We start from the raw sequence: 144,179 nt of genomic DNA on the forward strand, positions 1-144,179 counted from the left end.
TCCTCTTTATAAAAAAACAAGTTCTAAAACCAGGGGAAGTCTTAGCTTACTTTGATCACTTGTTGTCCCCCCCCAAAAAAGAAAGCATTTTCTAAATAATAACATTTTATAGTTGTATGTACAATTTTACATATGCTACTTTAAGTAGAATGTGAGTTGGGTAGTTCTTGATTTCATTTCATGTGATCCCCAGTTTAATTTTAAAAGTACAGTAATACCTCGTCTTACGAACTTAATTGGTTCCCGGAGGAGGTTCGTAAGGTGAAAAGTTCGTAAGACGAAACATTGTTTCCCATAGGAAACAATGTAAAATAAATTAATGTGTGCAAGGAAAAAAAACGCAAAAAACCGCCGCTGCCCGGCTGTCACCTTTTGAAACAGCCGGGCGCTTCTCAGCGTTCTCCCAATGCCGAACCCAGAAGTTCGGCAAAAGTTCGGGTTCGGGTGGCCGCCAAGAAGCCCTGCCGCCCGGCTGTCACCTTTTGAAACAGCCGGGGGGCTTCTCGGCGTCGTCCTGAACCCGAACTTTTGCCGAACTTCCGGGTTCAGTGTTCGGGTTCGTAAGACGGAAAAGGTTCGGAAGAAGAGGCAAAAAATTTCCGAACCCCAGGTTCGTATCTTGGATTGTTCGTATGGCGAGGGGTTCGTATCACGAGGTACCACTGTATACAAGAAAAAACAAATCAGGCTTCTGGTAAAAGCTATTTATTATTATTATTTATTATTATATGCCGCCCCTCTCCGCAGACTCGCTGACAACAAGCTGTTTGGGGGGAAAAGAAGAAAAGAGAGAAGAGATAGAGAAGGTATTATGTGAACAAGAAATAATAGACAGATCTGTCTACTTTTAACTCTGGTTCATGTTGGAATGTAATTGGAATCAAGATAAAGTACAGTACTTCTAGCAGTACTTTTATTATTTATTTATTAGATTTGTATGCCACCCTTCTCCAAGGACTCGGGGCATCTCACAGCGTATACTATAACAATACAACACAAAGGCAAATCTAATTAAATTTAAAATTACAGTTTAAAAGTATAATATTTAAAACCAATCATACTAGTTCAGTCATACAACCTATATCTGGGTGAGATCATCCAAGGGCATGGGGTGAGGTATCATCAGTACGCTGATGATACCCAGTTGTACATCTCGACCGCATGTCCAGTCAGTGAAGCAGTGGAAGTGATGTGCCAGTGCCTGGAGGCTGTTAGGGTCTGGATGGGTGTCAACAGGCTCAAACTCAACCCTGACAAGATGGAGTGGCTGTGGGTTTTGCCTCCCAAGGACAACAAAATTAAGTAATCTGCCTTACTATAATGTCTTTCAGGAATTATTTATTTCAAGTCTATCTTATACCCTTATAGCCTCCCGTCTCAGCCCTAAAGAGGTCAGCCCCTGTTTAACATTTCAAGATCAGCTAAAATCTGGTGGGGATTCATATTGTGGTCTTCCTTAAATAGTAATCTTTTGATTTGTTCAGCTACCATTTCCCAACGTGACTAGCCTGGTGCACCAGTTGCGGCCCTATTTGGACAGGGAGTCACTGCTCACAGTCACTCATGCCCTCATCACCTCGAGGTTCAATTACTGCAACGCTCTCTACATGGGGCTACCTTTGAAAAGTGTTCGGAAACTTCAGATCGTGCAGAATGTGGCCGCGAGAGCCATCGTGGGGCTTCCTAGATTCGCCCATGTTTCTGCAACACTCCGCGGCCTGTACTGGCTGCCGATCGGTTTCCGGTCACAATTCAAAGTGTTGGTAATGACCTTTAAAGCCCTACATGGCATTGGGACAGAATACATCCGGAACCGCCTTCTACCGCATTAATCCCAGCGGCCGATAAGGTCCCACAGAGTTGGCCTTCTCCGGGTCCCGTTGACCAAACAATGTTGTTTGGCGGGCCCCAGGGGAAGAGCCTTCTCTGTGGCGGCCCCGGCCCTCTGGAACCAACTCCCCCCAGAGATTAGAACGGCCCCCACCCTCCTAGTCTTTCGCAAATTACTTAAGACCCACCTTTGTCGCCAGGCATAGGGGAGTTAAGTTATCCTTTTCCCCTAGGCTGTTACAAGTTATGTATGGTATGTTTGTGTGTATGTTTGGTTTTTTATAATAAGGGTTTTTTAGTTGTTTTTATTAATTGGATTGTTCATGTTGTTTTACCACTGTTGTTAGCCTCCCCGAGTCTGCGGAGAGGGGCGGCATACAAATCCAATTAATAATAATAATAATAATAATAATAATAATAATAATAATAATAATAATAATAGCTGGAAGGCTCCAGATTAGAAAAAACTGTGTTAACCACTAAAAGTCGGAACAGCAACAAAGCAAATTACCTGTTGGATTAGGTAAACTGTAGCTACACGATGTTTGAAAGGTGCCAGACCCAACATACTGTCTAGCCCAGAATATTTTCCTAATACTTCTTGGAAAAACAAAACACAGCATGTTTGATTTAATTTGCATTTTTCATTTCTACTTTTAAAAAGTGGCCAGTCAATAAAACAAGACCACAATTGGAAAATACATAGGTAGCGTAAAAATAATCAGTCTTCCGTTTTTCATTTCCCCAAGCAATTAGTATTCAATAGCATCTGGGTCTAGAGGAAATTGTTCAATTTAATTTTTCAGTGAGATATTAAATAATAAAATCTGTCTTAGATACAGTACTATAGATTTAAAGCTTCCTAGTCAAAAAGTTACCTGACATTATATTGTCAATTGTTGAAATGTTTGAACATTCTTTTTTCCAATTATATATTACTTTTCAAATACCTAATCTAGGGGTCTCCAAACTAGGTCAATTTAAGACTTGTGGACTTCAACTCCCAGAATTCTCCAGCCAAAAAGTCTTAAAGCTGCCATGTTTGGAGACCCCTGACTTAAACCTACATTAACACAAAACTGATTCTTAGAAAAAAAATAATAAGCAGTGGATCAATCTTCCCCATATATCCCTTTCACACCATACATAAGGTTGCATATTTAATACAGCCAATAAGAATGTAATTTATGTTTACTATCCAGTGTTCTATGTAATTAAAAATAACAAAAACCTAAGTAGGTTATTAAATTCTGCAGAGCAAAGCACAAGTGCATATATAATTCTATTATTGATTAGTGTTTATGTATGTTGTTATTTATTATTATTATTATTATTATTATTATTATTATTTATTAGATTTGTATGCCGCCCCTCTCTGAAGACTCGGGGCGGCTCACAACAGTAATAGAAACAATATAACAGGGAAACAAATCTAATATTAAAATAAAACATATCTAAAATCCCAGCAATTTAAAACCATACAACACATACATACCAAACATAAAATATAAAAGCCTGGGGGAGGATGTCTCAGTTCCCCCATACCTGGCGATAAAGGAGGGTCTTGAGTAATTTGCGAAAGACAAGGAGGGTGGGGGCCGTTCTAATCTCTGGGGGGAGTTGATTCCAGAGGGCCGGGGCCACCACAGAGAAGACTCTTCCCCTGGGGCCCGCCAAACGACATTGTTTGGTCGACGGGACCCGGAGAAGACCAACTCTGTGGGACCTTATCGGCCACTGGGATTCGTGCGGTAGAAGGCGGTTCCGGAGGTATTCTGGTCCAATGCCATGTAGGGCTTTAAAGGTCATTACCAACACTTTGAATTGTGACTGGAAACTGATCGGCAGTCAATGCAGGCCACGGAGTGTTGCAGAAACGTGGGCGAATCTAGGGAGCCCCGCGATGGCTCTCGCGGCCGCATTCTGCACAATTTAAATTTTATATTAGCACATTTAAAAAATCATTGTATTTTTCTCATGTTGTATTATCTTGGAATTTCAGCACAGTTCAGATACAGTATAGATCCTTATGGCCTTTGATTTATGTAATTCTCGCCTTTTCTTTTAAATGCTATCAAATAGAAAAAATTATTAATATCACAGACCAGCATAAGGAGGATGCAGTATGGTGATTAATCATGACAGATATCAAGAGTAAAAATAGAAATGTCCAAGCCCAATTATTTTATTAGAAATTTTAAAAGCTGGGGTCTCCAAGCAACTGGTTAGTGTTTGCCAATTTTTAAAAAACGATCAGCTGTGAACATCTCCAATTAGAATAGTTTCACACAGAAACAAACCTGCAAATTTGTCACTGTTGTGCAGGTTTTCTGTTTCCATTCTTTCTCAAAATAACAATAACAAGTGACAGAAGCCAAGTAAAATGACAGAAGGCTCCAAAAAGCAACTATAGTGGTACCTCATCTTACGAACGCCTCTTCTAACGAACTTTTCGAGATACGAACCTGGTGTTTAAGATTTTTTTGCCTCTTCTTCCGAACTATTTTCACCTTACGAACCCAAGCCGCCACTGCTGGGATGAAGGGGTTTCTTTTTTTTTCTTTTTTGAAGAAAAAAGGGGTGGCTTGGAGGGGAAAGAGTTTGCAAAAACAGCGTGCTTGCAGAGGCACTGAAAGGGTGTCTTTTCAAGAAAGAAAAGGGAGGGGCAGCTTGGAGGGGGAAAGACTTTGCATTAACAAAAGTAGGAGAACAGCGTGCTTGCAGAGGCACTGAAAAGGTGTCTTTTCAAGAAAGAAAAGGGAGGGGTGGCTTGGAGGGGGAAAGAGTTTGCAGAGAACAGCGTGCTTGCAGAGGCACTGAAAGGGTGTCTTTTGAAGAAAGAAAAGGGAGGGGCGGCTTGGAGGGGGAAAGACTTTGCAGAGAACAGCGTGCTTGCAGAGGCACTGAAAGGGTGTCTTTTGGAGAAAGAAAAGGGAGGGGCGGCTTGGAGGGGAAAAGACTTTGCAGAGAACAGCGTGCTTGCAGAGGCACTGAAAGGGTGTCTTTTGAAGAAAGAAAAGGGAGGGGCGCCCCCTTTGCCTTTCTTCCTTCCCACTCACCCTTTAGCCTAGCTTTGCTTCTTCCACCCACCCCCTTTAGCTGCTCCTCCCTGCCCTCTGTTCGCCTGTCTTCTAAAGTTTGGGATTTTCCTGAAGGATTTGCACGCATTATTTGCTTTTACATTGATTCATCTTACGAACTTTTCACCTTACGAACCTCCTCCTGGAACCAATTAAGTTCTTATCATGAGGTACCACTGTACTTACCAAAAAGAAAAGTAAAAATTTACAGATAACTACGAGATAAAATATCTTATACAATTGTTCTTATCTTACAGAAATTATTACAAATTCTATGGGGGGGAAACGAGAAGGGTCAATTTGCAAATAAATGCTGAATTCTTCATGAATTATAACTCAAGTCAGCTTTCTGCATCTTGCTGTTTATTGAATTAGGTTATAGCAATTTGAATTATCAGCAGGCTGAACCAATGGGAACTGACATTCAAGGCAATCAATCTGGAAAAGGTTGATTTACAATAAGTGCATTCTGGAAAATGAAGAAATTATATTCAACCAAAATGCTAGTTACCTTAACCCCCTGGTAAACCCACTTAGCATTTTCATCCATGGATGTGAATCATAATTCAGATTACATTCAAACTGATGTCAAGAAAGAAAAACAAAAAGTTCTTCTTGCAGTTGTTAACATATCTTTTAGCTTACTAAGTAGACAGTAAGAGCAGTTAGAAAACAGCCACTGACTTTTATCGACAGGAAATCTGAACTACATTAAATTTTATTCATACACAAACATTGCTTAAGAGTTTGCTCTCTTGGGAATGTTTTATGAAAATATACCCAACATTCATCTGTATACAACTAAAATTGTATTTGTCTGTTTGTACCATCAAGTTATCCCAAACTTTGCTGAATCAAAGTTGCCAAAATCCACTATAAGAGTCTACGGAAAGGGGTGACATACAAATCTAATCAATCAATCAATCAATCAATCAATAAATAAATAAAATGTAAAATGTAAAATGTAAAATGTAAAATGTAAAATGTAAAATGTAAAATGTAAAATGTAAAATGTAAAATGTATACCAATCTTAAACCTAATTGTTGGAAATTTGGAGAAAAACAAGGCTCATATTTCCACATGTGGTGGACTTGTAGACAAGTTAAAGAAATTTGGCATAAAATTCAAAAATGGATAAAAGAAATAATTAGAAATGAAGCCGGAAATATTTCTGCTTGGTATTATTGAAAATCAGATGAAAAAAGAACAGTATTATTTGATACAACATTTAATAACATCAACAAGAATAATCATAGCACAATTTTGGAAAAATGAAGCAATGCCGAATGAACGGAACTTAATAAAAAAAATGTGGGACTGTGCGGAAGCAGACAAGCTAACAATGGAGCTAAAGGAACAAGATAAATCAAATTACTATCAGATTTGGAATGACTTCTACACAGGTTTGAATAAAAGAACAGCTACTAGTAGTGCTGCGTGATAAAGAAATATTAAAAAAACAAAATCACTAAAGAAGTAAGATAACTTCTTATTCTGACTATGCGTTAGATATGTTCTATTATTAGCTTAAAGATAAGAACTTAAATGCAATAGTAAATAATATAAATTACAAATTATACGTTATCAACTAAATCATTGGTGTTAATACCGCTAAGAACAAAAGGAGGCTGACAACATAGCCAGCCGTAGGAGGGGAGGGGAGATATATTATATGCTCGTCTTTCAATTTTCATGTGTGTATTGTATATTGTTTAGATGGAAACATAGAAGACTGACGGCAGAAAAAGACCTCATGGTCCATCTAGTCTGCCCTTATACTATTTCCTGTATTTTATCTTAGGATGGATATATGTTTATCCCAGGCATGTTTAAATTCAGTTACTGTGGATTTATCTACCACGTCTGCTGGAAGTTTGTTCCAAGGATCTACTACTCTTTCAGTGAAATAATATTTCCTCACGTTGCTTTTGATCTTTCCCCCAACTAACTTCAGATTGTGTCCCCTTGTTCTTGTGTTCACTTTCCTATTAAAAACACTTCCCTCCTGGACCTTATTTAACCCTTTAACATATTTAAATGTTTGGATCATGTCCCCCCTTTTCCTTCTGTCCTCCAGACTATACAGATTGAGTTCATTAAGTCTTTCCTGATACGTTTTATGCTTAAGACCTTCCACCATTCTTGTAGCCCGTCTTTGGACCCGTTCAATTTTGTCAATATCTTTTTGTAGGTGAGGTCTCCAGAACTGAACACAGTATTCCAAATGTGGTCTCACCAGCGCTCTATATAAGGGGATCACAATCTCCCTCTTCCAGCTTGTTATACCGCTAGCTATGCAGCCAAGCATCCTACTTGCTTTTCCTACTGCCCGACCACACTGCTCACCCATTTTGAGACTGTCAGAAATCACTACCCCTAAATCCTTCTCTTCTGAAGTTTTTGCTAACACAGAACTGCCAATGCAATACTCCGATTGAGGATTCCTTTTCCCCAAGTGCATTGATGTAATGTTATGTCTGTTTTTTATTGTTTTTAATGTTTATATGTAAATAAAAATTATTTTTTTAAAAAAAAAAAAGACCTATAGACACCTGTGGGACTCACTACCTTGGTGGAATTGAAATTTTCAGTGTTCAGACTGGTGTTATTCTCAAAATTGTGGCTGTTCCAACAGCCCTATGATAACATGAGTATGATTTAAAACAAACCCTGTCCCTGTCATCTTTCCACAAGCAAAATCAATGCAGAAAGCAGCAGGAAGTCAGAAGTTGTTCTCACTCCCACTGCTTTTGTTTCCCTGTTATCCTTCCCTGTATATATTTAGTGAATGTTGGCTTATTATTGAAGTTTGTTTGCCACTACAATTATTTTTCTATTTATGATATATATCCATCTTAGATTATCACAGTTCTGTCCAGCATTTGTGCAAAAAGAAATATAGTCATCCTAAAATTTAATATCATTCTGGTCACCTCATATTACATTACATTTCTCTCATAGCATGACAGAATGGATTATAGGTCTGGCTAGGAATTACTCAATTTCACCGCATTTACAAATTCAAGCATTTCATAGGCATCAGGCTAGAAAGTAGGAGACTACAAGTTACAATTCTACTTGAACAAAGCCAAATTCTCTCAGGAGAAAAGACAAACCCTTACAAATATCTTGACAAGAAAACTTCAGGGACTAAAGTAGTCCATCAAGGAGTCAGGAATGATGTGAAAGCACAAAATAAATAAACACCAAACACATATACACTAATGTGATGTTTTATTTATGATTTTATTCTACATATCTCGCCCACCACTATTTTTGAGGTTTGATCTCTGTAATATTGTTATTATACGTGGTTTTTTCTTCATTAAAATTTAAGATAAAGACTATATTGTTTTGACTGCTAATAAATTTAAATTATCTTCACATGTTCTGTAGAGATCCAGGCGCCCTCTGGTGGTATATATTATATATAACGTAGATAGATAAAATAAGATAGCTATACAGTACTTTCTCCATGAGTACATGGACACAAACATCCGTTGGCAATGTTATAAAAATAATTGGCCATTGCCTTCACATGTTTTCTACTTTTTTAAACATACAACACTGGGAGTTTGCTTGTGGTTTTCCATCTAAGAACTCAGACTGGATATTGCTTGGTTCATAATAATAATAATAATAATAATAATAATAATAATAATAATAATAATAATAATAATAATAATAATAGTGAAAGTGGTTCAAGTGGTACTTGGCATGCTGGGCGCAGTGCCAAAGGATCTCAGCGGACATTTGAAAACCATTGGAATTGACAAAATCTATGTTTCTATGTTTCTAAATCTCCATCTGTCAATTGCAAAAGGCTACTTTACTGGGATCGGCAAACATAATTTGCCGCTACATCACGCAGTCCTAGGTGCTTGGGAAGCGCCCGACTGGTGATGAAATATGGAATCCAGCATAGTGATCTCGTTTGCTGTGTTGTACTGACATAATAATAATAATAATAATAATAATAATAATAATAATAATAATAATAATAATAATATATTATTATTATTATTATTATTATTATTATTATTATTATTATTATTTAGGTTTGTATGCTGCCCCTCTCCGTAGACTCGGATAATAATAAAAACAATGTACAGTGTAACAAATCTAATATATCTGGCATATCAGACATATTTCTAAGTGGTTAAAAACTGAAAAACATCTACCTTATGGAGTAATATTACATCCCTATGAAATGAAGAGAAACCAGAATTCAGTTACAGACAAATTTAGTTTCCATGTCTGTGCGAAAGTCTGATAATAATTAATCATTAATTTCTAGTTAAACTTATTTGTTCCTCTTATGTCTGGCCCCAATGGTTCTCTGAGACCATTTTAAATCAATTTGAATATCAAAAGCTCGCAGCAAACTCTTTAAGATTCTCTTTGGAATGCATTTGGCCATTAGGTTTTGAAAATGCCAGGAGTCATCTTAAGCAGAGTATCTGGAATATTGATTTCCAAACCAGTCTAAGCTTTGCATTCAACCCAACAGTTCTTCGGGGGTGGGGGTGCTGGTTTTTTTGTTTTTTTTTTTGAACAAGAATGTGCTATCATCCTTCTTCTTCTTCATTATAAACCTAACATTTCACCAGGGATTCATTTTAAGTAAGCTAACCAAGACACTGATGTTTCTTCCTAGGATGCCAATTTGGTGCCTCTATTGATGTTCTATTCATGTAGGAAAAAAGCAGGCAGATTTGGGGTGTCAGAGTTAAACAGTCATTACACTGCCACAACTGATCCAAGTCCAACCCCTCCTGAATTACATTGACCCTTATCTGGCACCAATTTAGTGTTGAATTTTAGTTGACTAGATTCTTATGGACAGACTTCAATAAATCTATTATGCTGCAATCTAACAGATGGTCCTAATTATTTTTGCCTGACCATTTATCTTATTTATAAACGAAGGTTAGTGATTGCCACTATTATTTGTACTAGTTATTATTTTGTTGTGTTATTTTATTCAGAGTGTCCAGGCGGGGAAGCATTTTCAAATCCCCTGATATTTCCCTGTAACTTGTGATGTAGTTAAGGCACGGTCATAGATGATGTCACATGAAACGGCTAAGCCATGGAGAAATATTGGTAGCTGAGGAGGCAAGTTGTTGCCATAGTTATGCTCATTTTTGCTTGACTCTGCCAGGCAGCATTATCTGGCACACTGTTTGAAAAACACTGCTGTAATGAATGTGAATTAATATAAATACAGTAGAACCCCGACTTACGAGACTAATTGGTTCCGGAAGGAGCTCGTAAGTCGGAACGCTCGTATGACGAAACATTGTTTCCCATAGGAAACAATGTAAAGTCAATTAATCCGTGCAACAACAAAAAAAACCCGCTGCCGCCGAACGCGGAAGTTAGCGTTCTGCTTCAGGAGACAGCTGCGAAGCGGCGCGCGTGTTTTAAAAGGTTGCAGCCGGCCTGGGGGGCTTGCCAGCACCCCCCCCCGAGCCCCCCAGGCCGGCTGCAACCTTTTAAAACACGCGGGATACGAGCGCCAAGGAGCTGTCTCCTGAAGCCGAACGCGGAAGTTAGCGTTCGGCTTCAGGAGACAGCTCCTTGGCGCTCGTATCCCGAATGTGAGCTCGGGAGGCGAACAAAAATGTCGCTCCCCTCCCAGCTCTTATCTCGAGTAGCTCGTAAGTAGAGCTGCTCGTATGTCGAGGTTCCACTGTATCCTTAAAATTTGTGCTGGGATTTTAAATCTAGTTATTGTTTTAGATTTTTTAAATACTTTTCATATCAAGGCTTTTATTCTGTTTTGTAAACCTCAAAAATCTATCAAGTGTGTAGATGGCATATTTAAATCTATTTATTTATTTATCACATTTCTATAGCCACCTCTCATGTGAAAGTGATTATGGTAGTGTACAATACTTTCTAAACAAAATAAATAAACTATGCTTACAAGTAATTTCGTTTAATTAGCTTGTCAGTTTGTGCTCTGCAGTTTTCTGAAATTATACTTTGACCCAAATAGTTTCATGAAGATATTGTCTTCATACATTCTAAAAAGCACTTAATTCATCTAGTTACTGTAGGGGGAAGGGGGTTGCACACATGTTTGTGCCTTCAAGTCTGCTAGGACTATTCCCTGAAGGTTTACAGGAGGAAAAAGATGAAAATATTTATGTTAGCTCAGCACCATATCTTTAATTTCCATTTTATTACTTGCTACAAATCTTTTGTAAAACCTGAGGCAAGGAACTCATCAGCGTAATCAAGAACCTTAAATTATCTACACAATATGGAGAGTCTTACAAATAAAAGACTGTCTTGTTTCAGTTGTTCATTATATATGCACAACGTGGAAGGCCAAGAACAGGAACAGAATATTTGTGTGTTTGTTTTAACGAATTTTATACTCACTCATCTCACTGTCTAAGTGACTTTTAATTTACAGACAAAATGTACTGTATATTCCATATAAAAGCACTATTAAAAACAATTGCAAACAAAGTTAAAGACAAACTTTTAAAAGGCAGGTTAAAAAGTGGAAGAAGTGTCCAATCCTCCCCAACACTACATGCTCCCCTTTAATCCTAAAGAAAGTTAGACAGAAATAGTATTTTACATTATTCTGAATGCCTGAAAGAATTGGGGCCAACATCTCCTGTATGGACGATATTATACATGTCAAAAAAAACCAGAATGTCAAGTAACCCTGGAATAAGCCTTTACAGTATGCTTAAATTAATCTAATATTAATTTATATTCTGGAGCTCTGTTATTGGCTACATAGTCTTTAGGAAAGCCTTCCCAGCTGCAGAAGAAGTGGGCCAAGATTTGAGAGGCCTGGTTGCAACTGTCCAAAGCCGAAGAAGTTTCTGAAGACAGTGAAAAAGAGGCTGAGGGTGAGCACATAAGTGAAGTTCCAGTTGGCCTGTTTTCACCGTGGAGAGAGCAAAAATGGCTGGAAAAATGGCTGAAAACCAATTGGCCAGCACACACATCACTGCTGGAGCTGACATAGGGCAATGACGCACGTGCCCTCACTTGTGGCAAGCATTCCATAAGTTCCCCATCTCTGGTATAATCTATCCAGAGTCTACTGGAGTGGGCAACCATAGCAAACATTTCTATTATTATTATTATTGTTGTTGTTGTTGTAGTATTATTATTAGCCGCTCAGACAGGAGCGGCATACAAATCTAATAAATTATTATTATTATTATTATTATTATTATTATTATTATTATTTATTAGATTTGTATGCTGCCCCTTTCCAAAGACTTGGAGCGGCTCACAACAGCAAAGCACAGTACAAATCCAATAATTAAAAACAGTTTAAAACCTTTAATATAAAAACACTCATACAGCCCAGACAAACCCTACATAAAACGGAGCGGCCCAGGGGAATCAATTTCCGCATGCCTGATGGCAGAGGTGGGTTTTAAGGAGGCAAGGAGGGTGGGGGTAGTCCTGATCTCTGGAGAGGATTGATTCCAAAGGGTTGGGGCCACCACAGAGAAGGCCCTTCCCCTGGGTCCCACCAGACGACATTGTTTCGTCGATGGGAGCCGGAGAAAGCCAACTCTGTGGGACCTAATCGGTCGCTGGGATCCGTGCGGCAGGAGGCGGTCCTGGAGATATAAATATATTTTCCCTGTGCAACCACTAGATCACAGGGGTCAAACTCGATTGTTTCACATGATGTCACATGACGTATGGTGACTTTTTTGCCTTTACGGAGTTGGAGTGGGTGTAGTCTGTTTATGATGTGATACCCCTGCACTACATCCTGCAACATGATGAAACTGCCACAGAGTTTCAGACATGCTACTTTTGTACATCTGCGTGCCTTGAAACACCTTTTAAAGCTGAATCCAAAACATTATGCAGCATCATTTTCTAACAAAAGGCACAGTATAGGTCCTGAGTCCTTCGGGATTGGACAGCATAGAAGTCGAATTAATAAATAAACAAGTTATAGTGAAAACTGCTGAAAGTTCATCTTTCCACAGAAAGGAATTGAGCTTCCATTGATCAAGATGAATCAAGAGTATTCCACAAGCCATGAATCCATTGCTAATGATGACATGCAATCTATTTTATTTATTTTATTTATTTTGTCCAATACACAATGAGAGTTTTAGTGTGTGTGTGTGTGTGTGTGTATACACACACACACACACACATATATATATATATATATACACACACACATATATATACACACACACACACACACAGTAAAATACATGATGAAGGTTATAGAGGAGATACTCCTAGTAAAATATATCTATGAAATAATAGAAAAGAAGGTATACAGTAAGACCTCACCTATCGCTGGTGTTACGTTCCAGACCCGGCCGCGATAGGTGAAATCCGCGATGGGGAATTTATCGACTGACAGTACTTATTTAAGTATTTATATTGTAATTGTTTGGTAAGTTTTCATTGTTTTAAGTGTTTATAAACCCTTCCCACGCAGTATTTATTTTAGATACAGTATTTAAATACAGTATTTACAATTTTAGATATATTTTTTTTGAAAAACCTGCCGATCGAGTTCCGCGGGCTGTTTAAATCTGCCGATCGACTTCCTCAGAAACCCGCGAACCAGCGAAGATCCGCGAATGATTTTTCTCATTAATATTTCTTGAAAACCCGCGATGAAGTGAAGCCGCAGTAGGTGAAGCGCGATATAGCGAGGGACTACTGTATAGTAATAGAACATATCAATGAAAGGATAGAAGAAGAGATACAGGAATAGGAGATATAGGAGAGCAATAGGACAGGGGACAGAAGGCATTCTAGTGCACTTGTACTCGCCCCTTTAGCCAATATAAGTTAAATACTATCCTCCATCAACAATTGTCTGACATCATCATATGTTCTATTCCTGGCATAAATGACTCTCTGGAATCTGGATCCAATTATTAACAAGGGACCTCACTCCAAATGAAACAATTCCAGCAACTTCATGAGACAGTGAAAAAAGGAGGTTCTGAGGAACATGGCATAGAGGCCCGCAACAAAGCAAAATATCTTTAGCACTGCCATTGGAATCAATTTGGGAAAAGACCAAGTCTGCTAGAATTGATGCTCCAGTCGAGATAAATATTCCAGATGAAATTTAGAATTCACAATACATACCGGTAATGCTGTGCTCAGAAGTGCTATGGACTGTTTTGACTCTATTGAGTCACAGGCTGAACCATCTGATCCAACAATTTGTCAACCTTGGAAGCCAGCAGGAAATCAATCACCAGAAGCAGTGAAAGTAGACAATGAGAAGCTAAGGGCAGATGCAGATAATGAGGGAACAGGTCCTGGCAGGGGGCCTAGCCCTATGATGCACCAGCAACTTCCAAGGACAGAGCAAAGACATCCTGCTCAGTTACTCAGAAAGCAAGGTAACAACACCTCTATGTGTTCTGTCGGGCTCTCTGATAGGAGCCTCCCGAAAATTCAAGGATACAAATTTCAGACACACACACATTTGAAAATTCAAAACAATGTTCTTTATCACAAAAGTCAAAATAAACTAAGCACTCTTTTTGTATGGCAAAGAGCACTCTTCCCAAAACAACCGGGTAATCTGTACAATGTCCCTTAAGCAGTCATTAAGTACTTAGCCAGCAGCTGTGGAGAAACTTCACACCCCTTCTTCTTCCAATGAAGGGAGACACACCCACACGCTGCTCTGCTTTGGTTTCAAAGGCGTGAAAAAGCAACAAAGTCCAGCACACAAAATTCCTGACGAAACTGCAACAGATATTCTTCCACAACGGCCAAACCCACATGCTGCTATTTATAGCAGCAGCCCTAATTACTGGAGCCCCAGCCAAACACAGGTGGCCTCCCTTATTTCCTGTAATGTGTTCTTACTTGGTCTCTTCTACGCATAATTCTGCGCTTGCGTGGATCCAAAATTTCACCATCTGAAGCTATAGAAGATAAGGGAGATTGACTGCCTTGGCTGTGTGCCAAGCCCTCCTCTGCCGAGTCACTCCCATCTTCTTCTTCGTCCGAGGAAACTAAACTCTGACCTGATTCTGTCGGCAATAACACAGGCCTGTGACATGTTGAATTTTCCAATGCATCCACCTCCCCATTCCCTGGGGCAGGAGCTGGGCCAGAGCCAACCACAACATCTAAGTAAGCCATGCCTTCAACTGTGGCTACTTAGGTGCACCTACCAATCTCAATTGGAAGCAACTCTCCAAATTTGTATCTGTATTCCTCTACCATTGTTCTCAGACTGGAGCTTTCAGATACTTGAAGCCTTGATCTGCAGACCAGTTTATGTATGTATGTATGTATGTATGTATGTATGTATGTATGTATGTATGTATGTATGTATGCATGCATGTATGTGCTGCCCTCCCCGAGGACTCGGACACTTTTGTTTCCCTGCCACTCTCTTCTTCCATTTTCTTAGACCTTTATACTGTTTACTGCCCATCTTCTAGTCTTGTCTTCTAGTTTTGTCTCTTATGGCTGCTAGTCTGAACCTCTGGTTCTAGACTCTTAAAGTTTTAACCCACATTAGCTAGGAACAAGGTCTCACCATTCCAGAATTTTTCCTAGAGTTTGAGTGAGAATGCTTAGTTGAGCACTCTACTACCTTCTTACGTGTCTGCATTACAGAGCCATCATGAAAACAGTTGGAACTTCTACTATTTGATTTGCTCAGTCTAGAACAGGGCTGTCAAACTCCCAGACTGTGGCCCAGATGTGTCAAGTGCTGGCCACGCCCATGCCCAGTTTAGCAAAGATTAAAAAGTCCCGATACATCATTTGACACCAGAGTATAACAGGAGGAATAACTCTCACCAATTCACGTTAAGATCATATTCAGTATGTGACCACTGTCCTGGGTTGGACATGAAATGATCTGAGATAGGACCGGCCATGATGCAATAGTTGCGACCCTATTTGGACCGGGAGTCACTGCTCACAGTCACTCGTGCCCTCATCACCTCGAGGCTCGACTACTGTAACGCTGTCTACATGGGGCTACCTTTGAAAAGTGTTCGGAAACTTCAGATCGGGCAGAATGCAGCTGCAAGAGCTATCATGGGCTTCCCCAGGTATGCCCATGTAACTCCAACACTCCGCAGTCTGCATTGGTTGCAGATCAGTTTCCTGTCACAATTCAAAATGTTGGTTATGACCTATAAAGCCCTTCATGGCACCGGATCAGATTATCTCAGGGACCGCCTTCTGCTGCACGAATCCCAGCGACCAGTTAGGTCCCACAGAGTGGGTCTTCTCTGGGTCCCGTCAACTAAACAATGCCACTTGGCGGGACCCAGGAGAAGAGCCTTCTCTGTGGCGGCCCCGGCCCTCTGGAACCAACTCCCCCCAGAGATTAGAATTGCCCCCACCCTCCTTGCCTTCCGTAAGCTACTTAAAACCCACCTCTGCCATCAGGCATGGGGGAACTGAGATACTCTTTCCCCCTAGGCCTTTACAACTTTACGCATGGTATGTCTGTATGTATGTTCGGTTTTTATATTAATGGGTTTTTAATCGTTTTTACTATTGGATTATTTTGTATACTGTTTTATTATTATTATTAGCCGCCCCGAGTCTCCGGAGAGGGGCAGCATACAAATCCAATAAATAATAAATAATAATAAAAATAATGAACTCCTCAGCTGTTGATGGCATGTTCCAGCCCCCAAACTCATTCCCAGCACCTGGACAGCATACACTCAGAGGCTCTGGGGTTTGGCTACTGCTGGTGAATGCTGGGTCAGCCAAAAACTAAAGTTCTCCTTATCCAAGATCTTATTGGCAAGGAACTAGTCAACCTGGCATGCATTAGTGAGACTTGGCTGACTCTAGAAAGGGGAATTCCCCTCTTATGTGTTCAGCCAGTTTTAGGGTTTGGGGCCAGCTAAGGCTCCAGGTTGGGGCGGTGAGGGGCAATAGCCATCTGAAAATGGCATTTTATTTTGGAACTAATGTACAGAAAGCTAGAAAAGACAATGAGTTTTGTTTATATATATGGCACCTGCAGTGAGATTATTATAGAAACATAGAAACATAGAAGACTGACGGCAGAAAAAGACCTCATGGTCCATCTAGTCTGCCCTTATACTATTTTTTGTATGGATCTATGTTTATCCCAGGCATGTTTAAATTCAATTACTGTGGATTTACCAACCACGTCTGCTGAAAGTTTGTTCCAAAGATCTACTACTCTTTCAGTAAAATAATATTTTCTCATATTGCCTTTGATCTTTCCCCCAACTAACTTCAGATTGTGTCCCCTTGTTCTTGTGTTCACTTTCCTATTAAAAACACTTCCCTCCTGGACCTTATTTAAGCCTTTGACATATTTAAATGTTTTGATCATGTCCCCCCTTTTCCTTCTGTCCTCCAGACTATACAGATGGAGTTCATGAAGTCTTTCCTGATAGGTTTTGTGCTTAAGACCTTGCACCATTCTTGTAGCCCGTCTTTGGACCCGTTCAATTTTGTCAATATCTTTTTGTAGGTGAGGTCTCCAGAACTGAACACAGTACTCCAAATGTGGTCTCATCATCGCTCTATATAGCGGGATCACAATCTCCCTCTTCCTTATATTCTCAACAATTTTCATAACAGGAATGTTCAATGAAGATTTGCAGAGATAGCTAAATTGACTTCTTTAGTCAAAGAAAAGACAACGTCTACATTTATGGATGACTAGAAATCCTTTGTAAATTTTTTGCATGAAACAGGGGGAAAAAATACCGTATTTTTCAGTGTATAAGACGCACCTACATTTTAGAGGAGGAAAACAAGAAAAAAAGTATTCTGAACCAAATGACGTAGTATTATATTGTTTAATAAAATACTAGTGTAGCAGAATACCTTTTACAACCATGTATACTTTTTAAACCCATGTACACTTTTTACAAACTTCAAACTTGACAGCTTCTAGACTTGTAGACTTCAACTCCCAGAATTCCTCCACCAGTCACGCTAGCTCAGAAATAGGAATTAAAGTCCACAAACCATAAACTTGCCAGGTTTGAAGACCCTTGCACCCCTAACTCAAACAAACAAACCAAACAAACGAGGACAATTCATTTTGTTAGTTGTCCCTTTAGTTACAGAAATGGCTAGTGATAGAATCATTTACAATTACAGTTCCCTGCTGAGGTTGCCTTAATATTTATTTGTTTATTTATTTATTTATTTGTTTATTCATTCATTCATTCATTCATTCATTCATTCATTCGATTTTTATGCCGCCCTTCTCCTTAGACTCAGGGCGGCTTACAACATGTTAGCAATAGCACTTTTTAACAGAGCCAGCATATTGCCCCCACAATCTGGGTCCTCATTTTATCCACCTCGGAAGGATGGAAGGCTGAGTCAACCTTGAGGCAGCGATAAGATTTGAACAGCTGACCTTCAGATCTACAGTCAGCTTTAGTGGCTTGCAGTACAGCACTCTACCTGCTGCGCCACCCCGGCTCATCATTACTACTATACCATGAGGTTTTCAAAGACCCCTCTCTTGACTTCTCCAATTCTCACAATTGAAGTGCATGGAAATATATGGTGATGATGATAAACCTGAAATACTCCTTAAAAGGAGTGTTTCTAGAGCAGGGATCTCCAACCTTGCAACTTTTAAGACTTGTGGACTACCACTCCCAGAGTTCCTGAGCCACCTTTGCTGGCTGAGGAACTCTGGGAGTTGAAGTCCACAAGTCTGGAGGCCTGGGCAGCATTCGGTGTATAAGATGCACCAGCTTTTTGATGCACTGTTTTTGAAGTAAAAGGGTGCGTCTTATACGCCGAAAAATACGGTATACTTGTGATTTGTGATTTTGATGATTAGACAAAAAAGATTATAAAAATGTGACCTTCTTGTAACCATAGAGTAACAGATATCTTTGTAATCATACATAAATTTCCTGCAACAAAACTTGGAAACTTCTTTTTTTCTGCACTTTTTTCCTTTTTCTCTGTTTATTCTATATTAGTTTTTGCTATTTTTTATCTTTTCTTTCAAACCTATAATAAAATTTACGTCAAAAAAATTGTAATTCTTCAACATTTACCTAACGGCTGCATCTTGGCAATCACTGCCTACTAGTCAAAGATATTAAAACTTTATCTCTTTGCTGCCATCTAGTGATTGGTAGGTTGATAAATTAATCATTTCTGAAAAAATTTGTGAATGGATGAAAGAAACTTTGACATCTAATCCACCTCTTTTAGGCAAGTGGAATCTCTTTTTGTTGAACTCTGGCTGCAAGGACATTTCAACAGGAGCTGCAACTGAGCAACATAAAGCCATACCACCACTACTTTGCAATAAAAAAGAGGCAAATTCTTTATTACCAACTACTGGTTGTTGATTGGTTAACAGCTAATGGGGGTGGGAATTGATTGGATGGACATCTTACAATACCACTCAGGCACACATTCTGTATGGAAATAGGTGGTGACTTTTCTTGCAGTTTCTTGCAGTTTCTTGCAGTTCAGTGTGGTCGGGCAGTAGGAAAAGCAAGTAGGATGCTTGGCTGCATAGCTAGAGGTATAACAAGCAGGAAGAGGGAGATTGTGACCCCACTGTATAGAGCGCTGGTGAGACCATATTTGGAATACTGTGTTCAGTTCTGGAGACCTCACCTACAAAAAGATATTGACAAAATTGAACGGGTCCAAAGACGGGCTACAAGAATGGTGGAAGGTCTTAAGCGTAAAACGTATCAGGAAAGACTTAATGAACTCAATCTGTATAGTCTGGAGGACAGAAGGAAAAGGGGGGACATGATCGAAACATTTAAATATATTAAAGGGTTAAATAAGGTTCAGGAGGGAAGGGTTTTTAATAGGAAAGTGAACACAAGAACAAGGGGACACAATCTGAAGTTAGTTGGGGGAAAGATCAAAAGCAACGTGAGAAAATATTATTTCACTGAAAGAGTAGTAGATCCTTGGAACAAACTTCCAGCAGACGTGGTTGGTAAATCCACAGTAACTGAATTTAAACATGCCTGGGATAAACATATATCCATTGTAAGATAAAATACAGGAAATAGTATAAGGGCAGACTAGATGGACCATGAGGTCTTTTTCTGCCGTCAGTCTTCTATGTTTCTATGTTTCTATATTCAAATTTCAGTTAGGAAAAGTCACCAATCACTGCTCTTATAATGTCACGGAGAGAAGTTGAATCAATAGCAGCACAGCATGCTATCCATTTTCCAGATGGTTATTCATGGAGAGTTTGGGGCCCAGAATGACTTACACCATTATGATTTCCTCCCATTACCAGGAATGGGTGTATGTCAAAATTGCTACAAAATTGCTTGATTGTGTGCATATCATGTTCTTCTAAATTCCCCAGAATTCATACTGAACAGACGTTCTCCAGTTATGGTAATTTCCTTTCTATTATCCTGTTGTGTATATTGTCAACAGACCAGCACAAATACGGATGCTTTCTCATCTAAAGCTAACACTAGTAACCAGACAGGAATTTACAAAGAAAAGATCACACAGCCAGATCAATCAGATGCTGTTTAGCAAATATACACAGAAAGCAAGCTTGCCGAGGAGATGGGGAACGAAACTAGGTTTTTTCCCCCATTGCGATTGCAGGTCTATAAAAAAGACCTAAACATAATTAAGAAAGATTAGAAGGAATGTTGTTTTACCTAAATGTTGTTTCTATGTGCACTGTGGGAGAGTCCAAGCATGGGTTATCAGTTCGTCTGATTGGCCAGAGACTGAGCTTCAATTTCTTTGGCCATGCCTCTTTCTCCGGCTGAGCTCGTTTTTCAACAAAGTTGGGCTAGAACTGCAACCAGAGCCGCCGATAGGCCGGTACTACTGGTACTGGCGTCAGGGGCCCGGCCAAATTGAAAAATGGGGGGGGGGGCGCCAAAAACTCTCCAACCCCGATTGCGATGGGGAAAAGCGCGCCGAGGCGAGCGAAAGGACCAGAGACACCTCGCCGAACTCCGCCTCTGCGGAGCTTCTCCGACCGCGGCCCGCACCTTCCTTCCCACCCACGCGAGGAAAGAAGGCTGGCTGGGGAATTCTGGGAGTTGAAGTCCAGATATCTTCAAGTTGCCAAGGTTGGGAAACACTGGCCTATGGGACTGCCTCGCTTGTCGTAAAGCGGGAAATGATCCCCGGGGGATGGAGTGGCTCGGCATCTTAAAGTAGTTTTAAAATAGCAGGGGGGCCAGACACTTAGGCTGTATTGGGCCCCAAAATTCCTGATGGCGGCCCTGACTGCAACAATACCCATAGCAAATAGTATTGAGAATAGCATTATTTAGCTTAAACATCCTTGATCTGCAAGCTCAGGAGAGTAGAGTCTAGCTGCTGTAGGCCTGAAGGTTGCTGAAGGATCTGATGGTCTGACTGTAGCTCCAGCCTGTGACATAGAAGCTGAATGGCCAAAGGTCAGTAAACTTTCCTGGTGAACAAGAGCCAGATAACTGGCTTGAGGATCCCGCAGTACATTAGGAGACTATGCCAGTTGGTCTTCCATCTGGGGCTGAGATGAAATTTCCATAGTCAAGGAAATGCAAGATGCAACAGCGCCTTCACAGCCCCTTGCAAGCTGAGTCTGCTTTTGTGCCTTTGTAAACTACAGTGATCTCTCGGTTAGCGCGGGGGTTACGTTCCAAGATCTCCCGCGCTAACCGATTTCCGCGTTATATTGGATGCGGAAGTAAAACCACCATCTGCGCATGTGCGCCATTTTTTTCATGGCCGCACATGCGCAGATGGTGGAGTTTGCGTGTGGGCGGTGCGGAAGACCAAGGGAAGATTCCTTCAGCCGCCCAACAGCTGATCTGCTCCGCAGCGCGGAAGCAGCGAGGAGCCGAAGATGGGGTAAAGGCAAAGGGGAAACCCCATCTTCGGCTCCTCGCTGCTGCCGCGCTGCGGAGCGGATCAGGTGTTGGGCGGCTGAAGGAACCTTCCCTTGGTCTTCCCGCTTGCCGCTTGCCAGTCCACACACGCCCCCCTGGATGAGCCGGCCACAGGGGCGAGGGGTGGGGATGAAGGGGCAGGACTTCCCGGGCGGAAGGCATGCTCGGCTCTGCCGCTCCAGCCCCTTTCGGCCGAGCAGCCAGGGAAGTCGAGCCAGGCGTGGCGGCGGCAGCGCTGCTTCTCCGGTCGCCCGGTCCTCTCCTGCCTCCTGCGCCGATGTTCCCCGCTGCGACGGAAGGCAGTCGCTTGGCTAGGGAGGCTCGGCCGAAAGCGGCTGGAGCGGCAGAGCCGAGCACGCCTTCCGCCCGGGAAGTCCTGCCCCTTCATCCCCACCCCTCGCCCCTGTGGTCGGCGGGGATGAAAGGGCAGGACTCCCTGGGTGGAAGGCGTGCTCGGCTCTGCCGCTCCAGCCGCTTTCGGCCGAGCCTCCCTAGCCAAGCGACTGCCTTCCGTCGCAGCGGGGAACATCGGCGGGCGACCGGAGAAGCAGCGCTGCCGCCGCCACGCCTGGCTCGACTTCCCTGGCTGCTTGGCCGGGGAGGCTCGGCCGAAAGCGGCTGGAGCGGCAGAGCCGAGCACGCCTTCCACCCAGCGATTGTTCCGCTGCCGCCAGCATGGCCTGGCTGGCAGCGGAAAATGTAACGGAGCCCACGGGGGATTCGCCTTCCTCCCACCCGCAGCCGAGACTGATTGTGGGCTCCTTCGCAACCTCGGAGAGCTTCCGGGGCATGAAAGCTCACGAAAACCAGGAAGCTCTCCGAGGTTGCGAAGGAGCCCACGATCAGTCGGCTGCCGGCGGGAGGAAAGCGAATGCCACGGGGCTGGGCTCGGCTCCCCCCTCGGCTCCCCCCCTTACCAGCCCCGCCGCGGAAGGCTCCATTCTGTTCCCTGCCGGCCCGATTGAGCGGCCGGCGGTCTCCATTCAGGGAACAGAATTTTAAAAAAAAAATTTTAAAAAAATTTTTTTTTAAAAAAATAATATTTTAATATTTTATTTTTTAAATAATATTTTTTGAAAAACCGCGTTGCAGCGTTTCGCGCTAATCGAGAACGCGCAAGTCGAGGGACCACTGTACTTCTCCAAGGCGCTTGGACTTTGGGCATCCCTATCAGAAGCAGAAGATTTTCATTCTTTATTGGCCAAAGTGTGATTGGACCCACAAGGATTTTGTCTTGGAATGAGAGGATTTGGACTTGGTAGGAAGACCCGCTACACCATTTGTAGCGCTTTTAGGCTGGGAACATTCATCCATCCTGTGAGAGGTGGAAGAATCAGCAGAGTTGCTCTGATAGAATGCCCTTCGTTCAGCCATAAAAGCTGCAGCAGCAATAATGATAAATCTTACTTGCAGCTCACAACCACAAATGGGATGCACCTCACAACAATTAGCGATGATGCCAGGTCAAGACCTGGAATTCCAGAACTGGGCAAGAGCAATCAGCAGCAACAGCAGCAGTTTTGGCACGAAACCAACAATACGGTCACTTAGGCCTGAAAACACTCATTGTCTCATATCTGCAAACTGGTAATATGGGTGATTGTGTAGAAACAAGGAGATCTACCAAAGCAGCCTCTGCCTGTGGAAGGACTATTGTAGCTCCAAAACTCCATAGGAAGATTGCCAGGCCCCTCCTGGGTTTTGAGCTGATTGGAACCGCTGATTGCCCACAAAATGGCCGCGTATCAGTGAGCTGATCAGCAAAGCCTCCAAATTCTGAGCAGTCAGACGATGTCTAGGCTTCAAAGGCAGATTGTTTCCCTGTGGTTTCTTTATGAACCAAACCTTGTAGCCACCACATGGCAATGGCAGCTACTAGGCGATCTGAGCACTGCGCTAGGCACAGAGACTACAAGCCTCCCACAAACGCACTAGTCACTTTCCCAGTCAAATTGGTAGTTTTTTCAATTTTTTTACCCAATTTCTCATGAATTCCTAATTAATTCCTAATTAAATGCAATAAATCAATAATAAATATCAGGAGCAACTCAAATCTAAATCCCTCTAGTCCGAATGAGTTGAAAAAACTGGAACTCAACCAGAGGAGGAGGCATGGCCAAAGAAATTGTAACTCAGTTCCTGGCCAAACAGACAAAATGATAACCCATGCTTGGACTCTCCAAACAGCACAAAGGAGAATCGTGTAATTTCCTAATAGGGGAATGACATTTTAAACACCTTTCAACACCAAACAAAGGGTAAAAAAGATCTGGCCTCTGATTTAACAGCAATTAACCTTATGTTTCAAATTTTGGCAGAAATAGACATACACTCTGTGACAGAGCTGATGAACAAAATGAAGAATTAGAAAATGAATTAACATGGTTTATTTAGCGCAAGCCAGGATTTGTATTCACTGTAATTTGTTGAGCAAGCCAGATAGACAAGTAAAATAATCAACTCTTGTTTTATCAGCTTTGTGTTTCTTTTCCTCCATATGGTTTTTCTTTCAGTAGCCAGATTTCAAAGGGAGTTTAAAAAAAGGGGGGGGGGGAGGACCAGAACTAAAACATGAATAAGTCACAATTCAGGATACAGACATAATACAAGGCCATAAATAAAATAAGTCAGGCTTAGTGAACCAAATCCCAATTGTATTGTTTTTGAAAATGCATGAATTTTGAAGGAAAATATGTGAACAAATCAGTGTTTAGTATTGTTGTGGTTAGCTCTGGCCCAGCTCCTGCCCCAAGGACTGTGGGTGTGGGGGAGACATCCACATGCTGCAGGCCTGTTTTGCCCCCGGTGGAATCTGCTGATGAAGGCTCCTCTGACCAAGAAGACATGAGTGACAGGGAGGAGGAGAGTGTGGCAGACAGCTCAGAAGGAGATCAATTATCTAGCTCCTCCTTGGATTCAGAACAAGAGTTAATGATACACCCACGCATGCGGAGAGCGATGCATAGGCAGCAACAACTGAGAGATTATTATCAAAGAAAATGAGGCCACCTGTGGTTGGGTGGGGCTGTGGTAATTAGTGAGGCTGCTATAAATAGCAGCCTGTGGGTTTGGCCATTGTGGAGGATTATCTGATCGTTGTGTTTCATGACTGCTTTACTGACTGACTTGTTGTGTGTGCTGCTTTTTCCCTGCTTTGAAACTAAACCAGAGCAAAGTGTGTTTCACTTTGTGAAAGAAGAAGGACTGTGAATTATCTCACAGCTGCAAGCTAAGTATCACAGGAGTGATAAAGGACTTGTAATAAATTACCAGTTTGTTTGGAGACGAGTGCTCTTTGCTATACCAAAAGAGGGCTTGGTTTAAGTGAATTTTCATTATAAAGAACATTGTTTTGAATTTTCAAATGTGTGTGTGTCTGAAATTTGTATCTGTGAATTTTTGGGAGGATTCTACCAGAGAACCAGACAGAACAGGGAGGACCAGAACTAAAACATGAATTCAGGATCCAGACATAATACAAAGCCATAAATAAAATAAGTCAGGCTTAGTGAACCAAATCCCAATTGTATTGTTTTTGAAAATGCATGAATTTTGAAGGAAAATAGCTAAACAAATCAGTGTTTAGTATGTGCTAACCAGAAAAGCAAATGAGTGGGGAAACAAAAAGCAAAGAAATCAAGACAGGCAGCCTACACTTTGTTCTGTCGGGCTCTCTGGTAGAATCCTCCCAAAAATTCACAGGTACAAATTTCAGACACACACACGTTTGAAAATTCAAAACAATGTTCTTTATAATGAAAATTCACTTAAACCAAGCCCTCTTTTGGTATAGCAAAGAGCACTCGTCTCCAAACAAACTGGTAATTTGTACAAGTCCTTTATCAGTTCTGTGATACTTAGCTTGCAGCTGTGAGGCAATTCACAGTCCTTCTTCTTTCACAAAGTGAAACACACTTTGCTCTGGTTTAGTTTCAAAGCGGGGGAAAATCAGCACACAAAAAGTCAAAGTCAGTAAAGCAGTCACAAAACAAAACGATCAGATAATCCTCCACAATGGACAAACCCACAGGCTGCTCTTTATAGCAGCCTCACTAATGACCACAGCCCCACCCAACCATAGGTGGCCTCATTTTCTTTGATAATAATCTCTCAGTTGTTGCTGCCTATGCATCGCTCTCCGCATGCGTGGCTGTATCATTAACTCTTGTTCTGAATCCAAGGAGGAGCTAGATAATTGATCTCCTTCTGAGCTGTCTGCCACACTCTCCTCCTCCCTGTCACTCATGTCTTCTTGGTCAGAGGAGCCTTCATCAGCAGATTCCACCAGGGGGCCAAACAGGCCTGCAGCATGTGGATGTCTCCCCCACATCCACAGTCCTTGTGGCAGGAGCTGAGCTAACCACAACACACTTCAAGCACTCGGTTATGCAACAGACTGGATTGCCAGCACAGAGGAAGAGAAACAAATGAAAAAGCAAAACCACTTACCGCTGCCTATCCGTTAGTACTCTGCTTACCATCAATGCAACATGAAATTTGTTCACATATACAGTAAAGAAGAGATGCTGCTATACATAGAGCCCTACTTACAGCAGCATAGCTGGAATCAAATGGTTAACACAGGGCACCCTCATCTCTAGTCTTTTTCAAGCATTTCTGATGAATGAATCTTTTGTTGCGTAAACAAAGATTCCTTTAGCATTGAAAAGTTTCAAGTCCTTGCCTCATTGTGCTCCTATATTCTGTGGAAGCAATTAAAGGATGCCGATAAGCCGGAGTACTTTACAACCATGCAGCCTTCTCTTTGTAAAACTAAATTAGTTATACAATATGCAGTGCAAGATACTTGACAAAGTTCTCAGGCTGCACAGTGTCAGGGTAGCCAGCTTTTTTCCTCTTAGGGTGGGAACCACAGCCGTATTGTTGGCCTCAACCAGAGCCATGATTTGATTACCAACAACAGAAAAATGTGGAACAGTCACATATAATTGATCCCAGCAGTTGGTAGGAAAAACAAAAACAGCTATTATTTTAATGTTATCGGACAAATTACACAGGAATCTATATTTGTATGCTAATTGCAAAGTTAAATCTTCCCAGTAGTTCATACCTAAAGAAATCAACTCGTGCCCACGTGCTGTCTATAATCTGTTATTGCATTAAAACTTAAACACTCACCAATTTTTTGATAGTTGTTACGAATTATGTATTATGTGCAGTAACGTTTTGTCATTAGGCTTTATAGCTGTGACTGCAAACTTGTGGAATCTTACGTAAGAATGATCTGCACTGAACATAGTGGGAATATATCAAGCACGGAAGAAATAGAATAGAATAGAATAGAATAGAATAGAATTTTTATTGGCCAAGTGTGATTGGACACACAAGGAATTTGTCTTGTTGCATATGCTCTCAACGCACATAAAATACAATATACATTTGTCAAGAATCATGTGGTACAACACTTAATGATTGTCATAGGGGTCAAATAAGCAATGAAGAAGCAATATTAATAAAAATCTTAGGATATACGCAACAAGTTACAGTCAGTCAACATGGGAGGAAATGGGTGATAGGAATGATGAGAAAAACTAGTAGAATAGAAGTGCAGATTTAGTAGAAAGTCTGACAGTGTTGAGGGAATTATTTGTTTAGTAGAGTGATGGTGTAAAACAGGTGTAAATAGTTTTTTAAACTTACTGTAAGAAATTGTAACTTCACAAATCATTCCAAAAGGATCCTATAATTTGAACTATTTAGATATATTTTTAATTGTGAAAACTAATTTGACAGTTTTATTCTGAGGCTAAACAAAATACAAATCCAAACAAAATACTCACAAATTGACATGATTTCTTTTTAGTTCTTCCAAATTTTTCTATCACAATTTCTACATTAACCAGGAGTTTCAGATACTTATCTATTGTAATTTTATCCTTTTAGTATAAAGCTATTTTTCTTTCTTTTTTAAAAACATGTTTTAAAAGTAAGCTATTTCTGAGGGTACTCAAAGCCTTTCCTTTGTAATTAAGAGCTTCTTTTGGTTCATTCAGAATTAATGAAAATATTGTTCCGATGTCAAATTAGTGCCAGTTGGGGAGATATTCCTACTTTAAAATATTTTAAAATAAAATATTTTATTTCACATTAGATAAAGCTAGAAAAATACAGCAGAATTTACTGGTATATCTCAAATGATAAATAAGCCAGAAAAGATTTCTGATTTTCAGTTTTTGTATAATAGGGTAATGATTGGTCCAATCCTACATTGTACTGATGAAATAAATAACAAAAATAAAACCCAAAGGAAATAACCCCAAGTGAAATTATATATAGAAAGCAAGAAAAAGTTAGAGCACATAGTTTGATCTTATTTATGAACTCAGATGTCATTAATTAATGTTAAGTTTTTGCATAAGATTCTGGTTACTGTACATTAAAATTTAATAAAAATAATTTTAAAAAAGATTTTCCAAACCTGAGGTCTGTCTGTCTTTGATATAAAAGAACTCATGAATTAGATTATCCACTTCTTTAAAACTAAAGCCTGTCTACCCAACTGAAAGCTTATTTTCCAACAGAATGTAAGATGTGTTATTAAAACACATGGAATTGGGGGTTGGGGGTGGTAATACAGGATCTCCCAATTGTGAAAAATAAATTCTGTTAGGCAAGAAAGCAACAATACAGACTTAAAAATTAAAGCAGAATAAAAGTGGTTTGTGTAAAGCTATTACTGCATTTTTCGGAGTATAAGACGCACTGGACTATAAGACGCACTTCTGTTTTGAGGGAGGAAAACAAGGAAAAAAAGGCTCTGCCTCCCACCAATTTGCCAAAATAGCAAACAATACATATGATATACACTGTTTGCAGTGTATTTCTGTGCATGTGTGCCTGGACCCATAAAAGTAGCAAAGAATTGGAGAAATGTACATTATGGTAATATATTAATCCCAGAAAGTCTTCGATGCTACGATTTCGCTGAGGCTTCCCTCGCTGGGAAACCCCACCTCCGGACTTCTGTTGCCAGCCGATGCTCCTGTTTTCGCGCTGGTGGGATTCCCTTGCTGGGATTCCCCTGCAGCATTGCAAAATCCGGAGATGGGGTTTCCCACGGAGGGGAGCCTCAGGGGAATCCCAGCAGCACAAAAACGGGTGCTTTGGCTGGCAAAAGGGGTGAATTTTGGGCTTGCACCCATTAATCGCTTTTCCATTGATTCCTATGGGAAACATCGTTTCGTCTTACGAACTTTTCACCTTACGAACCTCGTCCTGGAACCAATTAAGTTCGTAAGACAAGGTATCACTGTATTTTAAATAACTAACACAGAAAAGAGTGGTATTGTCTCACCATAATTGTGTTGTGATAGAGTGCAAATGAGGTCATGGCAAATCACCCACAACACTGTTAAAAAATAATACATCTTGACGCTCTTTAAAAAAAAATCTTCACAGTTTCATTTGCACCTTCAGAAAATAATAAAATACTCAGCTAAATTTATCATTCCAGAGATTTTTTTTTCATTTGGTAATAGAATGCCCAATCAATAGTACCGGAGACTTCTTACATGATAAGAGTTCCACAGAAGCTTCTTCTTAAGAAAACTGACAATTAAATTTTAAAAAGGTGGGAGGATGAAGGCTGATTCAAGGTACACATATGCAAAACAATTCAATACTATCTTCTATAACAGTGATGGCGAACCTATAGCACAGGTGCCACAGGGACTGATATCTACTGGCACGCAAGCTGTTACCCTTGCTCATCTCTAACGTACATGTGTGTGCTGGCCAGCAGATTTTCGGCTCACACAGAGGCTCTGGGAGGGCATTTTTGGCTTCCAGAGAGCATCCCTTCGGAGGCTCCAGGAAATCCTTTGGAGCCTGGGGAGGCAAAACACGAGTCTACTGGGCCCACTAGAAGTTGGGAAACAGGCCATTTCCAGTCTCCAGAGGGTTCTGGGGGGCGGGGAAGCTGTTTTCGCCCTCCTCAGGCATTGAATTATGGATGTGGGCACTCATGCATGTGCAATAGCATGTGTGCATGCTCCTTTGGCACCCGAGGGATAAAAGGTTCACCATCACTGTTCTATAATATAACCTCAAAGCTATAAAAAATTAATAAGAAATTGAAAAATCTGGTCAATCATAAATCTAATCCAGTGCATAATTAAGATGAGTGATTATTTCTAATTCTATACAGTAGTACCTCTAGATACGAGCTGCTCCACATGCGAGTATTCCAAGTTACGAGCTGCGACGCGAGCAAAATTTCTGTTCGACACCCGAGCTCAAATTCGGGATACAAGCCGAGCTTCCACTAGGTGGCGCAAGAATCTCCTTGCTTCCGGTTTTTTCGGCACAAAAAACAAAGTCTAAAGGCATTCGTTCGAGATGCGAGTTGATCGACTTACGAGCTCGGGTCTGGAACGAATTAAACTCGTATGTCGAGGTACCACTGTATTTGCTAGTCAGTACATCTCTTAAAGAGAGCCAATTTAGTGGTTAAGGCATCAGTCTTGAAACTGAGAATGTGAATTCTGGTCCCACTTTTGTTATAAAACCAACTGAGTTGGCCTGGTGCTTTCTCTGAGCCCTAAGAGTCAGACAAGAGCAAACAATTCCAAAAAATGCCATGAAAACTGCAGGGACTTGTCCACAGAGTCACCAGGAATCAAAACTAACATGAAGGCCCACCTACACAGACATTTCTTAAAGAGCATAACCAATTCAAACATTAGCATCTAGCTTGCTATCCAATTATTTTATGAATGATAGCTCTTATACTGCTAATAGATCAAGGAACATGCCTGGCAGCATTTCCTAAGTACATTCATACAAGACATTTATTTATTATTTTTATTTATTTATTTTGTCCAATACACAATACACAATATAGAAGAGAATAGATATGAAGTAATATATATAAAGAAAATATATAAAAATAGAGAAGATATATGAAAGGAAGAAAATATATATGAGATATATTTGGCACCAGACCAGATTATCTCAGAGACCGCCTTCTGCTGCACGAATCCCAGTGACCAGTTAGGTCCAACAGAGTGGATCTTCTCCAGGTCCCGTCAACTAAACAATGTCGCTTACTGTTAGCCGCTCCGAGTCTCCGGAGAGGGGCAGCATACAAATCCAATAGATAGATAGATATATAGATAGATAGATAGAAAGATAGATAGATAGATAGATAGATAGATAGATAGATAGATAAGATAGATAGATAGATAGATAGATAGGGAGAGAAAGAAAGAAAGAAAGAATGAAAGAAAGAAAGAAAGAAAGAAAGAAAGAAAGAAAGAAAGAAAGAAAGAAAGAAAGGAATATCAGTGTTCTTCATCAGCTTGCGGGAATGTGACGTGAAAGTAATTGTGTACCTAGCCCGACTGTGCTGCTACTTATTAATGTACATGTAAATCCACAGTAACTGAATTTAAACATGCCTGGGATAAACATATATCCATCCTAAGATAAAATACAGAAAATAGTATAAGGGCAGACTAGATGGACCATGGGGTCTTTTTCTGCCGTCAGACTTCTATGTTTCTATGTTTCTAGAGTTGTATGAATCTTTATAAAAGCAATTTTATTATCACCCCAATCAGCATTGTAGCACCTCAAGCAATATTACTCTGCTGTGATGTAAACTTCTCTACCTATGCAGAATTTTTATTCAAAGCAAGGGTTGCGATAATGCTGTCAGTGATGTTCTAATCAAGAAACAAGATAAATATATGTATTGCTTGTCACCAAACATTGGTGGGCATGATCCCGAGTCAATCCTGTAACACCCCCCCCCCCCCACGCTTCAACTTTATCACAAAGCTACAAGTGTGCCTTACAATAACCAAGCATTCCCTTTCCAAATACAGGGAATAAACCCTCTATGCAAAAGTCATCCTTGCACAGTTCTCACTCGCTAAGATTGGGTAACCGTAAACTAGCTAAGCAAAACTAAGACATACCGTATTTTTCTGCGTATAAGATGCACCTTAGTTTTGGAAGAGGAAAATAAGGTGCCTGACCCAGAGAAATAGCAAAGAATTGAAGAAATGTACATTATGGCAGTATATTAATCCCAGAAAATTTTCTTAAATGTAATCACACTAACTCCTCCCAATTATTTAAATAGATCTACTCCAAACATGACTAAGTGAGGGTTTAACTCAGCTGCCTTACTGAAACAAGACATTGTTAAATTTCAGATTATAATTTTACATCTTTAAAATTGATGTGGCTTTCTGGAGGTATTCTCTGCTATTTAAAAGAAGATACAATCACACTGGGCCTCTTCAGATCAAGCATTTATTTTAAAAAGCTCCTTCATTTGGTTAAGTTAATAATAACACAGTCTTTAAAAAAATAAGTCTAATAATTTGAACATTCTACAGGCATTTATACTGATTTACTCCTTGCAGCAAAAAATAAACAGCCAATTTCAGCACAGTCTGATTCCTCCAGCAATTTGCCTCCATGCAGCTTTAGTTTCACTTTCATTTTAGCATGTGGGCTTGCTGGCAACTTCGAGATGCAGATAGTCAGTGGCTTGTACTAAGCAGGCTCTGTTGCTGTTTGCTGCAAGGAGGTAAATTGCTGGCAGGCAGAGACCAAAGAGTGGGGGTAGATGGGGTGGTTACATTTGTATAAGATGCACCTATGTTTTCACTCTCTTTTGGGGGTAAAAGGTGCATCTTATAGTCCGAAAAATATGGTATCGCTCTGCTTTCACTTTTGAGCAATGGTCTACCTTGGTTTGTTCCTGGACAAAGCCCATGTGACTTTGCTGTCTTTATTACTGTCATTCAACCACCTGAATAATTCACCATTCAAAACAGGTTTGCATGGATAGTGTGTCTTCCAAAAAAGGTCACATAGCCATACATTTTAGTTATTTTATGAAATAAATATAGGTTTAAAAAAGCAAAGAAAATAGATTTTTAGAAAATAGAATACAGTCATACCTCGTCTTACGAACCTAATTGGTTCCAGGGGGAGGTTCGTAAGATGAAACGTTCGTAAGATGAAACATTGTTTCCCATAGGAAACAATGTAAAATCCATTAATCCATGCAATGGGAAAAAAAATGCAAAAAAACGCCGCCGCCCGGCTGTCACCTTTTAAAACAGCCGGGGGGCTTCCCAGCATCCTCCTGAACCCGAACGCCAAACCCGAACTTCCAGGTTCGGTGTTTGGGAGGCCGCCGAGAAGCCCCCCCGGCTGTTTTAAAAGGTGACAGCCGGGCGGCGGGGCTTCCCAGTGCTAAAAAGAAAAGTTGCCAGCCAGCGCTGCGACTGATGGAGTCCTGAGCCTCCCGTTCTCTCCCTCTTCTCGCCCCTTCACCTCCCTGTGTTCCTAGGAGAAGTGCTGGGGATTGAGGCAAGACAGCCCTTCTGCTCCTCACCAGCACTTCTCCTAGGAACACAGGGAGGCGAAGGGGCGAGGAGAGGGAGAGAAAGGGAGGCTCAGGACTCCGTCAGTCGCAGCGCTGGCTGTCAACTTTCTTTTTAGCACTGGGGAGGCAAGCCAGCTCTTCTGCTCCTCCCCAGTGCTAAAAAGAAAAGTTGACAGCCAGCGCTACGACTGACGGAGTCCTGAGCCTCCCGTTCTCTCTCCCCCCCCTCGCCCCTTCGCCTCCCTGTGTTCCTAGGAGAAGTGCTGGGGATTGAGGCAAGACAGCCCTTCTGCTCCTCACCAGCACTTCTCCTAGGAACACAGGGAGGCGAAGGGGCGAGGAGAGGGAGAGAACGGGAGGCTCAGGACTCCATCAGTCGCAGCGCTGGCTGTCAACTTTTCTTTTTAGCCACTGGGAAGCCCCGCCGCCCAGCTGTCACCTTTTAAAACAGCCGGGGGGCTTCTCGGAGGCCTCCCGAACGCCGAACCCAGAAGTTCGGGTTTGGCGTTCGGGTTCAGGAGGCTGCTGGGAAGCCCCCCGGCTGTTTTAAAAGGGGCTTCCCAGCAGCCTCCTGAACCCCGAACTTTTGCTGAACTTCCGGGTTCGGGGTTTGGGAGGCTGCTGGGAAGCCCCGCAGCCCAGCTGTCACCTTTTAAAACAGCCGGGGGGCTTCCCAGCAGCCTCCCGAATGCCGAACCCGGAAGTTCAGGTTTGGCGTTCGTAAGATGAAAAAAGTTCGTAAGAAGAGACAAAAATTTTCTGAACCCCGGGTTCGTATCTCGGGTTGTTCGTAAGACGAGGGGTTCGTATCTTGAGATACCACTGTAGAATAGAATTCTTTATTGGCCAAGTGTGATTGGGCACACAAGGAATTTGCCTTTGGTGCATATGCTCTCAGTGTACATAAAAGAAAATATAGATTTGTCAAGAAACATGTGGTACAACACTAATAATGTTGAAAGGCTTTAGAAATCTTTTAATTGATTGTTCCCAAAAATGCTTTAAAATAGTTTTAAAAGATGCTAGCTTCCAGTCAGAAGTCATTCAGCATCTTTACACAAAATATTTGAACCAGCAGCCATGGATAAATAAGTCATCCACTTCCAAGCAACTGAGGAATTTTCTGATTACCCAAATTATCCTGGGAGCAGCTTTTCTGGCAGCATTACAACCATCTTTGTGTTGGCTATCATTTCATGTTGTCATTTAATCAGTTCCAAAACTTTTTTTTTCACTGGAAATAATCCAGTTTGGGTCAGAATCTTTATCCGTACTATTTTTGCTCCAGGTTTGACACATATACCCACATCTTACATTCCTATAGAGAGTGGCAAGAAAAATGGAAATACAGTGGTACCTCTACTTGAGAACTTAATTTGTTCCGTGACCAGGTTCTTAGGTAGAAAAGTTTGTAAGTAGAAGCAATTTTCCCCATAGGAATCAATGTAAAAGCAAATAATGTGTGCAAACCCATTAGGAAAGAAATAAAAGCTCTGAATTTGGGAGGAGGAAGAAGAAGAAGAGGAGGAGGAGAGTCGCTGCCGAAGGAAGAAGGTGAGGTGAGGGGAATAAAATAAAATCCAAAACTTTAAGGCTTAAAAAAAAGGGGGGGAGTCTGAGGTGACGAGGAGGATCATGGGCCTCCCATACTCCGTTTGAGGCTGCCTCTCATACACTGCGCCAGGGAGAGAAACCCAGGAGGAATGGCAGGAAACCTATCTCAGATAGGCCGTCTAATTCAACCTCCCCCTCCCTCCCCCGCTGTCCTACTAAAGGGTCATGCACCTGCTCTCTTTCCTTCCTTCCTTTCTAGCCCCCCCTCCCGACCAGAGAGTTAAAAAAAAGAGAGAGCCAGCGGCTGAAAGAAGATGAGACCTATGTGCTCCGCTAAGGGCACAGAAAGAGGCGGGGCTTCCCGAGACCCGTTCACTGCTAGGTGCAGTAGTGCCATATACTTCTCAGCGGCCGTGTGCGCTTCTGGGTGTTTGTTTGCATGCGTGTGTGTGTATACACATGTACGCGGCTGTCGCTGGGGTGGGATTGTTGCCCTCGATAACCAGGGAACTGCCGTGGCTTTCCGGACGCTCCAGAGCTCTGGGTAATTCAAGCGGGAAGGTTGTGTGGTGTCGTTTTTTAAGAAGACTGTTTTGGAGAGGAGGCGAGGGACGAGCGCTGGCCGCCCCGGAACATGAAAAAAATTATTTATTTATTCAATTATTTATTTATTCAATTATTTATTTATTCATTCATTCATTCAATTTTTATGCCGCCCTTCTCCTTAGACTCAGGGCAGCTTACAACATGTTAGCAATAGCACTTTTTAACAGAGTCAGCATATTGCCCCCACAATCCGGGTCCCCAAAGGAATGCTGTAATGACCCAATTCAAGCTCCTCTCTCCCTCCTTTCGCGGGCATGACAGCACCAAGAAAGCAGGAGCCTCATTTGCAAGCAAGGCGGGCGGGCAGAGCCCGTGCCACCCGTAACTTCTTCACATGCATTATTTGCTTTTACATTGATTCCTATGGGAAAAATTTCTTTTTCTTATGAACTTTTCTACTTAAGAACCCGGTCAAGGAACGAACTAAGTTCTTAAGTAGAGGTACCACTGTAATATATTAGATTATTGGGTGTGAATTGTAAGGCAGTGGTCCCCAAACTACGGCCCGCGGGCCACATGCGGCCCACTGAGGCCATTTATCCGGCCCACCAGTGAGTGACAAGAGTACAGGGAAAAGAGAGAGAGAGAGAAAGAATAGGGAAAGAGAGGGAGGGAAGGAAGGAGAAGTGGAGAGGAATGAAGGAGGGAAGGAAGGAAGGAAAGAAGGAGAAATGGAAGGAACAAGGAAGAAAGGAAGGAAGGAAGAATGAAATGGAGGGACAGAGGAAGGAAGGACTGTTTTGGGTGTGTGTGTAATTTTTTTAAATTTTTCTCTCAACATACATTCAAACAACACAGGGTACCATCTAATTTTCCATGAATAAAATGTGGTATTTTGTTAGTAACTAATATCAATCATCAAAAAAGTTGCAAAAGTTTTTTTTCCCTAATTTTGTCATCCAGTTACATTCATTTTCTTTTCATTAAATTCCTTCCTTAATGTTCCTTCAAAAAGTGCAACACCAATTATATTTCTAACCTATTAACCATTATGCCAAAGTGCTTCCTTCTTTCTTTATACATTTTTCATAAGCCAAGGAAACCTTGTATAGCCAATCAGATGTTAACAAAAGAAAATTAAAAACAAAACATAAACATATATGAATTTCAGATCTTCTCTCCCCTCTAAATAGTACGTTCCCATTTTGTTTTTTACTTTAAAACAAGGTATGCGCAGTGTGCATAGGGATTTGTTCATAGTTTTTTTTATAGTCCGGCCCTCCAGCAGTCCGAGGGACAGTGAACTGGCCCCCTGTGTAAAAAGTTTGGGGACCCCTGTTGTAAGGTAAGGATTTCAATATATAATCCAGACTTCCATCTGAAATTTGCTGCATGCTGCATACTGTATTAGTGATGTGCAAAACTCATTGCAATGAAAAAAATGTATGCAGCATTCAAATGCATAGACCTCTACCAGCAATTTAGAATGATAAAGTTCAAAAATTACTGATTATACAAATTGTCTCTCTTTGTAAGCTTTATAAATGTTACATAGGCATCAACCATTAAAGATCTATAAACTCAGTCTTATATATTTTATTCACAAGTCCTGACACTGAAAAACTAACTCAGAATAAATTTTCATTCAGTTTTTTTCTGACTATAAATAAACTAGGAGTGACTAATTGGAAGTAGAGTCTTCCTGGTTTCTACTGAAACAAGAAGAGCAGACAGACAAATAAAAAATGACTATAGTTATAAGCTTGACCTTTCAGTATAGAATTAAATGTTAGTTATTCAAGTAACTATCTGAACATAATATGTCTGCATTTCAAATCTTTGAATTTACACTGGCAATCATTTATCATGTAGCAGACAGAATAACAATATAATGCTGCAAATATTTTTTTAAATGTTTTACATGAAAAACAAATACTTCAGTGAATCTAAAGTAAACATAATCCCTTTTAATGCATGAAGGGACACCACCCTAAGTATCTCTATTCATTTCCAGAATCTTCCATATTTTACCAATAATATAGATATAATAAGAACTGGCAGTATATTTTCTTAAATCTGAAGTTGGCAGTAGTTTTGGTACATCAAGTGAGATCAGGCAGATAAGCAATGCTAGCAAATCCTTAAATGAATGTATACATAGAAAAGTGGTGCAGTATTTTCTGAAACATATTAGTCTTCTACTTTCATGTAAGACAACCACAGAATGAAAATAATTAATTGGTAATTCCAAATATGCATCATTTTGCACAATTGTTTCTTAACCAAAAGCATACAATTTGATTAACAATTTTTCATGCGACAGATACATTTTGATAAGAAGTATTAAAATATGGTACAAGTATAGATATATTTTGTTCTACAGTTGTTTTCAGAATTTGATGGATAGCACATTTTATAGTACCCTTATGCAGAGAGAGAGAGAGAAGGGAGGGGGAGAGGGAAAGAAAGACCTACTAAAGCCATGTGGTTCCTATTAGAATCCTAATAGTATTTTGCAAGGCATTGCTCACTGCAGCAGACAAATTCATTTTAGATAATTTAATGGATGGTACTGGAAACCAAATTATCTCTCAAATCAAATAGCTAGACATTACTTTATCCATGACACAGCTTATCAGTCTAAGAAAAAAGCCAAAAAGAAAGTAAGACAACAGAGGGTAAGTTCATCTTATAATTTAGATATAAAACAGAATCTTATTAAGAGATAAAACGAATTGTACATATAAAGTATTTGCAATCATGAAAATTTAAAAAGCCGCCTAAAAAGTTCAATGCTGAATTTTTAAAATAAATAAATAAAAGACTCAATGACGCTGCATTAATAGATAACCTTTCACATTATTGTGCTAAACTTTTTAGCACCATCACTGAAACCTTTTTAGTCTCCTTTGCTGATGTTGCAGCTCAAGCTACTTGCTAAATGACATCCCTCATATTCTTCACATCATTTACTGACGACTGAATCCAGGCTGAGATGGAACTATTCTTATTCCCTTGTATTATAAAAGCATGATAAAATACATTTCAGGTGAAGAAAATAACATGTACTCATTTGCATTTTCGCAGTAATCAGCAGTGGGGAACTGGCTTGAGTACTTCTTTTCATATAAAATCAGTGCTAATTTTCATATAAAATCAGAATCCTGAAATACTCAACTGCAGCACTATTCTGTTCTACAGTGGAAACTGCATTCTGTATCACTCAGTAACACAACATGGAATGTGTATCTGCATTATCACACAGAGCTTCTTACAACTAATGCTGTATTTTCCTTCCTTCCTTCCCAGGGCTACTGCTTGAAACTGTTCTCTCTGGCAAAACTGTATCACCTTCAAAATATGGCTTTTACACCTCAATAACATTTAAATATTATGTAACATTTCACATTTGACAGACTTGCTATCAATATTTTGTTTGATGGGAGAAATGAACTAGAATATTACCTCTTTGCTTGCCAGGGGAAAGCAGTAGTAGTATGAATTATGCATGTTTACTGATGAGATAAATGGAACTTTTCATATGTTATCACCGAATGTGATATGGTCTAGGACTAGGTAGTAGGACAAAATATATACATGCCTCTTCTTCTGTATTTTGCATGTTTGCTAAGCTAGGCAGCAAATGTGCATGAATATTATAGACATAAATGATGTCATTTAGGAGGAAGATGCAGCAATTGCTGTGTGGTATTAAATTCTGTACCTGCATATAGCACATCAGTCTCTGCAGAAAAATAAGTAATACTAAAAAAAAAAAAAACCCCACCAGCCAACATGCTGCCTAGCAATCTTGCATATTGTGTCAATAGACGTGTCCTGTATTGTAATGCAGATAAGCTTGTACGATGGAGTGTGCCTGCGCACATTTGCAGGTTTTACTAGGCTAAAAACTTCTCTGTACTTACTACACATCTGTAGCAAAACAACATGGAGTTCGGTCTCTGCTTAGGATATGGCTAATGTGAAGGTTAAGAAAGAGCTCCTTTGAGATGACCGAAAGGCAGACGGTTAATTATTATGACGTGTGGCAGTCCGAGAGGAAAATAAAGGAATCTGACATAAGCAGGGAGCCAAAACAAGAAGGGGGCTTTCCAGCAGTGAGTCTGTGACAGAGCACAAATGCAACAGCACAAGGGGAATCCATAGTGTCAACAAGCTTGTCTGATGACAGACAACCTTGCGCCAGTGAAGCAAGTCAGTTCTTTTGCACTTTCGCGCACAAACCTGGCTTGGTCATTTCCATTCCCAGCGCAGCTGATGAAATAGATCCTTATTTATTTATTTGATTTTTTTTTAAATGCTGCCCTTCTCCAAAGACTCAGGGCGGCTTGCAACATGTTAGCAATAGCACTTTTTAACAGAACCCCCACAATCCGGGTCCTCGTTTTACCCACCTCGGAAGGATGGAAGGCTGAGTCAACCTTGAGCCGGTGATGAGATTTGAACCGCTGACTTGCAGATCTAGCAGTCAGCTTTAGTGGCCTTTAGTACTGCACTCTACCTGCTGCACCACCTCGGCTCATATTATTATTACCATTACCATTACCATTATTATTATTATTATTATTATTATTATTATTATTATTATTATTATTACAATTATTATTATTATTATTAATTATCATCATCATCAACAACACAACACAGCAAATGAGATCACTATGCTGGATTTCGTATTTCATCACCAGTCAGGCGCTTCCCAAGCACCTAGGCCTGCGTGATGTAGCGGCGAATCATGTGTGCAGATCCCAGTAAAGCGGCCTTCTGCAATTGACAGATGGAGATTTTGTCAATTCCAATGGTTTGGTTTGCAACTGTCCACTGAGATCCTTTGGCACTGCAGCCAGCCTGCCTGCCAAGGACCATTTTCACTGGATTATTATTGTTGTTGTTGTTATTTATTAGATTTGTATGCCGCCCCTCTCTGAGGACTCGGAGCGGCTCACACCAAGAAAACAGTACAAATCCAATATTTAAAAACAGTTTAAAACCCTTAACATAAAAACACTCATACATCCCAGACAAACCATACATAAAACAGATTGGCCCAGGGGAATCAATTTCCCCATGCCTGATGGCCGAGGTGGGTTTTGAGGAGTTTGTGAAAGGCAAGAAGGGTGGGTTCAATCCTAATCTCCGGGGGGGGGGCGTTGATTCCCGAGGGTCGGGGCCGCCACAGAGAAGGCTCTTCCCCCGGGCCCCACCAGACGACATTGTTTCGTCGACGGGATCCGGAGAAGGCCAACTCTGTGGGACCTAACCGGTCGCTGGGATTCCTGCGGCAGAAGGCAGTCCAGGAGATATTATTATTTATTAGATTTGTATGCCGCCCCTCTCCGTTGTTGATACTGTTATTATTATTATCAGCATTGGACTTGCCACCTGACATGGTCTCCTCCCAACCGCGCCTCCCCGCAGCCCAAATCCCCACCCAGGGCCAGGTGGGCTTCTTCCCAGATGTGAAACGCGAGCGGAATCCCGGAATGGGAAAGCGCGCGTTATTGACGCCGGTGTGTATATGCCAGTGAGTTTTTTTTTTAAAAGGGAGTGGGCGACGGAAATACCCACCACCCTCTCTTCTCCGCGGGCTCCCTAGAGCGGCACCCACCTGCCGAAGGCGTGTTTGGATGAATTCGGGCGAGGTCCCGCCTTCAGGAGGGCTAGGGGAGGAGGGGGAAGCCATCTTCCGTCCCCGGGCTGAGTCCTCTCCGCTCCGTCGCGCCGCGCCTCCTCTCCAGTCCTACTAAAAGTATATCACCCGGTGGCGAGCGCCGTCTTCTACTACTATTAGTGCCTTCAAAGCAGAGCTGAGACGCTTTGGCCGGGCTTCTCTCTCTCACCTTCCTCAGTGACCCGTCGCCCTTCTTCTTTCCCACCTCAGGCAAAATAAAAAAAAAGAGAGAGGGAGACTTTGGCACAGCCGGTTTAGAAAAGCACGCCCGAATTCTCCACACAGCTGCCCACCAGAAGTGGGTGGCGAGGGTGTACAAGCCGGGAAGGGCACGCGACCGGTCAGGGAATGACCTTCCCTGAGGAAAAGTCGGAGGCGCAACAGCAACCGCCGCCGATGCCTCTTCAGCAGCAGCAGCAGCTGCTGCTACGGCTCCCTTGCGCCGGACGCAGCGGCGCTCCTTTTTTCAGCGCCAGGGCTCAATCTGTTCCTGCGGGTCTCGGTGCAGCAGCAGCAGCAGCGGCGGCAACAGCTTCCCTCTGCGCGCGTGCGTGTGTGTGTGCGCGCGGTTGACTGAGGAGAAGGAAGACCGGCGCTGGGAGCTCCGTTAGCGCGCTCTTCTCCTCTCTGTGGCGACGCGCGCGCCCGCGGCCTCACACACACAACGCGGGGCGAGAGTAAGGGTCGAAGAAAAGGGGAGGCTGCGTCCCGCCAATGATGTCATGGACAGCGCCTTGAAATACGGCCGCGGGGGTGGGGGCTGCTGCCGTGCCTTGAGCGGCTGGCCAAAAAAAAAAAGAAACAACCGAGGAGGCGGGGGGCGTGGAAACGGAGATTAAGAACCCACCCATCCATCCCACCCACGCCTGGAATAACGCCAGAGGGCCCGTGTGGTCCCGTTATTCGGGGTTTCTCCTCCCGCGAGTGACAGGGTTGTGGCGCTCGCCACAAAGCCGGCATAGGTGTGGTCGCCCAGGTCCTCGGCAGGAGAAGCTCAGGAAAGCAAAAGTGGAAGGGGGGTGTTTTGGCATAGCAAGCCTACTCACGTAATAGTAATAATAATAATAATAATAATAATAATAATAATAATAATAATAATAATAATAATAATAATTTCTCTAGCTGCTTCTCAATTCTGCTATTATTTTTATTCCTTAATAATAATAATTATTATTATTACTGTATTATTATTATTATTATTATTATTATTATTATTATTATTATGGAATAAAAATAATAGCAGAATTGAGGAGAAGCAGCTAGAGAAATGAGTGAAATAGGAAGATCTAAAAATCGAGCTGCAATGACTCTGGCATAAGCCAGTTGAAAGTGGTCCCAGTGGTACTTGGCACGCTGGGCGCAGTACCAAAGGATCTCAGCGGACATTTGAAAACCATCAGAATTGACAAAATCTCCACCTGTCAATTGCAAAAGACCGCTTTACTGGGATCGGCAAACATAATTCGCCGCTACGTCACACAGTCCTAGGTGCTTGGGAAGCGCCCGACTGGTGATGAAATACGAAATCCAGCATAGTGATCTCGTTTGCTGTATTGTGTTGACATAATAATAATTAATAATAATAATAATAATAATAATAATAATAATAATAATAATAATAATTTATTAGATTTGCATGCCACCCCTCTCCGAGCGGCTCACAACAATACACAGTATACAAATCCAACGTTTAAAAAACAATTTAAAAACCCTTATTATAAAAAACAATCACACAACCCTAACAAACCATACATAAAACCATAGTCGCTAAGGGCTATATCAATTTCCCTATGCCTGGCGACATAGGTGGGTTTTCAGGAGCTTGTGAAAGGCAAGGAGGGTGGGGGCAGTCCTAATCTCCGGGGGGGGAGTTGATTCCAGGGGGTCAAGGCCGCCACAGAGAAGGCTCTTCCCATGGGTCTCCTTAGAATAGAATAGGATAGGATAGGATAGAATAGGGGAAGGGGAAATGGAATAGGATAGAATAGAAAAAGAATAGAACATAATTTTTTATTAGCCAAGTGTGATTGGACACACATGTAATTTGTCTTGGCGCATATGGCCTCTGTACATAAAAGAAAATATAGGTTTGTCAAGAATCATAAGGTGCAACACTTAGTGATATTTCTGGGTACAAATAAGCAATCCAATCATATTAGGAACCAGTCAATATACATTGTAAGGATACAAGCACCAAAGTTACAATCATACAGTCATTAGTGGGAAGAAATGGGTGATGGGAACTATGAGAAGATCAATAATTTTCCCCCAAAATAAGACCCTCTGTCTTATATTCTTTGAACCCTGAAATAAGTGCTTGGCCTTATTGCCGTTCACTCAAAAGGATGCTTAAATTCTGTTAGGTTATATATACAGTATATATTGACAGTCTTTTACAGTTAAGTTGATACAATGTTTTGTTGCTATGTTAGTTTATTTTATAATCTGCCTTGTTTTCTAGAACAGTGTTTTTCAACCAGTGTGCCGCGGCACACTAGTGTGCCGTGAGACATAGTCAGGTGTGCCGCGAAGCTCAGAGAGAGAAAGAAAACAAGAGAGAAAGAAAGAGAGAGAAAGAAAGAAAGAGGGAGAGAGAGAAAAAGAAAGCAAGAGAAAGAGAGAAAGAGAGAGAAAAAGAAAGCAAGAGAGAGAGAAAGCAAGAGAAAGAGAAAGAAAGCAAGAGAGAGAGCAAGAGAGAGAGAGCAAGGAAGAAAGAGAGAGAGAGGGAGGGATGGTGGGATGGTGGGAGAGAGAAAGACAGGGAGGGAGGGAGGAAGACAGGGAGGGAGGGAGGAAGAGAGCAAAAAAGAGAGGAAGGAAGGAAGAAAGAAAGAGGGATGGAGAGAGAGCAAAAAGGGAGAGGAAAAGGGAGGAAGAGAGAAATAGAGCGAAAGGGAGGAAGAGAGAGAAAAAAATTTTGTCCAAATTTTTTTTCCTCCCCCCCACTCAATGTGCCCCAGGGATTTGTAAATGTAAAAAATGTGCCATGGCTCAAAAAAAGGTTGAAAATCACTCTTCTAGAAGATCAAAATAAAAAGATGGATCACTCAAGCCTCGTTAGCACAGTGGTCATCAATGGAAGCATCAAATAAATGAAATATCTATTATTTTGAAGAAACAGGCAGGAATCGCTAATGTTAGAATAATATATGTGATGTTTAGATACTTTTCTATATTGCAAAAGTGCAAACTGCAAGTCTTCAACACTGGCTTCTAGAGAGCACCAGAATTACGTGATTTTAAAAAAATGGGAAGTAGCAGGGAAGATGGAAGATTAGCAAGATTCTACTGCAGAGGTCTTCAAACTTGGCAACTTGAGGACTTCACCTCCCAGAATTCATATAGCTGGCTGGAGAATTCAGGAAGTCCAAGTGCACAAGTCTTAAAGTTGTCAACTGGGAAGGCTACCATATTTTCGGGTCAGCCCTGATTTTCAGATCCTTAGAAAAGTTTCTTTTTCTCCATCCTGACCTCTGCGGCAAAGCTGATGAAACTGGCTAGCAATAAGCAAGGACATGTTATGTCCAGACAAGTAGAGAAATGAAAATAAATAAACAAACAAACAAATAAATAAATAGGATCAACCATTAGATTGGAGTCTTCGAGAGAGGGGCGACATACAAACCTAATAAACTATAAACTATAAGAAACATAGAAACATAGAAGACTGACAGCAGAAAAAGACCTCCTGGTCCATCTAGTCTGCCCTTATACTATTTCCTGTATTTTATCTTAGGATGGATATATGTTTATCCCAGGCATGTTTAAATTCAGTTACTGTGGATTTACCAACCACGTCTGCTGGAAGTTTGTTCCAAGGATCTACTACTCTTTCAGTTAAATAATATTTTCTCATGTTGCCTTTGATCTTTCCCCCAGCTAACTTCAGATTGTGTCCCCTTGTTCTTGTGTTCACTTTCCTATTAAAAACACTTCCCTCCTGAACCTTATTTAACCCTTTAACATATTTAAATGTTTTGATCATGTCCCCCCTTTCCCTTCTGTCCTCCAGACTATACAGATTGAGTTCATTAAGTCTTTCCTGATACGTTTTATGCTTAAGACCTTCCACCATTCTTGTAGCCCGTCTTTGGATGATGCAAGCTTGTTGACTTCTTTTTCCTCAAACGTTATTGATACATTGAAATGGAAATTGCAATGTATTTGCTTTAATATAGGAAAAAATTATTACAAATAAATAGACCAGAATTGTCTCAAATCTCTCTCGTTTTTCTGATTTAAATAAAAAGCACCCCCAGTTAAATCTGTTTAAACTTGAAACCTTAAAAGTGTAAAAGGGAAGGCAGGCAAGAGTGTTGGCTCTGCTTGGTTCAGCAAAAAAGGGTTCCCAGAATTACTTGGATCAAGATATTTTTAAAGATCACATCGTTTCTAAAAAAATCAATAGTCATTATCTTGCTTTTGGTTATATTGGGATGTAAATGGCTTCAGTACCACAGAACAGCTCACTTGATTTTTTCCCCTGTCTCTTATATTTCTCATTCAGAGCATTCCATATGTATATATTAATAAATAATATACATATCACCCATCTATTGATAGATTTGTACATCTGCCAGTTTTCTTTATATTTTGGCAAACAATTTGATCATTAAAATATACTTTTTGGAATAGTTTAAAATACAACTTGATTTGAACAACAGATCTTTTCAGGATCACATGATTCAAAGTCTAAATCTTTGTCATCTAGTTATTTGTGTTTCCATAGGAATTAAATGCTATTATCCATTTATAATTATCTAACAGCATTACTGCTAAGTACTCCATGTCATTTTTCCAGCTCCATCAATCCAGATAGAAGTTTACATGAAAATTTAACTTCCCTGGCTTTAGAAATAGTGAGATGCCAGTTCAGAATCAAGCTTAGCAGAAATGTTTTTCATTAATTGATATGTTTTTTATTGTAACCCAGGGATCTGGAATCTAGAGTTCTCTTGATTCTTCCAAGAAAAGCCACCTGATTTGGCATGCAGTCACCTTCAAGATTTTCACACTATAGGTAGGACTGGAATTTCCATCACTAAGCAATGCAATCATAAAGAGCACTGTCACATGACCATACCACTTAATGACAGTAGTTCTGGCAGTCTCCAATGACTGTCATTAAGAAAATCATCAAGGGTCATTAAGCAAAGGCCTCACGTGACTGAATTTTGACTTTCTTTCAGACTCCCCATTGACTTTGCTTGTGGGCAACTGGCAGGAGAAGTCACAATTGTGACTACAGGTTACCGCGACAGATGGAATTGCAGGCTGGCTGCCCAAACCATATTTGTGTGACCTTGTGGGTGCTGCAGCTACTGAAACATTTGGCGTCCAGTTTTAAGTGCACTTCAATTACAAGTTCAAATGGTAACTAAACTAACAGTCATTAAACGAGGAACTTCTGTATACAGTGTTCCCTCGATTTTCGCGGGTTCGAACTTCGCGAAAAGTCTATACCACGGTTTTTCAAAAATATTAATTAAAAAATACTTCACGTTTTTCCCCCCTATACCACGGTTTTTCCCGCCTGATGATGTCATATGTCACTGCCAAACATTAGTCCGCCTTCAATAAATTTAAAAAAAATAAACTTTAATAAATAAACACGGTGAGTAATAATCTAAATGGTTGCTAAGGGAATGGGAAATCGTAATTTAGGGGTTTAAAGTGTTAAGGGAAGGCTTGTGATACTGTTCATAGCCAAAAATAGTGTATTTACTTCCGCATCTCTACGCGGAAATTCGACTTTCGCGGGCGGCCTCGGAACGCATCCCCTGCGAAAAGTGAGTGAACACTGTATTCTAGTTTTAGAGACCATTTGGGGGAGGAAATGTTTAAGGTAAAACCCTTCAATATAGCTCTTCCTCTTCCAAGGAAAGACAGGCAAATCCTTGAAAATTGGTGACCACCAATAAACATATCTGACCCATTCTTGAAGCTGTTCTGGTTGCTTGCACTTGACAATTCTACACCTGAAGTACAGGTGTATTTGAAATACTTGAAGTACAGGTGCAGTCCAAGAAGCTGAACTGGCTATTAGTGAGGACTGTTGTTGGGCAGATGTAGAACATGTCCCATGCTGCCCAACATTAGAGAACATGTCTAACCCAACATTAGAGAAAATGAGGACTATAAAAATGTTCTAGGAGGGAGTGGTTGAAGACAAAAGTTGGAGAGTAAGATTGACATGCATGTCATGTATGAGCTTTTGTTGTTTCACAGATTGTAGAAGAAAAAAAGTCAACACATGGTTTCCCTGGAGGAAGGGATGCAAAGTCGCAGAGACTTATTCAAGACCCAAGCCAGGAAGAAGAGAAATGGCTTGCTGCAGAGAGCTGGAGTTGTTATTGAAGTCCTAATCTCTGGAAAATGATGGAGCAGAAAACTCCTGAGAAGGATTTGTCTCCCAACTGAAGAATAGCAGGCAATGATCAGCTTAGAGGAGCAATGAATAGAGGAGCAATACTGAGCACACGCATGCTTAAATACAGCATATTCCTTGCTTTTCTGCTGTTGATAATTGCAGAAAATTGGGAGCGAAAAATGAAAAAGGGGTAGGAAGTTAATCATTTAAACATGTCCAAATACTGTATCAAATGGAAGTTTCACTGCAAAGTTTCATGAGCACTCAATAAAATATTGCTGGATACATTGGCGCCACCAGTACTGGGTGAATTAACTCTGATAGGCATATGCAGTAATTTTGCCATTAACAGTCTCCAATGTGGAGTAACTATTTACTCCTTCAGTGCCAGAGCCATCAAAGCATTTTGAATTTGTCTGTTTTTCCCAGCAAATTACAATTTTTTGCTTTTAATCTTGTTTCCAGTAAAGGTTAATTATTGTGTTGTATTTTATTGTACTTTTATTGCACATTACTCCATATCCATCAAGAGAAAGAACAGGCTAGTAAATTGTAAACAAATGAATAAGACCCAAGTGTCCAGTGCTTTGTCAAATTTCTGATTATTAGAAATGTTTATTAATACTTTAGTGTAAATATTATTCCAGGTGCAGTATGTTTATTTTGGATTAGTTTAGTCCTTTTTTCCATAAGAGCAATAATTTCACACTCCAGTTCTTTCTGAAGAAATGGCCTTTAGGTTTTACGTCACATATTTAGTATGAAATGTTCCAACTATCAGTCCATAAAAACACTTGCATCATTACCATATACTGCCAAGTTATTTCACGCATAAAAGGTATTTACATAACACAGTTAATGTTTTACTGTTAACCATTTTTATTCCTTCATCTTGCCTTTTCATCTTTTCAAAGGCTTTTTCAATACCAGTACAATTGCTGCTTTTCCCTTTAACTATATGTGGCAAGAACTCTTTAGGTGACTCTATAGTTAACTATAGCTCTTATACTATTTACTTCACAAAGATGTGTTTATTGGAGGAATGGTGAGATATAAATATAATAAATGCAAATATCCCATATAACATTTATGATAAAATTCTATCTGCACAAGTTCCACTGAATGAAGGACTTCGTTCTGGATGTCTTATATAGAAGTATGCTGTTAAAATTGATTTCCCCCCCCAGCTATTAAGAGTTAACTAGCTACAGATCTGTGACATTGGTTTGAAAAATTAAAATGTTAGGAGAGAGATTTATGTTGAGTTTGAAAAGATTAATAGCATGATCTTGAGAAGTCTTGATTAGGATAAAGTGCAACTGAGTTAGTTTTTGTAGAAAGTGAGACAAGAAATTTTATTTATTATGGCTTTAATTTTAGTAATGGATACTTCCTGGGCTCCCATTCTTTAAAGCAGTATTTCTTAACCTTGGCAACTTTAATATGTGTGAATTTCAACTCCCAGATTCCCAAGCATAATTCTGGGGAATTCCAAGTGTTGAAGTCTACAATATGTGGACTGGCTGGGTGATTTGGGGCCACCTCTCAACCAATGCACCTCATGGTGAAAACAGGAGGAGGGAGAAATATTAGATAAGTTTGCCATCCTATTGTTATTTATAAAAATAATTTTTGTGTGCGTGACTTTATATGAGCTTATTCTGATTTAACTTTAGCTAGAAAGTAATGGTTAGCTTAATCCGTGTAATAAATGCCCACTTTATTGTAAAAATTATTCCTTCATACATCTATTTATTTATACATTAAGTTATAACTCACCTTGTTCAACAGATACGCTATGGATGTTGTTTTATTTTCAAAGGTTTATACGGTTATTTATGAATTGTATTAATCTGTAATACTATTTTTATTTAACTTTTAGAAATTCAAAAATATAGTATTGGAGCCAAATAGCACAAAGAACAGTTGGCAAAATAGCTGGCTCATTTCAAATTGGATCTGATCGAGAAGGCTCAGTAAAAGCACCTCACTGAGGACTACAAGCATAGGCTTTCCAAGCAGAGGCAAGACATGTGGGAGTGCAAAGCCAAGTACCAGCACCTGGAGGCTCAGCTGGCTGAGATGGTCAGCCAGTTCCAGGCCATGATGCAGTCCCACTGGAACAAGGCCCTCTATCTCTTCACCACCAGGGGCCCTTCCCTCCATCCTTCACCCAAAGCCCCACACTAGGAGGTTGAAGTAGACCCCAAGTCAGAACTTCTGCCCCCCTCCAACCCACACAAAAAGACTCAGAAAGGGGAGACTTTGCAGCAACACAACTGTCCATTGCACCTATTCGGCCCAGGCGCCGTAGTTTGAGGACCCTAATTTAGTGCAATATAAAAAATGCAAATAACTTTCCGGGGACCACCAATATTTTCTCGCCAATCATTAGTGGTCCATGGACCCCCAATTGGTGACCCCTGCTCTAGAGGACTGGTGGAATATTTGTGAGAACTGACTAACGGGCCGTAAAAATTACTGCATATTCTTTGCTTACTGTGAAATAAAGCTTCACAGTTCCTTCATTGTATACCAATACAATACAATTATTTTGGGTTACAAACAAAATATGGTGTTCAACTCATGTTTCTTAATCTATGGCAAGGAACTCTGATAAATAAAACTGATGATATACAACTTAATTTTGATTCCATTTACAGTTTAAGTCTTTAATGGAGCACTTTCTCATCCTCCTCCTCATCAGAAAAGAAGACAAATTTATATTTTAAGCAGACCTTTAGAATGAATTTTAGAATGTCTCATTCCCATTTATTTTAAGAAACAAATATTTCACTTTATTTCATTCTTACAACAGCTTATAAAAATATTTGTGCAAACATACACACAGGAGTTTCTTCAATGTATTCCTTCCAAACAGGCTCAAGTAGTATTCCGTTCTATCAAATTCAGCCCAATCTCATTTGTCTGTTTGGCTTGTGAAACAATGTGATACTTTATTAGTTTGTTTTCTCTGTTTATAAGCATTTCATGTAAGTTATTCATTGTCAAAGAAACGTATATGCTTGCTTATTTCTTGAGTCTTTGCCAGTCTCATTTTTTCAGCTTTTGCTATTAGCTATAAAAGAAAGCATATATTGTATTAATTTTTTAATTCAGAAAATAAGAACATTAGCCATTCAACTATTGTTTGAAACAAAAACACATAAAAATAAAATATATACTTTATTTGAGAAAGAACAGTCCAGTTACCCATAGAAAATTTTAATTTTGATTTTAATTAATCACAGCTTACTATTGGCAATTTTATGCCTTTGACTACAGTGTTCCCTCGATTTTCGCAGGTTCGAACTTCGCGAAACGTCTATACCACGGGTTTTCAAAAATATTAATTAAAAAATACTTAGCGGTTTCCCCCCCTATACCACAGTTTTTCCCGCCCGATGACGTCATATGTCATTGCCAAACTTTCATCTGCCTTTAAAAAACATTTTTTAAAATAAACTTTAATAAATAAACATGGTGAGTAATAATCTAAATGGTTGCTAAGGGAATGGGAAATTGTAATTTAGGGGTTTAAAGTGTTAAGGGAAGGCTTGGGATACTGTTCATAGCTAAAAATAGTGTATTTACTTCCGTATCTCTACTTCGCGGAAATTCGACTTTCGCGGGCGGTCTTGGAACGCATCCCCTGCAAAAATCGAGGGAACACTGTATACTCCTTTTCATATTTACCTTCAACTTAACAAAATCCTTCAAAAGGTTGGCTATTTTATCCTCAAATATTTGTTTAAATATTTGCAGAAACTTAGTATGCAACATGATGGAATGGGGATTCAAACTTGGTTTATTTGGTCCCTATTAGTCTACCATTGTTTAGAATACTTTATTTGGCGAAGTGCATTCAGACATGTAGGTGAAACTCGGAAAATTAGAATATTGTGCAAAAGTTAAATCTCAGTAATGCAACTTAAAAGGTGAAAGGTAATATATGAAAGAGTCTCATTATGTAAAAGGTAAGATAGTTCAAGACGCAATTTGTCATAATTGTGATGATTATGGGGTACAGCTTATGAAAAACCCAAAGTCTTGAGATATATTATAGACTAACAAGTATGTCTTGTATGTACTACATATGCGGCATACAAATCTAATTAATAATAATAATAATAATAATAATAATAATAATAATAATAATAATAATAATCGTTTTATAGCAGAATATGATGATGGAAAATCCTGGCAGTAACAAATTTGTTTGCCTTTGAGATGGCACATAATTTTACTACAGAGCCAGTGAATTATCTTAAAACATTAAAGCTGCTTTATATTGATCAATAGTTCTAGCAGCACTAGACGGATCAATTATGTTTAGCTCACAAGGGTTTATTCTGATTGGCATTAGGCCTCAAAAGTCTCAGTGCAACTGAATTTGTGCATCTCCCATTGAACGACTGAACCCCAGAATTATATTAACATCTGTGTATGAATTAGAAATTCCAGATAATTTGTCTTACTTTTTCTGTGCCCCGCTTCTTTTCTCTAGGTTGATTCAGTTTAGCTTGTCGGTCCACCAAGATCTTCTGCCAGTATCTTTGTTCATGGTCACCTTAATACAAATGCATTGAACCAATGTACACAATTTTACTTAACATGTCATGTCAATACATTATTACAGTGATCCCTCGATTTTCGCGGGGGTTGCGTTCCCAGACTGCCCGCGAAAGTCGAATTTCCGCGAAGTAGAGATGCGGAAGTAAAAACACCATTTTTGGCTATGGACAGCCAAAAACTACCCCCGCACACCCTTTTCCAAGACCGCGCAAGGAGCCGGGCTTGAAGTTGGGGGCGGGGAGCGACGAAAGTGCGGAGGCCAGCAAAGATTGTTTTGAATGTCGGCCGCCCCCGCCCCCCCAGCGCCCGATCCACCCCTCTCACTGGCTTTCTTGGGGCACAAGTCCTCCTGCAGCAGCACTGGCGGCTACGGCTTCTCGTCCTCATTCGGCCGCTAGCCGCTCTGAGCGCTTTGAGAATGCCCGCCCCGCCCCTCTCGCAGTCCCTTAGCTGACAGCGCTTTCGTCCCAGCTGTCAGCTAGGGGGCTGCAGGAGAGGCGGGGCAGGCGTTCTCACAGAGAGAGAGCAACAGACAGAGGGAGATAGAAAGGAGAGAGGGAGAGAGAGGGAGAAAGAGAGAGAGAGCAAGAGGGGGGGAGAGTGGAAGGTAGAGAGAGAGAAATGATAGAAAAAAGGGGAGAAAAAAGAGAAATGAGAAAATGATCGAAGCAGAGAATGACAGGAAAGAGAGAGAAAGAGAGAGAGAAGTGACTCTTGGTGATGGCGTATGACGTCATCGGGTGGGAAAAACCGTGGTATAGAAAAAAAAACCGTGGAGTATTTTTTAATTAATATTTTTTGAAAAACCGTGGTATAGCCGTTTCGCGAAGTTTGAACCCGCAAAAATTGAGGGATCACTGTATTCTTACATTAGAAAGATGTTCTTATCACACCCGTAACAATAAAGAAATGTGCACACATGAATAATAGAACTAAACCATGGTGGAAAGAAAACATTTTATGAGAGAAAAGATTGCAATTCTTTTCAAGTTATGTAACATGCATCTTCTTTCTTTCTGTTTGTTTTGTACTGCTGACTGCATGAATAAAAAATATATTTTCAGTAGGAGTCCTTAGTATAAATATTGCCTTAAATCCTATCAAATAGAGTGGAGGAAGAAGTAAAGAGCAAAGAAGAATTCAAAACCTGTTCCTGATTTTACATTCATTAAATATGACTAAGAGGAAGACAGATAAAATACAGCACATACTGTACATAAATTTGAAAAATCACAATTATTAAAAAAAATGAGATCTTCAATTATTTTAGTCCATTCCATCGAAGATCATTTTTTGAATGACCCCACTTTTACACACTTGTTACTAACACATACATGGCCCGTAGCATTTTGAAAACAAGAGCTAAAAATTAAAGGAAAGCAGGGAGAAATTAGGACTTCACTTTTGTTATATAATAATTTTAAGAGTCAGAGAACAAACAATAATGAGGGAATAAGAAACACGGCATTCTTTTTTGTAAAAAAAATCTTTATTGAATATACACATTAAAAAGAACAAGCAAAAAACAAGACATATAGTAATTATCATCACAAATATCATGTTTAAAGAAAAATAAGAGGAAAAGAAGATAGAAGAAAGTAAAGATAAAATATAGTGCAGGAAAGAAGAAAAAATGGTGGTGGTGGGGGAAGAGGGAAAGCCAGCTATTTAGCTAGAACTTCGATGATATTACGACCTCTAATTTGGGTATGTGGTTGGGGTAGATTTCCCTTCAATTTTATCTACTGATCTTGACTCCAATTGGAATGCAGAGTTGGCTGACAATGAGTCAGTCGAGGTGACAGGGGCCCGTCTTAGTCCATCTGTTTGGAATGAGTTTGACTGGTGACACCTGATGTAGTGGACAAGGCCATTGGAGCTGTGAGTTCTGCCACCTGTTTATTGGACCCGTGTCCCTCCTGGCTGGTTTCGGCCAGCAAGGAGGTGACACGGAGCTGGGTCCAGGAGATTACCAATGCTTCTCTGAGGGAGGGGTCCTTCCCGGCTCCCTACAAGGAGGCATTTGTACGCCCCCTCCTCAAGAAGCCCCACAGAGAAAGCTCTTCCCCCAGGACCCGCCAGCCAGCATTGTCCAGTTGATGAGACCCTGAGGAGACCAACTCTGTGGGACCTAACCGGATGCTGGGATTCATACGGCAGAAGGCGGTGTCAGAGATAATTTGGTCCTATGCCATGTAGGGCTTTATAGGTTATAACCAACACTTTGAATTGTGTCCGGAAACCAATTGGCATCCAAAGCAGTCCACGGAGTGATGGAGAGATGTGGGCATATTTTGGAAGGCCCAAAACTGCTCGCGCAGCTGCATCCTGCACGATTTGAAGTTTCCAAACACTCTTCAAAGGTAGCCCCATGTAGAGAGCATTGCAAGTAGTTGAACCTCGAGGTGATAAGAGTGACTGTGAGCAAAGACTCCCTGTCCAAATAGAGCCGGAACTGGTACACCAGGCGAACCTCGGCAAACGCCCCCTTCGCCACAGCCAAAAGATGGTTTTCTAAAGTTAGCTGTGAATCGAGAATGCCCAAGTTGTGGACCCTCTCTGAGGGGGTCAATAATTCCCCCCTCAGGGTAATGGACGGACGTATGGATGTGTCCTTGGGAGGCAGTACCCACAGCCACTCCGTCTGGTCTGGATTGAGCTTGAGCCTGTTGACACCCATCCAGACCCTGACAGCCTCCAGACACCAGCACATTACTTCCACTGCTTCACTGAGTCGACACGTGGAAATGTACAGCTGAGTATCATCAGCATACTGGTGGTAACTCACCCCATGCCCCTGGATGATCTCACCCAGCGGTTTCATGTAGATATTAAAGAGCAGGGGGGAGAGGATCGACCCCTGAGGAACCCCACAAGGTAGGGACCTAGGAGTCGACCTTTGACCCCCTGCTAACACCAACTGCGACCAACCAGAGAGGTAGGAGGAGAACCACTGTAGAACAGTGCCTCCCACTCCCAACTCCTCCAGTCGGCACAGAAGGATACCATGATCGATGGTATCGAAAGCCACTGAGAGGTCAAGAAGAACTAGGACAGAGGATAAACCCCTGTCCCGGGCCTGCCAGAGATCATCCATCGGCGTGACCAAAGCAGATTCCATGCTGTAGTCAGGTCTGAATTCTGACTTTCGAGGGCCTAGATAATCTGCTTCTTCCAAGGACCACTGGAGCTGGAGCGACACCACCTTCTCAACAACCTTCCCCGTAAAGGGAAGGTTGGAGACAGGACGATAGTTATTAAATACGTCTGGGTCCATGGAAGGGAGCCCCAGCCCTCTGGAATCAACTCCCCCCAGAGATTTGCACTGCCCCCACCCTCCTTGCCTTCCATAAGAATTTGAAAACACATTTATGTCGCCAGGCTTGGGGTCATCAGACCCTAGCTTCTGCCCAATGAATGTATCTGGCATGAGAGTATGTGTGTGACTTTTGGATTTTACGGTAAATGTTTAGTTTTAAGAAATTTTTTAAAGTTATTATCCTATTAATTGGCCCAGAATGTTTTATCTATTGTATTTTTTATTAAAATGTTGTAAGCCACCCCGAGACCTCGGAGAGGGGCGGCATATAAGTCAAATTAATAAATAAATAAAATAAATAAATTGGCATTCCAGGCAAATTGTAATCCGTATTAACAGTGATTCTCTTTTTAACAAAGGGAAATAATGTACATGGTTTAATTATCAGACGTAAGCATAAAAGTGATGTTAGATTTGGAAAATCTAACTGTTTTTATATGTTGTACACTGCAGATTCCAGAAGAAATTGGACGGTCTATAAATTAAATAAATGAAATGAAATTAAAAAAAAATTAAAATTCTGGGGGGAAAATACCAGAATATCCAAAGTCATAACCTTAACAAATGTAAAAACAGTCCCAAAATTGATGCAATCTGTGCACACCACATAAATATAAAATGTATAAAACTCACCTGTCAGGATCTCAAGTTTCCAGTTGTTCTTTGTCTGCAGATCTTTATGAGAGTTCATTAAAAGTTGTGCATCTCCAGGTGTTTTCACCCGTACATGACATTCTGTATCTCCTTCCAACAGATCAACGTAAGCAACATCAGCAAGGGTTGTTAGCATGTCCTATAATGAAATGGATGTACCACAACAGATATTATAATCTCTTCTTAACTTACCATATGTACTTGTTAAGAAAAGAGGGAAAAAAACAATATTTTTTACTCACACAGTAGAGACAAAAATATACCCCCAAAAAGCAAATGCTGCAAATTTAGAAAAATATAATTGACTGCAATATAACAACAACAACAACAATAATAATAATAATAATATTAAAACTACTGTGGGACTTCCGACTTCAGACTGACCAAATTCTGAAGCATAACACACCAGACATTGTGATCGTGGAGAAAAAGAAAGTATGGATCATCGACATCGCAATCCCAGGGGACAGCAGAATTGAGGAGAAGCAGCTAGAGAAATTAGTGAAATACGAAGATCTAAAAATCGAGCTGCAACGACTCTGGCATAAGCCAGTGAAAGTGGTCCCAGTGGTACTTGGCACGCTGGGTGCAGTACCAAAGGATCTCAGCGGACATTTGAAATCGATCGGAATTGACAAAATCTCCATCTGTCAATTGCAAAAGGCCGCTTTACTGGGATCGGCAAACATAATTCGCCGCTACATCACGCGGGCCTAGGTGCCTGGAAAGCGCCCGACTGGTGATGAAATACGAAATCCAGCATAGTGATCTTGTTTGCTGTGTTGTACTGACATAACAATAATAATAATTTATTAGATTTGTATGCCGCCCCTCTCCAAAGACTCGGGGCGGCTCACAACATAACAATAGTACAATACATTACAAATCTAATATTAAAATTTAAAAAGTCAATTAAAAAACATTAATATAAAATAATCAATATCATAAAATCACAACTATGCACTCGTACACTCTCAACCCAATTAAACAGACTACAGAGGTCAGAGAAACAACGAAGGGGGGAGGTAATCATCCCCCCGCCTGGCGACAGAAGTGATAATGCTCAAGAAATGAGAAAGAATTCCATTTATATCTTTATCTTTGTGAAATATATTTTTACCTCCTTTGCTCCATCTCTTTTTATTTTTCTCCACAAGTTGCACTCATATATCAATATATATACCTTAAAATATATAAAATACTTACATATATGCATACATTTTAAATTAGTCAGCCATTAAACAATACCTTATTTTGCACCAATTTTCAGCGCCTATTTATCAGTCTGTCTCTTGCACTCTCCTCCCTCCACCTTCATCTATTCCTACTTTCTTACTCTTTCATTCCCCCTCTTACTTCCTCCACTCATTCATCTCTCGGCTACCTCTCTTCCTTCATCTGCCCTTTGTTTCCATCTATACCTTCTCTCTCTTTTTCTCCTTTCTCCTTCCTTCCACTCCTTCTCCTCTCCCTTCTTCTAATTGTTCTGACATTTCTTTATATAATTCTATTGGGAGCCCAGCTGATCCTGGGGACTTATTATTTTGCTTTTTAATTGCCTTCCTCAATTCCACTAATTTCTTTGTTTAACATACTTCAGGTACTTTTATGACTTAAAAAGAATTCACTTGCAAGGCAAGCAACTCTTTAACAGCTAAGTAATTGAATTCTTTTTTTTAAATGAACTCTACTTCTTCAGTTAAATAATCCAGAAATAAAGATTATTTAAATCATGTGTGTCATTACAGTAGCCGACAATCAGATTTTATACAAAGTCATAATCACACTCCTCTCTCCGGAAGATAGTTCATAAATGTGGAAAAAAAAAGATATTCCAAGAAAAAGATAATTGAACATTACCTTGATGTGTTTCCTGCCTGGCAGTGGCTCAATAGCAAGGATTTTCACAATCACTCCCTTCTCAAATTGGGGTCCCATTGGATGAATCTTCTCAGTAGGAGCCAAATCTTTCTTGCTGATACCTATTAATTGGAAAAAGAACAACGTTAATGGAAATTCTTAATTTGGTCTCGCAATAAACATATGATTTCATGTATGGAATGGAATAGTATTGCTAGACCTAAGTACTTTTTTGTTATGGTTTGGTATAATCAGATTACTATTGATAGTGGCAATGCCTAACAATACTTAGAAAGATTTGTAAATGCTACTATTATACTAAATACATCCTCCCATCAATTTTTTTGAACTAGATAACATATATGTATTAATAATATTTTTAGAAAGACTTTTTACAGGTAATATTACCAAAAATATCTCAACAAGTAAGTTTACTAACATTATTAATTTAGTTAATTTTAACTTTTTAAAGTTAATTGATTCTGGAAGAAAATCTCTATGAGAGACCTTCAGCCTTTTCTGAATGATTAATGACTATGAATAAGTTTGATTCTTTTCAATTAAATGGCCAGGGAATCAAGTTACAAAATTATTTGTGTAATCAATATGTAAACAGTCACCTGTTTGAGTTACCTTAAATTGGACTGGAGAATGGAAAGTCAAAGAGATGGGAGGGGGGAGACAAAGGAAGAAGGAAGGAGGGAGGGAGGGAGAGAGAGAGAGAGAAAGAGAGAGAGAGAGAGAGAGAAACTACAGACTTATGAACACATGTTCAATCTTAGAATGTGTTTTCATTATCATAACGCAGCCCCAGGTTCTTTCATCTACAACCCATTCTAATGAAAGTAGACATTCAAACTAATTTAATAAATAGGGGAATATTTTAATTTAAATTATTACTAAGGTTTAACAAGCAAAAGACATATTGTAAATAATAAACTGTCCACGCTAGTTAAAGGAAAGCACATACAAAACTGAATCTGTTCTAGATGTCGTCAATAGTGCTTAAAAATAATCACTTACTTCTAATTATTTCTATTGAGGTACAGAAAACACTTAGCTAATTGATTACAAAACATGTATAAGCATTGCAGACAAATATTGCCAACTATAGTTTAACATTATTTGTTTGAACAGAAAGAAACTTGTGCAAAACGTCAGTATCTCCCTCTACTGTCTTCCTGAACATTTATAAGTGCAAGAATGTCATTTATTGTTACCGTTCTAGAATGTTTACCAGTAATTTTGCTTTTAAAAAGGCAAAATGTGATAATTAAATCAAGATTTAAAGGGGGTGGACAATACCAGGCCATAAAATAGTCAACACTGATGCCTGCAGGTTATTGTAGATTACAATGGCTTCCATTCCTCACCAGTAGAGCCATAGGAAACCCCCCTTTGCAGATACAGTGTTCCCTCGATTTTCGCGGGGGATGCGTTCTGAGACCGCCCGCGAAAGTCAAATTTCCGCGAAGTGGAGATGCGGAAGTAAATACACAATTTTTGGCTATGAACAGTATCACAAGCCTTCGCTTAACACTTTAAACCCCTAAATTTCCCATTCCCTTAGCAACCATTTAGATTATTACTCACCATGTTTATTTATTATAGTTTATTAAAAAAAATATTTATTAAAGGCAGATGAAAGTTTGGTGATGACATATGATGTCATCGGGCGGGGAAAAACGTGGTATAGGGAAAAAACCCGCAAAGTATTTTTTAATTAATATTTTTGAAAAACCCGTGGTATGGACTTTTCGCGAACTTTGAACCCGTGAAAATCGAGGGACCACTGTACATGAAATCTTTCCTGTTCAATCAGCAGGATTTTCTATTTTATTTATGTAATTCATGTAATTCATTGAATGCCTCTGGGTGGCTCATATCATTAACACCCAAATACAAAGACATTACAATATTAAAAACATTAACAAGAATTGAGTAAGCAAGGAACCAGTATATGAGCAGGATGGGATTCCTCTTCCGTGTCCTTCAGGGTGGAATTCCTCCATAGGGGCCTCAAGCCAACCAACAGGGCCAGGTTTTCAGTCCCTTTTGGAAGGCCAAAATGGTGAGAGCAGATCTCATCCCCAGACAAGGTGGAGATTGCACTGGTTGATGTGCTATGAAATGTGAACATCCTTTGCCAGAAGGTCCTAAAATGAACAAGTCCTCCATGCCCCAAATCTATCTTCACTCCATGGAAATCTGTGTTATTTTATTAAAATAAACCAACTTTGCAATACAATTTAAAAATTGAGTGCATATGTTTCTCAATTTTTCTTAAAACTATAAGCTCGCCCTTAAAAAAGAAACACAAGGAATTCACAATTATGTTTACATTTGCCATTTCTTGTTGCAGAGTCATCTGCAGTGCAGCCATCTGATTCCATTGTTTCAAGGGGCGCAATGCTTGCTTTGGTCATTGCCTTTTTCAGGGAGGACATGCTGGCTTTCTGTAGGGTCAAATACTCTTGTTTCAGATGCATCCATTCATTCCTACAGAATGGAGAGTGGAAAATGGTAACACAAAGGTTGGAAATGATGGGAAACAAAATGCTGAATGTAAAAAGAATGGAATGTCTTTTGTATACAGGGATTATTTCTCAATATGTTATAACTGGTTCTATGAATATGTTATAACTGGTTCTCCAAACTTGACTGTAAAAAATATGACTTCAGTAACCGAGTTGTTGAAGCGTGGAACTCATTACCGGACTCCATAGTGTCATCCCCAAACCCCCAACACTTTACCCTTAGATTATCTACGGTTGACCTATCCAGATTCCTAAGAGGTCAGTAAGGGGCGAGTACAAGTGCACTAGAGAGCCTTCCGTCCCCTGTCCTATTGCTCTCCTATATCTCCTATACCTTTCTTCTATTCCTATATCTCTTCTTCTATTCTTTCATTGATATGTTCTATTACTTTATCTTCTTTTCTATTATTTCCTAGATATATTTTACTATGAGTATCTCCTCTATAACCTTCATCATGTATTTTACTATGTGTACATAGATATATACCCACTAAAACCCTCATTGTGTATTGAACAAAATAAAGAAATAAATAAAAATAAATAAATGATTATTTAAAACAGAGGTATTCAAACTTGGCAACTTTAAGACTTGTGGACTTCAACTCCCAGAATTATGGATTGTGGACTTCAACTCCCACATAATTCTTGGAGTTGAAGTTCACAAGTCGTAAAGTTGCCAAGTTTGGGAATCCCTGATTTAAAAGAAAGAGAGGCTAAAACACTTATTCATACAGAAGCATATATTCATACAGAAGGCAAATGAACTTTTTGAAGTTCATTTATCTGGAAATACCTGAATGTACTTAAAGCTCATATACTTGAGAAAATTGGTATATTTATCAGAAAATTGATTACATAATTCTTTTCGATTTGTTTCTAAAATACTAAAAAAATATGTGATCCAATTTCTAGATATATTTTGGATTGATCTTAAAACCATAAGCAATTGTGTATTTTATATTGCTATACAGAGATTAGTTATTTGTATTTGTATTTATTAGATTTGTATGCCACCTCTCTCCGAAGACTCGGGGCGGCTAACAACAATATAAAAAGACAATATAAACAGTTTTCTTAAACACTTATGCATTAACTGTTTAAGAAAACTTAAATACTGTGTAAAAATTTGCTTGGATATTTACTTGTTTTAGAGATCACTAGATCAAAGTTTGAATACACATATTCGGTGACAATAAACATTGCTATAGTCCTGAACGAACAGTACTTATGACAGGTCCTTGAAGTTCTCGACACCCCAGCATCCACAGTCACCTGATCACGATCTGGGCACTTAGCAGTTGGTTCACACTTAAGATGGCTGCAGTGTCCCCCAGTCACATAATTGCAATCTGGAACCTTCTCTGCTGGCTTCCCATAACCAAAACAAATGGGGAAGCCAGCAGAGAAGATTGCCAATCAGTCTGGTAAATCAATTACACTTTCCCCCATCTAGCAAAGCTAGCCATCTTTCAGCTCCACTTGCACCATGCTTCATCTTGCTTATTCATTCCCACCTGGCAGAGGCCTATGCTGCCTATCAGCCTGTTTGTGATACACCAGATTACCAAATGCTGGCTGGGGAATTCTGGGAGTTGAAGTCCAGATATCTTCAAGTTGCCAAGGTTGGGAAACACTGGGCTAAACAACTCACAATCCTCCTTAATGATGGGGAGTCTGCGGAGACGGGTGGCATACAAATGTAATAAATAATTTAATAAATAATAATAATTGCTAGGATTGCCATCACTAAGCAATCCCATTTGCCATCCCTAAGCTGTAGTCTATTTTTTTTTATTTGCTTGTATAGATTAAAGAACAAGTAAGTGATTTCTGGATTGCAGGTATATTCCAGACTGAAAAAATATCATTCAAATAGGGGTTACTGAACTATATATTTTTTAATGTAGTTTATTTTATTTTCTTCTAACACAGTTAACTGTATTGCCCAACATACAGTTTGCAGTAGAAGAATGAGAAATTCATATTTACACTATCAAGTTCTCCTTAGCTACCAAAACACTTTCCTAATATACATTTAAAAATTAAATGAGCATTTTACACAAGAAAAAAAGTTTATAAGTTCTTTTCTTTAAAAAGAAAAAAGATCTATAAAAATGAAGTATATCAGAGTATATGGAAGTACAGTGTTCCCTCGATTTTCGTGGGTTCGAATTTCACAAAAGTCTATACCATGGTTTTTCAAAAATATTAATTAAAAAATACTTCGCGGGTTTTTTGCCTATACCATGTTTTTTCTCGACCAATGACGTCATATGTCATCGCCAAACTTTCATCTGCCTTTAATAAATATTTTTTTAAATAAACTTTAATAAATAAACATGATGAGTAATAATCTAAATGGTTGCTAAGGGAATGGGAAATTGCAATTCAGGCTTTAAAGTGTTACGGGAAGGTTTGTGATACTGTTCATAGCCAAAAATAGTGTATTTACTTCCGCATCTCTACTTCGCGGAAATTTAACTTTCACGGGCGGTCTCGGAACGCATCCCCTGTGAAATTCGAGGCAACACTGTATATGGAAAAATTTATGGGACAGGAACTACAGGAATAACTGGTACAGGTTAAATGCTTAAGATTGCTTTGCCATCTACAATACTAACATTTTACAAATCATTAATTCAATCAGAAAAAAATGACATTAATTAACAAGCCTTTAGCACTTGTTATCCCACCTTCCTGATCAACAATGCCAGGCAAACATACTATTATTTCATCAGAAACAATAAACATACTAGTTACCGTTCTCTAATATTTTAACATACTTTGAGAGAACTCTCAGCGGAATAACTTCTTCTCCCATCTTGTGTCTCTCTTTATGTTTCTTCTTGTGTTTTCTTTTAGTCTTTGAAAGAGAGGTTTCTTTCTTATCACCAATCTCTCTCTCTTCTTCAGTAGAAATTTCTAAATAAAAATTAGTTAAAACTTTACTATAAACAGCTTGCAAGGAGTTCAGGTCAGTGTATTTGGTTCTCTCATATGCAATTTCAGTTTCCGGTCACAATTCAAAATGTTTGTTATGACCTATGAAGCCCTTCATGGCACCGGACCAGATTATCTCCGGGACTGCCTTCTGCTGCATGAATCCCAGCGACCGATTAGGTCCCACAGAGTGGGCCTTCTTCGGGTCCCATCAACTAAACAATGTCGTTTGGCGGGACCCAGGGGAAGAGCCTTCTCTGTGGCAGCCCCAGCCCTCTAGAACCAACTCCCTCCAGAGATCAGAATTGCCCCCACCTTCCTCACCTTTCGTAAGCTCCTTAAAACCCACCTCTGCCGTCAGGCATGGGGGAACTGAGATGTTCTTTCCCCCTGGGCCTCTACAGTTTATGCATGTCTGGTTTTTATAATAAGAGTTTGTAGTTGTTTTATTATTGGATTGCTACATATTGTTTTTATCACTGGTGTTAGCCGCCCCAAGTCCACGGAGAGGGGTGGCATATAAATCCAATAAATTAAATTAAATTAAATTAGATAGATAGATAAATAAATAAATGTAATTCTATATTGTAGAATAACTGATTAAGGTTACCCCATGATTATTATGACTGAACTTTGCTTTCTCCAACCCAGAGTGATGCACTTAAACTGGCATTTTGATTAATTTTAAGACACATCTGGCATCACAAGCAGTAAAATCCTCTTTTTAAATCTCATGTTAAATTTCTAGCCTAATGCAAACATCTTGAAAACATCATGTATGCATTTGGAAATACAGAATTGCAAATATGTACCCATTAATAAATCTTTTTAAGCACCCTATGGATCACATAATGGGATTTTCTGTTCCTATTCACTGGATCAGGGCTGTCAAACTCCCGGCCCGCAGGCTGGATTCATCGTGCCACATCCAATTAAGCAAAGGGGGGGGGGAAAGCCCCCATACGTCATGTGATGTCGCTGTGACAGCATGTGTTTGATATCCCTGCACTAGATACATAAAACACATTGCTACATATGGATATGAAAACATTCAACATTTGGTCCGCTGTCAGAATGACATCAGGGGGATGGTGACAGTGGATCCAACCTATAAATTATACTGGAAAAAATTAACAAAATTATTTTCTTTTTCCTACTTTCATCATTATTTATTTATTATTTATTATTTATTAATCAGATTTGTATGCTGCCCCTCTCCGCAGACTCGGGGCGGCTCACAGCAATAATAGTACAATGTAAACAAATCTAATATTTAAGTTTAAGTTAATTTAAAACCCCAATTTAAAAACTAATCACATACTAGCATACCATGCATAAATTTTATAAGCCTAGGGGGAGGGAAAGTATCAATTCCCCCATGCCTGACGACAGAGGTGGGTTTTAAGGAGCTTACGAAAGGCAAGGAGAGTGGGGGCAACTCTGATATCTGGGGGGAGTTGGTTCCAAAGGGTCGGGGCCGAAACAGGGAAGGCTCTTCTCCAAGAGTCATACCAAAAATAGGATTTTCTTTCCCTTTTTCAAGCTGGAACAAGTTTTTATTCTCTTTTATAAAAGCATTAGCGTCACTATATATTATTTTTACTAATTAGGGTTAATTAGAAAATCAGTAGGAAATATTAGCAATATAAAACCACCTTTGGAATCCTCCAGCCCTGCCGATTGCTCCTTTGCAGAATAAACATTATCTTTCTGAGACATTTTCTTCATTTTCACAACTGACACCTCTCCATCCCCAGAGCGATTCCGTTTTCTCTTTCCTGATCTAGTTTCTCCTAGGCCCGAGCTTTGTGTTCTATCAAGTTTCTTCTTTTCTCTCTTTGAAGAGTGTCGTTGGGTTTCCGATAATTCTGTTTCAGAACTCTCTGATACTGTCCTATGACTTTTGGTGCATTCTGTAGAAGTAGCCATACATACATCTTTCGCTCCAGTATTTGGTTGGCTGTTTTCCTTCTTTGTTTTAGATTTTTTCTTTTTCTTCTTCTTTTTTTCTTCTTTTTCTTGCAAAAGAAAGAACATTTGTCTCAATAGTCTGAATAAATTACATTTTTGCCCACTTTGATTCCAAGGAGTATATGGAGGTGTTTATGGCTATTTATTTATTAAATTTATTTGCCACCCTTCAGCAGCTAAGCAGTATAATAAACATTAAAAATATTAAAATAATTGAATATAAAATAACGGAACAGACCAAATGAAATCATTAACACAAGATGGGAAAAGAGGCAGCCAGGTATATGGAAGAGGGGGGAAGAAGGATTAACTTTTAATTAGTCAACCACCTCCAGTGTGAAACTCCCCCATTCAGACCTCAAACCATCTGGCAGAACCAGATGTTAAGGTTCTTACAAAAAGACAAGGGGGTGGGAGCCAATCTTATTTCAAGAGGCTCCAAGGGATGGCATAGAAATCCAATCAATCAATCAATCAATCAATCAATCAAATATTCCAATCTCCTCCTATGAGTTTTCACAATTCCCCTACTCAGTGAAGATTAAGGACTGTAATAAAACTAAACATCATCAAATTAATACTTACCAACTACCGTAGTATCACTTGTAGGCAATGCGGGAACAACTTTGTTTTTTACTGTTTTGGGAAACATACCAGGTTTTCTGGGTGCATCTTCTGGTGGGTTATTCAAGTACTAAAAATGCAAAAGTCAGATAATATGTTATCTATTTAAACACATAACCTATGATGCAGCATACCTAGTCCTTACTTAACGGCCATTTGTAATTATGGCACTGAACAAAGAGAGCTATGTCTGAAGTTATAACAGGATGGACACAATAGAAAAGTCAGGCATTTGATAGCATGCCCCCGTCTTGCAATCCCATTCTGGAACTCCCCTCCCCTGCATCTAAGTCGCCCTGCACAGCAGCACCCAACCACAGCACCAGCGCCTGAAGTAGAAGATTTTCAACAGCCTCAGCCAACTGCCCCTATCCTAAGTCATGACATCAGCCCCAACACCACCACTACCACCCTAAAATACCAGCTGCATCTTTCCACAAGGCTTATCAGCATTGGAGAATGACATGATTCCCCAACCCCTTGCCTGTCAGCCATCACTTGCAAGGATGTGCCATATGTCACTTACCTTCAGATATTTTTCTCTTTGCTATTGAAAGTTCTGCACCACTTATCTTAGAAACATAGAAAACCGACGGCAGAAAAAGACCTCATGGTCCATCTAGTCTGCCCTTATACTATTTCCTGTATTTTATCTTAGGATGGATATATGTTTATCCCAGGTATGTTTAAATTCAGTTACTGTGGATTTATCTACCATGTCTGCTGGAAGTTTGTTCCAAGGATCTACTACTCTTTCAGTAAAATAATATTTTCTCATGTTGCTTTTGGTCTTTCCCCCAACTAACTTCAGATTGTGTCCCCTTGTTCTTGTGTTCACTTTCCCATTAAAAACACTTCCCTCCTGGACCTTATTTAACCCTTTAATATATTTAAATGTTTCAATCATGGCGCCCCTTTTCCTTCTGTCCTCCAGACTATACAGATTGAGTTCATTAAATCTTTCCTGATAAGTTTTATGCTCTTACTTAGTTCCTAGTTGTACCAGGATTTTTTTCTGAAGCCACCTTGAAACCAGTTCTGGTGGAGCTTCAGAAGCCTTCTGAAGCACCGGATAGGGCATACAGACCTCTTAACAGCAGGAGAAAAACACCAGAAGGATTGACCAAGAGGTTCTCTAGTGCCAGTGTCAGGAACTGGGAACTTTAACATTCATGAAGTATTTTTTTAGAATTGTAAATATTTAATTAAATATTTTTAAAATATTAAAAAATATTTAATTGACACTCAACACTGTCAAACTATTAGTCTTCTCATAGTTCCTATCACCTACCACTAAAATCACTGCGTGACTTTAACTTTGTTGTTTAACATTTCCTGATTGTTTATTTGTACCCTATGACTATCATTACGTGTTGTACCTTATGATTCTTGGCGAATGTATCTTGTCTTTTATGTACACTGACAGCACACGCACCAAAGACAAATTCCTTGTGTGTGCAATCACACTTGGCCAATAAAGAATTCTATTCTATTCTATTAAGACATTTTAAGTAGAGCACAGTATCTTCCTTCAGATAATGGATTCTGTACTTTCAAGTTCTATTGCAGTGTGAGTCTTTCAGTAGGTGAACAATTCACACTGAAAGACTAAAAAGATTCAACCTACAACTACAAAAGATTTTAACCACTAAAAAACTCATATCACACTACAAAACGTTTTATAAAAACAGTGCTTTTATAAAAGCTACAACTGTATATATTAAACAACTTAACTAAAGACAAAGCAATGTTTTCAATTGATTATAACTCACCTCAATAGCTTTTTCAGCCTGTTCTTTTGTTTCAAATTCCACAAATGCAAAACCTTTAGAGTCTTTGGAGGTCTTATAGCGAGGAATGCTGACGTAAACTACATTGCCACATTTTCCAAATACTCGTTCAATCCAACTGTGATTGACATTTTTAGGAAGCAATTCCTATAGCAACAGAGTTAGCAACAAACCTAAAGCTACATTTTTATGTAGGCATACACACAAAAACCACCAATTTTGCTTGTATATTTATTTATGTATGAATCATTATACTAATATCTTATCATTAAAAGCAGCAATTAAGTGATGTGCAAACCCAGAAGTGTCACAAATAAATATGGCATCATTTTTATAACTAATTTTGGCAAAGAAATACATTCACACACACACAGGAATGCTCAGTAGTGGGGTAGCAGCAATGGTTTGATTTTGTATTTAACATAAGTACATCTTACAAACGCCTCGTCATACAAACTTTTCGAGATACAAACCCGGAGTTTAAGATTTTTTTGCCTCTTCTTACAAACTATTTTCACCTTACAAACCCACCACCGCCATTGGGATGCCCTGCTTCTAGACTTCCGTTGCCAGCGAAGCACCTGTTTTTGCGCTGCTGGGATTCCCCTGAGGCTCCCCTCCAGACTTTTCTGATGCTGCAGGGAAATCCCAGCAGAGGAATCCCAGCAGCGCAAAAACGGGTGCTTCGCTGGCAACGGAAGTCCAGAGGTTGGGTTTCCCAGCGAGGGGAGCCTCAGTGAAATCACAGCATCGCAAAAACACAGAGGTCCAGAGGTGGGGTTTCGAGGACTTCCGTGTTTTTGTGATGCTGCGATTTCACTGATGCTCCCTTCGCTGGGAAACCCCACCTCTGGATTTCCGTTGCCAGCAAAGCATTTGTTTTTGCGATGCTGGGATTTCCCTGCTGTGATTTCCCCGCAGCATCGCAAAAACACAGAAGTCCGGAGGTGGGGCTTCCCATGGAGGGGAGCCTTAGGGAAATCCTAGCAGCGCAAAAACGAGCGCTTCGGCTGGCAAAAGGGGTGAATTTTGGGCTTGCACGCATTAATTGCTTTTCCATTGATTCCTATGAGAAACATTGTTTTGTCTTACAAACTTTTCACCTTAAGAACCTCGTTCCGGAACCAATTAAGTTTGTAAGACAAGGTATCACTGTAATCTTTTGTCCTATTCACACACAAAAAGCCAAGTAAACTGAAATGTTTACATAACCTAATTAAAGTGCAGTTATAATGGCCAAAAGTGTTTTTTTTAACCAATTTTGATTTCATTCAATGGATTGACTGCTCTCTACCCCATTCTCGCAGGATTAAGAGACGTATTTAAGAAAAGAGGAATCCATGAATCCTGTTTTCTCATAAACTCTTATCCAGTTGCCACTATCCACAGGGGAAAAAAAGTGTTTCCTTAATACTCAGAAATTGAGGAATTTGCTTGAAAGGAGAAAAAAGCTGGCAGACCAAGACTCTCCTGGTTTATGCTGGACAACGTTTATGGTTGTGTTAAAGAGAGCCAAAAATACTATGCCAACTGGCTGAAGTTCTAAACAAGGGCAGTTGGCTTGCAAAAGGTGTTTTAAAATTATGTTTATACCAAAACCATTGAAATACGTAATTGGCTGTTTCTAAGGAAATATTGAAAGTAAAAAAGTGGAAGAAAGTAAGCACTATCTTACCACATATACAGTACGACTATCCACATCTTTCGGCTCATCACCCAAAGGTTGCCGCCTTCTGATCCTGATTCCTTCTAAATCCAGCTGTAAGGTATAAAATTAAATTAAAAATCTGTTCCAAATATTCCCTCCTGTAAAAAGAGTTTTCATACTCACTTCTACAACAGATGAATTTTTAACTGCTCGTGCTATCAGTTTTCTGTCAGTGGTTAATTTTTTCATTTTGTTGAAAGAAATCAGGAGTGATATGTCAACATCTAAAATTAAAAGAATTAAAATTAGCACAGGAGATTGTAATTGGAATTGGTAGAAACTTGCTATACTGATCTTGGGAACTACCGTATATACTCGAGTATAAGCTGACCCGAGTATAAGCCGAGGCACCAGTTTTTGCCACAAAAACGGGGGAAACATATTGACCCGAGTATAAGCCGAGGTTAGAAAATGCAGTGGCTACTGGTAACTTATAAAAATGGGAACCAATAAGATTACATTAATTGAGACATCAGTAGATTAAATGTTTTAGAATATTTTTTTTTTTAAAAAAAACCAGTTAACTAGCTCTGTAAATTTAAAAGAGGGTAAACAAAAGCAATCTGGTAATAACAATAAATTAAAAAGTAAAAAAAGTAGCTCAATCAGCAACCAAGCTAAAACCTATTTCTAAACCTAACCCAGGAGTCTTTAAACTTGACAGTTTTAAGACTAGTGGACTTCAACTCCCAGAATTCCTGCACCAGCCATGCTACTTCAGGAGTAGAAGTTGAAGTCCACAAGCCTTAATTTTTCCAGGTTTGAAGACTCTTGCATTTTTAACCCTAACCCAGGGCTCTTTAAACTTGAGTTTTTAGAAGCCTGGAGAGAGTTCATGCCGTCCTCCCCCACCTTTAGCTTGCTGGCTGGCTCGATCTCCCACCCCTGATCTTCCCTCCTCCTCCTCGTCTCCCTTTATTGCCCCATGTGTTGTTAGGGGAAGCAGATTTGCTAAGGAGATCCACTTGAGACGGCAGCAGGGGAAGGAGGAGGAGGAGAGCCAGAATAACCCACAGCCGCGGGGGAGGAGGAGGAAAGGAAAGAGCTGTCCTCCTCCTCCTTCCCTTGCTGCCATACCAAGTGGATCTCTTTAACAAATCTGCTTCTCTCTTCGGCTGGGGGCTTCTAAAGCCTAGAGAGAGTTCATGCCGGTTCCCCCCCCCTTTAGCTTGCTGGCTCTCTCTTCCTCCGTCTCCCTTTATTGCCCCATGTGTTGTTAGGGGAAGCAGATTTGTTAAAGAGATCCACTTGGTACGGCAGCAGGGGAAGGAGGAGGAGGACAACTCTTTCCTTTCCTCCTCCTTCCCCCGAGGCTGTGGGTTATTCTGGCTCTCCTCCTCCTCCCCCTGCTGCCGTCCCAAGTGGTGATTCAGCGCCCTCTTGTGGTGACCCGAGTATAAGCCGAGGTTGGGTTTTTTCAGCCCATTTTGGGGGCTGAAAAACTTAGCTTATACTGGAGTATATACGGTAATTGATAGAAGAAATGTTCAATTTTTCTGATTGGACAAGAGTTGCAATAGTTGGTTTTAATGAAATTTGAACCATCGAAATAAGATGTTTAAGGGAAACTGATCAGTCATAAGCATAAAATCTCTATTGGATTTTAAATAGTTTACTTTACTAAAACAAAGAAGATATAGAGTAAAATAATACAAAAATGTATACAATATGCTTCTTTTTGGGAACACCCCCCCCGGCACATTTAAGTTTTACAATAAAGCTATGCTTAATTTAATTTATAAATTGTTCCATAATTGATTCTAAAATCTCATTACAATATTCATTACATTTCATATAGCAACTGTACATAAATGCAATGTAACTATCAGATGAGATTTCAGGAAGGAATCCCATTAAAATAATTCTACTACCATAAACACTTCCTATTTGTACAGCAAAACTGATATGGTCTAATATGTTGGTGTCCTATTATATGGATGATGATTATCTTAAAGTCCAAAAATTTAAATTAGTCAGAAAAGCAGCAGAGGGCCAGTTGTTTTTAAATAAACTAAGTATTTAGTTGATGTAGATATCTGTAATAATATGCATGTGCAACAGAAACTGTTTTTCATGAGCATTTGTAAGCCAACGGGGAGTTACTGTGTTTGAATTGGATGTTATATAAATGTAATAAATGAACTGTATTTCTGTAATACAGTGGTACCTCGAGATACGAGTTTAATTCGTTCCGGACCTGGGCTCTTAAGTCGAGCAGCTCTTATCTCGAACGACTTTTCCCCATAGGAATTAATGTAAATAATTTTAATTGGTTCCAGCCCTCAAAAAACTCACAAAGTTAGTCTAAATTATGCAGAAAGACATGTTTTTAATGAAGAAATGTACATGTACATATAAATGAATAATGAAGTTTCTTTCACTTAACTTGTAAACTTTCTTAAACTTTTAAATTTACATATGTTCAACTTCTCTGCCACCCAATCCTGTAGGACAGAGGTCCCCAACCCTTTTTGCACCAGGGACCGGCTTTAAGCGATCAAGAGAAGAATGGGTGAATGAATGGACGGAGGGTGGGAAGGAAGGAAGGAAAGAGGGAAGGGACAGGAACAGAGGAAGGAAGCAAGGAAACTTATGAAAGGGGAGAGTAAGAGAGGAATGAGTGAAGGGAGGGAGGGAAGAAGGTGGGAAGGAGAAAGAAAAGAAGAAATAGAGGAAGGGAAGGTAAAAGAGAGAAAGAAAAAGAGCAAGAAAGAAAGAAAGAAAGCAAGAAAGAAAGAAAGAAAGAAAGGGGGAAGGGACAGGAACAGAGGAAGGAAGCAAGGAAACTTATGAAAGGGGAGAGTAAGAGAGGAATGAGTGAAGGGAGGGAGGGAGGGAAGAAGGTGGGAAGGAGAAAGAAAAGAAGAAATAGAGGAAGGGAAGGTAAAAGAGAGAAAGAAAAAGAGCAAGAAAGAAAGCTGCAAGCACCCCCCCCGAGCCCCCCAGGCCGGCTGCAACCTTTTAAAACACGCGCGCCGCTTCGCAGCTGTCTCCTGAAGCCGAACGCGGAAGTTAGCGTTTGGCTTCAGGAGACAGCTCCTTGGCGCTTGTATCTCGAATTTGGGCTTGTAAGTAGAACAAAAATATCTCTCCCCTCCCAGCTCTTATCTCGAGTTGCTCTTAAGTAGAGCAGCTCTTATGTCGGGGTTCCACTGTAATGTGTTTTTATTGCTAAATAAAAATAAGCAAACTTACATCCATCTCTAGATTTTTCTATTTGTTCTCGGAGAAATTTGTCTTTGTGAAGATTAACATCACCAAACCAGAAGTCAACTTGTTTTGCTATATCTGCAAGCACTTGTTTAACTCTGGATCTTTTCTTTTTTTTATCTCGTTCCTTTCTCTGTTCAGTAGTTTCTTTCTCCATAATTTTGCTTCTTATGTTTTCTGTCTCCATTCCTATCACACTGTCATCTAAAAATAAAGCATAATTGTCATTTTCAACCTAAATGCATTTACTTTATTTATTTATTTATCAGATTTGTATGCCGCCCCTCTCCGCGGACTCAGGGCGGCTCACAGCAATAATAATACAATGTAAACAAATCTAATATTTAAGTTAATTTAAAACCCCAATTTAAGAAACCAATCATACATACAGACATACCATGCATAAATTTTATAAGCCTAGGGGGAGGGAAAGTCTCAATTCCCCCATGCCTGACGACAGAGGTGGGTTTTAAGGAGCTTACGAAAGGCAAGGAGGGTGGGGGCAACTCTGATATCTGGGGGAGTTGGTTCCAAAGGGTCGGGGCTGCCACAGAGAAGGCTCTTCCCCTGGGTCCCGCCAAATGACATTGTTTAGTTGACGGGACCCGGAAAAGGCCAACTCTGTGGGACCTAACTGGTCGCTGGGATTCGTGCGGCCGAAGGCGGATATTTACTTTATATTTACTGTATTTTTTAGACTATAAAACACTCTGAACTATAAGACTTTTGGGAAGGAAAGCAAGGGAAAAAATCTGCTTCTGCCTCCTAGCAATTTTTCTCCTTGTAGCAAACAGCCTGGTTAGTTTCAGCACAGCTGATTTAGCAATAACAGTTGATTGGCGGTTGGATCAGCATCCGAGAATACTGCCTCTCAGTTGTTCCGGCTATGGGGACCGCCACTGCCTATCGCTGCTGCCACCTATTGCCACCTCCACGTGTCCTTTTTTGGCCTCGATGCACCTCATTTTCTGCCCATTCCAGGCTGTGAGGATCGTTCCACCACCTAGCCCCGCCACCTGGAAGGGGTTGAAAATGGGGTGCACCTAGGCAGTGATAGGCAGAGCAATCCTCACAGCCTGGGACAGCTGATAAGTGATATTCTGGGAGGCCCATCCAACTGCTCATCAGCTGCTCGTGCTAAACCAGGCTGTGCTGAAGCTAACGGAGCTATTTGCAGCAAGGAGGCAAATTGCTGGGAAGCAGAGCCCAGTGGATGGGTGGGGCTTCAGCAACATTTGCTCTATAAAGATGCACAGACATTTCCACCGACTATTTGGGGAGAGGTGTGTCTTATACACAAGAAAATATAGTACATTGCACAATATGTTAATTAGCAAGAAGTTATATTTTTCTTAGAAAATATATTTAGAGATGGCTGCTCAGTGGGAAACAACATTTGCAAATATGAAGCTATTAAAAAAAATAACAGCCTGGAAATTTTCAGTAGTCGTTTGCTATTGCCCATTAATCAGATCAACACTATAACATTTTATTTTCTACAATATAGCATTCTGTCAAAACAATAGGGCAAAAAAATGCATTTATTTACATTAGAAAACACAAGCAAAGAATGAACAGAAGTTCTTATTATATTTGCAAGACATACAAGAATCTGAGCAAATATATATTAAAAGAGCAATTTAACAATAAAAAATAACCAGAATTAATAGCACAAGTTCAATTCACACCTTGACTGAGCCAACAGTTCAAGTAAAATATAAAGTGATAGTCTTGGGCTACTAAAAGGGGCCATTTCTGCCATATGCTTTATCCTGAGAATTAAATATTCTTTTGGGCTGGACAGCTACAATCATACAGATAACATGTTCTAAGCAGAGAAAAAAGTGCTCTTCCACATTAGCAAAAGTTTAACTGTTACAAAAGCAATATTCCATGCAACAATCATTCTCATATCTCTTTGCAAGGAGACAATAGTAGATATTTGATATTAGAACCATATGCTAGAATTTATTTTATTTTTTTATCAAATATGCCTAGGATAGTAATAATTTGTAAAAACAAGTAAAAAGTAATGATAAAAGAGGACTATAGGAGAGGGACGGTAGTGATGCGCTTATGCTCACCCCTTACATATTTAAACAAAATGCACTTCCTGACGTGAGATGGCCATTAAGGATAGTGTTATTTCCAATTATAACACCAAAGGAAAGCAAGACTACTGTTCTCCAACTGGGCGCACATACAATACCAATGTAAAATTTATATGTGTGTGTGTGTTTGTGTCCCTGGTAAAGAGCTGAAGGGATTGGGTACTGTAGGCTAGAGGTTAATTTTCTGCCTTATAAGGCAAAGGTTGCACGTTCAGGTCCCAGTGAGGGTATAGCTAGCTGATGAGGCCAAAATAAGGCCTATTTCGATCTATCCTATTCTCCCTTAATTTACAAATTCAGCAAAAACATGTCACACACGCACACACATATTATAATTTCTTATTAACATCTTTTATTTTTCACTATGTAAATATGCAGCTCGCTACATAAATTAATGTATACACTTCACCATCTAATTTTCATAGGCGCCCAAAACACGCCAGTAACTATTGGAAACGCAATGTTTATACTGTTTATCCCGCCTTATTTTGATCTTCGAAGGCACATCTACCCATCTACCTACCTGATTTCTATGCCACCCTATTTCTCGGATTCAGGGCAGCTGAACAAAGTAATGAATAACAAGTAAAAATCTATTTAAAAAAAATTAAAATTAAAAACTCAATATCTTTTTTAAAAACCCGGTCTCTCTATTTTCTATTTTTTTCACCAGAATCAGAAGTTTAATCAAAGTTTTAAAAAACGAAGTCAGCTATCCAGGGAGGACTGAAAATCTCAGCTATCACAAGGTTTTCAAATCTTTCCTTTGCCTGGGAGAAGGGCGGCATGCAAATCTAATATAATAATAATAATAATAATAATAATAATAATAATAACAACAACAACAACAACAACAATGATAATAATAATATTTATTTATTAGATTTGTATGCCATCCCTCTCCGAAGACTCAGAGAGGCTCACAACAATAAAAAGTAGTAATAATAATAATAATAATATTTATTTATTAGATTTGTATGCCATCCCTCTCCGAAGACTATGAGAGGCTCACAACAATAAAATAATAATAATAATAACAACAACAACAGTAATAATAACAAAAACAATAGTACGAACTCTGATCATGCGGGAAGACAAGACATTGTTATGTGCTGTGTGAACGTTTTACTGATATATTTTATTTATTTATTTATTTTATCTGTCATACAAATATAGTATTGTATTGTAGTATGTTTAACATAATATAAGTATAAAGTAGAGATAGCAAAGATAAAAAAAGACATTAGGACAGGAACGGTAGGCACAAATGTGCACTTGTGCACGCCCCTTACAGACCTCTTAGAAAAGGGGCGTGAATATATTATTATAAAAATCAATAAAAATTAAATAAAAAAAGAAATAAAAAATAAAAAAATATAATAAAAATAAAAAAGCGGGAAGACGAGGAGCAGTTGCAGCTGCCTCTCGCGCGCGCTCTCTGAGCAAAGGGCCGAGCTTTGAAAATCCCAAAGAAGCTGCCGAGCCTCGTCGCCCCTTTGAGGCTCCCCAGAACTGACCGGGCTCTGCAGCCGCGGGCGGGAGCCACGGCACAACGTTTCCGGGCGACGCTAAGCGAGGAGTGTCAAGTCTAAAACACCTGAAAGGATCTCACCAGCTCTTCATAAGCGCCCAAACATTGCGTTTCCAATAGTTACTGGCGTGTTTTGCGCTCGAACGGGCACGCCGAGCTGCCCCGAGGAAAAGCAGAGCACCATCAGCAGCCGCGGCAACCTTCACCCACCCCAGCCCGCCGCCGCCGTCCGCATCCCATTGCAAGGGCGCCTCCGGATAACGTCAGCGGCGCCACCATCTCGACAGTTAAAAGGGCTCGCTCAGGGCCCCGCCTCCCTCTCTCCCGTGCAGCACGCGCCTTGCCGATCCCCCCCGCCCCTTAATTCAGGTGCGCGTGCGTAAGGGAAGCCAACGCCCCCTTTTGTTTCCCGCGTGCTCTCGAAATGACCCGACGCGGCTTCTCCAACCTTAGCAACTTTGTGGACTTCAACTCCCAGAATTCCTCCGGCTAGCTTTTGCTGGCTGAGGAACTCTGGGAGTTGAAGTCCACAATTCTTAAAGTGGCCAAGGTTATGGAGGACCCCTGGTCTAAGCCACTTGAGAGCCCCGATTCTCCGCCCCGTCCACAATTTTAGGATTAAATGCTCGCGCGACATTTTTATTGGATGTCTGGAAAGCAGGGGTCTCCAATCTTGGCCACTTTAAGACTTGTGAATTTCAACTCCCAGAATTCCGCAACCAGCTTTGGTGGCTGAGGAATTCTGGGAGTTGAAGTTCACAAGTCTTAAAGTGGCCATGTTTGGGGACCCCTGCCTGGAAGGATGGCGGACTCCCGCCAGGCGCACGCCAAAATCCGTTTTATATGGAGACGCGTCGAAAATTCGTCGCCAATTCCCATTACGGAGCCACAAAGATAGAAAAAGTGTAAAAACGTGCGCGTGTGTTTAGAAGAGTGATTCCCCCCCCCAGAGATTTCAGTGATTTTACAAACTCGGCGACTTTTATTTATTTTTATTTTAGTTATTTATTTGAGGAACGTGCATGTGCACCAGCGTGCCTTCCTAGCATCATGTATACAAACATTGTTATATCTTTGTATACCACCAATACGTACTTGACTAAATAAGAAAGAAAATGATGAATAAATGAATGAATCATGCTGGCTGAGGAATTCTGGGAATTGAAGTCCACACCTTTTAAAAGTGGCCAAGTTTGAATAACACTACTAAAAATCAATCGGTAACAAGATGGCTTTTAGCATTGACAATACTAGCGCGTTGGCTGTATATTACTAGAAATTGGGATAGAAAGACCAAAAGGTGATTTTGAGCAAATCATTCTCTCAACTAAATTCACCTTACAGAGATGTATAGGTAAAATAGAGGGAGGAATATTAGGTATGTTCACCTTGAGCACTTTATAATAAAGGCATGATAACAACAAGCAGTTATTTTCATCTACCACATGGGTAAAAAAATGCATGAGTTGATTGATCTTGGAAACTAAGCAAAGCTGACTCAATTAAGAGTCGGCTAGGAACTGTCTGGTATGTCATGCTTTTCACTAGATTGAGAAATCTGGAAGAAAAAAATCAGAAAAAGGCTGTGATAAAAAAGGTGCTGTAGCTACCAGAACTATGACTTTACATTAAATCCATCAAAGCTTCTCCCCTATTTCGTATTACTAAAACTGCCGTCCCCGCTTCCTCCTGTCTAAACTCACATTAGCACCGCTCTACCCGTATCAACTTTATGGTTTTAAAAAAAGCATTGCAATGCTTGTACTTGAAGTTCCATGCGGGAGTGAGATCGTGTCGGTGCAGCATTTTTGTCTCTATGGTACTTGTCGCGTCGTAGAGACGTCACCGCGCTTGTTGGAGCGGGAACTTTCGTAAGGTAAAGTTCTCCTGACAGAGAAGAGGGGGAGGGGGCTCCTCCATCCCCGGTGGCTTGCGAATGAGCTCGGTTAACAGGATTATCAGGCTTTATAGGCGCCCTTTTGCCAATTTTGGCTGAGGATTGCGGTATATTGATACTCTTTTTCAAATGGTGTGACATCATATTTGGGTGCAGTTTCTTTTATCCTCTAATGCAGTGTTTCCCAACCTTGGCAACTTGAAGATATTTGGACTTCATTCGCTGGCTGGGGAATTCTGGGAGTTGAAGTCCAAATATCTTCAAGTTGCCAAGGTTGGGAAACACTGCTCTAATGCAGGGCTATGCAAAGTTGGTGCTTCTATGACTGATGGACTTCAACTCCCAGAATTCCTGAGCCAATCATGCTAGCTCAGGAATTCTGGGAGTTGAAGTCCACGTCATAGAAGAGCCAACTTTGCCTACCCCTGCAGTATAATGCAAAGCTGGCTGAGGAATTGTGGGAGTGGAAGTCCACAAGTCTTAAAGTTCCCAGGGTTGGAGACCCCTGCCCTAATGAAAGAGACAGTTTATCCAGTTCTTGTATCTTTCTTACTTTTGCAGAGCTCAAAGCTATGGTAACTTGGGATGACAGTCTTTTTAAGGCAGGCTGGAGCAATAAATGCTCCCCAGAGCATTTAACTGCATTGCTGAATTTGATCCCAGTAATTACTGAAAAACAAGAGCGCAGTTTCTTGTTATTGTGCAATAGGAACCCTAACCCCAACCCCTAAACACTAGGGGTCACTTTTCAAGGGAATGTGTCTGCAATATAAATTTGAACCTGGTCATGAGAACTCTGGATTGACTGATTTTTTTAAAATGTCAATTAGCTTGATCACTACATAATTACAAAGCTTTTCTGATAAAGATTTAAGTGAGACATCTTGTGGTCATTACATGGAATTGAACATATTGAGGGACTTTATTAGTTTACATTTGTTAAAAACAACATAATTAAAATATATATTTTTAAAAAACCTCAATAAATTGCGGTTTAACAGACACGTAGCTAAGGTTACATTCCTGTAGAAATTTAAATGTATTTATTTATTTAGTGCATGGCAGAAATTTAAATATCTTCATTTAAAACAAAGATTTATTGGTGAAGCTTATGGTAATGTATTGGGTGGTTGCTATTTTAAAAATATTTGCTCTAGCATATAGGTGTCAAACCTGCGATGTCACGTTGTGGTCAAGTGAAGTTTCACAATGCTTTTTCCGTTCACAGAGCTGGGATGGACGTGGCATCCAGCCTGTGGGCCACCAATCTGACCCCCCCTGCTCTAGGATAATTTGCATTGAAACTGGAATTTCTAGATGCACATATTTATTTATTTATTTATTTGGTTGGTTGGTTGGTTGGTTGTTTCTATGCCGTTCTTCTGGGAATCAGGTCGGCTCACAAAACAAATAAAAATGTACAAGAAATCTAACATTTAAAATTCTAAGAAGAAACATCAATTCTAACAATTCTTACTCTACAACCCTAATTCATTTAAAAAAGTAATTTTATCCACACTTCATGTGGATCCACACTGACATACATACTAGGGTCAGTCATGGGCCGGGGTAAATCTCCTTTCAAACCATAGAATTCATATTATTACTGAAGTAGACCCAGAGACAGGGTTTTGAGCAATCGGTACTTTTATTCAGCTCAGAGAACAAGTGACAGCTCAGCAAGGTAAAGTGACAATTCAGCGAGTACCGACTGACTCTGCCTGGAGAAACCGCTTCTTTTATACTTTTGCGGTTCCCGCCAAAGCTAGAGCCGGCCGCGTCTGAGCCAATCAGGAGCGACTTCCTGCTTGGGCTCAGACAGCGCTGGAAAGAGGAACAAACTATTTACAGAGTTACAAGGTAGCCATTTCAGGATACAACAATTACATATGTTGTTTAAGGAAAGTATAAAATGAAATTTATAAGCTATAATGTTTAGCTTAGAATTTCAGAGATGTTATGTTAACAGGATATTTCCCTTTGCAGGTGATGTAATGATTGAAAGTGAAAGCAGAGGGTATGATCTTAAGATGCCAATATAATGGCTTATCAGGAATTTTTTGTGAGTCTACAATCTTATTTATTTCAATAATATGTGTACATTAAAACATATCATGAAATAAAAATGTAAACAAAATAGTAATCAAGAATATATTTTCACATATCAATATAGGTTTTATATACACATCAGAAGACTAAAAAATCTAAAGTGTGGCAAGATGGAATTTTGAAGGCCATAAGTGGAGGAAATAAGGTAAATATGTAGGTTCAGTTTGATGGTGTAATGTCAGCAGTTTTACATCTATTGATACCTTTATATTTGTAAAGGAAATATCCAGTAGAATATCTTTTATTTTTCTTGTTTAATACAGGCAAACCTATTTGATGATAAAGGACAACTCTTGGATAGTATTTTCATAAAATTTCAGGTATGTGCTTTGTTTTTATTTGTTTAGTTCAGATTGTTCTGAACTTATGACCACAATGGAGCCCAGAATTTTGTTCACATTGTAATAGTAAGGCACCACATGATCATATTTGATTTTATGATCCTTTTTTATAATGGTTGTAAAACAAATCATATGGTGGGTAAAGCAAATCACACGGCTGTTAAGTAAATTCATTCTTATGAATGGGGGTGGGTGGGTGTTTCCCTAAAAACCAGCAAAAATATTGCATATTGACTTATAATAAACCAGCTGTCAAAATCACATGACCATTGCTGGCCTGACTTCAATCTGTTTCACCCAGTTCCATCCAAACTGTTTTTTTGTAAAGGTTTCATATTAGCACAGTGACATATTTTGGTATTTTAGTTTTCTTAAGGTCATTTTATTGTTTTACATTGCCTATGACTGTACGTTGCCCAAAGTCCACTAGGAATTGGGTGGCTTAGAAGTTAGTTAAATTAAATTAAATTAATTAAATTGCCCACTTTGATCAAGTCTACATTTTGGTTTTTAATTTATCTCAATCAAAAGGGTGGAAATTTAAAGTGCATGATTAGCATTGCCTGTCACATCCTTGATTCTGAATGTGTCCTGTTAGCTCATCCATGACATTTTTGACTATCATCTTGCTGATGTCATAACTACTATTACTGCAAAGCCTTTGATTCATTTCTCTTTTGACTCACAAATTCCTATCTTCTATGTACTTTCCAGTAAGGTTGGAGTAAATTATCACTTGAGGGGTTCAAAAGATCTAAGCTTAGTAGAGACAAGTATTAAGCCTTGCTTAATACGCTTAATATCCTCTTGGGATTATTGGACCCATGATTCTCATATTTCTGCAGACATAATGCAGATGACATTCATTCAATAGGACATTAAAAAAAGTACCTTATTTTTCCTAAAAGATAGCTGAAATAGTGAGTAGTAGAGAACAAAACAAGGACAGGATAACAATATTAAACACTTTCTTTAAACCAACCAATGCATAGTAAACTTTCTTTTTCTCATTCACATTTTGCAGTGTTCTACTGAATAGAAAAAGCATCTTTCAAACCACTATATTTTTAGTAGTTATCACTAGAATTCAGTGAAAACGGTGCATTAAATAATGTAAAAGATATATATGCATAAATTTTTCAACTAATTTTATATGGAATCACGTTTATCTAATATGCTTAAAAAGCAGTATTGATATACTATGGAGTTATATAAATGTGCTGAAATTTAAAATATTTTTTATCCATCTCTCTAGATAAAACCTGGTGATGACTTTGAATCTGAACGATACTTAATCACTGTAGAAAGTGAAAATGTTTCTAAAACTGATTGTAATCATTCAAAGAACACAGAACGACTAAAGTTAACAAGTAACTCCTTGAAATCCCTTGCTGCTTCATCCCTATGCCATCCAAAGAGAAAATATTCTGTATGTTTGTTTTTACTCTTTCTTTGATACTTTTAAATATTTGATAAGATCGTACAGTGATCTGGCTTTGAAAGAAAAAATGTGATTTGGACTTGTGAGCTTTTGATCTGGATGTAATCTTAAGGGACCTTAAGTTGGAATGAAACATGCAGATTCCAAATTGGCTTTGTTAATAAATCGGACCCCACGCTAAAAGAAAATAAGACGTGGAAGTTGATTTATTTTCTCAGATGCTATTTGGTTCTCTGACAATCTATTCCAACTTAAGGTCCTTTAAAATTACATCCAGGTCAAAAGTTCATATGATTGCAGGATGCCTAGATAGTCAAAACTCTGGACATGTTGTAAGCACTGTTTGTTCAGTGACACAGTGCCATCATAACTTTGAATGGTTGTTGAATGGATGATCAGGACTACCTATATCAGCCATACAGGTAGTCTCAACTTACAACCAGTCACTTAGTGACTGTTTAATTACAGCAGACCCTGAAAAAGAGACTCAACCCCATCTCCAAGTTCCAAGTCATTGATGGGTAGATTGCAGTCATGTGATTGCATTTTGGATGCTGGCTAACCTGCATTTATAGCTATTTGTGATGTCTTGTGGTCACATGGCCACAAGTATAACATTTTTGCCACAAAACCAGCATTTATATCTGGTTTAAAGCAGGGGGGCAAAGCCCCATATCAAATATGGCCACCAAAAGGTCACAAAGTGAGTCTGCTTTACAAACCTCACAAGTCATGGTTGTAATTGCAGGGGTCCAGTACGGTCTTAACTTGAGGGCTACCTGTACTGTCAGTTATTTTTGTACCTTACCATCTGCAGTATAAGTTATATTAGATGTGAAATAATTCTAATCATCCACTGCGTTTCATACAGGCAATAACTCTAATTATGAAATATTAATAGCAGCAGGTATAATACATGCTGTTAGATCTGCAGAAAAACATGAATAAAAGTGAGCTGTGTGGATGCTATGTGAATATTAATCAGTTGTCTGAACTACTTTGCAACAGTTAAATATGAAAATTTTATATATATATTATACTTATCGATTGATGCAATATCATTGCAGTTATTGTATTAGTAATATTTCCAGTAACTTTAATTTGGTTTCACAGCTGAAACAGGTGCTTCCAACATCTATTAATTGCACTTTATAGAAATATCTACAAGTGAATTGCATTTGATTTTTAAAAGAAAATAAACCCCCATTTAAGTTGTGCTATTCACTTTATACTCAAAAGAATTGAAGTTCCTTTATAAAGTGCATTGGCATGACCAAAGTACTCATTGTTAAAGCTCTGAGACTGTTTTCCTCTCTAAAATTCACTGTTGCCAGTAGATGGTCTTTGAATATTCAGATAAAATATTTCTAGTAGCTATGTTGGACCTTCTAGAGTGGTGATTTTCAACCTTTTTTGAGCCGTGGCACATTTTTTACATTTACAAAACCATGGGGCACATTGAGTGGGGAGGGGGGGACGGCTAAAAAAAGTTTGGACAAAAAAATTATCTCTCTCTTTCTCCCTTTCGCTCTATTTCTCCCTCCCTCCCTCCCTCTTTCTCTCTCTTTCTCTTTTTTCTCTCTCTCCATCCCTCTTTCTTTCTCTCTTCCTTCCTTCCTCTTTTTTGCTCTCTCTCTCCCTCGCTACCTCCCTCTATGTCTTTCTCTCTCCCACCTTCCCTCCCTCTCTTTCTTTCTCTTTCTTTCTTTCTCTCTCTCTCTTGTTTTCTTTCTCTCTCTGAGCTTCGCGGCACACCTGACCATGTCTCACGGCACACTAGTGTGCCGCGGCACACTGGTTGAAAAACACTGTTCTAGAGGACACCGTTGCATCAGTGCTTTGTGAAAAGTTCCTTTTTATCTATGGAGATTCTCTGCCATCCAGGTCACAATTGTCCCAAAAGTGCTTTTTTAAGAGGCAACTGCACTTTTTTGTTTTTCTTTGAAGACATTTCACTTTTTTTAAAAAAAAAATGTTTTTATAAATGCTTTGTACAGCTTGATTGTAGAATAAGCATAAGTGTTATGCCCATGATTGAGTCTTCATTTATTAAACTTTCCATCCATACAAAATGTTCTTCCAGGGTTTCCAAATACCACGTCAGGTGGAAAAGAAAAAGTTAGTGGAAGAACCTGCATTGCCATCCACATCTGACGGCCCTCTTCCATCCTTCCTACACCAATTTTATGCGTCTTCTCCTTTATTTTCCATTCCTTGCCAAAATAGGGAAGACAGTGTCTCACTCACAAATTCTAATGAGGATCCTTCTACAAAGAATATTAAAGATGCACAGCCTCTTAATTTCCTGGCTTCTACCTCTTTGGATGATGAACATGGAACAATACACAATAAAACATATAACCACAGTTTAGCGGTTGAATATCTGAAGCCAAATTTTCAATTGGAGAATGCACTGGTCAATTCAGAATATCATGCATTTTCACAGAACACTCGAAGCAGAGCTAAAATTATAGCACTTTTGAGTCATGACCAACAGGGTTCCAAGTGTCCAGAAAATGAGACTACGGCCCCACTGAAAAATCTACCGTTAACAACGATGAACTCAGAATCCAACCCAGAAGTTTCATTGCAAAGAAAAAGCCGATGGGATATTTACATGCCATCAAGTTTATCTGATATACACAATACAGAAAACAACAATGAGAATGCTAGTGATTTGCAATCAATTGAAAAGAGCTATGAGAGTGAATGTATAAACAGAAATCAATCCAATGACCATAAAGAGATTCCACAAATGCCGTCTTCTTGGAATCTTGATATTTCTCCTGTTAGTAAAGGTTCTACTGGAATTCGCCCATATAACATTTTCCCAACTGAATCCTTCATGAATGAAAGCAATACCTCTGAAATAAGTTCACTTGATAATGCTAATTTGAACTGTGGAAATTCACTTAAAACGATTGAGGACTCGTCAGAATCAAGCAGACATGGAATAATTGGTAATTTGGAAAGGAGTTGCCTAGGTGTTGACGTTGTAAATCCAGGAAAACAATTTACAGAGGTTAACTTTAATATTTTTAACATGCTGGATTTTAGTGACGCAGAAGATAATAACCCTAATGAAAACAGCATTATTTCACAAGGTTCTGTATGCCCAAGACAAGAAATTAAAAATCAAATTGAGGTCAGTGCTGAAAAAAACTGCGTAACAGCATATAATAGTGAAAGGAAAGACAATGTTCCATTAGAGTTTGTACAAGATCATGATTTGAACAGGATCTCAGGATCCCAGCCATTACCTTCTTGTATTGAGATTTCTGCAAAGCCTGTCAACACTAAAGAAAAGAATACAGCCAGTTGGGAGAAAAAATGGCAAAATTCAGAAGTTTTGATTAATGAGAAGATAGACACAAATACATTATATCCTCAGAATATGGATGTCCACCAGCAATTGCCTTCTGTAAGCAGAAACTTGATAATGGAAAATGATGTGGATTGTGAAATACATGATAGTGAGTATTACACTTCCATTAACTTAGAATAGAAAAAGTAATATTTACTTTATTTCTGCTGCTTCATATATTTGCAAATAAAAATAATGTTTATAAAATAAAGATATTGAAACAGGTATTTGTTGTAATAAAATAATTATTTTCAGTAAAAGAAAAGAAAATTGAAACTTTTGCCTGCTATTTAATTTTTTTATAGATACTGTTTTTTGACAAACCTGTGTTTCTTACTTCACTATTTTATTTGTGACATGGGCATAATAATGACTGCAAAATTATTGTAAAAACTACTAAATTTTGAAATAAAAATGTTGCCTTATTTATCAAAACACTTCCTGTTTGGAACAAATGAAACGTTCTCAGATTAAGTTCAGTTTTTGGTTTCTGTTGTATTTTATTAAATTAATATAATAGTCTTCGGAGAAGGACGGCATACAAATCTAATTAATAATAATAATAACAACAACAACAACAACAACACAGCAAACAAGATCACTATGCTGGATTTCGTATTTGATCACCAGTCGGGTGCTTCCCAAGCACCTTGGACTGTGTGATGTAGTAATAATAATAATAATAATAATAATAATAATAATAATAATAATAAGCCATTATTATATGCTGTTTTATTGCTGTTGTTAGCCGCCACGAGTCTGCGGAGAGGGGCGGCATACAAATCCAATAAATAAACAAACAAACAAACAAACACACAAACCATTTTCCCTGTCTCATCTGAAAAACGGAGCAAATGAAAAAAAATTCTTATTTTTTTCTAAGATTTCCTTTGTGATGATCACTAAAAAAGACATATACAGTGATACCTTGTCTTACAAACTTAATTGGTTCCGGGACGAGGTTCTTAAGGTGAAAAGTTTGTAAGACGAAACAATGTTTCCCATAGGAATCAATGGAAAAGCGATTAATGCGTGCAAGCCCAAAATTCACCCCTTTTGCCAGCCAAAGCGCCCATTTTTGCACTGCTGGGATTCCCCTGAGGCTCCCCTCCATAGGAAACCCCACCTCCGGACCTCTGTGTTTTTGCAATGCTGCGATTTCACTGAGGCTCCCCTCGCTGGAAAACCCCACCTCTAGACTTCCGTTGCCAGCGATGCCCGTTTTTGCGCTGCTGGGATTCCCCTGCTGGGATTCCCTTGCAGCATCACAAAAACACGGAAGTCCGGAGGTGGGGTTTCCCATGGAGGGGAGCCTCAGGGGAATCCCAGCAGTGCAAAAATGGGTGCTTTGCTGGCAACGGAAGTCCGAAGGCAGGGCATCCCAGCGGCGGCGGTGGGTTTGTAAGGTGAAAATAGTTTGTAAGAAGAGGCAAAAAAATCTTAAACCCCGGGTTTGTATCTTGAAAAGTTTGTATGACGAGGTGTTTGTAAGATGAGGTATCACTGTATAATTGCAGTATACTGTATATGAAAAGTGTTCTTATAATTTGTCATAAAATCTAAATCTCAATTTATGGGAGAGTAAATTTATACTCTTACAGGCTCATCTCATATCAAAAATACCAAGAGATGTTAACAATTAGCTTTAGTTTGTATGTGACAGAATTGAGCTGACCTAAATTTAGATGTTTATCATTGGGCTGGTGGAAGTAGACTTCCTGGCTTCTGCTTCTCTATAGCAGACCTTCCAATCTCTACTCATGGAAGATAAATATTTTTAAAAGGGGGAGAAGAATTGTCCTATATCATAATCTCAATCACAGGATACCTAAAACATGAGAGTCCAAAGTGGGAAAACGAAAAGGAAGTCCTTAGTATTTAGAACTACAAAGCCAAATTTATGTCCAATCTAGTGCTTTTAAAAATATACCCTCAAAAAGAATAGCTCTTGGCATAATGTGATTGGTAAGACCATTTGTAAGTGTGTCTTACACTGTTTGGTTTGTCTAACATAAGGAGTTAATAATTTATGTTAGATTTTTTTCAAATATTTTACTGTTGAAAAGATTTTTTTTAATTTCTTCTGTTTCTAATAATTTTTAGCTCTAGCAATTCTTCTATAATTATGAATTTAACAATCTAATTTGTTGTTATTCTGACTAATTCTACCAAAATAAATACATGTCTGACATATTCATCTATGCAAAATCATTAATCCACCACAGACATACACATATTGATTTAACCTGATGACTGAAGTTCCTTGTTTCTTTCCCCTTCCCCTTTGATAGTTAAACAAAGTGTTGCTGAAGCATTGTGTCCTGAAGATGTGCAGATACATTGCCTACATACTGACTCACCAAATTTGGTAATCTTCTTTTGATGTTATATTATAATAAAAATTTCAAAATCCACTTTTAATATCTGGCTGACTGTGCAACCAACAGCAACAATAACAATGGTTTATTCTCTGTGTTATAGCGTGCGTTTTAAGGGAATTTTTCTATCTGCGTTTTTCCTACTAACCAGTTACGGTCCTGCATCCAGGCCTATGGAGTCCTAAAATTCCCTTCGTTGTCTGGGCATTCCCCAGAGCAATCTCCTATATGAGAAGAAGTATTGACTTGAGCCATAGGTAGGTAGGTAGGCAGGTAGGCAGGTAGGCAGGCAGGCAGGCAGGCAGGCAGGCAGGCAGGCAGGCAGACAGACAGACAGACAGACAGTAGATTACGTAGGTAGATTAGATATATTAAATAGATTAGATAGATAGATGGATGAATAGACACTGTAGAAAGACAGATATCAATAGAGATAAATATTATTTCATGTATTACTTATTAAATGTGATACTGCCAGATACTCTGATGAGCATTTAAAAACAAGCAAGGAGCAAAAAGGTAGCAAAAATGAGCAACATTACTCAGAAGAAACTTCAAACACTCTAGCCAAAAGTCTGGAGTCTCTGAAACATCAATAGGTGTGGGGTGGGGGCAGGGTTGGAACTTCACTGGATAGAGAAGTTTCATTTCTGGGAACTGATGTTAGATGACCTTAAGTAAAATCGTTGTTGCCCAGGGCTCACCAATGAATGTAAGGATTAACATAAACATCAACTGACAATTTTTGCAATTGAATAAATTAATACTTCAGTGTCTCATTCTTTAAAAGGCATAAGGATTGGTATTTATTTATTTAGTTAATTCGATATCTAGGTATCTAAAAACACAATTTTAAAATTGTAACAAAAAAACCCATACATGCCTTTTATGGTTGTATCTTGATGTATACCATTCATCAAGGCCCCAGTCCTGCCCCACAATCTAGATCTTTACAGCTTTCTGGAAGGCCAGAAGGGTGGGGGCAGTTTGTATCTTGGGAGGTAGCTGATTCCAGAGAGTTGAAGCTACCACAAAGAAGGCTTTTCCACATAGTCCCACCATCCGATTATGGTTTAGCTGCCGGGACCTAGAGAAGACCAACTATGTGGGGCGTTATCAGGTGCTGGAAGATGTGTGGTAGAAGGCATCCTTGTGCGCCCCCTCCTCAAGAAGCCTTCCCTGGACCCAGCCGTACTTAATAACTATCGTCCAGTCTCCAACCTTCCCTTTATGGGGAAGGTTGTTGAGAAGGTGGTGGTGCTCTAGCTCCAGCGGTCCTTGGAAGGAGCCGATTATCTAGGTCCCCAGCAGTCAGGATTCAGGCCCGGTTACAGCACGGAAACTGCTTTGGTTGCATTGATGGATGATCTCTGGCGAGCCCGGGACAGGGGTTTATCCTCTGTCCTGGTGCTCCTTGACCTTTCAGCGGCTTTCGATACCATCGACCATGGTATCTTCTGCGCCGGCCGAAGGGGTTGGGAGTGGGAGGCACTATTCTTCAGTGGTTCTCCTCCTACCTCTCCGGTCATGTAGGGCTTTAAAGATAATAACCAACACCTTGAATTGCTCCTGGAGACCAATTGGGAGCCAGTGCAGCTTGCGGAGAGTTGGTGTAATGTGGGTGTACCTAGGTGCACCCACAACAGCTCGTGCGGCTGCATTCTGGACCAGCCGTAGTCTCCGAACGCTCTTCAAGGGTAACCCCATGTAGAGCGTGTTGCAATAACAAAGTTTTAATTGTGCTTACAGCTTTTTTTTGGTCAATGAATAGCATTGCATTACAATATTGTTCCATTAAATGCATAAAGGTAGTTGAATTTCACGGATACCAAGTGAAAGGCTCAGCGGCTAGTGAGATGATGACAAGAGAACGTGCTTCGTATCACAGAAAAGATCCACAAAGTGACGTGACCAAATCTGAAAGTGCTTCAAAGGAGGCATTATTTTCCTTAGCACAAGAACTAAATTGTCCTAGGGTGCCTGAGTTTGTTAAGGTAAGATTTTTAAATGTACAAATGTTTTAATCTCTGAACATAGATAGATAGATAGATACAGGGGGTGGACATAAAAATGGAAACACCTTGTAGATTTGTGAAGCTCCTTCTCAGACAAATTCAATTTTCGACCAGGCCTGTGCTTGGCTGAGGACGTTTTCCCTTCTCTTTCAAAAGCAGTCATTACTTTTGAGACATTACCTCTTGAAACGCCAAACATTCGGGCACTTTCTGTTACACTAGCGCCTGCCATTCGAGCACTAACAATTTGGCCTCTTTGAAAGTCTGAGAGGTCTGCCATTTCTAGAAGGTTATAAGCAATTTCCTTAAATTTCAGTTTAAAAAAAGGTAGATTAAAAAAACATATCAAACAACAGAATTAAAAACAAAAAAACATTAAAATAGGTCAAGTTTTGATTGATTTGAACATGTTCAAACATGATGCCAAAAAAGTCAAGTGTTTCCATTTTTTGGTCCACACCAAAAGATAGATAGATAGATAGATAGATAGATAGATAGATAGATAGATAGATAGATAGATAGATAGATAGATAGATAGATAGATGTGGCACAGTGGGTAGAGAAGTACTGCAGGTCACTAAAGCTGACTGTTAGATCTGCAGGTCAGTGGTTCAAATCTCATCACCGGCTCAAGGTTGACTCATCCTTCCATCCTTCCGAGGTGGGTAAAATGAGGACCTGGATTGTGGGGGCAATAGGCTGGCTGTGTTAAAAAGTGCTATTGCTAACATGTTGTAAGCCGCCCTGAGTCTAAGGAGAAGGGCGGCATAAAAAAATTGAATAAATAAATAAATAAACATACTCTGAAAATGTTATTATAAGGGCTTAAAATACTATTGTATATAAAATAATACTGTTGTATATAAAATCATGATCAGTATCAACAAATTCATAAGATAGGATATTGCTTGAAAGGATCAGATAGTTTAATCTTCATGGCGGCGGGGGAATATTTTTATAAATATTTTATGCTACCCTAATTTTTAAGCGGAATTACTAAGGCTCCTGTTTAGTGCTCTTGTTTTCTCTATTAATTTTTTGCCAAGCTGGTATACAGCAATTAATGTCTAGAATTACTCCAATAAACAGTGTTACCTTGCAATGCATTAAATGTGTTTATTGGGGTGGGGGGTATTTATTCTTAGCCTCTAGGTTCAGAAGATGATCTCAGTAACAGTGGAACCCAAACGTTTAGAAATGAATTCAATGTTTTTGAAGACAAAAGTAATAAATTTTGTAAGTGGCTATAAATATGAACACTTAATGACCAAAATGTAGCATTACTCTTCAGTGGTGAAATCTAAATTTTTTACTACCGATTCTGTGGGCGTGGCTTGGTGGGCATGACAGGAAGGATACTGCAAAATCCCCATTCCTTCCCCACTCCTGGGGGAAGGATATTGCAAATTTTTAATTCCCACTCCAATTTAGGGCCAGCCAGAGATGGCATTTGCTGGTTCTCCAAATAAAAATTCTGCTACCAGTTCTTCACTATCTTTGAGAACCTGCTGCATGTCACCCTTGATACTTTGCGACTAGTGATGGGCGAACCCAACGGTGCTCGGGTTCGGCAAGTTCGGATGAACTTTACACAAAATTCGGCTGAACCCGAACTTGAAACCAAACGGGGAATCCCTCCCACGAAGAGATTCCGGGGGCGGAACTTTGACGTCACCGGCAGGTTGCTAAGGACGCCAAGGTGATCACTTCCTGAATTCCATGGAATCCAGGAAGTGATCACCTTGGTGTCCTTAGCAACCTGCCGGTGACGTCAAAGCTCCAAATGCCGAACGCGGCCCCGAACTTTGCCTGAAGTTTCAAAAAATGTTGGGTTCGTGTTCGGCATACCGAACACCGCAAAATTCAGTACGGACCCGAATTGTGCGAGTTCGGTTTGCCCATCACTAATTGCAACATTTTGTGTGTGTTTTTTCCTCTTAATAGTAACAAAGACTGCATCTTTTAAACCTCCAAGTCAGATTGTGACAAATTCTTCCTCAAATCTAGACGTCGCGAAGTCTGCTTCAGGGGAATTTAATAAGGTAATAACTGTGTGGCTCATTTTATTTTATCATTATTCTGGTTAACAAAAAAGTTACTACCCCAGAGCTGACCTAATTCTAGATATCGCCAAGACATTATCCCATTAGGATCATATAGTTTCCATGAATGTTAAAATGTTTTTTCTCTCTCTTTTTTTTAGAAGAACATAATATCTCCAAAAGTAACCTTTTCTCCCTTTCCTTTCTTAAAGGGTATTTCTCTTTCTCTTGAAAAGGAATATATGCATGTACAGTATATATATATATATATATATCTACACACGCATGCATACATGCATACATGAACACATACATATACACAATATATTCTTAGAGAGAGAACAGTAATCTTAAGAAAACTATTATGTACATCTGTTACTAAGTTTGAATTCAAATTTTTTTAGGTACTAAATGAGTATTAAAGTTCAGTTCATTGTTTTCTGTAAAATATGGGCACAGATGCTTACAGATGTAGATATTTGTATCTTTTTGTAACGATATATTTCTGCTTTTGACATTTCTTCTGTTCAGCTGTTATCAAAACAATGGGCATCTTCACAAACTACTGGCTGTCTCTTTTTCTCAACTCCAAATAGTAAAGAACCAATAGAAGAGCAGGAATTGCTGATATCCAAAACTCATCCAGACTTGTACATGGATAATAAAAAAACCTTTTTCAGTAAGAAAGGTTTGATTGTTGATGATATAGCAATAACAGTTGTGCCAGATTTTTTTTTTGAATGCTCCAGTTAGTGTTTGAGCATTCTTCACTAACTAACAAACTTGATCACTAACAAAATGTAAGTAATTCATATTTTTAAAAAATGTTGCTGAAATTTCCCCCATCCCTGCCTGTTTGCTGGGGCATCATAATTTTTCTATTCATACCTATTCATTTTTCTATCCATACCTATTCATTCATTCTATTCATAAAAAGGAACTTCTGCATCTCCTAATCTCTGGGAAGTGCAGCTTTTCATTTCTGAGCTATTTTTTTTATCCATGAACAAAATAAATTTATTCAGTTTCTACCTATCACATCCAGTTATTTTATGTTTATGAAATAGCTATAAAAATTCAATATTAAGAAATGCAGATATATTGCAAAATGTTTTGATGTCTTCCCAACTAAGATCTAATTGACCTTTTTTAGATTATAGCTAGGTTAATAAAGGAACTAAGAACTAAATTTGACTTTCAATTAACAAAGACACTCTCTTATTATTCTTATGAATTTTTTTTCCTGTACTTTAAAGTTTAACTCTATTAGTTTTGAAGAATATAACAGTTGAAAATTTTCAAGACTATATTATATACTATACAACCAAATATACAACCAAAGTTTTAAGATCCTTTAAAAAAAAAATTACTTACCTTCCAGTAAGTAATTCATTATGCTGTATTAGTAATTTCTGCTGTTGAAGTTTTTGCTACTAAAAATATTTGGGGAAAGGCGTCCATTTCAGAAATATAATAATAATATTAATGCTTTCTTATATTACCAATAGAATTTTGTTTTCAAGTGTCTGCATACTATACCCTGTTTTATAGGAATGGGAGATTCCATGTATCCAGAAAATGATAGGTCTATCCTCTTACCTCCTCTTGGAACACGAACTCCATTTGTTCCTGGACTTGTAGATAATCTACTTTCTGATTTCCAGCTTTATTCCAGTGCAGACATCTATAAACAGATTCATCATCATTGTGGCTTCTCGGTAGTCAATGAGTATGACAAGTCAGAAATGTTAGACCCTGAGGACAGGATGTGTAACATTTTTGTGGGTGAAAAGTCCATAGGAGTAAGAGACAAGATAGCCACACCGAATGCATTGCATAATGCGTCTGAAAAAAACGAACAAAGCAAATGGCAGAAATACCACAACGCAACTGGTTGTGATTTGAGATCTCAGAATAGCAACGAAGTGGCCATGGCTTCTGATATCAAAGCTGGGAGTTTTTTAGGAATGCCGTTAGAATACAGAAGAGAGAATCAGAGTAATGTCATCCATAAAAGCCTTCTGGACTCTGAGTGTCTAGAGACAATAAAAAGCATGCTTTGTAGACAGCGGCAAAACTTTATCAGTCCAGATTCTGTTTCAGAAAGAAAGAAACTTTCCCTGCACTTAAATCAACACTTTTGCACTGTGGAAGTTCTAAGTGAGTTAGGTCACCTGAATTACCCCAACATAATCAGAGATAGCAAGGTATGTAATTGTTCCCAATGTTAAGAAATGCTGCTAAATATTGTCCATCCTATGTACTTGCAGATTAGTTTTGTTGTATGTGCCTAACGTTTTCTTAATTTTTTAAACAAGGTTTTCAGGAATACTGTGCTAACAGGTTTCAAAATATTTAAGTTTGATAATCTCATAGTCATAGTTTATCAAATTAAGATACGTACAGTTTTTTACTCATTCATAAAACCAGGATTCCTCCTTTTGCTGCAAACTGTGCTAACACAAGGAATCTAATTAAGGGCTGCGAAGAGTGTTCGGAAACTGTACATTGTGCAAAATGCAGCCATGCGAACTATTGTGGGGCTCCCAAGATCTGCCCACATCTGAACATCACTCCATGAGCTGCACTGATATCCAGTTGGTCTATGGACACAATCCAAAGTGCTGGTTATGACCTACAAAGCCCTACATGGCTTAGGACCAGATTACATACAGGGCTGTCTCCTGCCTCATGCATCCGAGTGACCGTGGGTTGGCCTTCTCCAGGTCCCATCGTCTGGCAGGGCCTAGGGGAAGAGCCTTCTCTGTGGTGGCCCCTGCCCTCTGGAACAAACTCCCTCCGGAAATACGTACCTCCCTCTCCCTCCTGGTCTTTCGTAAAGTTCTGAAGACCTACCTACGGGCATGGGGGCTGTGAGAGACAAGATTGTCTCCCACCAATGTTGTGAATGATTGAATTGAATGAATGGGAATGACTGCATGTGGGGGTTTTATGATTTTATAAATAATTATTTTTAACAGTAATTCGATTTCTTTGTATATATATTGTTTTCCATTATGATGCACGCCGCTCCGAGTCACTTCGAAAAGGGTGGCATAGAAATCAATCAATCAAACAAACAAATAAATAAATAAATGCTTACAGGTAGTTAGACTAAACCGGGCACGGTAGTTTCAAATCTCAAAGCAAGGCTGCCTCTTTAGTCATTGTTTTAAGTCCTTGAAGTAATTTTTAAAGAGCTCTACAAAGTCAGGTTCCAAAATTATACTTTACATTATACATTCTGGAGACAGATTATTTTTCCAGAGTATTTAAGATTAAAATTTAGCACTCAGATAAGTAGAAACATAGAAACATAGAAGACTGACGGCAGAAAAAGACCTCATGGTCCATCTAGTCTGCCCTTATACTATTTCCTGTGTTTTATCTTACAATGGATATATGTTTATCCCAGGCATCTTTAAATTCAGTTACTGTGGATTTACCAACCACGTCTGCTGGCAGTTTGTTCCAAGGATCTACTACTCTTTCAGTAAAATAATATTTTCTCATGTTGCTTTTGATCTTTCCCCCAACTAACTTCCGATTGTGTCCCCTTGTTCTTGTGTTCACTTTCCTATTAAAAACAAGTATATTTTAAAAGACCCAAATAAGATATGTGGTCATAAATACTGGAAGAATAGGCATTGCTTTAATAAATGCTATATTCAGTGGTCTTAAATATAGGTAATCTCTGCATATGAGATTAGAAAATGGACATAAGAATTTGTTTATTTTTATAGGGCACTTCTGAATTGTATTTCCCTAGGGAGGATATGGTAAAGAATACTAATGTACCTAAACGACAACAACACATCCCAGTTGAATTTCAGTCTCCAGCACATTATAAGAATGTTTTTACCACTGCATTGATAGGTATGATCCAGCTTTTAATTTTAGTACTGCTACTCAAAATTAATAAATGATTCTAAAAATGCATTGTAGTCAAGATTTTTTATTAGGCTACTTAAAATATCAAATTTTATAGCACCAGTGCAATTTGCAAAAGAAAATTTGCATCCTAATTATGTCCAAAAAATTGCATCCTAATTACTTCCAAAGGCAATTGGTATCTTTCATTTCCTTGTGTTGACATCATAGGAGTATGGTAGCCCATGTTTAGCACTAAACTGTTTGACAGATATTTTTTGAATGAATGAAGTGACATTAAGAAATCCTTACTTTTAAAGTTTTTAATTTAGCTTTTTTCTTTCTCTAGACACATTATTATTAAAGTGGAAAAGTAGATTAGGTGACTCAAGCAATTCAATATTACTTAATATGAAATGGCATATATTAACATTTATGTTTTCCCACTAATTGCATCTCATATTTCCTATTTTACAAAAAGAACATTTAAACATATTATTGTTTGAAGTATCGAAAAAGCTACATAAAGCTCTTGGGAAAGTGGATATCTCTTTCTATTCATCAATGAAAGAAGAACAACAAGAGAATTCTGCACCTCTCTGCAGCCACAAAATAGCAGCAAGGCTTATTATGGTTAGAAAAGAAGGCCGGAATAAGGTACGTTCTTAGAGGCTGGTTAAAACACATTATCGGAATGATTTAACCATGGTTTAACTAGGATAGATAAGAATGGCGCATGCACATGAATTGCAGAGATGTACATATTTTTGTGAAGTTGTAAATTTGGCTTGTGATTGGGCAATAAGATAATTTATTATACAATTTATCAGAATATTTACAGTAAATATTGGAAAAATGGAAAAATATGGAAATTAATAAGTATGAGAAAATATTTTTGAGTATTTTAACGGTAAGCTGCTTAAACAGCTCAGCTCTGTGCACACTTTCAGCAGGCCCCATTTATGAATTGAATGGCCACAGAGAGGATTCCTATGTATAAACTTTGTTTTTGTAAGAATGATAACTACTGTTGGGAGGTTTTGTCCCTGTGCAATTTTCTCAATGAATATCATTTTTTTAAAACTTAGCATTTCTTTCTTTAATAGAAAATAGTATGAACAGAAGGGAGTCACTAAACAAATTTAGCAGTAGGGTGGGAATAAGTTTCTTTAATAAATATGATGTATTGGCTCAATAATCTGATGTTATAGTTAGTTGCAACTTTATACTGCCACCAAAAAGCCATATAACACAAAACCAAGTTAACTGAATCAGCATTTTCAGAGAGTTGTTATACAAACTCAATTGACCGATAAAGTTAAGCTTTCTTCTTCTCTCTCCCTCCACCCCTCTCCACCCCCCCTTCCCATGCTCTCTTGAAAATTGGTCAGGTTATCTGTTCATCAGATTTATATGCATACAATGGCAGCACACAGTAACACAAATTGATTTATTGTATGGCTTGTATTTGGCTCCAGGGTCGTCTGTTCTATGCTTGTGATGCTGCTAAAGCAGACCGATGTGATTTTTTTAAGTGGCTTGAAGATGTAAAACCTGTACAGATGGAGAGTAAACCTTGTACTATACTTCACGATATAAAGAGTATTGGAACTTATCTCAGATGTCAAAGAATTTCTATCTATGAAGAATGCCAGCTTCTAATAAGGTACAGTGGTAACTCTACTTAAGAATACCTCTACTTAAGAACTTTTCTAGATAAGAACTGAGTGTTCAAGATTTTTTTCTCTCTACTTAAGAACCTGAGCCTGGAAAAATTTCCCAGGAAATTTGAGAGCGGCATGAAGGCCCGGCCAGTTTCCTGCCATTCCCCCTTTAATCCCGGCCTTCTGGGCTGCCAGAGGAGCCTTTTGTTGGCACTTAAGGAGGCTTTGGCACTCCAGAGTGAACGAAGCATTTTCCTTTTTCTGGGCTCTTGGACAGGGAATAAACCTATGCCAGCGCTCAGAGAAAAGAAACACGGAACCTTCTCTGGGTCCCGTCGACTAAACAATGCCGTCTGGCGGGACCCAGGGGAAGAGCCTTCTCTGTGGGGGCCCCAACCCTCTGGAATCAGCTCCCCCCTGAGATTAGGATTGCCCCCACCCTCCCCGCCTTTCGTAAACTCCTTAAGACCCACCTCTGCCGTCAGGCATGGGGGAACTAAAACACCTCCCCCTTGCCCATGTTGTTTTGTTGATTGATTGACTGTGTGCCTGTTTTTTATATATACTGTTTTTATGAGATTACTAATTTTAAATTGTAATTAGATTGGTGGGCATTGGATTTGGTATTATGTACTGTGCTGTTTTTATTATTGTTGTGAGCCGCCCCGAGTTTGCGGAGAGGGGCGGCATATAAATCCAATAAATTTAATCTAATCTAATCTTCAGCATGGGAAGGAAGAGTCAACAGGTAGCAGCAGCCAGTGTATGCGAGGCACCTTCACACCCGGTTTATTGGAGGCACGTGCTCCTCATTGCTGCCTCCGAGTTCCTCTTCTTTTTTTTTAAGCCTTAAAGTTTTGGATTTTTTTTATTCCCCTCTCGTCACCCTCTTCTTTCAGCAGCGACTGTCCTCCTCTTCTCCCTCCTCCCCTCCCACCCAAATTCAGAGCTTTTATTTCTTTCCCAATGGGTTTGCACGCATTATTTGCTTTTACATTGATTCCTATGGGAAAAATTGCTTCTACTTAAGAACGTTTCTACTTAATTAACTGGTCACAGAACAAATTAAGCTGTTAAGTAGAGGTACCACTGTATATTAAAATGTTAGCTATACTTGAATAGTAGTTTATAACTGAAAGGAAGCGATGCTAATAAATAATGAAGATAGTGTCTACATTCCTTAAGTTTCTTTTAGAAAGAATTTAGAAAGAAGAGTAATTAAGTTAAAAATGGTATAATGAATCCAATATTACAAATTAATTTCAACCAAACTAAGCAATTCTTTGGACGTGTTATTCTCTCTGGCAGATGTAGCACTTTAAATCAATATCTGTTACTGATATTAATATTGATACTAATGAAGAGTTTGTTCATTATTTTGAATAATATTAAAGCTGTTGTCCCCAGTTTTATTATTATTTATTTTATTTCATGAAAATCTATTTTTAGTCTTTGCTTATAAAAGCAATAACATCAATTGCAGGGTTCTTATATTTCATTTTTCAAGAAAAATGTTTGATACCCACAGAAAACAATTTGGTAAGATGAAGAGATGTAATATTGCAAAGGCTAGCTTGGACTGTGACTCTAAGAGGAAATTATTTCTTAAACTGAACCGGAAAGAGCATTCCTCTACATATAGCAAAGGTTGGTAAATTTGAAAACCTCTGAGACTAAAGAAAATTTATGTTACATTACATTTTGTTTCATTACATTATGTTACAATATATTTATTTGTAAATTGACTCAATCTAAATGACTGGTAGCATTCCGCAACCAAAAACATACAAATAATAATGTAAGAAATAATTTACAATATAAGAATAGAACAGAACAGAACATAATTTTTATTGGCCAAGTGCGATTGGACACACAAGGAATTTGTCTATGATAGTGATGGTGAACCTTTTTTTCCTTGGGTGCCAAAAGAGCTTGGGTGCATGCTATCACGCATACATACACAAGTGCCCACACCCATAATTCAGTGCTTGGGGAGGGAAAAACAGCTTCCCCCACCACCCAGAGGCCGTCTGGAGGCTGCAAACGGCCTGTTTCCTAACTTCTGATGGGCCCAGTAGGCTCGTGTATCACCATCCCCAGGCTCCAAAGGCTTCCCTGGAGCTGGGGGAGGGTAAAAACACCCTCCCCCACCCCCCAGAAGCTCTCTGGAAGCCAGAAAACGCCCTCCCAGAGCCTCTGTGTGAGCCAAAAATCAGCTGGCCGGCGTACACATGCACGCTGGAGCTGAGCTAGGGCAACGGCTCACATGCCAGCAGATATGGCTCTACGTGACACCTGTGGCACCCATACCATAGGTTCGCTATCACTGGTCTATGCTCTCAGTGCATATAAAAGAAAATATACATTTGTCAAGAATCATGAGATACAACACTTAATGATTGTCATAGGGGTCACATAAGCAAATGGGGCTCTATGGGCTTCAGTATACAGCAAGAGTAGTGTTGGTCATGTCTTTCAAAATGGTTTAAAATCCTCAGAAAGGTGGCTTAGAATTTTAAATTATAGGTCTGTAAAACATAAATATTATATCTTTATATAGAGAAATAATTGGGAATGACTGTTTCTGTGCATAATCAAATAAGTCATATACATGATAAAATTTAAAATATCTTTCAGAGAATGGTTTTTCAAATAGCACTCTTAATAATATGAAATTACTTAATATGAAAATAGATATTTATACAATGCATTCCTGGTTAAGAGAAGGAATATTTTTTATTATTAGATCTGTCCCATTGTTACACTGTTTCTTATTACTGTTGGTAGTCGCCCTGAGTCTTCGGAGAGAGGCAGCATACAAATCTAATAAATAATAATAATAATAATAACAACAACAACAACAACAATAACAACGATGTTTTTGTTTTTTCAGCACAAAGACATAGAAAATAAAAAAGGAAAATAACTTTTTTTTTCAAAGTTTCAATTGTAGCTTTACTTCTGAATTGCAAAATTGATTGATTGGTATAACTTATGCAATGTATGTACTACTATGTTGGCAGATGATATTTGGGTTGTTTCCAAGACTTTGAACTTTGAACCCATGGACACTTTCATTGCGTATAGCGTTTTCTTTGGACCATCCTCTAATAATGAAGTGGAGTTGGAGCCTCTTAATGGTTATAGCCCATCAAATTGGCGCTCAGATAGTAAGTTTCTGCTTAATGTTTTTTCCCTCTGTAAGGTTTTAGAATAGATTATTCAAAATATGACTAACTCTCTAATATGCCACAAAACGGAATTCTAACAGCTTTTACTGGAAAAATTATCATTGAATCTGATCAGCTCTTTAAAAGACAGTGGGAAATCTTAGTTCGGGGCATTTGGTAAGTGGGAAAATCTAAACAGCCAAAATATTTTACTTATCCACAGGATATTTTGCTGCAAGTGTAATATGTTTTCTTGAAAATTATCTTAATTCATGGTCATCTTGAGAAAATTAAATATTTTTACAACTTAGATTAAACTCAAGTATAACCAGTGAAGGGCTACCAAATTTTTTACTACCACACTGTGGGCATGGCTTATGCAGGATGCCCTGCATTTTCTTTCAACATCTTTCAGTGCAAATTCACACTACTCACCAGAGCCTGCAAAACTTTTACCAGACCAATCCTTGAATACAGTTCATCTGTCTGGAACCCATACCACATCTTGGACATCAACACCCTAGAAAATGTCCAAAGATACTTCACCGGAAGAGCCCTTAACTCCTCCACTCGAAACAGAATGCCCTACGTAGACTATCAATCCTAGGTCTTGCAAGCTTAGAACCGTGACGCCTAAAACACGATCTAAGTATTGCCCACAAGATCATATGCTGCAACGTCCTGCCTGTCAATGACTACTTCAGCTTCAACCGCAACAACACAAGAGCACGCAACAAATTCAAACTTAATATTAACCGCTCCAAACTTGACTGTAAAAAATATGACTTTAACAATCGAGTTGTCGAAGCGTGGAACTCATTGCCGGACTCAATAGTGTCAACCCCTAACCCCCAACATTTCTCCCTTAGACTATCCACGATTGACCTCTCCAGGTTCCTAAGAAGTCAGTAAGGGGCGTACATAAGTGCACTAGCCTGCCTTCCGTCCCCTGTCCAATTGTCTCTCCTTATCTCATATACCATATATCTTTCCTTCCTTTCATATATCTTCTCCTCTACTTTTATATCTTTTCTTTATATATAATACCTCATGTCTATCCTCTTCAATATGTATTGTGTATTGGACAAAATAAATAAATACATAAATAAAAATAAATAAATAAAATTGGGTCCTCTGGGGTGGAGCCCCATTTTCTCTACCCCACTGCACCTATGAGTATAACATATACACTTTGAAAAGATTAATGGGAAAGAGGAGCTAGAGTACAGAAAATGGATTGAACTGAATGAAATGAAACCCAGTTACATGCTTTTCTTACAGAAACATTTACGTGGTATGTGAAGAGATGGGCGGGAGGGAATCAAATATATCCTTATTAACCAGACAAAATTATTTAATCATATGTCTTCAGTTCCAGGGAACAACATAGGAATAGTAATTTTTTAGAGGCAAGTCATTTCGGAAAATTTTTGCTTTGAGAGCAAGGAAATACAACAGCCCCTAACTAATCCATGAGTATTGAAACAAATTAGATTATATCTCCCATGCTTATTATTCACCTTAAAAACTATTGTTACAATTGATATTGGTATGCATACTAGTGCCTTTCTTGTCTTTTTGAATTGAATATAACTTAGGATTCAAATGGTTTGTAGCCAAATTCATCTCTAAATATCTATTTGTTATATTTTCTTTCTTAGTGATTGTTCATGCCTTGTTTGTGTGTAATGCTAGCACTGAACTCACCAATTTGAGAAATATACAGGAAAATGTATCAATTACTTTACCAATCATGCAACATCTACTTACAAAGTAAGAAGTGATACTATCTTTTAAAAAGTAACAAGATTTGTACATTCATTGATATTTGAATTATTTGACTGGAAACATATTTTACTTCTGGTGCTAAGTTCTAAATAGGTTCTAATTTCCTTGCATTTTAGGGGTTTCAAAGAATTGTTTCCAAAAAGCCAAGAAAGAAAGCAAAGGTTTAAACCACCAGCGCTGAATACAAATGCAATAAAGTTTGAAGCTTTCAGCCCAGAAATAATTACGAATCTTGCTGATAAAATTATTCAAGCTTTTCAGCTAAATAAAGATCAGGCCACAGCAATGATGCAGATTGGTGCCATGATGACATCTCAAATAAACACAGAAACAGCAAAGCATCCGACATTTCCAATAACAATAATACATGGTAAATTATTTCACGAGCTTCTCTCTCTTTTTTGCTTCCTCAGTCCTATATTCCAGAGTTCCCCAATGTTTCCAGCTTTGGAAGTGGGACGATTCATGTGAGGGGCCGAGAAGTGTGCATGCGGGCTACCTTTGAAAAGTCTTTCGGAAACTTCAGATCATGCAGAATGCAGCTGCGAGAGCAGTCATGGGCTTCCCTAGGTATGCCCATGTATCACCAACACTCCGCAGTCTGCATTGGCTGCCGATCAATTTCCGGTCACAATTCATAGTGTTGGTTATGACCTTTAAAGCCCTTCATGTCACCGGACCAGATTATCTCCGAGACTGCCTTCTGCCGCCCGAATCCCAGCGACCGATTAGGTCCCAAAGAGTGGGCCTTCTCCAGGTCCCGTCAACTAAACAATGTCGGATGGTGGGCCCCAGGGGAAGAGCCCAACTCTCTGGAACCAATTCCCCCCAGAGATTAGAACTGCCCCTACTCTCCCTGCCTTTCGTAAACTCCTTAAAACCCACCTTTGTCGTCAGGCATGGGGAAACTGAATCACCTCCCCCGTGCATGTACAATTTATGCATGGTATGTTTGTGTGTATGTTTGTTTAGTAAATGGGTTTTTTAAAATATTTTAAATTAGATTTAGATTTGCCATGTTGTATCCTGTTGTGAGCCGCCCCGAGTCTGCGGAGAGGGGCGGCATACAAATGTAAATAATAAATAAATTAAATAAATAAATGCAACTCAATTTACACAAGCAGTGTGCAAACATGCATGTCATTCACTTAAATGGAGCGTGCACACTTGCTGCCTATTTCCTCCACCCAGTTGCAAACCCCTCACAGCCCACAGGTTAATTATGCTATATCCAGTCTATATTTTAAATAAAGCATCTTCAATTTTGTCTGTCGTCTCTAAACCTTTTTTCAGGATTTTAATTTAGATTTTTTAAAAAACTATTATCAACCATTTATAGTCACAAACATTTGAACTGTATACCGTACTATGGTAGATTTGTATTCCATCTTGCAGCTTCCCATGTAAATCTACTCTAGAAGGTTAGGGTTTTGTCATAACCATACTTGGTTGCAATGGGGAGGAAACTAAGAATTTTATTTCGGTTTATTTAGGATAACTTATACTGAATAGGTTTTATTACAATCCACTTCAATATCCACTGACCTGCAGGTTAAATAGAAAGATGTAAGAACATAAGGACATAAGAAGAGCCATGCTGAATCAGGCCAAAGCCCATCGAGTCCAGCATTCTGTGTCACACAGTGGCCCACCAATTGTACGTGGGGATCTTGAGCAGAAAGAGAAGGCAAAACCCTCCCTTTCCCTTGACCCCCAGCCAGTGTTCCCTCTAATTTTTTTGGGGGGTGGGCGGAAAAGTATAGTGTCTGAGCGGCAGTCCCTTCAGGACTGGGCGGCACGGAAATAATAAATAAACAAACAAGCAAACAAACAAAAAACTCACCCTGTTTTGCCTAAGAGAATTTCAAAATAAAATACTGTACTGTGTGTCTATAACAGTGAGCTCATAATAGAGCAAATCTATCAATATCAAAATGCCACTTAAATAGTTGAGCTAGTTTCAAACTAGATTTTGATTTTCTTTCTCTCTTCCTTACTCCCATTCTTTTTCTTTCTCTTTTCCTTCCTCTCTTTTTTCTATCTGTTTCTCTCTCTTCCTCTCTCTCTCCTTCCCTCTCACTCTTTCCCTCTCGGCTTCTGGGCAGGTTTGGAAAACTCTGAGTTGATGATGATTTTTAAGTGAGCGATTGCTCACTGCTCAGCTTAGAGGGAACGATGCCCCCAGCAAATGGTGCGCAAGGGAATCCTGCCTGCCTCAACCAACATAGAGGCGGCACATGGACATCCATTTCAATAACCTCCAATACACTTGGCAGCCATGAATCTGTCTAATCCTGCCTTGAAGCTATCAAGGCTGACAGCTGTCACGACCTCTTCTGGAAGTGAATTCCATAAACCAACGACCCTCTGGGTGAAGAAATATTTCCCTTTATTTGTCCTCACTTTCTTACCTATGAGCTTTAGGGAGGGCCCCCTCATCCTAGTATTATGCGATAGAGAAAAGACTTTTTCTCTATCCACCTTTTCTATCCCATGCATGATTTTACTCACTTCGATCAAGTCACCCCTTAAACGCCGTCTTTCAAGGCTGAAGAGACCAAGGCGTTGCAACCTGGTTGCATAAGGCAGGTGTTCTATTTCCTTGATCATTCTTGTTGCCCTTTTTTGTATCTTTTCCAGTTCCATTATATCCTTGGAACTGGAAAAGGTGCAAAGATATGTTCTACCTACACAGAATTACACAGAGAGAATATTATCTGAATCTTCTCATTATCCTAGCATAAATTCCAAGCTTAATTACAAGCCATAAATCAAAGACTACCTGTATTGCAATCATTACATTACTCAGCTTTCTATTCTAATTCAAATATTACATTTCAGCTAATTAGACACAATCACTATATGGTATATACAGCTAAGAATACTTAGTTTTGTTTTCTCAGGATGAATGTTTGATTTCTCTAACCTCCTTAATGCTTAGCCCAGTTTCAAAGAAAATACCTGAAAAAATACTACACAATATGTTTGATTCTGTGAATGTACTTAATTTATTCAACTCCAAATGTAGGTGTATTTGGATCCGGAAAAAGCTTATTGCTGGCTATTGTTATTTTATTTCTGACCCAAATATTTGAAATCCACGAAGCAGCTAACAGCAAACGGTCAGTGCCATGGAAAATATTAGTTTCTTCTTCTACCAATGTTGCTGTAGACAGAATATTATTGAGGTTAGTAATTTAGAAATCATGCTCAAATTGTTTCCATAAAATATGTTTCCCCCCAGTAATAATGTATGTGCATACGTATTTTTCGCTCCATAAGACGCAGTTTTTTTCCTCCCAAAGTAGGATGAAAAATCAGCCTCGTCTTATGGAGCGAAGATGCAGGCAGGGAGGGGGGGGGGAGGCTGCGAATTCGGAAGCGCCATCCCGCCGGCTGGCTGGCTAGCTGCTGCCTGGCCCACCGTTCCCCGTAAGCTACGCCCGTGAGCAGGCGTGCACCCCCAAATACACCCGAGCGCCCTTTTCCATGGGCGCGTGCTCCCCATCCCCCTGCCAGCCCGCGGGGAGGTGGGCGGGGGCGGGGAGGTGTGGCAATAGGAGTAAAGGGAGCCGCGGCCGCCCCTGCCTCCCCACGGTGCCTCCGGCCAAATGCGCCCCTGGCTTCTCCATGCTGCCCTATTGCCCGCCCGATCCGCCTCCTCTGCCACCTCCTGCGTTGGGGCGCGATCTGCCTCCTCTCCTTCGCTGCCTCCTCCTGCCTTGGGGCGCAATCTGCCCCCTCTCCAACGTCGCTGCCTTCTGCCTTGGGGCGCGATTCGCCCCCTCTCCTCCTCCGCCGCCGCCTTCTGCCTTGGGGCGCGATTCGCCCCCTCTCCTCCTCCGCCGCCCCCTGCCTTGGGTGAGCAATCCGGGAGTCCGGGACAGGGTGGCTTTACGCCATGAAGAGAAAACGGCCGACTTTTCCCTGCTGCCGGAGCCGTTTCCTCTTCATGGCGCAAAGCCACACAGTCCCGGACTCCGGGATTGCTCGTCCAAGGCAGGAAGCGGCGGCGGAGGAGAGGGGGCGGATCGCGCCCCAAGGCAGAAGGCGGCGGCGGCGGAGGAGAGGGGGCGAATCGCGCCCCAAGGCAGAAGGCAGCCATCTGCCCAGACAGAAAGGAAACAAGAGAGAGAAAGTGAGAAGAAGAGAGAGAAAGAGGGGGAGAGAGAGAGAAAGAGAGAGGGGGAGAGAGAGAAAGAGAGGGAGAAAGAGAGTGGGAGAGGGGGGAGAGATAGCAAGAGAGGGAGAGAGAGAAAGAGAGAGGGAGAGGGGGGAGAGAGAGGGAGAGGGGGGAGAGATAGCAAGAGGGGGGAGAGAAAGAGGGAGGGAGAGAGAGGAGATAAAGAAAGAGGAGAGAGAGAAAGGAAGAGAAAGAAAGAAAGAGGGATAGAAAGAGAGAGAGAGAGAGTGAGAGATGCTCAGTGAGCCTTTCTTTGAAGTTGCCTTTCTTTCTTTCTTTCTTTCTTTCCTTCTTTCTTTTTCTCTCTTGCTCTCTTGCTCTTTCATTCTTTTTTCTTTCTCTTGCTTTCTTTCTCTCCTTCCTTCCCTCATTCCATTTCTTTCATTCCCCCTCTCTATTTTTATTTCTCTTTCATTTTCTTTCTTTCTCTCTTTCTTGCTTTCTTTCTTTCTCTTTTTCTTTCTCTCTTTTACCTTCCCTTCCTCTATTTCTTCTTTTCTTTCTCCTTCCTACCTTCTTCCCTCCCTCCCTTCAGTCCTTCCTCTCTTACTCTCCCCTTTCATAAGTTTCCTTGCTTCCTTCCTCTGTTCCTGTCCCTTCCCCCTTTCTTTCTTTCTTTCTTTCTTTCCTTCCTTCCTTCCTTTCCTCCCTCCATTTCTTGCTTTCCTTTTCCTTCCTCCCTTCTTCCCTCCCTCACTCCCTTCTTTCACTCCTTCCTCTCTTCCTCTCCCCTTTTTGGCTCAAAATATTTTTTTCCTATTTTCCTCCTCTAAAATCTAGGTGCGTCTTATCAGCAGGTGCGTCTTATAGAGCGAAAAATACGGTAATTAATCTTGATGTGCTCTTCTGTTTTTGCAAACAAATCAAATGCAGCATTTTGTTTTTCTTCTGGGTAGCAACCTAAAATGCTACTTTGGTGAGTTCTAAAAGCACTTTCTAATCAGACTTTCACATTTATGAGAATACTTGTAAACACCAGTTTAATCTATTTATTTATTTATTCAATTTTTATGCCGCCCTTCTCCTTAGACTCAGGGCGGCTTACAACATGTTAGCAATAGCACTTTTTTTAACAGAGCCGGCATATTGCCCCCACAATCCGGGTCCTCATTTTACCCACCTCGGAAGGATGGAAGGCTGAGTCAACCTTGAGCCGGTGACGAGATTTGAACCACTGACCTTCAGATGTACAAGTCAGCTTCAGTGGCCTGCAGTACAGCACTCTACCTGCTAGAAAACATTCTAAAGGCTTATAGCTTATGATAATCAATTTAGAAAAACTGAAAAATGAAATGAATGTTACTGGAGTTTCTTTGGAATCTTGCAATTCTATGAACATATAATGAAATTTGAACCAAACTCGAGCGGTTTTCTGAATCTCCTCTTCTATTTATCTCTGCCACAGTGACAAAATGATTAATGTAGCAAGTTTATTATTTATTATTATTTATTAATCAGATTCGTATGCCGCCCCTCTCCGCAGACTCGGGGCGGCTCACAGCAATAACAATACAATATAAAACAAATCTAATATTTAAGTTAATTTAAAAACCCCAATTTAAAACCAATCATACATACTAGCAAAAAGTTTATACCCAAATGCCTCCGATTCATAGTCCCTTTGCAGAGTAAAAGGAGCATTAATATGTCCAAAGCTGAAGTATTCAGTGGAAAGATTTACCACTCAGAAAAACTGCTTATGCATGTCCCCCTTCACTGTCCTGTGGCAATTTGGTGTAGTGGTTAAGGTATCAGACTAGAAACCAGGACACTATGAGTATACCACACTATACTTCTAGTCCTGCTTCACACACTGTCTTGGGAAGATGGTACTAGTAAACTACTACCATAATCTTGCCAAGAAAACTGCAAGTAATCAGTAATCAACACTGCTGGTAATCAACACTGACTCAAAGGAGTCACACACACATACACTCACACAAAAGCTCCACTTCCCTATCCTTTGTGAAGGATATTCCAGTGTGATAGCTCAGATTTGCACAGGAACATTTCAATTTATAAAGTGATGCATTTTAAGGACCATGAATAAATGTAAATGAAAGGATAAACATTTCTTTAAAGATATTTCAAATAATAAATTATTGTTTATTTCAGCCTACTTGACATTGGATTTGAAGACTTCATTAGAGTGGGAAGCATTAGAAAAATTGCAAAGCCAATTCTTCCTTATAGGTAAATGTTTAATCGGGGCCATGAGTCACCTGTGGGTCTACAAGGAGCCTTTGATCAAGCAAGAGTTTGTGTAGAGCAGGGCTGTCAAGTCTTGTGGCTTGCAGGCTGGGTGTGTCACACACAGGCCACATCAGTTTAGTGAAGTAGGGGGATCATGATACATCACATGACAACATCATACGACGTGAGTTTGACACCCCTGGTGTACAGACACAAGCATAGACCACTGAAGCCTTTGGACTTCTGGTAGCCCAGTTACGCTGGTTTTTGCTGTCCTCAGCCTACAGGAAAGCCTCCTGAACCTTGGGGACCTTTCTGAGGACAGCAAAAAAAAGTAAGGGAACAAACTTCCAATTGTTGGGCCATCTTTCACCCTCCCCAGGCTTCAGGAAAGCCTCCTGAATCTTGGGGAAGTCAAAAAACATGAATTTTTCTATGGTTTTAATGTTAATTACATTCTGTTGTTTGGTCATTTTAAAATACAGTGATACCTCGTCTTACAAACGCCTCGTCATACAAACTTTTCGAGATACAAACCTGGGGTTTAAGATTTTTTTGCCTCTTCTTACAAACTATTTTCATCTTCCAAACCCACCACTGCTGCTGGGATGCCCCACCTCCGGACTTGGTTGCCAGCGAAGCATTTTTGCGCTGCTGGGATTTCCCTGAGGCTCCCCTCCATGGGAAACCCCACCTCCGGACTTCCGTGTTTTTGCAGGGGAATCCCAGCAGTGCAAAAACAGGCGCTTCGCTGGCAATGTAAGTCTGGAGGTGAGGTTTCCCAGCGAGGGGAGCCTCAGTGAAATCGCAGCATCGCAAAAACACCGAAGTCCGGAGGTGGGATTTTCAAGGACTTTGGTGTTTTTGCGATGCTGCGATTTCACTGATGCTTCCTTCGCTGGGAAACCCCACCTCCAGACTTCCGTTGCCAGCGAAATGCTCGTTTATGCGATGCTGGGATTCCCCTGCAGCATCGCAAAAACATGGAAGTCCGGAGGTGGGGTTTACCATGGAGGGGAGCCTCATGGGAATCCCAGCAGTGCAAAAATGGGCGCTTCGGCTGGCAAAGGGGGTGATTTTTGGGCTTGCACGCATTAATCACTTTTCCATTGATTCCTATGGGAAACATTGTTTCATCTTACAAACTTTTCACCTTAAGAACCTCGTCCTGGAACCAATTAAGTTTGTAAGACAAGGTATCACTGTATTTTTTTTAACATTTGTTTTGATTTCTATAAGCTAATCTGGAAGAAACTGGTGTAAAATGTTCATTTTAAAACAAATATATGAGCTGCTTAGAATCATGTGTTTGAGATAGTTAGCCCAATAAATCTAATAAGTAAATAAATTCTTGCTGGCTACTATCTGTGAAAAATGTTTGAATGCACTCATGTGTGAACTCATAAGTTCTAACATACGTTGATGCTTATAATTTATTATTTGGGTATAAATATAATTTTTTTACACAAAGCAGACTAGATTCTGTTCTTAACATAAATTGATGCTTATAATTTATTATTTGGGTATAAATATAATTTTTTTACACAAAGCAGACTAGATTCTGTTCTTAACATAAGTTGATGCGTATAATTTATTATTTGTGTATAAATATAATTTTTTACACAAAGCTCATTCAGACTAGATTCTGTTCTTTATTCCATAAACAATATGCCATGCTACGTTTTGAGGCATGGGTGACTGGATCATCTCTTAGATTTCAGCTTCCACCTAAAGTAGAAGCCACAATCTTTTGTGAAGAGAGATCTTTTCATTTGTACACTAATCCATTCAGTATTATTCCCTAAAAAAATGCAATATGTTAAAGCTTGCATGCTGACTCGGGATCTGAAAATGAACAGCTGAAAGAATTACTTGCTTTGATGAAGGAGGATTTAAGCCCAGTGGAAAAAATGTATGTGAAGAAAACTATTGAACTACATAAACTGGGCACCAATAAAGCTTCCCTGAGAAAGGTAATTATGAAGTGTATTCTCATGTGCTCAATAAGTAGCATAGCTTATTATTATTATTATTATTATTAGTAGTAGTAGTAGTAGTAGTAGTAGTACAGTGTTCCCTCGATTTCCGCGGGGGATGCGTTCCGAGACCACCCGCAAAAGTCGAATTTCCGCGAAGTAGAGGTGCGGAAGTAAATACACTATTTTTGGCTATGAACAGTATCACAAACCTTCCCTTAACACTTTAAACCCCTAAATTGCAATTTTCCATTCCCTTAGCAACCATTTAGATTATTACTCACCATGTTTATTTATTAAAGTTTATTTAAAAAAATATTTATTAAAGGCAGATGAAAGTTTGGCGATGACATATGATGTCATCGGGCGGGAAAAACCGTGGTATAGGGAAAAAAACCTTTTTTTAAATTAATATTTTTGAAAAACCGTGGTATAGACATTTCGCAAAGTTTGAACCCGCGAAAATCGAGGGAACACTGTAGTAGTAGTAGTAGAATGCTTTAGTTAAATGGTACAATGTGGCATATAAAAATCATTTGGAAAGAAAAGACAATAAAAAAAGACACTGAAGTATTTAAAAAAATCATAGAATGTGCAGAACTAGATATGATGACCAAACGTTTAAATAATCAAACTGAAAAAGAATTTTATAAAATATGGAATAAAGTATATGACTGGTGGAATTTTAAAAATGGTATTAACAATTAACTATAAGATAGAATGAAATAGTATATAGAATAACTAACTTAGAAGTGTATATTCTTTCATTTCTTTTTCTTTTGTATTACTAAAAATCTCTCCTTTTTCCTTTTGTAGAAGTATAGAATATTTTAAAATATAAAGAAATTTAATTTATAAGTTTAATATTATAAATATAGAGTTGAATTCAACAAGAATGTAACTTACATGGGTGGCATTTCTGCTTTGATCTGACTACAGTAGCTCCTTAAATGTTTAGTGTTGTATGTCCTTGTTTGTCTTTTTGAAAATTAATAAAAATATATATTTTTAAAAAAATCATTTTATAAATCTACAGTAAAGTCATCTATGTCACGCTAAATATTGCCAGCCCTCAGAGACATTCAGTAATTAAAGAGTTAACTTTGTGTGTTTTTACTAAGATCCTCCTATTATGATGTAATATCCTGCCAAAAACTAACATCGCTTCCTCCTACTTCATGCTAAAACTCCATTCTCCTTTTTACCTCTATCCTGTGAAGATATATTTGTTTTGTCCCTCGTGACATGTTTTATTTTTTACTTTTATCATAAAATAAATCTTGTTTTTGAACAAATGATTAAAGGCCTCATCCATCGCCTCCGCGGGGTTAATGTTCAAACGGACATTAATCACTTACAAACCGTGACAATCTAACCTAAAGCCATTGGAACATTAAGGATACAACTAAATCCTATGTAAAACGACAGTCTGGAACTGTAAATTCCTGAGTGAAAAATCATTCAGTTATTAAGAAAGTGAGGGAGTTGTTAGCACTTCTTTTTTGGATACAATAAATAACAACAACAACAACAACAACAATAATAATAATATAAAGTAATCAATCGTTTTTATTGATATACGTTACTGGAACATGGTATCATATGAATAAACAGAACTTGCATTTTTAGTCCTTGCATGTTTTACTAATTTTTAAAAGCAAATTTCAGGCACGGGAGTTATAGAATCAGCATCATGATTTCATGTTTGCTCATTAGGTTACATTATAAATTTGATTTTTTTTTATTGGTTGCACCATTTTTGAGTATAAACACATTCAATTACCAAATAAAGGAATCGAATTTTGGTTGTACAACTTGTTCATTATTTGTATGGGTATACAAATGCCTTTATGTTTCCTCTATTGATACAGGTGAAGGTAGTGGGATCTACCTGTGCTGCCTGCTCATTTCCGTGCATGAAAAGTCTTAAGTTTCCTATTGTGATTCTAGATGAGTGTAGTCAAATGACAGAACCATCCTCTCTGCTCCCAATTGCAAGGTATTCCATCGTTCTACTTTGTTATTTATTTATTTGACTTCTATGTCGCCCAATCCCAAAGGACTCAGGGTGTCTTATAATAATAATATAAATAGAAACACAAATAGATTCGGAGCAATAAAAAGAAGTCAAATATAATCTAAACTAAATAAAAACCCCATATTAAAAACCCGATTGATTATAAAGCAGTCATAACCACATACATACATACATACATACATACATACATACATACATACATACATACATACAATTCATACAGTGTGGGCCTGCCAGTTGTTAGTTCATGGTCCCCCAGGCCTGCTGGTAAAGCCAGGTCTTCATGGCCTTACGGAAGGCCAGCAGAGTGGGAACAGTATGGACATTGGGGGGTAGTTGGTTCCATAGAGCCAGGGCAACAACTCAATGACCAGCCTTGTAACTAAATTCTCAAAATGTGTTTCGATTTATAGTTTTGAATGTGGAAAGTTGATTCTTGTTGGAGATCCTAAACAGCTGCCACCTACCATTCAAGGGTCTGAAAGTGCACATGATAGTGGTTTGGAACAAACTCTCTTTGATCGACTCTGTTTAATGGTTTGTACTTCTAATATCTAATGTTTTTTATCAAATAACATTCCTTTTTTAGAACTTTAAAGGAAGATATTCTGTAGCCTACAGGCTTGGCTGGCATATTTGGTCATATTTGTAGATCAGATGAAAATATTCACAAATTACAAATAAAAACATAGTATATAAATATGTTTAGAAAAGCAAAACAAAGGTATGTGATCACTTATCTTAATTCTTCATTGGGGGGAAAAACCAAGTCTAAACATCATAAAGAACAATCCACACTTCAAAATTGCAGGTAAATTTAGCCTTTTGACTGCATTAAAAAATTACCTGTTCTCCATAGCTATGGATAAAGAGTTTATAACTCTTTGTATACTGAAACATTTTATAAACCAGAAGACAAATATATTTTCATCATTAACAGTTATATAGAACTAGGCTAATATCTTATTTATATCAGACATGTGATGATAGCAATGATAGCCCTAAAACTATGAATTAGTGTTCCAGTTCATGTTAGCAAGGATTTTATAATCAATTTACATATTTTCTGAAATAATGACCACTTTGTGAATTATTTTCCATAATGATACAATGGTCTGAAATCTGTCTCTGATAAAATTCCTAAACATTTTAAATGATTGGATTTACATTTTTTAAAATTATAGTATTTGTCCCATGACACAAAAGGCTTAATACTTTCCTAATGTATATTTTCATAACTGTTTGTCTTATTATCCTTATATTGTTGCATAAATTACTTACCACAAAAAGCCTGGCATAAAAAGAAATCTCAATATTTTATTATACAATAATAATTTATATGTTAGGCACCAAAAAATCAGTATCATTCTTCAAGTTGCAGCATAGACGATGTATTCAAATCTATACACAAGACTGGTTAACTAACAGCACTAATTTGGTGGTAGATAAGGGTCAAGGGAATTCAAGAGGGGACCAGCGATACAAGGACTATAAAGTGATGATGTGCCTAATTTCATCCCCTCTTAGCTCTGCCTGCTATTTTCCTACTTTTTTTATTTTATTTATTTATTTATTTATTTATTACATTACATTACATTACATTTATATGCCACCCCTCTCCGTAGACTTGGGGCGCCTCACAGCAATAATAAACAATATATAACAAATCTAATAATTTAAGAAAAACACTAAAAAACCCATTATTAAAAGCAAACATACACACAAACATACCATACATAAACTGCATAGGCCCGGGGGAGATGTTTCAATTCCCCCATCCCTAATGGCAGAGGTGGGTTTTAAGGAGTTTACGAAAGGCGAGGAGGGTGGGGGCAGTTCTAATCTCTGGGGGGAGCTGGTTCCAGAGGATCGGGGCTGCCACAGAGAAGGCTCTTCCCTGGGTCCCGCCAAACGGCAGTTTAGTTGACGGGACACGGAGAAGGCCAACTCTGTGAGACCTAATCGGTCGCTGGGATTCGTGCGGCAGAAGGCGGTCCCGGAGATATTCTGGCCCGATGCCATGAAGGGCTTTATAGGTCATAACCAACTATTTGAATTGTGACCGGAAACTGATCGGCAACCAATGCAGACTGTGGAGAGTTGATGTAACATGGGCATACCTAGGGAAGCCCATGATTGCTCTCGCAGCTGCATTCTGCACGATCTGAAGTTATACTATGTAATTGATAGCGTTAGTTATTTAACAGTGCTTTCCATTATTTTTGCTTTTTCTCCTTGCTATAATCACAGGGTTATGCACCTATATTACTTAGAACACAGTATCGTTGTCACCCTGTTATTGCTGCTATAACCAATGAGCTGTTTTATGAAGGAATTATGTTGAATGGAATTTCTGAAACAGATCGAAGTCCTCTCTTGGATTGGCTACCAACATTGTGTTTTTATAATGTTAATGGATCAGAACAAGTAAGTTATTGCATTAATTTAAGATAAGAAATTAATTTAAGATTAGAGTTAAGAATGTGTGGTTTTCATGTTCTTTTGTAAACCAAATTGTTTAGGACTTGTAGAATTTGTAAAAGAGATATCCATGAAGTAATTGTATCCTGAGCATGACATATCCATGGAATTTCTCCGTTCTGTGTTAGCAAATACTTCAAAAGAAAAGGATTTAGGGGTAGTGATTTCTGGGTGAACAGTGCAGTCAGGCAGTAGGGAAAGCAAGTAGGATGCTTGGCTGCATAGCTAGAGATATAACAAGCAGGAAGAGGGAGATTATGATCCCGCTATATAGAATGCTGGTGAGACCACATTTGGAATACTGTGTTCAGTTCTGGAGACCTCACCTACAAAAAGATATTGACAAAATTGAACGGGTCCAAAGACGGGCTACAAGAATGGTGGAAGATCTTAAGCATAAAACTTATCAGAAAAGACTTCATGAACTCAATCTGTATAGTCTGGAGGACAGAAGGAAAAGGGGGGACATTATCGAAACATTTAAATATGTTAAAGGGTTAAATAAGGTCCAGGAGGGAAGTGTTTTTAATAGGAAAGTGAACAGAAGAACAAGGGGACACAATTTGAAGTTAGTTGGGGGAAAGATCAAAAGCAACATGAGAAAATATAATTTTACTGAAAGAGTAGTAGATCCTTGGAACAAACTTCCAGCAGACGTGGTAGATAAATCCACAGTAACTGAATTTAAACATGCCTGGGATAAATATATATCCATCCTAAGATAAAATACAGAAAATAGTATAAGGGCAGACTAGATGGACCATGAGGTCTTTTTATGCCGTCAGACTTCTATGTTTCTATGTTTCATACACTCATGGCTAAAATTGTTAATTCATACAAATGAGCTTCCTCCTAGAGCACTTCTCTCAGTCTCATTTAATTGAGCATTCCAGTGGCAGACCTATGATAAATGTAACTTAATAAAAAGTCTTAAGTCAATAGTACTACATTTCATTATTCTGCCTAACAATCATATCACTGATTTCCCCCCCCCCCCATTATATAACCCAAAATCTGTTTTCTAGATCGAGGCAGACAACAGTTTCTACAATATGGCAGAATCGCTTTTCATTGTCAAGTTAATACAATCTCTGATCGCCAGCGGAGTGGAAGGATCTATGATTGGGGTGATAACTCTCTACAAATCCCAAATGAGCAAGGTATGTTTTAGTCACCAAAACAATTCCAGTAGTTTTGGATATCATCAATTTGATGTTTTTCAAACAAAATACTCTCCGTTTCAATTTGCTGTAAACTAATTGGGAATTTATCAGAGATGATTCTGTTTAAAATACTGTACACTATAAATTAAAAACTTGTAGTTTAGTATCTCAATTTTGAATGTAGTGCTTCTCCCATAACCATAAAAGTTTTCATTAATATTGGTGTTTTTAATGAGTTTTTTTCAACCTGCTCCAGTGGTAGACATTTTAAAAAGCATACATTATTACCCATAATTTTATTCATCCCAGCGACCAGTTAGGTCCCACAGAGTTGGCCTTCTCCGGGTCCCGTCGACTAAACAATGCCGTTTGGCAGGACCCAGGGGAAGAGCCTTCTCTGTGGCAGCCCCGACCCTCTGGAACCAACTCCCCCCAGAGATCAGAGTTGCCCCCACCCTCCTTGCCTTTTGTAAACTCTGTCATCAGGCATGGGGGAATTGAGATATTCCCTTCCCCTAGGCTTATAAAATTTATGCATGGTATGTCTGTGTGTATGATTGGTTTCTTAAATAAGGGTTATTTAAATTAACTTTATTAGATTTGTTCATATTGTTTCATTATTGTTAGCTGCCCCGAGTCTATGGAGAGGGGTGGCATACAAATCTAATAAATAAATAAATTTTATTCAATCTTATACAAAGGTGTAGACTGTCATGGATTTCATCTGTTTCTTTTCTCAGATCTGTAACTTGTTTGGTTCCATACACATGGATGCTGCCCAAATAAAAACCGTCCAGGTGTCCACAGTAGATGCTTTTCAGGGAGCAGAGAAAGAAATAATTGTTTTATCTTGCGTAAGGACGAGACAAGTTGGCTTCATAGATTCAGAAAAGAGAGTGAATGTGGCTCTGACTAGAGGAAAGAGACATTTATTTATAGTCGGAAATCTAAACTGTTTAAGGAAGAACAAATTATGGGGAAGTGTTATTCAGCACTGCACAGGTAAAGTAAGATATTTTAAAATACAAATTACTCATGTATTCATTATATTTATAGTCTGACTGATCTTTGAAATGCAAGAAATGGGGGGGACACCACCATAGTTCCCTCTAAGCTGAGCAGTGAGCAATCGCTCACTTAAAAATCATCATCAACTCAGAGTTTTCCAAACCTGCCCAGAAGCCGAGAGGGAAAGAGTGAGAGGGAAGGAGAGAGAGAGGAAGAGAGAGAAACAGATAGAAAAAAGAGAGGAAGGAAAAGAGAAAGAAAAAGAATGGGAGTAAGGAAGAGAGAAAGAAAATCAAAATCTAGTTTGAAACTAGCTCAACTATTTAAGTGGCATTTTGATATTGATAGAGTTGCCCTATTATGAGCTCACTGTTATAGACACACAGTACAGTATTTTATTTTGAAATTCTCTGAGGCAAAACAGGGTGGGTTTTTTATTTGTTTGTTTGTTTGTTTGTTTATTATTTCTGTGCTGCCCAGTCCCAAAGGGACTGCCGCTCAGACACTATACTTTTCCGCCCACCCCCCAAAAAAATTAGAGGGAACACTGGACACCACTCCAATATTATTTTTACAATAGTTATTGACATAGTCTGATTAGAGAGGGAATGGCTGGGTAAAATTGCATTCAAGTTTTTTGATCCACCAGAAACTTGACCCAAGCTCTCTGTGCTCAAGGTGATACAACAGTTTACAACAGTGGTTCCAAACACTGGGCCCACAGAGGGGCAATTTGATTTTTAATGGGGGCAATTAGAACCTAGTTTAAAACAAGTCAATGGCCTTTTAGGTTTCCTCCGCCTAGAGGAGTACAGTGATCCCTCACCACTTTGCAATTCACAGCTCGTGGCTTCAGTGCATCGTGGATTTCTGTGAGAGGCATATGCGCATGCGTAGTCAGGGGTTCGCTCTGTCTGCCGGGATTCTAGAGCTGCCTGGAAGTTGGGAGGCTGTGGCGGAGCTGAGGATGAAGTGGAAGGCTCACCGTCCTCTGCCTCGGTGTGTCAGAATGAAGCGGGGGGGGGGGCTTGGTGGCCGGAATTCTAGGGCTGCCCGGTGGGCAGGAGGCTGTGGTGGAGCCGAGGGGGAAGCAGAAGGCTCACCGTCCTCTGCCTCGGCGTGTCAGAATGAAGCGGGGGGGGAGGCCTTGGTGACTGGGATTCTAGGGCTGCCCGGTTGGCATGAGGCTGTGGTGGAGCCGAGGGGGAAGCGGAAGGCTCAATGTCCTCTGCCTTGGTGGCTTTTCTGTTCTGGATGGGATGATGGGAAGCAAGGCGGGCACTTTCTTTCTTCCCCTCTGGATCCCTGAACCTTCTTTCTTTCCCTCCGGAGCCCTGAACGCTTTCAAGGAAGCGGCAACCCTTTCATATTTCAAAAAAGCCTCGTGTCCCTACTTTGCGTTTTTTTGTTTATCGCGGTTGGTCCTGGAACGTAACCCCCGCGATAAACAAGGGATCACTGTACAGAATAGTAAGAATTATATCTAGAGTCTGCAGAGAGGGGCGGCATACAAATCTAATAAATAATAATAATAATAATAATAATAATAATAATAATAATAATAATAATATATCACGTGAACAGGGCATCAGGATTTCAGAGATGCTTAGGTGGGGCATCACCAAAAAAGGTTTGAAACCACTAGTTTACAACTTGGCAGACTGGTGAGGAAGTGGAGGTGGTTCTTTGTGAGCAGTAGGTGCGTACAGGAGCACATGCAACTTCAGTTGTGCGAGCAGAAAGGAAATGCACACATCGCTCGTATAAATAGAGCTGTGCACGCTTGCCCACCGCTTGCATGGCTCGGGGATTGGGGACCCCTTCTTTACAATTTTAAATTGTCTCCCTTTAAAGTCATCACTATATCTATCATGTACACAGGCCAGTGTGTTTAAAGTTTAACTGCTAATGTATAAATACACTATTCTGCTATTTATAGGGAGGAAAAATGGATTACAGCATGCTAACCAATGTGAGCAACAACTCAATGATATTGTTAAATCTTATTTCAAGAGAAAGATGGAAGAAGAAGCCACGATGAAAAAGAAAAAGTCTAAAAATGAATCAGTTTCTCAAAAAACAAACACATAACTATACTGAATTATAACGACGATTTCCTCTTGAAAATCAAGAATTACAGTTTTTATATTTTAAGTGCCTCCAATAATACTGTTAATGCATTAATGGTTTTTTTAAAAGTTTAACTATAATAAATAACCTTATAACAAAGTAATTTCTAGTGAAAACTAACTTACTAAGAACTGTACATTTCATGAAAATAAATTTTTTTTTACATATACTGCTGTTTTAATTCTTGAATTGCTCAATAAATACCATGGCAATAAATAAACACGTATTTAAAATATTTTTGATGCGTTTTTCAATAGGACAGAAATTTATTCATAAATAAAGGATTAGTTTTGTCTATTACAATATTATTATTATTATTATTATTATTATTATTATTATTATTATTATTATTATTATTTAGATTTGCATGCCGCCCTTCTCTGAAGACTCGGGGCGGCTCACAGGAATAGATAGCTACTTTCTGCAATCAGTTGTGTCAGATCATTGGAAAGAAAGTCCATACTTGGCTTTTTTTCTCCTCTTACAATTATATCACTTAGTATCACTGTGTCAGAAGGGATTCTTTAATCTACCCACTTCTAGCTTCCTAACTTCAAGCAGGAATTCAAACTAAGCATCTCTTACATATTAGCCATAGCTAAGGTAGACCAGGATGGGTACCCACTAATTCTCTAATTGATTTCACTGGGTTTTTTAAAATATATTTTTATTATTTTATAATGACAAACATACAAACAACATTAAACATTCCAGCAGACGTGGTTGGTAAATCCACAGTAACTGAATTTAAACATGCCTGGGATAAACATATATCCATTGTAAGATAAAATACAGGAAATAGTATAAGGGCAGACTAGATGGACCATGAGGTCTTTTTCTGCCGTCAGTCTTCTATGATTCTATGTTTCTATACTTATCTGTTCTACATAATAATTAATATTTAACAATTCTGGGGTTTTTTACATTATGTTTCCCTAATACTAATTATTATTTTTTCCTCTTATCCAATTACAATGTTCCCTCAATTTCCGTGGGGGATGCGTTCCGAGACCGCCCGCGAAAGTCGAATTTCCGTGAAGTAGAGATGCGGAAGTAAATACACCATTTTTGGCTATCACAAGCCTTCCCTTAACACTTTAAACTCCTAAATTACCATTTCCCATTCCCTTAACAGCCATTTACTCATCATTATTACTGGTACTCACCATTGAATAGTGATCCTGATATTTATAAACATAATTATTTATTAACAATAATTTTTGTTGTTATTTATTTGCAAAAATTATTAGTTTGGCGATGACGTATGATGTCATCGGATGGAAAAAAACGTGGTATAGGAAAAAATCTGCGAAGTATTTTTTAATTAATATTTTTTGAAAAACCGTGGTATAGGCTATCCGCAAAGTTCGAACCCGCGAAAATCGAGGGAACACTGTACTGTATACAGTTTCTCCCACACTCTATAGTAGTTCTTATTTTGTTCATCCTGTAATTCATACGTTAATTTACTTAATTTAGCACAGTCTAACATTTTGTTGATCACCATCTCTTTATTTGGTATCTTTTCTTGTTTCCAATTTTGTGCGAATGCCAATCTTGCTGATGTTAGCATATGTGTTATTAAATAATAGTCTTTACTGTGAAAGAAGAAAAAAAACGATTTCACTGTTAAACCTCATTCTCATTTAGTAAATATTTTCGGTAATCTAACGCCTTGTAACTTAAATTCACTATTTCATGGCTTCACTTTTTACCTACCATAATAATCTGTCATATATTTTAGTGTCATTGTATCCCCACCTGTTTTCTTTTCTGAACACTTAATATAACAAGTTATTTACATTTCTTTACCTCTGATTTAATTTAAAAATCCCTCATCATGTTTGTTCCATCTTTTTAAATGTACTGTCAGAAAAATACATGGTATTCAAGGTGTGTTTCTGAGCAATACATAAGACCCAATAAGGTGTCACTATTATAATTCTTGGCATTTGTTGGTCACTGCTAAGTTATAAACCAAATGAAGTGGGGGGGGGGGCACAGGAGGGAATTTAAAGTATGTTTTCATTTGAGAAAAAAAATCTACACTTGGCTTGGCTTTTTGCATGGGTTCTATATTTCACAGCCTTAGACAATTTTCTCTATGTTAACATCCTATATCTGAGGATAAGTATCACTGCTTTTGAAAGAAAAGTATAAATCATTGCTTTAGAGTCCTTCTTATATTTCACATTCTATTGACTAATATAAATTGTTAAATACTTTATCTTCTATAGTTATTTTGAAACATATTACATATTTTTTTAAAATATATTTTTGAATACCAAATACATATATTCACTTTGATCCTGCAGTATTTACTTTATTAAGCATGCCATCTTTGGGATTTTAGGAGGCTAAAATAAAAGTTAACTTTAATAAGCATGCTTAGTGTTAACCTATCTTACACTCCTAAAAAATCATGATAAATTATAATATTCCCATGATTTCATAATAACGTTTTTCTTGCTAATGTACATAAAATCTAGTTTTATTCAACTTACAAAAACTAACAACACAGAAGATGTAGTTGAATTTTCAGTTGAACATATATTCTCCATTTTTTATTTGTTGGAATAATACTTTAGAACCTGGGCATCAAAATATATTGAAATTAATGGTTTTGGATAGAAAGCATTTAATCTTCTAATATAAATTAGCCATTGTTTAGCCAGGTACAACTTTTACTATATCACAATGCTATTCTAATTGTTTAAGCCTTCTCAAAATATTGCATGGAAAATATTTACAGATTTAAAATATTGCCTCTTAGAAATATACATTTGGTTTTTTGCAGAGTTAAGATTCTAGCTAAAATAAAAATTGTCCGTTAGGTGGTGCCAGTGTACTCTCTCTTTCTCATTTCACAGCATGAAGGTAGCAAGCAAAGGTCATCTATTTCTTTCTTTGAAATAATGGCAATTTGCATAATCTCACATGAATTAAGATAATTATTCAAATGCAATGCAAAACTCTTACCAATAGACTTTGAAGTTCTCTCCAGCCCAACGAAAATTGTTCTCTAAAACTCTGAAAGCCATCTACATTTCAAAAGTGAAGGCGAGTTTCACTATCATATTTTGGTTATTTCTTTTAAAAAGGTTTTTTCTTTTAGCTCAAGCTGTCACTAAACCCATTAATACACAAAGTGTGGAAGAAATAGTCCAGAGCTGAATAGCATCTTTTAAATTACTGGTGACACCCCTGTTCCAGCTCCCTAAAATCTCAATCAACAATCCATTAGAACGCAACAGGAGTAAAACTAAATCCTCGTTTAAGTGTATTTATCCGATCTCTTTTCTCTCTTTCAAATGCTAAATCCATTTCAGCATATGCCCCTTCTTTCTCTCGCCTTTCTCTAAAGGCTGGCAGCCTATACTTCTCTTGTAAATATGAAAGATGCTAATCATATGACATATCACGTCTCAGTCGGAGCTTGGAATAAAGCCTTGAGATTTGGGATCATTGCCTCCAGACAACAGCTTCATCAGCCGGAAAGTTGGGGTTTTTTTTTCTCCTTTCCTTCAACTCTCAATCCCTCCTTTGTCTAAGGAAAAAACGCAGCCAACTCAAGCTACCCTGGCCATATGGTCCACTCTCTATTTTCTTATTTGAATTCTGAATTGTTTCTGTGACTTGCTAAGAGATTCCCCCCCCCATCCCACTGAAAGTGCATATAAAGACATAGCCCTGCTATTTTAAGTTAGGATGTCTTTCAATCCCTAACTGCATGAACTTCTTAGAAACATAGAAACATAGAAGTCTGACGGCAGAAAAAGACCTCCTGGTCCATCTAGTCTGCCCTTATACTATTTTCTGTATTTTATCTTAGGATGGATATATGTTTATCCCAGGCATGTTTAAATTCAGTTACTGTGGATTTATCTACCACGTCTGCTGGAAGTTTGTTCCAAGGATCTACTACTCTTTCAGTAAAACAATATTTTTTTCATGTTGCTTTTGATCTTTCCCCCAACTAACTTCAGATTGTGTCCCCTTGTTCTTGTGTTCACTTTCCTATTAAAAACACTTCCCTCCTGGACCTTATTCAACCCTTTAATATATTTAAATGTTTCGATCATGTCCCCCCTTTCCCTTCTGTCCTCCAGACTATACAGATGGAGTTCATGAAGTCTTTCCTGATACGTTTTATGCTTAAGACCTTCCACCATTCTTGTAGCCCGTCTTTGGACCCGTTCAATTTTGTCAATATCACGTTGATTAAAATCAATGCACTCCTCATTGGTTTTACTTAAACTACTTCCTACACCTAAACGAATTCCATTCCACCCAAGTCTGTATTCTTGGAATAAAATCTCGTGACTTCCAACATTTGGAATAGATAGATAGATAGATAGATAGATAGATAGATAGATAGATAGATAGATAACAAAAGTTGGTAATTTTGTGCTGTACTTTGAAGCACAGAGTTTATTTTAATAAGGACCGGTCAGATTTATTTTTCCCCCCATCACATCCACAGATATGTGTTTGTCTATATCTTTTCCTTATTTTGCCCCCCTCCCTCCTCAAAACCCTTTCAACGAATCATTAAATTCTACAGAGGTGGCCAAGCCAGGCCCGCTTTTCATGCAAAGAAAGGCGTTCTTGAAGTTTAGAAGATAGCCAAGGAAAACTCCTTGAATGACATCAAAAGAATGGGTTTCCATAGCTGTTGAAGCACGTGAACCATGTAAGCTGCACAAAGGCGGGTTTGGGGCAGTGGGACTGTCCCGCTGCTCTATCCCAGCACAATTGGGTCACTGAAATAGGGAATTAATTACCATTGGAGAGTGGGCAGCCCATTCACCGCTGCCTGAGTTTTATTAAACGCCAATATAAATAACAAAACAACTCTTGTGGCTGCACTATTCCGACACGCCAAAGGAAGGATTAGTTTGGGGATTAACATCTTAAAGTCTATGAGACTTTCTGACTCAAGGCTCAGAGCTGGTAATCGTATTTGTCTCCTGGTTCAGCGATTAGTGCTCCCTTACTCCAACCTTCGCCTGCTACTCAGTGTCCCTTTTTGCAGGCTTCTCTTTTTTGGGGGTCTCTATTCCATCTCTGCTCACACTCTGCTCTTTTAGCCCAGGACAGTGGAGGGAGAGAAGAAAGAACGAAAGAAAGCAAGATTGCACCTCAACCGTGCAACCTTCCAGTATCTTGGCCAATGGAGGGGAAGAGCTTAGGGGCTCCTGAGCCTGGGGTGGGGAGAGTCTACCGCCCCCCCAAAAAAGAGGAGGGGGAGAGGGAGGAACAGCCTGAAGTTTAAAAATCACTGCTGAAGCCTGCACCTGCCATGCAAATGGGGCAGACAAAACAATCGGAGCGCCCTGACAAAGAGGGAGAGTTTGAAGGGAAGGAATAATTGCAAGCAAGGGATGCCTCCAGGCTACATGGGTATAGGCATCTTCTGATGAGACCCCTCAAAGGGCACCCATCTGTCAAACCAAAGGAAGTGCAGGGAAGTGGCTGTGCCTTTTGCAGCCCCACATAAACAAGATCAATTTCTTCGCCCAGTGTTTTTGCACTACTTTCCTTCAGAGTTTCCGAGGGCCGAGTCTAAACCATAACAATAAATCATATGCCATTACTTTTGCCAGACCCATCCTCGAATACAGCTCATCTGTTTGGAACCCATATCGCATCTCAGACATTAACACCCTTGAAAATGTCCAAAGATACTTCACCAGAAGAGCCCTTCACTCCCCCACTCGAAATAGAATATCCTACGAGACTAGACTTTCAATCCTGGGCCTAGAAAGCTTAGAACTAAGACGCCTTAAACATGATCTAAGTATTGCCCACGAGATCATATGCTGCAACGTCCTGCCTGTCGGCGACTACTTCAGCTTCAACCACAACAACACAAGAGCACACAACAGATTTAAACTTAATATTAACCGCTCCAAACTTGACTGTAAAAAATATGACTTCAGTAACCGAGTTGTCGAAGCGTGGAACTCATTATCGGACTCCATAGTGTCATCCCCAAACCCCCAACACTTTACCTTTAGATTATCTACGGTTGACCTATCCAGATTCCTAAGAAGTCAGTAAGGGGCGAGTACAAGTGCACTAGAGTGCCTTCCGTCCCCTGTCCTATTGCTCTCCTATATCTCCTATATCTTTCTTCTATTTCTATATCTCTTCTTCTATTCTTTCATTGATATATTCTATTTCTATATCTTCTTTTCTATTATTTCTTAGATATATTTTACTATGAGTATCTCCTCTATAACCTTCATCATGTATTTTACTATGTGTATATTGATATATACCCACTAAAACCCTCATTGTGTATTGGACAAAATAAATAAATAAATAAATAAATTACAAACTCAAGTTTTCAATTGAAGCGATATCCAAGAATAGTTATGGTGGCAGGTATCAATCAATCAATATCAACTTTATTTTGATTAGTCAATCGACCATATCAAAGCGAGGAAAAGGACCACATCGGTCATCATAAAACTGTGACTGGTTAAAATTCAATAAAATTGGCTAAAATAGAGGGAATTTGAATAAATAATAAGTTAAAATGCAGTATAATATGCTAAAATTGAGTAGTAAAACATGAGAATATAACTCGTGCAAAGGATTATATTAAACAAATCTAAGATACTGATAATAAAAATACTCTTAAGTGAGTTCATCTCCTTTGCATGCCACCCCAATATGTTCTATAATACGTATTCTCATCTGAACAGCCCTGACTATAAACTTAGCGGTTCTAGAAACTACATATATATTTGTACCCTGAAGAAAATATGACAATTGTTTATTACAGTCCCAGTGTATGATTTTGTCAAGTAGGGGCTGTAAATACTGAGGTCTTACTGAGGAGTATAGTTTACAATTGAGTAGCACATGTGCAATGTCTTCTATTTCTGGTGCACCGCAAATGCATGTTCTCTCAAAATATGGTACTTGGTGGAATCATCCGTATCTAACCATATAATCTAACTGCTCAAATCTTGCTCTAGTGAGTGCTGTTCTATGGTATTGGGTCAGACCCATTGTCAGGTATTTTTCTAGTTGAAAGGCTGTTTTGTTCTTGGCTAACCATTTCAGTGACCTGCACTTAGCACTTAAAAGTCAAAAACCTTTATTTACTTCTTTCTAGCCTGTTTGACTAGTGGAGGGGACAAACTGATCATTAAAAATATCTAAACTTTCTTTAAGTAGATTAAACTTGCATTGCATCAGCTCCATTGATGCAATGCCTTAGCAATTGCCTTAGCAATGCAAACAGCGAAGGCACATCTCTATTCTTCTTGAGGGTCCAAAGGGCTTAGCAATTCACACTTCTGGATCATTTTTTAATTAGCGCCAAGCAAATTAACAACTTTATCTTGTGTTTTTTAAATAGTTCTCATTTTAATTTGAAGACACAATGTTTTAGAAATTATCAAGGGTGGAGTATGATGTTCCTAAACTACAACCCCAAAACTATCCCTCACCCGGGCCAGTCCTGGCTGTGTAAAACGGGAGGAGGGAGGGGAGATGGCCTTCCGCCCAGGGAAGCCCTCGCCCTGACCCCGAGGTTTAACCCGGCCGTCCCACCGCACGGGAAGCTTTCTCCTCGCCACGCCTCTTGCTGGGGGGACCTTCTGGCTGGTGCATCCTTCTGGCTGGTGCATCTTGGGCGGTTGACCCCAAAGCCAACCCGGGCACCTTCCCTTTAGGCCTGGCTGCCCTTGTAACTTTTGGCCTCTGAGAGGTCGCCTCACAAAAGGCTTCCCGCCAAGTCTACACCCCACACCCCGTGGCCAATCCCACCCCTCCATTTGTCTGATCGGAATGGGGGGCAAATTAGGCGAGGCGCATAAACAGTTAAACAGTTTGTATGCCGCCCCTCTCCATAGACTCGGGGCGGCTAACAACAGTAATAAAAAACAGCATGTAAATCCAATACTAAAACAACTAAAAACCCTTATTGTAAAACCAAACATCCATATACACAAACATACCATGCATGAATTGTAAAGGTCTAGGGGGAAAGAATATGTCAGTTCCCCCATGCCTGACTGCAGAGGTGGGTTTTAAGGAGCTTACGAAAGGTGAGGAGGGTGGGGGCAATTCTAATTTCCGGGGGGAGTTGGTTCCAGAGGACCGGGGCCACCACAAAGAAGGCTCTTCCCCTGGGCCCCACCAAACGACATTGTTTTGTTGACGGGACCCGGAGAAGGCCCACTCTATGGGACCTAACTGGTCGCTGGGATTCGTGCGGCAGAAGGCGGTCTCGTAGATACCCTGGTCCGGTGCCATGAAGGGCTTTATAGGTGATGACCAACACTTTGAATTGTGACCGGAAACTGATCGGCAACCAATGCAGACTGCGGAGTGTTGGTGTTACATGGGCATTTTTGGGAAAGCCCATGATTGCTCTTGCAGCTACATTCTGCACGATCTGAAGTTTCCGAACACTTTTCAAAGGTAGCCCCATGTAGAGAGCATTACAGTAGTCAAGCCTCGAGGTGATGATGAGGGCATGAGTGACTGTGAGCAGTGACTCCCGGACCAAATCCTGGCCCCTACAGCCTCCAGGCACTGTGAAGCAGCAGCCACAGCATCATTTGGATCATCAGGGATGGAGATAGAGAGCTAAGTAGCATCAGCATAGTGATGATACCTAAACTAAGGTGAGGGATGATTTCTCTTAGTGGCTTCGTGTAGATGTAAAAAGGAGTGGAGAAAATACAGAGGCCTGTGGCACACCACAAAAGAGCAGCTAAGGGATGGATCTCTCACTTCCTATTAACATTGAATGAGATCTGCCTTAGAGAAAGGAGCCAAAAAGCCCCAGGCTCCTATATCCAGCCTAAAAAGATACCCTGGTCAATGGTATCGAAGGCCACTGAGAGGTCATGGAGAGTAAGGAAGGTTACACTATCTTTTCCCACTTTAGGAAGATTTCACACAACATGCTAGAAGCATGGTTTGGATTAGTGTTGTGTGAAGCCATTCACTGTTGTTTCATACAATCAGCCTCCAGAATTAGTTTTATGTGAATTAGATCTTTTGTTTTCAAAAGATTCTGGGTCTAAACTGCAATGTTTCCTGCATTATGCCAAAGCCAGAATCCTTGGCACATAACCTTCTGTAATCACGTACTTTTGTTTTATTTTAAGCATTTTTAAGTATTGATAAGTTAATGTAAAGGCAGCACCAATTCTTATCATTGTAGACTGACAGTAGAAAAAGTTGTGTACACCTATAGGCCTGCGAGTTAAATCTGTCTGAAGGAAGTTGAAATAATACTATTTGATGCAATGAAGAATTAAAACAGTCAAGAATGACTACCTCTGCTTGGTGTTAAATGAATCACATGCAAAGATAATTTCTGTGCACTTTATCAAATTAATTTCATAGAATCAACTTCAGTTGTAAACAACAGGTAGAATTACAGTAATACCTCATCTTACGAACTTAATTGGTTCCAGAAAGAGGTTCGTAAGGCGAAAAGTTCGTAAGATGAAACAATGTTTCCCATTTCCAAACAATGTAAAAGCGATTAATGCGTGCAAGGGGGGAACAAAATTGCAAAATGGCACTCTGCCCGGCACCGCCGCCCAGCTGTCACCTTTTAAAACAGCCGGGGGGCTTCTCGGGGTTCTCCCGAACCTGAACCCGAATCCGAACTTTTCGGGTTCGGGAGGCCGCCGAGAAGCACCGCCACCCACCTGTCACGTTTCGGTCGACCAGGAAGGCCACAAGGCCACGTTTCGGCCAACCAGGAAGGACGTCTTCGTGATGTCAAAGCTCCGCCTATGGAATTCCCTATTGGGATTCTCCACCTCCGTTTCAGCCTCCAGATCGGCTGAAAACACCGCTGCCGATTGCAAAAATGGTACTCTGCTGGGTGGCGCCGCTCAGCTGTAACCTTCTGAAACAGCCGGGCGCTTCTCGGCGGCCTCCGAAACCCGAACTTCCAGGTTCAGTGTTCGGGAGAATGCCGAGAAGCCCCCCGGCTGTTTCAGAAAGTGACAGGTGGGCGGCGGCGCTTCTCGGCAGCCTCCCGAACCCGAACCCGAACCCGAAAAGTTCGGCAAAAGTTCGGGTTCGGGAGAACGCCGAGAAGCCCCCCGTCTGTTTTAAAAGGTGACAGCTGGGCGGCGGCGCCCAGCGGAGCGCCATTGTGCGATCTGCGTTGGGTTCGTAAGTCAAAAAAATTTCGTAAGAAGAGGCAAAAAATTTCTGAATCCCGGGTTCGTATCTCGAAATGTTCGTATCACAAGGGGTTCGTATCACGAGGTACCACTGTATTCAATTAAATCGTGGCCACACAAAAGATAAATGAATAAATAAAGCCCTGGAATGAATGAGATGGAAAGAATAACAGGGTATTATAGAGATAAACAAATAGGAGCATAAAGAGTATAGTGTTACTATAATAAATGAAGTGATAGGATTTATTTGAAATATAACTTTCATAGTCTGGGTTTCACACATAAATTCACTTCATTAATGGAAGAGAGGCTCATTGCATCCCCCTAACTCATCTTTAAGTAGTAGTTGGATTCATCACTGAAAGTGAAGAAGAAAATCTAGTTTCTTTTCTCCTTTCTTGTGGTTGCTCATTATTCCCTAAAGTGGTGTGCTTGGTAGGTTGTGGTTTTAAATAAATATGCTCCAGAAGCCAGAGAACTTCTCAGAACCTTTATTGTAATTTAGGCTTTTCAGAACAATCATTATCCACTGAAAGTCAAAACAGACTCTCAAACCAAAGCAAAGAACTTCTCCGCACCATGGCTTTAATCTGTAGCTTATTCCCTTGCCCGGTTTTAACACAGAGGTTCCCAACGTGGGGCCCTTGCCCCACGGGGGGGGGGGGGATTTGATTTTTAATGGGGGCAATTGGAACTTTGTTTAAACCAAGTTATTGGCATTTTAGGCTTACTCCATATGAGTAGGAGTTACCTTTTGAATAATAAGAACTATATGTCATGGGGCGGGGGAGGCATCAGGATTTTAGAACTGCTTAGGTGGGGCATGGCCAAAAAAGGGTTGGGAACCACTGCTTTAACACGTGGCCTATTCCATTCTTCTGCCATGCTAAGAAATCCAGCCCCCTTTGCTTGCAGATGTCCAAAGCAGACCCTTTGGTGCATTCAAACATTACAAATACACTCTTACTTACTTACTTACTTACTTACTTACTTGTTGTGATTCCGTCTGAGGCCCCTCAGGGAACGGCTGATCCTCTGCCGGCTTCCTGCTCAGAGGGGGAGGATGAGGAACAGGAGGTTCAGGCAGACGGGGAGGAGGAATCTCAGGCTGAGGGAGAGGGAGGACAGCCAGAGTCCCCCTCGGGGGAGCTCTCCCCAGCAAGCAGCCTGGATTCCTTAGATGAAAATGCACAAGCAATCATCGATCTCCGGCAGAGAAGAGCAACACAACGAAGGGGACAATTAGCCAGGTACTTTCAGCACTAAAGAGGCAACAGCTGGGTTTGGGTGTGGTGCTCTCTGGAAAGGCTGAAAAGGCAGACCCACCCTTCCTGGCTTGTGGAGTATTATCTTTGGGAGTCCTGGGACCTGGCTGTGATCTTTGGCGTCTTGGAATTCTAGTTTGTGACTTTGAATACTGAAACCTTGGGGGGGAAAGGTGTGGGTCTTATTCTCTACAGTGGTGGGTGTGCCAGCAAGAAGTCTGATGTATTGTCTGGCCATCAGGACTCTGCTGTGAAGTCTCATAGCCTGCCTGTTGGGAAGAACAGGTTTTTCTCTGTGTTTATTTTTCAAACTATAAAGTGCTTTTGCTTTTACCAGCATGTCTGGCTGCTTTTTCCAGTTGGTGTTGAAATCTGGGGGCACCCAAACAGAACACTTACTTATTTTATTTATTTATTTATTTTATATTTATGCCGCCTTTCTCCTTAGACTCAGGGCGGCTTACAACATGTTAGCAATAGACTATCTGCTGCACGAATCCCAGCGACCAGTTAGGTCCCACAGGGTGGGTCTTTTCCAGGTCCCGTCAACTAAACAATGTCGCTTGGTGGGACCCAGGGGAAGAGCCTCCTCTGTGGCGGCCCCGGCCCTCTGGAACCAACTCCCCCCAGAGATTAGAATTGTTCCCACCCTCCTTGCCTTTCGTAAGCTTCTTAAAACCCACCTCTGCCGCCAGGCATGGGGGAATTGAGATATTCTTTCCCCCTAGGCCTTTACAATTTTATGCATGGTATGTCTGTATGTATGTTTGGTTTTACAATCAGGATTTTTAACTGTTTCAATTTTGGATTGTCATATGCTGTTTACTACTGTTGTTAGCCGCTCTGAGTCTACGGAGAGGGGCGGCATACAAATCCAATAAAATAAAATAAAATAAAATGGCACTTTCGAACAGAGCCAGCCTATTGCCCCCACAATCCGGGTCCCCATTTTACCCACCTCAGAAGGATGGAAGGATGAGTCAACCTTGAGCCGGTGATGAGATTTGAACCGCTGACCTACAGATCTACAGTCAGCTTCAGTGGCCTGCAGTACAGCACTCTACCTGCTGCGCCACCCCGGCTCATTAACTCTTAACTACAGTGAGGGGTAAATGATACGCAGGACTGTTAGTGAGAAAAACTTTTTTGAGGGCAGGACATCCTAGACTTTGGTGCATCTCAGAGACAAGAATAAACTATAAAGTGAACTATCTAAAAGAAGGGAGTGGGAAAGGGGAAAAATATTTTGCCATCTCTCAAAACAAGAGATTTAACATATACGAGGGACTTTAGCAGGAGGATTCAAAAAATGATTGCTGAAAATCAAAACTGATAATCAAGAGTGGCTGACTTCCACAAGATCTTGGGTTGTTTACAGGTCAGAGATTTGAGCAAAAATGCCAGAATAAAACAAGTAGTTTATTTGAGGTGAAATAAACTTGCTGTGAGTCCCCAAGTATGGTAGTAATAAATAGCAGAACAAAATAATTAAAAAAATTACAGAATGTAATTACAGGAAAAAATGATATTTGAGGATCATGAGGGAGAGTGACCTGAAAGCATTCCGCCCTCCCCCGGTGGGTCGCCCTCTAGGGAGGCACAGCATGCCATGATTGTCACATCAGAATGAAATGACAGAGAGAAACTTTTCTCGATGGGAGGACAACCTCAAATGAATAAAGGTCTCTCCTATTTATTGTGTTTTCACAGTTCTGACATGTGGTATAGAATAACCAATTCGCGAACGTCACATACATTATGCCAGCACCATATAAGCAAACTTCTCTTGTGGCTTCCCTATAGATAATTAATGGAAGCTACAATCTTTGCCCCTTTGTGTATGGAATGTGTATTTACTGGTGATTAGCAAAGGAATGTGTAAGGCATATATTTCCTTATCATGATTCTGCAGGATGCTTGCTCAGCCTGGACTTTGCTTCCTGCCTTTCCATAGAGGAAAAATAAATATCTTATTCAGCACATAATTTAGTCTTAAAACATCACTCTCCAGCAATATTTTATTTCCAAATTTCAGTGCTTAAAATCTATGATTACAACAGTGACCCGCAACTGAGATGAAAAGGCATCGTGCGGCAATAATAACCTTGTGACTCTCTCTCGGCTTTCCAATATTTTAAAATCCCCATTCCCCTCCTCCTCCTTGGAAAGCGGTAGGAGTTGCGGGAGTTCCTTTTCCTCCTCCATCTTTTCTCAACAGCTGATCGGCACCTGTTTGCCTAGCTACCCAGCCTGAGGCGGGGGGGGGGGGGCGCGACCCAGGAAATAGACGGTGGGAAACACGAAGCAAATTGTCACCCCAGTGAGTGACACTGGTGAGGTTGTAAGTCGAGGACTTAACAGTTCGCTTGAACTATGATGATCATTCAAGCCACTCCCACCTGATCACATGGCAGGCAAGCCACACCCACAAAATAAGCCACACCCACAGTGTGGCAGTAAAAACTTTGGCTGCCCATTAATGCCTGGAACCCATTACTGGTCACAAGGCATCTATTTGTTTGATGCGGAGGATAGATCTTCTATGTTGGATCTTCTATGATTTATAGACTTCAACTCCCAGAATCCCTGATCCAATCATGCTAGCTCAGGAATTCTGGGAGTTGAAGTCCACATGTCACAGAAGAGCCAACTTTGCCTACCCCTGGTCTGGTAAAGCCTATTCCCTCCTTGCGGGAGAAGCTCCTTTTCTAAACTGTGGCATTAGGAGTAAACTTTGATCGATGTGAGGTGGAACAGACTTTCATTATAAAAAAATACATGTTGCCCACTCTCTACTCTTCAAGTACTGTACAAACATATATAACTCTGGGTATCTTTTTTTTCCTGCTTTGGGCAGCCTCCTCTTTTCCAACCAGCTCTTTTGAGCGTTTGGCACACTCTTGTTTCTCCCAATTTGAAAAAAAAACCAGTAAGCAGAATGGAGCATGGCAAGGTGCCCCTCCTGCTTGGGCTGGCGGGGCCACGCTTGGCGCGTCGGAGGGCGAAGGCTTCCGGACAAGGCCCCGCTTTCCTTTCCCTCAGCGTAGCCCCCTCGGGCCTAATGAGTTGTCCAAAGGAAGCAGGGTTCCAGCGCGCGCGTGGCTAGCGGGACGCTCCGATTGGCCAGCTGCGCCTCGCGACCTCCATTCATTAATAAATTAGCGGCACGCTCCAGCCGAGCGCAAGGCACCAATCACACCCCGGGATTGTCCCGGTTGCCAACACACTTTCTGAGGGTCAGATAAAAGGGGGGAGGGGAGAGGAGGGGGGGAAAGAGGAGCACGCACACACCCTAAAAAAAAGAAAGAAAAGAGATGAGCGATGATAATGAAATGAAAAGGAAAGCTAAACCTGAGGGGGGGTGGGAGAGCCGAGAAGGCCCCGGGGGTACATTTGATTGTTTTCCACGAGGTATATAAGGGGTTTTAAGTAGAGTCGTGTGCCAGACACACAGCCGCGGAAACACAAGCAGCTTCCCTTTAACCGGAGGGTCCCGGCGCGTGCCAGCAGCTCTCCTCACGGAGTCGCCCCGTTTCTCACAGGCAGCTCAGACGGCCCATGCAACCGGCCCTTTAAAGACATTTTCCCCACCCCACCTCGTCCCCCCCCCCTCCGAGCAAGGGGGCCCTGGACCCACACCAACACCCAGCCGCGGTGGGATCTTCTCCAGCAAGCGCCGGGAGGGAACGGCGCAGGGCCAAGCTGAACCCTGAAGGTCGCCCCAAGGGGCGGTGCGGAACGAGAGAGAAGCAGCCAGTCGCGTCTTCGGGCCAATTTTTTTTTTAAAGGGGGTCGAGCGAAAAAACCCCAATTCGGTTCCTTCCAAAAGAGCCAAGTAAGTTTCCGACCCTCCTTCTCTCTCTCCCCTCACCCCACCCCGCCATTTCTCTGAGGCGAACTTGGTTGGCTGCGAGCCTGAGTTTCCTGAGGGAGAGGCAGCCAAAACTCCCGCTTTGGCGCTCAGGCGCAATCGCAGTGTGGCGCGCTCTCTGCCTCGCCGGCCGTCGAGAAAAACCGGAGCGCAACTCGCTCCGAAGGCAACCCAGCCGGTTTCTTGCAATGCCTTGGCCGACCGGAGGGCTGGAGGCGAGGCGCCCTTGCGGTTTAGTTCCCGCTCGCTACAGTTAAACCTTCCGAGCGAACCCCGACGCAGCGAAGTCAACGGCGTCCGTGATCCCAGAGAGAGTCCTTAAGAGCTGCAGCAGCAGCCTTTGCTGAGCTCCCAAAACAAGACTTGTGGACTTCAACTCCCCTAATTCCCCAGCTAGCTATACTGCGGAGAATTCTGGGAATTGAAGTCCACAAGTCTTAAAGTTGCCAAGTTTGAAGGCCTCTGGCTTAAGAAGTTAGCGGGAATCCAGCGCTTAGCTTTGCACTGACCTGTGCGTCGACGGACATCGACGTTCCCTTGGCTATCTATCGAGGCCTTGGGAAAGTTTCGCACAGGCGCATTATAGACGAGGCCGGGGCTCTTGGGGAGCAGGGAGATTTACCTCAGTGACCTAATCCACGCCTGGGTGCACTCATACGCGCGGCGTTTTGGGTGGGTCGGGAAGGGATGCTGGCCCTCGGGAGCTCCAATTGCCTTTCCTCCAAAATGACCCGGTTTTGTGTTCTTCTTTGCAGGATGTTCGCGAAGCCGGAGAGCCTGGAAGTGAAGGGGGAAGAGGGGCTCCTTGACCCCCGGTCCTCGCCCTCTTCTACGTTGTCGTCGTCTTCTTCTTCCCCCTCCTCCTCCTCCTTCCCCCTCGCCCCTTTCTCGTCAGGCTCCGAGGGGGAGGACGAGGTGGAAGAAGAACCGTCCCCCGCCCTCTCCCCTTCGGGGTCGTCGGCTCCCGAGGCGGCCGCCCGAGCGGCGGAGCGCGCGCGCCTCCTTCCCCTGGTCGGCTTGAGGCGGCTCGACTGTAGGAGGCGCTCCGGCCGGGCGCGTAACGCCACCACCCGCCTCACCAAGACGGCCGAGACGGTCCAGCGCCTCAAGAAGAGCCGCCGCTTGAAAGCCAACAACCGCGAGAGGAACCGGATGCACAATTTGAACGCGGCCCTGGACGCCCTGCGGGAGGTGCTGCCCACTTTCCCGGAGGACGCCAAGCTGACCAAGATCGAAACGCTGCGCTTCGCCCACAACTACATTTGGGCGCTCACCGAGACGCTCCGCTTGGCCGACCACTGCGGGGGCGGAGGAGCGGCCGCCGCTGCTGCCGCCGCCGCCGCAGCTGCCTTCTCTGAGGCAATGTTGGGAAGCATTAGCGGCGGCGGCAGCAGCACTGTTTCCCCGGCCTCCTCCTCGGGTTCCTGGAGCTGCACCACTAGCCCCGCTCCTTCGGCCGGTTCTTCGGCTTACAGCTGTACTTTGTCGCCCTCCAGCCCCGGCAGCTCCGTCTCAGAATTGGACTTCTGGCAACCGGAAAATCCCGGCTATGTGGTGTCCAGAGATTTAATCTGAAGCCCGCCCGTCCCTCACCGCTGGGGAGACTGACGTAGGCCACCAGTGGCGGAGATCCCGGGAAAGATCCGATTCCCGGGAAAGATCCGTCGTTCACCGGAACGGGCTGGAGGCAAAAGTATTCATTGATCCCAGGGACGCAGACTGTGGTCCTTTGTAGGCCTCTGGACGCATTTTGAGTGTCTTCCTCTCCCCCGCACGATCCCCTCGACGTTGGCGGTGTCTGGCCCTGGTGGCATCTGCTTGTTTCCCATTGCCAGCCTGGCGGCTGTGGGAATTACACCGGCCAAACCAAACTTTTCTGACACTGCGATGTGCACTTTCCCACAATATCTTTTGTTCTTTCTCTCTCTGCCTCCCACGCTCACGGCGAGGTACATACCTCTTTTCCCTCTCTGCTTTTGAGCCAGCTGTCTCCTATGATTTATGCGGAGTGAAAAGGAGAGAAAATGGTTTTGTTTATCTGCTGATTTGATTGTTTAGATTGAGTTTAGAAGGCACAGCTTAATTTGTAGACATTATCCCCATGAACACAAGCGTGGAAATTTGAGGAGGGGGGAGAATGTAGAAACAAGAGTGATAGGATGGATGGGCCCCCTTATGCAATAAGAGTCTCTTATGCATTATTTATCTTCACCTTTGATTGATGGAAAATGTCCTTGTTCTTTCAAAAGACAGGAAAAAAACGTCAGAGAGGTCATAAATTGTAATGAGCAACAAACTTTTGCTTTTATTTATTGCAAAGGAAATAAAAAAAACATTTTTTAAAACATGGGGGAAGGGGAGAAGAAACACAGATATATTTTTGTATATTTTACAGAGTTTATTCTAGTATGTATTTACAGCTGCAGAGCAAGGAAGTGGTTCTTAAACATATAAAACATAAATAAAGTATATAATTTTTCACGAGAGACACTTGTGGTGATCTTTGCTTAATGGACTGAAGATTTATTTCTGGGCTGTGACTGATTTAGTAGATGTCCTTTGATGTAAATCCTAAACTTTCTCTTTTATTTATGTGCTTTGCTAATAATGCATCACAGATCTGCTCTAAGGTATCCCCCTTTAAAAAATAAATTAATTCCATCATCATGAATATACCACTGCATCCACAAGGGTCTAAATAAAGTATTTGATTTAAGTCAATAGTAATTTTTTTGCTTGTTTATTTAAGTAAACTGTGTACCTTGAAGTATAGGCTGGGATAATGTAATAATGATGCTTGAATGAGGTTTCACTTCCTGAGTCAGCAGCAAAAAACAAAAAAAAATCTAATCCTATTTTTTAAAAATAAATGCTTTAGGAACAACAATTCCATGCACTGTGAACGAAAATTAGTAATTCTTAAACAAATGATTAAACCATATCTGAATGAAATAATCTTCAATACTTATATTTATGAAGCATCTATTCATAAAGAAAAAATGAAACGTCAGTATAATCCAAGATTGTAGATAAGAGGTTGCACTGTCTTCCCAGCATTGCAGATTGATCTTAAGAACATAAGAACATAAGAAGAGCCATGCTGGATCAGGCCAAAGCCCATTGAGTCCAGCATTCTGTGTCACACAGTGGCCCACCAATTGTCTATGGGGATCTTGAGCAGAAAGAGAAGGCAAGACCCTCCCTTTCCCCTGACCCCACAACAAATGGTACCCAAGGAAATCCTGCCTGCCTCAACCAACATAGAGGCGGCACATGGACATTGGTTTCAATAACCACTGATACACTTGGCATCCATGAATCTGTCTAATCCTGCCCTGAAGCTATCCAGGCTGACAGCTGTCACGACCTCTTCTGGAAGTGAATTCCATAAACCAATGACACTCTGGGTGAAGAAATATTTCCCTTGATTTGTCCTCACTTTCTTACCTATGAGCTTTATGGAGGGCCCCCTTGCCCTAGTATTGTGTGATAGAGAAAATAATTTTTCTCTATCCACCTTTTCTATCCCATGCATGATTTTATGCACTTCGATCAAGTCACCCCTTAAACGCCGTCTTTCAAGGCTGAAGAGACCAAGGCGTTGCAACCTGGTTTCATAAGGGACATGCTCCGTTCTTCATCCTCCAAAGAAGATGATCTTCTATGCCAGGGATGTCAAACTCAAGGTCCATGGGCCTGATCCAGCCTGCAGGGTGCTAAGATCTGGACCGTGGAACTGCTCTGGATGGGTGCTTCTGCCAGCAAAAATGGAGGTCGTGTTGGGCTTCATGCAGCCTTCCCGAGCTCTGTTTTCATTGGAAGAGGGTTGCAAGAGGCCATTGCAACCAACAACTGAGCTCTCGAGGGCCCTCAGCTTTCACTGGCAGAGGGTTGAAGGAGACTCACAGCCAAAAATGGAGTTCAGGACCTCATTTTCTCTGGCAGAGTGTTCGGGCCACCACAGGTACCTCTAACATGACTGATGTTGAGCAGTCCACGCCCAGTCTGGCCACGCCATTCCATCCCTCCCAAGGTCAAACACAGCCTTAATGCCTCCTCAATGAAATTGAGTTTGACACCCCTGTTTTATGCTGTCCACCATGCTTGATAAATCCATATTTCTTTATATAGTGATCAGTTCTAAGTTTACGATATATAATTAAGAGCCTTGCCACAATCGGTCAATATGGGATATTATTCCAATTCTTTATTCCAGAGTTCCTGTACATAAGTAATACCCAATGCATTAATGCTTCCAGTTTATAAAAGCATGCTCTGGACTTAGAAGCATTCAGAACAAAGCCCCTTGCTAATAGTAATTCAGCTGCTGTGAAAGTGCAAATGCATTGGACCAGATTACCTCCGGAACTGCCTGCTACCGCACGAATCCCAGCGACTGATAAGGTCTCACAGAGTTGGCCTTCTCCGGGTCCCGTCGACTAAACAATGTCGTTTGGCAGGCCCCAGGGGAAGAGCCTTCTCTGTGGCTGCCCCGGCCCTCTGGAACCAACTCTCCCTGGAGATTAGAACTGCCCCCACCCTCCCTGTCTTCCGTAAACTACTCAAGACTCACTTATACCGCCAGGCATGGGGGAGTTGAGATATTCCCTCCCCCTAGGCCATTACAAGTTATGTTTGTGTGTATGTTTGGTTTTATAATAAGGGTTTTTAGTTGTTTTATTATTGGATTGTTACATGCTGTTTTGATCATTGTTGTTATATTATTACAGATTATGTAGAGTAGCCTGAACCAGAGTCCATGACAGATACTGGGTTATGTTTCATAAGTGTTGTGGTTAGCTCTGGCCCAGCTCCTGCCCCAAGGAAGAAGAAAATAAAGGGAATGCTTAAACAACAGAATATCAATAGTACATCAAACATTTTTGAAATCAAACTGTCTGTTCTGTCGGGCTCTCTGGTAGACTCCTCCCAAAAATTCACAGGTACAAATTTCAGACACACACACGTTTGAAAATTCAAAACAATGTTCTTTGTAATGAAAATTCACTTAAACTAAGCCCTCTTTTGGTACAGCAAAGAGCACTCGTCTCCAAACAAACTGGTAATTTGTACAAGTCCCTTATCAGTTCTGAGATACTTAGCTTGCAGCTGTGAGGCAATTCACAGTCCTTCTTCTTTCACAAAGTGAAACACACTTTGCTCTGGTTTAGTTTCAAAGCGGGGGAAAATCAGCACACAAAAGGACAAAGTCAGCAAAGCAGTCAGGAAACACAATGATCAAATGATCCTCCACAATGGCCAAATCCAGAGGCTGCTATTTATAGCAGCCTCACTAATGACCACAGCCCCACCCAACCACAGGTGGCCTCATTTTCTTTGATAATAATCTCTCAGTTGTTGCTGCCTATGCATCGCTCTCCACATGCGTGGCTGTATCATTAACTCTTGTTCTGAATCCAAGGAGGAGCTAGATAATTGATCTCCTTCTGAGCTGTCTGCCATACTCTCCTTCTCCCTGTCACTCATGTCTTCTTGGTCAGAGGAGCCTTCATCAGCAGATTCCACCGGGGGCAAAACAGGCCTGCAGCATGTGGATGTCTCCCCCACATCCACAGTCCTTGGGCCAGAGCTAACCACAACACTGTCCATTTAGGAAGCAACACTGATTGACAATCCATTTCATTTTGTTGTCAGCACATTCAACTCTGTACAGAACAAAGTATTCAATGAGAATATTTCATTCATCCAGATCTAGGGTGGGTTCTTTGAGTGTTCCCTTTATTTTTTTTTGAGCAGTGTACAAAACCAGGGCTGGCTGGATGCTTCACAGACAGGTCATTCTCCAGCTGTCTAGTGGGAGCCATCCAAAATGAAAGAGGAGTATGGACGGGGCGGGGCAGGGGAAGAGCTTAGTCCTCTCCCTTTCTTCACTCAGCTTTATCCATTTGGAATGGGCTGAGTGACAGCCGGCAGACGCGCATCACGGGAGCCTTGTCTTAGCACGTGGGGGCTGCCTCGGGGAGCCCATGCCTTTCAGGAGGCAGCCAGCACTGTCCTCCTCCCAGCAGCCATGAATGAGGGGGGTCCAGAGGACAGAAAGACTGAAAGTCCTTTACAGTACTAATGAGGGAGTGAGAGTCTTGAAGGCAGCGTGCTTGCTTCAGCCAGTCCAGATATACACAAGGGTGTGATATTAAATGTTGAGCTAGGGATGACATGATAGTGGTGTTCCAATATCTCAGGGGTTGCCACAAAGAAGAGGGAGTCAGGCTATTCTCCAAAGCACCTGATGGCAGAACAAGAAGCAATGGGTGGAAACTAATCAAGGAGAGAAACAACTTAGAACTTAGGAGAAATTTCCTGACCGTTTGCACCATTAACCAACACATAGTATGCAAACTTAGAGCAAGCAAACAACAGTGAAAACTGACAACAATTTGATTTATTCACCTTGATGAGAGGCTGTCTGATTTTCACCTATTCATCACAGGACCACAATTAGAATAGAATAGGATAGGATAGGATAGGATAGGATAGGATAGGATAGAATTTTATTGGCCAAGTGTGATTGGACACACAAGGGATTTGTCTTGGTGAATATGCTCTCAGCGTACATAAAATAAAATATACATTTGTCAAGAATCATGTGGTACGACACTTAATGATTGTCATAGGGGTCAATTAAGCAATGAAGAAGCAATATTAATAAAATCTTAGGATATAAGCAACACATTACAGTCATACAGTCAACATGGGAGGAAATGGGTGATAGGAATGATGAGAAAAACTAGTAGAATAGAAGTGCAGATTTAGTAGAAAGTCTGACAGTGTTGAGAGAATTATTTGTTTAGTAGAGTGATGGCGTTCGGGAAAAAACTGTTCTTATGTCTAGTTGTCTTGGTGTGCAGTGACGTTTTGAGGGTAGGAGTTGAAACAATTTGTGTCCAGGATGTGAGGGGTCAGTAAATATTTTCCCCGCCCTCTTTTTGACTCGTGCAGTATACAGGTCCTCAGTGGAAGGCAGGTTGGCAGCAATTGCTTTTTCTGCAGTTCTGATTGTCCTCTGAAGTCTGTGTCGGTCCTGTTGGGTTGCAGCACCAAACCAGACAGTTATAGAGGTGCGGATGACAGACTCAATGATTCTCTTTCATTTTTATTCTAACCCTTTTTCTTTTCCATGTTGCATACACAGAATCCACCCCCCCTTTTTTTGGCCATCTCTGGATAACACTACCAGGAAATTCTAAAATACACATTGAATGGTGTTGTGATTCAGCCTGAGGCTCCTCAGGGACCGGCTGGATCTCTGCCGGATCCATGCCCAGAGGAGGAGGACAGTGAACAGGAGGGGGAGGACCAGGCAGACGGGGGAGAGGAACGTCAGGAGGAGGAGGAGGGAGAGCAGCCTGAGACTCCGGGGGGGGGGGGGGGGGCTCTCCCCAGCTAGTAGCCTGGATTCATTGGATGAAGACGCACAGGCTATAATAGACATGAGGCAGCGACGAGCAGCTCAAAGACGGGGCCAATTAGAAAGGTATTTCCATCCCTGAATTGGCAACAGCTGGGTTTGGGTGTGGTTCTCCTCAGCAGGGTTGAAAAGGCAGGCCCGCCCTTACAGTCTTGTGGAGAGTTATCAATTGGGAGTCCTGTGACCTTGCTTCGATTCTCGGCGTCTCTGATCTTGGCTTGTGGCCTAGAAGTCTGGAAGACTTGGGGGAGGCGTGGGTTTTATTATCTCCAGCGTTGTTTTCGCCAGCAAGAATCCTGTTTTATTGCCTGGCCTTCGTGAAACCTCTGTGAAGCTTCATAGTGTTCCTGTCTGTAAGAACAGTTTTTGTTACCTGTGTTTGCTTTGAATTATATAAACTGCCTTTGCTTTTTACCAGTGTGTCTGGATACTCTTTTTGGTTGGTGTTGGCGTCTGGGGGGACCCAGACAGAACAAATAGGATATGCAGTTCATGAATCTATCTATTGGATCTGATCCTGAAATGCAGGTGGGGTGAGAGAGAGAGAGATGCTAGCAAAAAAAGAAGAAGAATTAATGAAATTAGATTATCCCCCCCTTTTTTCAGCCTTAGGCTAGAAATGATCAGCTCTATTGTTTCCTAGCCAAGTAGGGGGTTTATTGTGTGATAAATAATTCTCCCCTCTCCCACCCTTTTAAAAGTGCAAATTTGCATAATCACCACTTTGATGTACGCAGCAATCTGAGAACGAGAAGTCCAAATCTTGCAGTCGCCTAGAAGGGACAAAACGAGAGCCAATCTTTTACTACCGTGACAGCGGTGCAGGACCAGCTTTACGCTTTTGTAGGGGAGAGAAAAAAGGAAGAGAAAAAAAAAGAATGTCCCTTTTTAATGATTAAACTCTGGCCATGCCAAAGGGGGAAGATGTCTGCTCACTTTAGCTCAGAACTAGATGAACATATGACTTTGCTTCCTGGTTTTTTTTTCTTTCTTAAAAGGGTGCTTATAAGGAACGCAATAGGAGTTTTGGTTTATCCTGTATTAAGGGCAGTCGTGTTTATTAATGTCTATTAATTAAGGTTTTAGGTATAGCGTATGGTAAATTATATCTAAACTGTGTGAAATAAACGAGATTTAAGAATTTTGCAGTGTTCCAGCTCTGCTCATGCATTTGACACTGAGCTGAAAAACAAACTACTTGTTAAATACTCTGGATGTTTATATTTATTTATTTTATTTTATTTTATTTTATTTTATTTTATTTTATTTTATTTTATTTTATTTTATTTTATTTTATTTTATTTTATTTTATTTTATTTTATTTTATTTTATTTTATTTTATTTTATTTTATTTTATTTTATTTTATTTTATTTTATTTTATTTTATTTTATTTTATTTTATTTTATTTTATTTTATTTTATTTTATTTTATTATTTTATTTTATTTTATTTTATTTGATTTGATTTGATTTGTATGCCGCCCCTCTCCGAAGACCTCGGGGTGGCTAACGACAATGTAACAAATCTAATATTACCTTTTTTAAAAATTGGGGTAGAGCAGGTGTGAAATACTTCTGGTTCAGCCTGGTTTGGGAGAAAGAGAAAGAAAGAAAAAGAGAAAGAGAAAGAGAGAAAGAAGGGGGAAAGAGACAAGAAAGAAAGAAAGAAAGAAAGAAGGAAAGAAGGAAAGAAGGAAGGCAGGCAGGCAGGCAGGAAGGAAGGAAGGAAGGAGGAAGAAACCTATGACCACAATTGAGCCCAAACTTTTGGTTGCTAAGCAAAGCATTGTTAACATAAGAACATACGAAGAGCCATGCTGAATCAGGCCAAAGCCCATCGAGTCCAGCATTCTGTGTCACACAGTGGCCCACCAATTGTCCATGGGGATCTTGAGCAGAAAGAGAAGGTAAAACCCTCCCTTTCCCTTGACCCCCAACAAATGGTATTCAAGGGAATCCTGCCTGCCTCAACCAACATAGAGGCGGCACTTGGACATCCAAAGTGAGTTAAGTGTTAAGTTAATTTCCCCATATTTTACAAGTT

General features: G+C 40.1%; 3 protein-coding genes across 6 annotated transcripts; 2 read left to right on the forward strand and 1 right to left on the reverse strand.

Annotated features, from left to right (window-relative positions):
* Positions 1 to 50,086: 50,086 nt before the first annotated feature.
* On the reverse strand, positions 50,087 to 76,458 carry LARP7 (La ribonucleoprotein 7, transcriptional regulator). 3 transcript variants are annotated; one of them, XM_070757869.1, is made up of 13 exons: positions 76,356 to 76,458; positions 72,489 to 72,707; positions 69,417 to 69,517; positions 69,261 to 69,344; positions 67,568 to 67,732; positions 65,757 to 65,865; positions 64,856 to 65,218; positions 63,044 to 63,182; positions 60,065 to 60,222; positions 57,724 to 57,845; positions 55,843 to 56,002; positions 51,794 to 51,885; positions 50,087 to 50,394 (listed from the first exon to the last, which is right to left on the reverse strand). In XM_070757869.1, exons 1-13 carry the CDS (start codon positions 76,378 to 76,380, stop codon positions 50,314 to 50,316), a joined length of 1,818 nt encoding a protein of 605 aa, XP_070613970.1. In that variant the 5' UTR covers positions 76,381 to 76,458; the 3' UTR covers positions 50,087 to 50,313. The 3 variants fall into 3 exon arrangements, with proteins under 3 accessions (XP_070613970.1, XP_070613972.1, XP_070613973.1); XM_070757871.1 differs by having other exon boundaries at positions 76,227 to 76,410; XM_070757872.1 differs by having other exon boundaries at positions 76,132 to 76,397.
* A 1,478-nt stretch (positions 76,459 to 77,936) lies between these two features.
* ZGRF1 (zinc finger GRF-type containing 1) lies at positions 77,937 to 119,629 on the forward strand. Its single transcript, XM_070757873.1, has 26 exons — positions 77,937 to 78,021; positions 80,029 to 80,104; positions 80,216 to 80,296; positions 80,415 to 80,471; positions 81,748 to 81,921; positions 84,017 to 85,406; positions 87,589 to 87,665; positions 89,484 to 89,669; positions 90,836 to 90,926; positions 91,635 to 91,732; positions 95,476 to 95,608; positions 96,084 to 96,259; positions 97,081 to 97,268; positions 98,774 to 98,913; positions 100,290 to 100,436; positions 102,098 to 102,209; positions 102,341 to 102,594; positions 105,253 to 105,412; positions 108,523 to 108,600; positions 110,426 to 110,573; positions 112,448 to 112,575; positions 113,028 to 113,151; positions 114,865 to 115,041; positions 116,121 to 116,255; positions 116,999 to 117,260; positions 119,206 to 119,629. Exons 2-26 carry the CDS (start codon positions 80,084 to 80,086, stop codon positions 119,355 to 119,357), a joined length of 4,689 nt encoding a protein of 1,562 aa, XP_070613974.1. The 5' UTR covers positions 77,937 to 78,021; positions 80,029 to 80,083; the 3' UTR covers positions 119,358 to 119,629.
* Positions 119,630 to 134,305: 14,676 nt separating this feature from the next.
* On the forward strand, positions 134,306 to 137,193 carry NEUROG2 (neurogenin 2). 2 transcript variants are annotated; one of them, XM_070756664.1, is made up of 2 exons: positions 134,306 to 134,671; positions 135,463 to 137,193. In XM_070756664.1, exon 2 carries the CDS (start codon positions 135,464 to 135,466, stop codon positions 136,280 to 136,282), a length of 819 nt encoding a protein of 272 aa, XP_070612765.1. In that variant the 5' UTR covers positions 134,306 to 134,671; position 135,463; the 3' UTR covers positions 136,283 to 137,193. The 2 variants fall into 2 exon arrangements, with proteins under 2 accessions (XP_070612765.1, XP_070612766.1); XM_070756665.1 differs by lacking the exon at positions 134,306 to 134,671 and adding an exon at positions 135,344 to 135,379.
* The last annotated feature ends 6,986 nt before the right edge of the window (positions 137,194 to 144,179 follow it).

This window comes from Erythrolamprus reginae, chromosome 7 (genome assembly GCF_031021105.1).
Source record: "Erythrolamprus reginae isolate rEryReg1 chromosome 7, rEryReg1.hap1, whole genome shotgun sequence".
Lineage (NCBI taxonomy): Eukaryota > Metazoa > Chordata > Lepidosauria > Squamata > Dipsadidae > Erythrolamprus > Erythrolamprus reginae.

Excerpts from the sequence above, each read along its gene's own strand:
- NEUROG2 (XM_070756664.1), top strand. The coding sequence starts at position 135,464 with ATGTTCGCGAAGCCGGAGAGCCTGGAAGTGAAGGGGGAAGAGGGGCTC.
- LARP7 (XM_070757869.1), bottom strand. The coding sequence starts at position 76,380 with ATGCGGACGGCGGCGGCGGGCTGGG. Across the intron at positions 72,708-76,355 it reads GACGGCGGCGGCGGGCTGGG|ATGACAGTGTGATAGGAATG; the intron begins GTGGGTGAAGGT and ends CTTTATTTTTAG. Across the intron at positions 65,219-65,756 it reads AAGTGATACTACGGTAGTTG|AAAAAGAAGAAAAAAAGAAG; the intron begins GTAAGTATTAAT and ends TTCTTTTGCAAG.
- ZGRF1 (XM_070757873.1), top strand. The coding sequence starts at position 80,084 with ATGGCTTATCAGGAATTTTTT. Across the intron at positions 80,297-80,414 it reads CCATAAGTGGAGGAAATAAG|GCAAACCTATTTGATGATAA; the intron begins GTAAATATGTAG and ends TGTTTAATACAG. Across the intron at positions 91,733-95,475 it reads CTTCAGGGGAATTTAATAAG|GGCACTTCTGAATTGTATTT; the intron begins GTAATAACTGTG and ends TTATTTTTATAG.